At 40.9% G+C, this 144,179-nt stretch overlaps 5 protein-coding genes and 1 long non-coding RNA gene across 13 annotated transcripts in view; all 6 read left to right on the plus strand.

Moving 5' to 3' along the window:
- Window positions 1-9,716, plus strand: part of LOC122981025 (phosphatidate phosphatase LPIN2-like) — a 15,572-nt gene extending 5,856 nt beyond the window's left edge. For 2 of the 3 annotated variants that reach the window (XM_044349512.1, XM_044349511.1), the window contains exons 4-20: window positions 1-84; window positions 758-865; window positions 1,051-1,162; window positions 1,303-2,116; window positions 2,242-2,335; window positions 2,586-2,773; window positions 2,858-2,951; window positions 3,116-3,185; window positions 3,309-3,401; window positions 3,713-3,771; window positions 4,808-4,958; window positions 5,073-5,221; window positions 5,795-5,881; window positions 6,648-6,800; window positions 7,229-7,343; window positions 7,767-7,870; window positions 8,093-9,716. The exon at window positions 1-84 is cut by the window's left edge and continues 188 nt beyond it. In XM_044349512.1, coding sequence (XP_044205447.1) covers window positions 1-84; window positions 758-865; window positions 1,051-1,162; window positions 1,303-2,116; window positions 2,242-2,335; window positions 2,586-2,773; window positions 2,858-2,951; window positions 3,116-3,185; window positions 3,309-3,401; window positions 3,713-3,771; window positions 4,808-4,958; window positions 5,073-5,221; window positions 5,795-5,881; window positions 6,648-6,800; window positions 7,229-7,343; window positions 7,767-7,870; window positions 8,093-8,243 — 2,626 coding nt within the window. In that variant the 3' untranslated portion in view covers window positions 8,244-9,716. The remainder of the gene's footprint in view (window positions 85-757; window positions 866-1,050; window positions 1,163-1,302; window positions 2,117-2,241; window positions 2,336-2,585; window positions 2,774-2,857; window positions 2,952-3,115; window positions 3,186-3,308; window positions 3,402-3,712; window positions 3,772-4,807; window positions 4,959-5,072; window positions 5,222-5,794; window positions 5,882-6,647; window positions 6,801-7,228; window positions 7,344-7,766; window positions 7,871-8,092) is intronic. The other variant, XM_044349513.1, reaches the window with a different exon arrangement.
- Window positions 9,717-10,050: 334 nt separating this feature from the next.
- trim107 (tripartite motif containing 107) lies at window positions 10,051-12,985 on the plus strand. 2 transcript variants are annotated; one of them, XM_044349302.1, is made up of 2 exons: window positions 10,051-10,168; window positions 11,029-12,985. In XM_044349302.1, exon 2 carries the CDS (start codon window positions 11,040-11,042, stop codon window positions 12,606-12,608), a length of 1,569 nt encoding a protein of 522 aa, XP_044205237.1. In that variant the 5' UTR covers window positions 10,051-10,168; window positions 11,029-11,039; the 3' UTR covers window positions 12,609-12,985. The 2 variants fall into 2 exon arrangements, with proteins under 2 accessions (XP_044205237.1, XP_044205238.1); XM_044349303.1 differs by lacking the exon at window positions 10,051-10,168 and adding an exon at window positions 10,479-10,640.
- Window positions 12,986-14,511: 1,526 nt separating this feature from the next.
- Window positions 14,512-21,900, plus strand: tpra1 (transmembrane protein, adipocyte asscociated 1). Its single transcript, XM_044349638.1, has 11 exons — window positions 14,512-14,706; window positions 15,621-15,804; window positions 16,088-16,220; window positions 16,797-16,883; window positions 18,036-18,108; window positions 18,204-18,283; window positions 18,407-18,517; window positions 18,648-18,708; window positions 18,891-18,993; window positions 19,531-19,611; window positions 19,722-21,900. Exons 2-11 carry the CDS (start codon window positions 15,632-15,634, stop codon window positions 19,990-19,992), a joined length of 1,173 nt encoding a protein of 390 aa, XP_044205573.1. The 5' UTR covers window positions 14,512-14,706; window positions 15,621-15,631; the 3' UTR covers window positions 19,993-21,900.
- Window positions 21,901-22,221: 321 nt separating this feature from the next.
- LOC122980696 (MICOS complex subunit mic25a-like) lies at window positions 22,222-80,190 on the plus strand. Of its 2 annotated transcripts, none has more exons than XM_044348970.1 (8): window positions 22,222-22,469; window positions 23,165-23,264; window positions 23,815-23,857; window positions 25,512-25,668; window positions 48,843-48,926; window positions 55,202-55,272; window positions 65,422-65,554; window positions 79,854-80,190. In XM_044348970.1, the coding sequence occupies exons 1-8, from the start codon at window positions 22,386-22,388 to the stop codon at window positions 79,875-79,877; spliced, it is 696 nt and encodes a 231-aa protein (XP_044204905.1). In that variant the 5' UTR covers window positions 22,222-22,385; the 3' UTR covers window positions 79,878-80,190. The 2 variants fall into 2 exon arrangements, with proteins under 2 accessions (XP_044204905.1, XP_044204906.1); XM_044348971.1 differs by having other exon boundaries at window positions 23,818-23,857.
- A 19,572-nt stretch (window positions 80,191-99,762) lies between these two features.
- LOC122981020 lies at window positions 99,763-100,628 on the plus strand. Its single transcript, XR_006403144.1, has 2 exons — window positions 99,763-100,317; window positions 100,405-100,628. It is a non-coding gene; the product is annotated as an uncharacterized LOC122981020 (long non-coding RNA).
- A 22,511-nt stretch (window positions 100,629-123,139) lies between these two features.
- The window catches only part of LOC122980395 (plexin-A1-like), a 192,211-nt gene continuing 171,171 nt past the window's right edge, over window positions 123,140-144,179 (plus strand). For 2 of the 4 annotated variants that reach the window (XM_044348349.1, XM_044348348.1), the window contains exon 1: window positions 123,141-123,315. The gene's annotated coding sequence lies outside the window, so the exon portion shown is untranslated. Of the gene's footprint in view, window positions 123,316-144,179 lie in introns of all 4 variants that reach the window. The other 2 variants (XM_044348347.1, XM_044348350.1) reach the window with 2 other exon arrangements.

Raw genomic sequence — 144,179 nt, forward strand, 5'->3', positions numbered from 1 at the left:
AGAGAAGGAGTGGGAGAGAGAAAGTGATCAGACCGGGCAGGAGAGTCCTGCTAAAGAGGAGTCTGTCACACCATTGCATCTCAGGTCAGTGAATAAAACCGATACCACTGAGGATAAGAGAGGTTCTTCTTAATCTATGATTATTTCTAAAACGTCTCTTGAGAAGAAGGCAAAATTGTTGGAAAAGGGGTCTTGATTTGTCCACGTATTCAAGGACTAAAGAACTAATTTCAGTTTCTAAATGGTAAACGTACCTTATGCCTACCTTATTTCATGTATCTTATCAGCTTGGTCCTAAACACCTACTTTTACTGTCAACAACCACTGATGCATTCATGCTAAAGTCAACAGAACTTGCCCATTCCTGCCCTCTCCCTCTGCAGTGGTTGTCCAGTATTCTCTCTGTTGATGCAAATTTGTTGTTAGTAATGATCTTATGGTTTTAATGACCAGCACTAACTAGCCAACACACACATTTTACTACATTGTCTTTTCACACCCTCAGAGTGATTCCTTTAATAAAAATGAGAGTAATGCATTTCAGTTCAAAGTGGCTAGAAACTGCGCAGAGCTACAAACTGTGATGTTGATTCTCAGTGGGATTGTCAATAAGAGCAGCCGTTCACAGGGAGTCCTTTTGTTCAATGTTCATATTAAAAATGTTGTTTAGTGAAGCTTTAATATCAGTGGAAAGTGTCTTCACACGTTCAAAGGTAACACAGTGGTTAATAAATATCTTCTTGTGTGTTTGTTAAAGTAAATCAGTGTACTTCTCGCTGTCTGAGGAGCCGAATGAGGAGCTGGGGTCCCCGCAAAGCAGAGACACTCATCCACACTCAGACGGAGAGCAGTCACCCTCGGAAAGGTGAGGAGGGTTCATCTTTATAACAAGTTAATTGATATATGTATTTGTTTGTATTGAGCAGCTTTACTGGGGCAGTTTGGATCATTGCCTGTTGATAGAAATAATTATAATGATTTATTACGTGTTTTTTGTCCTTTTAATCCATGCATTAACATATGTTTTTCTGTTTATCTCGCACCATTCAGCAGTGTGTTCTTTAGTCGGCCTTCCTCTCCTAAGAGCGACTCTGAGCTTCTGGTTAAACCCCAAGAGTCCTCTCGGCCTCAGATGGAGTGGAACTGGGGAGGTTTTCCCATGGTATGGCAAGACACACATACACACACACACTGATGTAGATGTGCTTTTACAGCCTACCTGCGCTGTGGTAATGCTCTAGATTTAGAATTATCATGCTGACACACTCTCTCAAATTGCTCTCTCTGTCGTCCCCCTCACAGCTGTGTCAATCGGAGAGGACACCAGTGGAGTTGCAGCGCATCTCCCCCTCTGACAATTCTCATTTCCGCACCATTGAGCGACAGGACTCCTTTGACATGGGCTTTGAGCCTGTGATCAGCTGTGGCAGAATGGGCAGTGTAACAGTGGTCAGACCACAACCCAGGACTCATTCCCTAGACCTAGGTAGCCACTCCATGCAAGCCATGCCTTTATCCTCAGAAAAAGACCTTTGCATTGCCAATTCCACTCCCAGTGACCTCTCTGAGTCTCATGCATCATCAGGGAAGACTAGTATGGACTCAACTCAGACACAAGAATCCACAAAGGGGCAGAAGGAGAACAGAGACTCATTTTCTTATTCAGTTAGTCTAATTAATGGTAGTGAGTCCCTTGCCAGCAATGTAAGTACAGTCAGTGTTGAGCATGTTAGCACTGTGGCTGATACAATTAGCCTTGGGGGCAAAAATAGTGGAGTCAGTGTGACCAAACCAGAAAACGCGCAAAAACAACCCATTAAAGAAAGTAAAGACTGCGTGGTCCAAGCAGACGAGAACATAGCATGTACAGAATCATCAAATCTACAGAGGCAAGGTGCTTTATTTGAGCAAAGTCAACAGGGGTCCACCAGGAGTGCCCCTGTCAATGAGGGGGATAGTGGGATAGATCCTGGTGCTGAGGGAGGGGAGGAGGATAGTGGACCTGGAGTAACTGATGGGTCAGTGGGAGGTTCACTGACCAATAAGACTGCACCAAAAGCTGATGGGGCCAACTGGGCTGTTGCAGAGGGGTTAGCAAACTCTTCGGAGAAGAAAGGTGAAGTATTTCTCCCGTTATCAATTAGGTGTTTATTTTTTATTTAATTGTGTCTGCAGACTGTAGGTGTGATTAAGTCATTTAAGTGCCACTTGCTCACCAGTTCATGTGTCGTTCTGTCACAGGTAAACGTAATCACCATCTGGGACCAACAGATATTTACTTGGATGATCTGACTTCTCTGAACCCTGAGGTGGCGGCACTCTACTTCCCCAAGAGGTAAGAAGACGCATAATGGATATTCTTCACAAAATTCACATTGTAAAAATGACAAACCAAAATGTGTGTGTGGTTTTTCAACACTTACAGATAAATGAATTGAAAGACCTATTCAGTTCCCACATTTCCACAGCAATTGATTTCTATTAAAACAATCCAATAATCGTGCTGTTGCCATAACTAGCAAGTGTTGCCCTTTAATGGGGAAAATTTGAAGTTTAATGACTTCAAGTGTCTGGTGTCCCTGTAGTGAGACAGAAGGAGTGTCTCAACATGGGGCAGAGCTGGGCTCCTGCTCGGGGAGCCAGTCACCACAGTCTGTGGGCAGCGGGGCCATGGACAGCGGTACAGAGTACCTGTCAGATTCCACCTCCTACAATATGGACGTCAGCATGTCCCTCTGCGGACAAGAGGGTGACACCAGCCAAATAACTAAAGGTAAGGGTCATTGAGAGTGTAGCATAAGGAAATATGGACAAGTTCTCCCAGTGGAGTTAAATCAGTCTTTTGCTGTTTGTCCAGAAAAGTTTATGGAACACATTGTGACATACCAGGATTTTGCCAACAATCCAGGAATCATTGAGGATCCGAGCCTCGTCATCTGCATTAACTCCAAGTAAGATTCTTTTATAATAATTTACAAAATTGCAATTTATAGCACAATTATTGTGTAGTTTCAATGTTTTTATTTATTAGTTATGTTTCATGAAGTTGCTCCAACGTTCATTCTCAGTGAGTTTATGTGCATGATTGTTCATTGCCTGGCTTCTTTTTTCACAGCTATTATAACTGGGCAGTGGCTGCTCCAATGGTGCTGTCAATGACAACTTTCCAGAAAAATCTACCCAAGGTATTTTATTGTTTGTTCACTATATCCTAATAATGTTGACCATTTTTACTGCCTTAGTTAGTTATTGAATATGATAACAGGGCTAAAGTATCTTCTGTATTCTGTTTTTGTTGTGTCATATAGAGCACCGTAGAGAGGCTGGTGAAAGACAAGATGCACAAAAAGTCTGGTCGCTGGTGGTTCTCCTGGAGGAGAAGAGACATGGACTACAACCAGGTAGATACTAAGCAACTCCTGCTAATGGTTTGTCATTATGTTCGTGCCAGCAAAAAGTGAAAAGTTAAATGTTTGCATCTGTAATAATCAAGCGCCATAATCCATCCATTATGCTCAACAGGTTTTTATGTGTGTGGCCTTGTTTGGCTGGTTTGAAAGACATAAGAGGAATAAGGGAAGGAGAGATCTAAGCAATTTAGGAATTAGGTCAGAAGTAACTGGTTGTTTATGAACTAATGGTAGAAACCACCATTGCCACTTGAACAATGTTTTTGGTTAAAATGTGATAATGTATTCTCATTGTTTTTCAGCAAAAGAATTCAAAGGAAGAGCAAGAGGAGCCACTGGCCCATATTCCTGCCTCAGTGAAGTAAGTCACCTCACTAAGAAATGATCTAACACAAGTTAATAAGCCTTATAAAACCTTACACGCTGTGACTCATTTGGAATCTGGCGAATGTCCTGCTGATCCACAGCTGTTTCACTGCTTTCTTGTGTTTGATTGTTCTCAAACTGCTGAAAAGATTAATACTGGACTGCCCATATGTACTATTCATCATTATTTAATTTTGTAGTCTTTTGTCTATAGCTCATAGGCAGATGTAAAAAGGATAAAAAAAAAAAAACAGGTACATATACTGTAGCCACAAGCAGCTACAGAAGGGGATTGTATATTTTGAAAGTGGCTATTATGTCTTTTTTCCATGTCCATTTCCATCCATTTCATCAGGATTTCAAATGTAGAACTTTGCTAAATTTGTTTACATTTTAAGAATTATTTAGTGACACTACAACACTACTAAGAGAGGAAACGGTAAGGAGAAAACACGTAGAAGCCAAAGTAGACAAATGTTTTACTCAGTGTACCTCGAATGGCACCTAGTTGTAGTTATGTAGTTACATTTTTGAGGATGCACTTGTCATCTACAGAGGGACCCTCTCCCTCTATGAATCTACATAGTGTTCTTACATAGGCGCCTAAACACAAGAGCTGGGATGATATAATTTTTTAAAATTTTAATTTATTGAAACATTATGCACTTTACCTTTGCACCACCAGAGGGTGCCAAAGCTTTATCCATGACAACGATTTAGTAATTTAGTGAGATAATACATGATGTTCGGAAAAATAATTTTTATGACACTAAAAGTGGTTGTTCGCCTTCTCATAATAATGACAAGCCAGGAGTGGCTAAGTCAGTGTTTGACAGTGGTAAAGTTTAAGATATCCATGGCAGAAACATGACACTACCAATTTACAGTGTCAGAAATCGCTTAATCATCTTATTTATCAATGTTGCTTAATCATTAACAAATTCATACACTATGACAGAGAAACGTAATTCATACACACACATACACACACACACACAGCAAGTGTTAATGCATGTGTGTTGTTTCCCCAGAGCGACACTGGATGATATCGACAGTGATGAGGCGGCAGGTCTCGGCCGAAAAGCCATCCTTCCTTCCAGCCTATCAACAGAAACCCTCAACGCCACTCAATGTATCAGCCAGATGTACCGCAAATCACTTCGTCTGACCTCTAAACAAATAGTAAGAGATACACACACTTTCATACAACCACACAAAAGAAATTTTACTTTGCTATCTAGAGGAAGAACAATTTCTTTGTGGTATTGTCTCTTAACTGTCCTCTCCCACAACCAGGAGCACCTAAACCTGCGTGACGGAGCCAACAAGGTGGTGTTCAGTGTGACAACTCAATACCAGGGCACCTGTCGCTGTGAGGCCGCCATCTATCTGTGGAACTGGGACGACCGCGTCATCATATCAGACATAGACGGCACCATCACTAAGTAACAACAACTATGTTTCCTTGCAAACTGTTGTGTAGTCATAGTCCAATAGACAGTTACCTTTGTATACAAGTTCATAGACACTTTGTAATTCCCTGGAAAGATTCATTACAGAACCTTGTTGTTCTGTAGTGAATTGGGGCAGCTGTGGCTCAGGAGGTAGAACGGGTCGTCCACTAATCAGAAGGTCAGTGGTTCGATCCCCGGCTCCTCCAGTCCGCATGTCGAAGTGTCCTTGGGCAAGATACTGAACCCCAAATTGTGTGTGTGTGAATGGGTGAGCATAGAAACATTGTGGGGCACTTTGGACAGGAAGCGTTGTATTGCTCCTGATGAGCAGGTCGGCACCTTTCATGGCAGCATCTGCCATCAGTGTATGAATGTGTGTGTGAATGGGTGAATGTTGGCATGTAGTGAGCATGTAGAGTGGTCAGAAGACTAGAAAAGTGCTATATAAATGCAGTTAATTTACCATTTGTTGTCAGCTTTGTGGTGTTCAAATTGTAAATGTGCATGTATGAACTCGCATTGTGAAAGTATCATGAGTTGTCCTCACTTTTCTGTCTCCTGCAGGTCTGATGCTCTGGGTCATATTCTACCTCAGTTTGGCAAAGACTGGACACACAAAGGCATTGCCAAACTCTACCACAAAATACACCAGTAGGTGAAAATACTTTTTTGAAATATTATCACTAGTCAAATAGAAAAGGATCACTGTAAAACAGCAAAAACAGTCTAATTATTATGTGTTCTTCCTATTTCTCTTATACTGAGCTTTCACACGCACTACTCAAACCCGAACAAGCAAAAACAGATATAATTAATGTCCTGCTGATGACTTCATACTGATGTCATTCTAGTTGCAGCTGACTGTGAAATCTGCTTTTCCAGATGTTTCTGTTTTGTCCCCATTTTCACATTATTCACTTTATTGTGCTTGCAACTGCAGCTGTTTTTAAAAAAAAAAAAATTGAGAAAAGATTGAACTCTATTTGAAGTGCTAATCTGTTGCTACATAAATCCAGAGATGGAGAATGGAGTACATTTAGTCCAAATTTAAACGTGTAATTTTATATGTAATAAAATGTCTGAAACAATATAGATACAGTTATTTTACTTCCTTAACACTTGACCCATAACATTTGTAGCAATGGAGAATTCAGTCTGACCTAAAATAAAGTCAGAAAGGTTTTTGCCAGCAGTAAATTATTGAGGGGGAAGGTTTATGGCATGTTTTGATCAAGAGGTTATGAAAATCCTAGTTAATCATCAAACAATAGTGATAATGGTATTACCACCTCATGAAACACAATAGTGTGACATTGATTTAAAAAAATATTCTGGAGCTTAAAACACGACAACATGTTTGTTTTTCTGTTTTAATAAATCTATGTAAATGTTAAAATGGTTGCCCCTTTCCTTGCAGAAATGGTTACAAGTTCCTATATTGTTCAGCCCGGGCTATAGGTATGGCTGCCATCACTAAGGACTACCTGCAGTGGGTCAATGATAAAGGCACTGTCCTTCCTAAAGGCCCTGTACTGCTGGCTCCCAGCAGCCTTTTTTCAGCACTACACAGGTAACAAATACTACTACTGAATGTCTTTACAGATAGCGTCATATTTCTGTTCTGATTGTAAAACATGACCTCTATTGGTTTCACAAAGTCTCATCTGTGTTTAGGGGCTTCACTCAGTTATTCTAAGATTGGGTTTGTAGAATACATATACAGCTGATCAAGTTAGATCAGCCTGTAAAATATTTCATCAATAAGCTCTATATTGTGTGTGTAAGAAATTGTTCTTAAAATTCAAAAATCAATGTGCAAAACAGTCACATACTGGTGACCTCTAGTGGCCACTCCTTTACATCAAAGAGTCATCAATCACGTTAACACTCAGCGACTACATTGTATTGAAAATATTTTAAAAGTATGCAAAGAACCAAAATCATGAACATGAGCAGATTTCCCTTTTAACTATCAACTGTCTGTCCTGACTTGTGCAGAGAGGTGATTGAGAAGAAGCCGGAGGTGTTTAAAATTGCCTGTCTCAGTGACATCAGGGACTTGTTCAACCCCCACAGACAGCCGTTCTACGCAGCATTCGGCAACAGGACCAATGTAAGCAGCACTGCTGATTGGCTCTTAGTACAGCAATAGCCTTCAGCAACATGGCTATTTTAAGTCAAGGTTTTCCAGGTGCTTAGTTCCATGTTTGGCAGTGATAGCCTCCAGCACAAACCTGAGTTTTTTTGCATAATCATAAGAAGTCTTGTCTGTCAGGAAACTGGCAAGGAGCACATCATGTCCTTTTAATTTTTTTTTTACATAGATATGATTTGATCCTGTAATACACCGCAGGAAATAGAAGTAAAGTCAGGGGCTTGCTTGTGGATAAAGAATAAAAACTGGTTAATGATTCATGGATTAGTGTTTGATGGCTAAACAATCCCTCTAGTCTACATAGATACTGCAAAGTTTAAAGTGACACTGAGGTTAATCTCTGTCACTTTATTATGTAACTAACTGTCCTCACTTTTGCAGGATGCTTACGCCTATAAGCAGGTTGGTGTTCCTGACACCAGGATATTTACTGTCAACCCAAAAGGAGAGCTCATCCAAGAGAAGACTAAAGGAAACAAGTCCTCGTAAGTGTGCAACAGAACATGTAGATGGAGAGAATATAAAAATCATATTTCACCTTTTTGCAGCTTTTTACAATGTAGATTATTGGGAACAAGGAACTAACTTGTACAACCCCTTGACTATTTATGAGCACATATTCAGACACTTTTGTGTTTATGTTAATGAATGTAATTCAGAGTCATCTTTGTGTAATCCTTTTGTGTTTGTATATGTGTGTTTTGCAGGTACAGCCATCTCAGTGAGTTGGTGGAGCATTTCTTCCCCATGCACTCTATGGAAGGCAGCACATGCTCTGCTTTAGACTGCCCTGAGTACAGCAGTTTCTCCTATTGGAAGGAGCCTTTGCCAGAACTGGACCTGGATGCACTATTGTAGACACACAATCCTCATCTACCAAAATACACACACACACACACACACATTTTATGGCAGGCACATTAGTGCATATTCTGTCTTTCTTTACTCCTTTTCCAGAAAGGCATTTCAGAGCATTTTCCAAGCTTGCCTGAATACTGCCTTTGATCGACCTGCCAACTGTAGTGCCTGTTTATGAGCCACTGAATAAACCTGGAACATAAAGAGGCAACTGTCCCTGGCAGTGCACTTAGAGATGGAGCCAAATTAAGTCATGATATGCATGGACTCTACGGTTCAAAAATAAGCATATAAACCATTATGCAGTACTTAATTTTGGTGCCGTGACACTGGCTGTTTTGCTGTTTGTATGTGAAAATCCTACAGTGAACATGACACAACTGGACAAATATGCCTTTGATTTTCTCAAGTTAAATATTGTTTCAGTTTTTTGTTATTGTATGTAGCATAGACATTCCCAAATATAAAACCGCATGGTGACTCTTAACAGTGTCACATATGTCAGCTCAAAACTTGGACCAAAAATGAATTTGTATAGAAATAGACTTTGAGCTTTATCAGATGCCCTTTTTTTCAAGTGAATGCCTAAATCCTGCAAATGCCAAAACCGTGTTAACAACTGTTGCCTGTTTTCTGTGACTGAACTGGATTTTTTTTCAGCGGGCAGCTTGAAGCTCATGGCAGTGATGTGACCAGGCACACAGCTACAAAACAAACCTGTTATCCCTTATTTAGTGGAGATGAGAGAGAGAGATTGTGTGTTGTTGACAACAGACAATGTCTTTGGATTTGAGTGTGGTTGGGAGGGTTTTTATAGCTACATGTACCAAGCAACCAAATATGGTGTGAGAATGTATTTAAAATGCTTTGGGTTATTTTAGAGTCTGTTTGACCTTAATAAGTATGTGATAGCCGGAGTTTATCGTGAGAAATGTTGAGTATTATTCTGTTGTCAGTGATTGTTTGTCAAACACAAGACGGTTCTCTAATTACTGCCTCTGGATGGGAGGCTAGATTTTTAGGTGCAATAACTGCGAGTCAGCCCGCAGGTCGCAAAACAGCTTTATTTTGGTTTAATACAGGAGGACTGCAATAACATGTTGATCTGAAAAAATGATGATCATTGTTAAGCTACAACATGCACATTTCAAGTCTTCCTTTCACGTACTGCACTACAGAGTTTAGAAATGTTTGCACACTCTATGAATGGGGGGAGGTGAGTCAGGCTGACAATGACTTGTGTTCTAGAGATGTGTAAACGTACCTTGGGTGGAAATTTCGAGCCTGGTTTAGGCCTGGCGCTGTGCCTTTATAACATAATGACACTGTAATTATTATAGCATATATTTCATCATCGGAAGTGTAAGATGGACTGTGTGAAGATTGATTGGAGCTGAAGACTGTTGTTACTTTTTAAACCAAATGTATAGAAATATAGATGAATATAAATAATAAAATGCAACTTTGACTCTTTTTCTTTGACCTCCAGTTTTTTTTTATGTGAAATGACTTGCAAATAGTCAAAATAGTGTATTAAATATACACTTTTTCATTTTTATACTTTAGAGTTCAAGTTTAAATTTTTAAGTTTTTATTTATTTAAATATTTATTGAATTCTTACAATATAATGTGTGTCTTGCGCATTCAAAATTAACAAAACATTGGCTACTTAATATATACCAAATCTGAGGGCATGGCACTTACTTTATTAGGTAGAGTGACTTATGTTTTGGCAAAAACAAACAGGTGAATTCATACAGGGAAATGTTGCTCAAGATCGATTGGCTCAGAGCTGCAGTGGGGCATAAGAAGGTGTTTGCATATGAAAGACGCTGTGGGATCAGGACCGGTGATATCCACGTCAGTCGTTTTATTGACTCTATCTGAACAGGAAGACTTGACACGAAGCAGTACTGGTAAACAGGTAAGTGTTTCATGGCTAATATGTTTTGTCTTTTTAAAGTAATGACGGAGCATCTATATTTGGTCTTTTGTAAAAGAGGTAAACACCTGTATGGCACTCTGCGTGGTGCGCATGGAATGATGCGCACATGTTTATGAATGATAATGTAGGCCTATTCATTTTATAAGGAAACAAATCTAAAATGATTTCAAATCAAATCGATGGCAGAATCTGACTAACAAGGCAAGTTTGATTAATTAAACTCAGGGAAATTAAAGTTTGGATTTGGCTATTCGCTGGAAATCGAAACTTACTAACGATAAGTAAACACAGTTGACTACCCGGAAACATTTTCGGGACCCAAAATTTCGTCCAACCTTGGTCTAGCCGCTGTACTTTTTGACCTTTTTTCATTTTATTTCATTTTATGCAGATTTGACATGCGTACTGTATGGCTTCCATGTGCATACTGTGCTTAGTCATGCATTGTTATGTGAGTAACCTCCCCAGTTTCCCCTACAACTGCAAGAAAGAGGACACTCCTAGACTCAGTGTATTTAATGCACATTACTTTTAGTCCAACAGAAAAGATTTGATCAGATTTTCATGTTGGGAAATAAAATTCACAGACTAATTTAAATAATATATAATAATATATAAATAAACAGTTGACTGAAAAAAAAAAGAAAAAACCTAAAAAAGAGAATTCTTGATTAGAGGATACTCATGACCTCCATTTTTCTAAAATCCTGGCATTATATACTCTTTTAAAATCTACAAAATGTATGCCATTCAAAGTAATATGCATTAACTCATAATATAGAAAGGACACAAATTATTTATTTTTTGACGTCTAACCCTGAGTTGTCTGTTTGTTGCAGCGCCTGTCATCATGTCAGCGAGTGAGACTAAAACAAAGCCCTCTGTAAAGAAACATCCAGAAGCCATGGTTCTGGAGCTTACCTGCCCCATCTGCTTGAATCTCTTCTCTGAGCCCGTTTCTCTGCCCTGCGGTCATATCTACTGCTTTGCTTGCATTCAAACTATGGGAGAAGGCCTCGACCAACACAGTTGCCCTGAGTGCCAGACAGAATACCAGGGAACCAAAGACATCGTGAAAAGCTTCAAAATGTGCAGCATCATTGAGACCTACAAAGCCACTGCTGGGAAAGTCGACCCCTCTGCGAACCTTCCTGACGTCAGCCGTGTAATCGAGACTGATGATACTCCTTTTATGGACGAATCAAACATAAAACACCAACATGACATAGCAATGGCTCAAGCGAGTCAGGAGGGGACTCCAGGGTCTAAGGGAGATGGCTTTCAAATTGGGTGTGGATCCACAGAGAGCCCTTTCTCTTTGGATCAAGAACAAGGCAGTGGAAGAAGCAAGGTGGAACTGAAGGAACCTAAATTCAGACTGGCCTCTCAAATCACAGAGTTGACCCTCAAGTTGGAGATGGCAGAGGGTGTGTTGAAGAAAGAGAGGGAACTAGAAGTTGAGGTAACTGCTGCTAATGCTCAGCAAAGAGAAAAAGCATCCAAACTTTTAGGGCAGATAAGAGATTTATCACAGAGCTACAGTGCGCAGGTGATGCAGCTGATTGAAGGAGAGCTTAGTCCAGGTGAGGCCAGTATACACAGCCGAGTCAGTCAAGCCTCTGAGCTGACGAAGCAGCTGAGGCAGGCTGTGCTCAGAGCTGAGTCTCTTCTGACTGAAGAAGACGAGACTGCGTTTACTGATGAGCTGCAAAGTCTACAACCACACATTGTGGAGTTGATGGCAAAACCCGTGGAAGAAGCGGAAGACCAAGTGGAATCAAAACTAAACGCAGCTCGAGCCTGTCCCAAGCTGGAACACATGAACACTGAGCTGAGGGAAAGACTTGGAGAGATTCAGCGTTCCCTCCGAAACACCCTTAACCCTTCAGAGGTGACCTTTGACCCAGAGACAGCCCATCCCAATCTCATCCTCTCACAGGACTTGAAGACAGTGACTTTCAGCACTACCAAACAGCCATATCCATCCTGTCCTCAGAGGTTCACCAGCTTCTTCCAGGTCCTCAGCACACAGAGCTTCTATGAAGGCGATCACTGCTGGGAGGTGGAGCTTGACGGCTCTCCGTGGATCATCGGCGTGTGCTACAGTGGAAAGCTAGCGCGTGTCGGTCTGCCATCTGCTCTGGAAAGCAGCCGGAGCTCCTGGTGCCTGATGTGGTTCGAAAATCGGCTGACAGCCTTCGAGCAGGGTCATGCTGTGCCGCTTAGGAGGACCACAGTATCACGCAGGCTAGAAATCAAGCTGAGCTTCAAGACCCACAGGCTGAGCTTCTACAATGTCAGCCCCAACAGTGGGAAGACTCATGTGTACACATTTAAGGCTAACCTGACTGAACCAGTGCACGTGGCCTACAGGATGATGTCAGGGCACCCTAAAGCACGTGTCACTATCTATTCATAATCATAACTACATTTCTACTATCTATATTTACTTCCTAGGAAATGTGCTATTTAGAAAGAGCAAAGTAATAATAAGCACTCTGATTTCCTCATTCCTCTGGAAACTTGTTCCAAAGAGTTCCTAGTACTTTGGGAGCTTTGTGTGATAATGTAGGACTGCTTCTCAAGTTTACACAGGCATAAAAAATATAAATGTGAATGAATTACTTACTGCATTAATTGTAGTGCTCAAAGTGATGTGTCCAGAGATATCATTCTTATGAAATGTTTTATGCACTCCTAATGTAAAGGTTTGGACAAAGAAAAACAAACATTCATGAATCTTGTGTTCTATGATGTTTTCTACTTCTATCTGACAAATAAACAGTAGTATCTCAAGCTTCATACTGTATTTTCATTCATAATCATTCATTATCAACATATTTATCGTGGTGGAGAGTAACTAAGTGCATTTACTCAAGTACTGTACTTAAGTAAAATTTTGAGGTACTTGTACTTTACTTGAGTATTTACATTTTATGCTACTTTATACTTCAACTCCACTACATTTCAGTGGGAAATATTGTACTTTCTACTCCACTACATTTATCTGACAGCTTTAGTTACTTTTCAGATAAAGATTTGACACAATGGAAAATATAACACATTGTTAAAGATGAAATCAATGGTTTCCAACCTTTTTGGCTTTTGACATCTTACAAAAAGCAGTGTGTAGTTAGGGACACATTTCAGATGTCTGATTTGTTAACAGATCCACCAAATAGTGATTTTTCCCTCTAAACTTCTCACATGGTTTCATTTCAATAAATGTTCAAATGTTCCAATATTTCACCAAAAATCAAAGGTTAAAGTCCAAAAACTGAGAACACATTTGTGTATCAGAACTTAGTTTTTTCTTCTTTCCTCTCCCAGTAATCATCTCACAACCCCACTGATTAATCTGGTGACCCTCTAGAGGGCCCCAACCCCTAGGTTGGAAACCACTAGACTAAACTAGCTCCACCTCCATCAACTACAACAGTAACATGCTGTTTACACACTGATGCTTCATAGATAGATAGATATATACACTAATTAAATAAATAAATTAACTTAAATATAAAAAAAAAAATAGAAAAGACTAGAATAAATAGAAAATATAGAATAAATAGAAAGAGTAGAATAGTCAAGTGGATGTTGCTATGGTAGTAAGGTATATGATTGTCCATGGATGTAAGAATTGAGAGCACTAAATACTGATGCCTAAATAATCTACACAAAGTATATACATATGATAAGAGCAGCATATACAGACGACACCCAAAGATTATTAAAATATGAATCTGAAATACAACAGATGTGATGGACAATGTCAGAGTAGTCCCCTCTCCCGACACAGAGGAGTCATTGTACAGAATGATGGCATTAACAATCTAATGATGTCACATATATTGATATATCAGTCAGAGGGAAATTGATTTGAATTGATTTATTGAACAGGACAGTGTGCAGTATTAAGCATAAATGATGCACTGCACCGGAGTTAGCTTGAAGCTAATTTGCATCCGTAGTTCATTATAATCAAAACATACAACAGCACAACAACAAACAGTACAAAGCAAAAAACAAACAAACAAACAAAAAAAAACCAACAACAAACAAATGAAATGAGTACTTTTACTTTAATACTCTAAGTACATTTTGCTGCTAATACTTATATACTTTTTTCATACCTGACTTATACCTGTATGGGAGTATTTGTACATTTGTTGTATTGGTACTTTTACTTAAGAAGTAAAACATCTGAATACTTCTTCCACCACTGCATATTAATAACATGGGAAACGTCACTTAGAAGGAAAAAAAAAAACAAAAAAACAAATACGTCACACTGTCATCTCGCGAGATGTGTTCCGCTTGTTTGGTGAGATGTCAGCTGACCACTGGGGAAATTTCTTAACGAAACAGTCCAGCTGCAGTACAGCAATGTCCCGAATTAGTGACCGATTTATTGGTCGACTTCAGTGTGTATGACAGCGTGTGAAAGCATGCGCTGAATTTGTATTTATTCTAAAATATTTTACAGCAATTGTGCCCGTGAATACGAGTCCTCTGAATCGGTAAGACGTTAATTTTTTTTTACCAGTTGAAGTTGTCTTTGCGTTAGGTCGGCGTCATTGCACTTGCACTAGTATCACGTTTGTTTTGATGCTAACGTAAGGAAGTCGGCTTTTAAGCTGTGGTACTTAATTTTAATTGGCCCTATTTACCACTAGCATTATCATTATTACCGTGTTTGTTTCTAAGGAAAGCTCAGAGAATGTAATTTTAATATAACCCATCTTTCGACGTCAGCTAGCCAGCTATAGCTTAAGTAGCAGTGTCAGCTAGCAGTTATCTAAACTGCCCTTAACCGAAACCGTATTCTGGTAAACCATATAAAGGAAGTCTAGACTAGGCTACTTTATAATTAACTAGGTGCCCATAAACATTTTAAGCTAACTCCAGCAAGAAAGCTTTTAAAACTGACCTCTTGTCATTGTTGTTTACTCTAATCAAGTTGTGTACCGAGTCTACTGTTGAGTAGGCGTTAGTAAATGTTAACAGGATTAGAGTAGTGTTACATTTAGTAGCATTTAAACTTACCTCCACACATGGCTTATACAGTAACCAATCTCGTTACGTAATGTTTATCTTGAAGTGGAGAAAGCAGTGTGGCTGGTACAATAAAACCACAGGTGTACACGTTTTTATAGTCTTAAATCTCTGTTGCTGAAGTGGCAGTATTTTGAGTTCCTCAAGTGTTTAGTTGTGCTCGTATGGATTATGTGTTGGATCTAGCATACCATCACCTATAATAGGCTCTCATAAAGGATTCAGTAACTTTCTGCATAACCAAAGGGAGTACTTCCCTTCATAAAGCATACTTCACAACCTGTAAAGTTTAAGAACGAGAAGTAAAATGTCTGCCTCAGCTATTGTGAGGAATCGGTTTCAGTTAATATCTGACATAAAATCACATTTTTCCCCTCAGGTCCTGACACCATGCTAGCCACAGTGACTGCTGTGGTTAGGTTTGCTCAATACAATGGCAGCATTTCACCTACACCACTGGAGAACACATCAGCATTCCCAACTTGGCAAACTGATACTGAAGCCAATGTCACCAAGCCTCACAAATGTCTACAAGTTCTGTATGATGACATTGGAAACTCCAGGTAATCAGTAGCATAGTATAGATTGTTGAAACCCACAAAGGAGGCAGTTTTATAACAGTGTAACAGTACTATAAATGGAAAACAGGAGTGCTAATCGTGCAAAGTAAATCTGTATGGATTACACAAAAATATCTGCAGTAGGGCTGGGCAATATATATCGATACTATATCAATATTGTGATATGAGACTAGATATCGTCTTAGATTTTGGATAAGGTGATATTGTGATATGACATAAGTGTTTATAAGTGATTATACCCTTCACATCCATCTTTCTGTCTTAGGGTGCGGTACTGGGATATTCTACTGCTAGTGCCTAATGTGGCCTTCTTTGTATTCCTGATGTGGAAGCTGCCTTCAGCCAGGGCAAAGATTCGACTCACCTCTAGTCCCATCTTCATCACTTTTTACCTGCTGGTAGGACACAAACTACAGACATTATAATATTTAAGCATTTAACAGAAATGTTTCATATAATAATTTCAGAATAATCATGCATTGATCCTAATCAGTCTCTGAACTGGCAGAAGAAAACCTCTAGGCTGTAGAGATTTCACTGCAGTATTGATCATTGAAAGGCTGTGGGAGTAATGCACCTATTAATGCCTTTCACTTCAATATTTATCCAAGAACAAAGACAAACAATCTTGTCAGATGACTTACTCATATTTTTTTTGTTCTTGTTTACTGTTCTGCTTTATAATCTGTTCCGTCTCTGCAGCAGCTGCTTACTCTTTTGTTTCCAAAATTTACTGCATCTGTCTATTTTGGTTACCATTCCAGTGGTGGTAACCTAACAACAAACAGTGACTTTAATACCCATTAACTCTGCTTGAAGGAGAGTCCCGTGATGCCTTGCAAGGTTGTTTATCACTCTGTGTTAATCAGTGCATTGTTGCTATCTGCTGTACTTTCTCTCTAATTCTATCGTAGGAAATCATCTGTAGTAGGCAGAATGTTTTATATACTCATAACATGCTGTGTATTTCTCAGGTTTTTGTTGTAGCAGCAGTTGGAATCACCCGGGCCATAGTGTCTATGACTGTCAGTGCATCCAGTGCTGCCACCATCATTGACAAAGTAAGAAACATTTTGTAACATTAATGGGAGTTGGGTTGTTTCATTCCTTTCATTGGAAATCAAGGGCACAAACAATGTGATCCAAATGTAATGACAACCAAAATTCAGAACTTATTTCTGCCAAGTTAATTGAGAGGTATTTTGATACACAACAGACAACAAGTTATTAGTAATTTCTGATGGTGTTGTTAAATGTTTGTTTACATGAGTAATGCACATCAGGCCTGTATTTTTAATCATGATCTGGTTAACAGAATAAAAAAAACATTTTTCACTTTGACTTTCTATACAGTATGTGAATATACTTGTCAGATAATTTTAGAGATAAAACCTCGACACATAGTGAATTAACTATTTATTTTATTTAATCTGAGCAGATTTTTTTTTTTCCCATCCCAATTCAGTGATGCAAAGATCTAGGTAAAAATCATGTTATAAAAATATCTCTTGTAGAATGAACATTTTGTTGTTTTGCAGCTTTGTTTTTTTGTTTGTTTGTTTTTTTGCTAGGTATGACTCAGTATTTTTTTAAAAGAAATAATCTTTCTGTTACTGGAAACATATTCTGAGCTGTACAAGTCACAAGATATTCATGTTTACTGTAAACAACAGTGAATGGTGTCCCTGCAGCAGAAAATACCTTTCTCATGTACTGCTTTCTAACATGTTTGAGTATTATTTTATTTATTTTTTTTGCAAAAAGAAATTGGGTATCTTGGAGTCTAACAGTATAGTGTTGATTTTTATATACAGGTAGTGCATGACTGATTATAGTTTGCAGAATCAATACTGTGCCCTTATCGAATTAGGAGCAGCTGCCATATTCTGTCACAGATGCGTCTTTTATTAAGTACTACCCAGAGCTTCAGCATGACTTTACAGGACTTTCATGTCTAAGAGGAAAGGCATGGCTGAGATTCTTCACATACCAGACAGATCCCCATGGACTTCACAGTGATGGGCCTGCTGTTCCCTTAGCTTACTGACATGGCTGAACTTTTGAAGAAAAACATACAGATTATTACATAATGCTCTGGAGTGTGACCTGATCTGTAAAGCTATGCATATGTTCTGGGTCAATATGTGTTAGAACACAACACAGCCGGTCTATTTTGCCACAGTGGATTCTCATGATGTTTGTCGTCTCTTTAGGTGCTGTGGGAAATCACCCGTTTCTTCTTGCTGGCTATTGAGCTCAGTGTTATCATTTTGGGACTGGCTTTTGGTTAGTTTTCTGTATTGGTTTCAGTTCTCATTTACAGTGTATTTTTACCAATGTGGTTTGTTTTCACATGATGCATCTGTTTTAAATGTTATTAGGTCACCTGGAGAGCAAGTCCAGTATAAAGCGTGTGCTGGCCATTACTGCTGTGCTAGCTCTGGCCTACTCCATCACACAGGTAATGACAGAGGTCAAGGATTTAAAAAATAATCCTAAATAATGTTTTAGACTCTGTTGGATATATGATGAGGACAACAAAAGGGTAGGAAATGTATTTGAACTTGATAATGCGTTATTCCAGGGCACGCTAGAGATCCTGTATCCAGACAGTCACCTGTCTGCTGAGGACTTCAACATCTACGGTCACGGAGGACGGCACTTCTGGTTGGCCAGCTCCTGCTTCTTCTTTCTGGTCAGTAAGCAGTACCTACAGTATATGACAGCTGCAATATGAGAAGAAAAATGTAAAACTAATACTAGACAAATAACTGATCACTGATGAGTAATGTTTGAATGATAATGGAATCCTTTTTTTTTAATAGGTGTACTCTTTGATTGTGATCTTGCCCAAAACTCCACTGAGGGAGAGGATATCTCTGCCATGTAAGTTTCAAGATTTCAGAAATTAGATCAAAACAAATTCAAAGGTAAACTGTATGTTTCACGTAATTATGAAAGGGAAAATTCATACCCATGAGGATGTGCTGCACTTTCTAATGTAATATTTACCACTGCATGATGCCATATAATTGTCCATTAATCTTTGTTTTGCTTCCTCTGTGCAGCTAAGAGGAGTTTCTACGTGTATGCTGCCATCCTGTCTTTACTGAACCTTGTCCAGGGCCTGGGCAGTGCTCTGCTGTGTGCTGAAATAATAGAGGGACTCTGGTCAGTATAATCCCATGACAACAGTCTGTAGTAGCAACAGTGTTCATATTTATCACAGATCTATGGATATAATATGATTTTCATGATTGCATCATTAAAATATTGAGTAAACATAGCCTCCTATATGAGTATTGTAGGAAGAAAAAAATAATGTTGGGTAAGACTTCTGAATTCAGAGAAGCTGTGGCTGTAAAGCATTTAGTTGTGCTGCACAATCTTAGAAAAATGTCCTGGATTTTGAGCTGGGTGGCTGTTTTTAAAACCTCCTTGTAATTGCATTTTTTGGCTGAGTTGCAACAAGGGAGATGACTCACTGTGTTGGTGGTTGCAATAAAGTTCAGTGAAGTTTAGGGTGGGAAACGGTGAGAACATAAAATGTTTCCTATGGGGATGAGTTGTACTTTTAGCAAAAACCTATTGACTGTGCCTTCTGTATCTACTGAAGCTGATAATCTCCATATGCTCTGTAACTGTTAATGCAACTAATTACACAGTGTGTGATTATTTTGTGTCTTTATTTTGTCTTTTCTGAACCAGCTGTGTGGATGTCACCACCTTCCTGTACTTCTCAGCCTTTGCTCCGCTCATTTATGTCACATTCCTCAAAGGCTTTTTTGGGTAAGTAAGAAGAATCATACAAAATATAAAGAATATAGTTGAAACATTTTTTTTTAACCCCATTTGATCCCATCTCCTCCTTTATTTCACTACTTCATTCTCTCCCACAGTTCAGAACCCAAGATCCTGTTCTCATACAAGTCACAGGTGGATGAGCCAGATGAAAGTGACGTCCACCTTCCCCCAACCGTTGCTACAACTCTTGGCCGCAAGGAGCTGACTGACCAGGGTCTGTACTACTCCTCCACCCAGATTGATGGGTCTGGTCCTGGCAACGCTGGTATGGTTGGAGCATACCTAGATGATGTTGCCTCCGGACCCTATGGGTCCAGCAGCATTAACAGCATTGAAGCTGACCGCTGGAGACCTGTCAATGCCTGAGTCCTTGTAGAGGAGGATGGAAGAAGAGAGAAGGTTATACGGGTTGGACTTTACATTTGTGTGTGAAGGTAGTGTGTTGGGTAGGATCAGAGGAGATGGCCAATAAAGAAATCCAGAACAGAGGAGTTGGACACAGGAAAGGTAATCTTGGTCTTTCTATGAGGCCAGGATAAGTTTAGAAGTGGACACATAAGGAGAGACCTTTTCTAGCCAATTATCTGGAGAACTGTGAATTTAGCAACTGCTTTTGTAACACTGTTGCCAGAGTGCACTGCTGCTGTAGCTCCACACTAGGAGTACTGTTCCTCACCGTGGGCCCTACAGACTCCATATTGATCCGGTTTCACCACTCTTTAATGTGGGAGCGCTTGCTGACTCGTCTCCGCGCGTTTTCTGTCATTCCAGCTTCCAGCATCAACTGCTCAATCCTCAATGATGAAGTTTTAGCCCCATTTTAAAAACCCAAGTATTTAAAGTCTAACAATCTTTTGATGACAACTTAACAGCTGTACATTCCCTCTTATGGCTTTGAGTAATAACATCTCAACAAACTTTATCTGCTGCTTTGTATTAGATTTATGACCCTACTGGTTAATCAGTTTGTACTGAATCACCGTGCCTCTCTATAGAGGGAAAGAACTTGTGCTAATTCATTTTGATAGGTATGCTTTGTCTTCTGAAATAAGTGCTGTCCCTCTTGTTATCAAGTGAAAGGCTTGAGTGTGATGTGTGTTACTGCAATATGAAAAGGAAATTCCTTGGGAAGACATTCCATGTTTAAGATCACAAAATCATCTGTAAGGCTCTCTGCTGACTCATCAGCAGTTCTCAAATTGCCTCTTAGCCATAAGCTCTCTACTTGTCATTTGTTTCCTCATTTTATTTAATTTGGACCTTTTCTTTAATTTTTCATACCTGATTAATCATTCCTTCTTCTGAAAACATGTGATTTGAACAACAAATATGCAGAAACCTTTTTACGTGTATTCCAAATTAGACATGCCCTCATTTCATATCTACCTACCTTGTTCAGTTTTTGCTTGCTGCAGAATGGTTGCTGTAACAATTTTCAGCTTTTAATTTGCTGCTAACTTTTTTATTTTGGTGTTCAGAGTTTTCACAGATGTTATTACAGGTCATGAATATGGATCATAAACAATGTTGCTCAGTTTTATTGCATCAAATGATGGTATTGATTTACTTTTATCGTATACAAATGTTCAGCTTCTTCAACTGAGCAAGAGAGGCTCAGGCAACTACAGTATGTTTAAAATGTGTAATTTTAAAATAGTATCAAGGATAAAACTCCCTTCAGATCAGTTTTAAGCTTGGGTTGTTAGCTTTGTGGTTCAACTCCTGAAATCAATTCTTGTCATACCTCAGGGTATTACAACAAAATCATACTTCACATCAAATTTGCTTATATCTACCTTGGAAATATTCTATAGTGTATTTTCCCCTGGAAATTCTATACATTTGGTAAAGGATCACTCTATTTAAGCAAGTAGTATTCATATATAGTGGTAACCTGTATGTGTGAAATACACTGCAGGATTACATTTATTTTTTCATCATTATAAATCAACAACACAGTAAGGATCAGTATTTGCTTGACTCTTGAAGTATTTTATATTCAGATTTGAGTGCTGGTGAACACTGCTGTATTACTTGCAGCTAGAGTAGAGGTTGGAAAATCAGTTTGCAGTTTTATGACATGAGTTCCCAAGGTGCATTGTTATGGATTTACTATCCATTCTCTTGATACACAAGATGTTGAATGGTGAATTCATTTTGCAAATGATCTGTTAATTGCCTTTTTATTTAAGTGCATTGATTGTATAATATTCAGGCCCTATTAATGCGATGTGCTGAGCATTTCATGACATACAGAATAAACCATAAACATACCTGTTTGTCTCTGGGCTTTGTGTGTGTTTTGGGGGGGATTAGATGCCACATCATGGTGTGTTTTGGTACTACATTTCTACTTGGTGACTACATTTAGGGCTTTTTCTAATACAGTACATTTCCTCACTAATTCTGCACCTATATATCAAGGATTTAACTTTCCCTATATTTATTATTTAGAAAAGCTGTACAAGTCGAGAATTCATATTGGCTAGACTACAACTTCACTACATTTCCCATGTATCCCTTCTCCACTCATGATACACTTCTCAGTGTCATTGGGTTCGAATTATTTCATCCGACCAATGAGCTTTAAGGATACTGCAGCGTCAGAATGACCTTTATTGTAGTATTTTAACCACCGGTCGCTGTGGCGGCGACTCCAGCCGCTAACTCATGAATGTCTCCCTGTCACAACACAAGACAAGACAAGAAAGGGTTTTTATTATTGTTTCTAATCAGGTGAGAAAGAACAGCTGGTCAAAATGGGAGGAAATGGAAGCACGGCGAGGAAAGTGTCATTCGGACTGGACGAAAACGAGAAGGTCACAGTAATTGAAGGAGTGAAGGTAGATATAACGCAACGTTATCGTATTATTGTGACAATTCAGAGCCAACGTTTGAATTATTTCATTAGTCATAAGGCTAATAATGGTTAGCTAGTGGGCTTTTGCGGTGGTGTCGGGCTGAGGTGCGCTGAAAAGCTGACAGGTCCTGTGTCCTCAAATGAACCCCGGTCATACCCCCCTCTCTCCAGTTATAAAATGCAGCTTGGACATGTGGACCAGACAGCCATAATGCAGTGTAACTAGACCCTCATCCTATAACATGTACATGCAGGCGAAACGTCCCCTACCGCTAAATGTTAGCCAGATTTGCTATATCAGCGACTATACAAGGAGGGGAACGTCACAAAACTTGAGACAGTTTCATGAACACACACTTTGCAAGTGTGTCCACCAGGACATGTGACAGAGTCGGATAAATAATAATGTGTTTTGTTTCATCTAGGCATATAATCTTTTGTCACTATTCAGTAAGGTAACGGAGCTTAGGCACAGCTGTACAGCAGCACATCTGGAGCTGATAGGCAAGTAAGGGACTTGCTCAAGGGCACGTCTGCAGGCGGGATGATACTGTAGACTCTTTGACCATTAAACTTTTATCTGATGCTTGTCAAGGCACACAACTGTCCTGTATTCACACCAAAGGGCTTCCATGTGTATATGTGTGTTTAAGTGTTTATTCCCACATTCCTGTTTAGCTTTCAGAGGATGTGCTCCGGCGGATGAGGGAATCTCAGGGGTCTGACAGTGACAAGCCGCCACCATCTCAGCTGGACAGTAAAAAACCTCCACCACCAAGTACGTCCCAGTCAAAGACTTTTCCGTTCCCACAGAGGTCCCATTGGGAGGCCCACTGTGTCAGCAAACATGTCCTCATACAGTGTAGTGACTGATTAGAACAGTATGAAGGGTAAAGGTCAAGACAACTGCTGTGTGTCTTTTTCAGATTGTTCATTATAAAAAGGACAGAATATAGTAAATATAAACTGTGTCATTTGCAGTATGTGAACCTTATACAGTCTATGATGTGAACACATTTATTTAAATATTTAAACACAGTCGCAGAGAGTGCATGTTTGGAGCTTCCTTAATGTGTTGCTCAAATATATTAGCTATATAATAATGTATATAAAAAGAGGTGCTATTTTTGGCCACTTAGAATAGATATATTTGCAGGACAGTTGTCCCGCCCACAAGGAACCTGATTGGCCAGAGCTTATTTATTCTTCATCTACGTGTAACCATTTGTTGCTCTTGTCACTCCATTCTGCAAACTGATCCACTGTAAGAGGAAGTGTGCTGTGTTGTAATTGCTAGTAGTACTGATGTTTATCCTATTTGATTTCAGCAGGACCCTCATCTACAGAAATACATGAGGAAATGCGCAAAAAGTAGGTGCTCATAACGTCAAGGTTTAATGTGTGTATTTCAGAACATAGAGCAGACCCTGTAGTAATAAACTCACTTTCCCTCTTTGTTGTATTCCATCTATATTTGGAGAGGGACCTGCTATAATTTGGCATGTAGTTTTTTTTATAATAGCGTGTCATTCCTGCTCACTTGGAATTTGCCCTTCCCAGAGATATCCATTAACTTTATTCCAACTTCAGCTTGGTAAATAGTAGAGTGCAAAAATTATGATCATAATATATGTTTTCATATATTTAAATTGAGCCTTCTGTGTTGACACAGTCAGCTTATAGCCAGTGGAAGTGACAGACACTTGATGCTAATGTACAGTGTTTATGGTGAACATATACATGCCGAGTGACCTTTCAACAATGCCTCTGCAGATTTACTCTGTCTGTATAGACATGCTGCTATGCTGCTGGAATGCCCATATACTATGTTGAGCCTCTACATATACTGATCCCCTCTCACTGCAATGCTGTTTCCTGGGAATCTGTTAGACATAATATACAGTATATTATTATACTTTGATCAGTGTTATTAGCACCAAACCTCTGTAATGTAATCCCTCATGATGAGGGTCTATGTAGTTTTTCAGAGAGTTATAAATATACAGACAGGTGAAAAATTAAAGGATAAACCAACAACAACCAACCAACCAACTCTTCTGGAGGGATGAACATCATTCTTCAAAACGATATTCTCTCATTTGGTGTTTTGATGATGGTGGTGGAGAGCGCTGTCTAACACGTCAGTCCAAAATCTCCCATAGATGTTCAACTGGGTTGAGATCTGGTGACTGTGAAGGTCATAGCATATGATTCACATCATTTTCATACTCATCAAACCATTCAGTGACCCCTCGTGCCCTGTGGATTGGGGCATTGTCATCTTTGAAGAGACCACTCCCATCAGGATAGAAATGTTTCATCATAAGATAAAGTTGATCACTCAGAATGACTTTGTATTGATTTGCAGTGACCCTTCCCTCTAATGGGACAAGCAGACCCAAACCATGCCAGCAAAATGCCACCCACAGCATAACAGAGCCACCAGATCCCCTCACTGCAGGGGTGAAGCATTCAGACCTGTATTGGTTTTTCCTTTAATTTGTCACCCGTCTGCAGTTGCTTGGCAAATATGTCAGTGGTTTAAATTCTTGGATACTGCAGCAGAAGCAACCTAATACAATAGCCCTGCAATTAATATTCTTTTTGTGAAGCTGATAACTGTTGAGAATATATGACAGTGTTTATGGTTATTTCTTTGGCCATATTTTATGATGTTGTTTGATTAAATTATATTGTATAGGATGCTCTTGACTTAATACTTCTGTAGTTTTTTCATAATAACCCCAAGGCTAAATGTTGTTTTGGGCATTTCCACATGGTCACTACCATAATAATGAAGAAAAAAATGTATAGGTTACATGTAGCTGCACCTCAGAAATATTGATGTTGCTGTTGACCTACAGAAACCAATATCTCTCTGACGCTATTGGGTGTATCTCTGTGTGAACAATAACTTGCATGTTTAGCAAACTTTCACTGGATAGATCGAGGGCCAAAGGTTAAAAATGTTCTCATCTTGCTCGGCTTCAAAGGTTAAAACAGTTCTCATCTTGCTCTACTTCAGCTTTGAGCGTCAGCAGGCCCTGGTGCAGGAGCAGTTGGCGAGACTGGCCCAGAGGGAGAGAGAGACTGCTGTTACCACAGGCCTGGATGATCTGACCCCTGCCCTGCTCATCGAGAAAGGGAAGGCCCATGAAGAGCAAGAAAAGGTTAAGATGCTGGTGAGTCATGCTTTCTGGATCTGTACCAGGACTACTGGTGGGACAGATGAGTTGTACTTTATTGTACTGAATATCCCCCAAAGCTGATGATTTTATGTCTTAATTTACACTTCGTCAAAACGGCAGGCCACCTGTCACACAGTAGGTGTGACCATATAACCGTGTACCCTAAACAAGAAGTCCTTTAAGTGTTTATTCAATCAAATTTATCAAAACAACAATTCATTTACTTTTGTTCTTTCCCTCATTTTGTACACATCTGTATTCACTTGTTTTGACAGTAAAACTTCACATATACTCATCATTTATCTTGAGTAGAGATATATTTTAAATATACAGTATATCAAACACGTATTTCAGACACACTTTTGATTTTCAGACTTAAATATACACTATGTACACAAGTTTTATCAGTTAAGGCTGAGAAGCTATGTTCTTAAACCAAGATATGACTTTATCACATAATTTACCATAATCATTTTTGTATAGTTTAGCAGAAGAAGTAGATTTCTTTTCCTCCAGAACCCAGTTCTATTGCTCAACAGCACCCTCCACTGTTTAGACTTTGAATGGCACCTTTGGTCAAGGCACTTGTAAATTTCATTATTAGGATTTACAGACATGGTTTTTCTACTGCAGAGGGCAAATCAAGAACATTTTTGTAAAAGCTGACTATCAGACATTTGAGTGGAAGTGATTCAGATCTAAATATCATTGTTATGACCTCTAATATCTCGGGGAACACAGGGAGTAACATAACCAGGTTAACGAAAATCCTTTGCAAAAATGGCAAGAAAAGGCTGCTGAAACACTTTCAAAGTGTAACAAAGAATACCATTTATTAACAACAAGAAAAAAGGATGATTAACAGAGATAAACTGACTAAAATAGCAAAAAAAAAGGAAGCAAATAAGGCGTCAAGTTCTCTAAGGCCAAAACAACCAACAAAACCCCACACTAACTAGAAAATAAAGTCTCACTTGGTCTACAGAATTGAAAAGAAAGGCAGTGCTAAGCTCCCTAGCTAACCACAAAACAGGAGAAAAAGGATAACAAAATAAATGGCAGAGAACCCCTACAAGGCTTCCAGAAAATTACCTACAAGCTACACAAAGGGTAACTAGAGCTGTATCAAAGTGCTACCAGCAACACAGAGTATGAACAGCAAAAAAACTCAACAGCACCAGCCCAACAAGCAGCTCAGTGGCCAAATGACAAGAAGCACTGGTTCAGCTGTTGATATACAGCTCCACTGACGATCAGATGAAGTTCAGGTGTGGGTGACCTAAGCATGCAGAGAGGGGCGTGGCAGACCTGAAACATACAGAGACAGCTCTCTTCCAAAAAGAGGCCAGGAGAAAGTCAGTGGACGTAACAATGATGTTCTTCTATTCTATTTAAGTGTTTGCTGTCACGTTCTTGCCCTTTTTCAGTGATCACTCAGTTTCAGTTAATCAGTTATTTCTGTTTTCTTTGCTTGCACTCAGTCTAACCTTAAAGATAAGGTTTTAAATTGTCATTATCAGTACACCAAAGGAAAAAAAAGCTAATTCACCTATTTTGATTCAGTAAATTAAGATGCTCAATATTCACAACTGTCATAGTACCTTTGTTTACAACTACCCTTGATGACATGAGTGTCTGCACTGAATAGATTATGTGGTTGACGTGGGAACAACATAAATGTGATGGAGGAAATGTACAGTAGCTGCAGTTTAACAGAGCATGGAAATCTCTGATGGTGCTTACCTGTTGGGTACAAGTATGATAATTTATTTCAACATGCTATTTTGATAATTGCAGTATCCAATATCAGATGTAAGCAGAAACATGGACAACACTGTCTTCTTCTATTGTCGTTACCACTCAATCAAAGACAGCGTTTATATGCATTAAAGTAATCTTACTAGCCTCTGCCTTTCAGCAATGGCCTGGTTTCTGAAGCACCATGTAAACAAAACACTCGTAGATGTTTTCTTGTATGCATATAAATGCAGTCAGTGCATTCATCGTTCTCTGCATGTAGACTCTCTGTGTTGGCTCTGCTTTGTTGGGACTATAAAAATGTGTTTGTTGCCATATACAGTATCAAAATTCAGAATTCAGACTGATAATAAATCAAGCAACAGTGTAGTATGTGGGGCTGAAAAAGAGGTGAAAAAGAGAGGCATGAATATTTCACCAAGCTTGACTCAAGGAATGGATACATCCCAGTGTGTGTATGTGTGTGTTTTACAAGAATGTAAAGCTGCTATGAGTAGGTGATTAATTGATTAGTCGAAAATCAATTTGCAACTATTTTGATAAGACTAATCATTATAGTAATTTTTTAAGCAGGAATTCCAAATATTTGCTTCTCAAATTTGAGGATTTGAAGCTTTCATATGTCATGCATGATATCAGACTGAGTATACTTGGATTTTTCACTGTTGATCAGACAAAACAAGACATTTGAAGAAATTTCTTCACTATTTTCTGACATTTTATAGATTGATATGATCAATTGATAATGAAAATAATCATTAGTTGCAGCCCTATAAGAATGTGTACGTATTTGTAGGTTGAACATGTATGTGTGTTAACCCTAGAGGGAGTGTTTCTGATGTTACTGCATGTATATTGATGAGATGTGATCTATTTCTCATCAATAATCTGCAATTCCCTCCCTGGTGTTTTTGCACTCGCGTTGCTCACTATTTAAACAAAACACTGTGGATTTCCTACAACCCCGTCTCTGCCTCTCTCTCTTTCTCTCTCTAACTCTTCTCCAATTGATTTGTCCTGCAGTGTCTTTTTTGTGTGCCAGCCAGCTGTAATGAATACTGAATGAAGCTGCTGGCTTAGCTTACACTGATATGGGCTCCAAACATTTAATGATGTTGCATCGCAATTTCCTCACAGCCTTGTTTTCTGCTTTTTCTGACATGACAAGTCAATACAGCCTGTCAGTGTGTGTTTAGATGTGCGTAGAAGTGGAGAGACACATTAAAGGTTTATTCTGTCTGTGGTTGTATAGAGTAGAAAATAAGTGTTGACCCTACTCTGTCACTGATGATGGGCGTGTTTGACAGGTTTCAGTGGCTTTTTGTCAACGCTTGGATCAAAGGTGTGTTAGTGTTTGTGTGCATGTGCAACTGAAAGGAAGTGCTTGGAGTTTAGCTGGGTATAGGTGCAAAGAGCAGAATTTCATCATGATCTTAAAGCAAAAAGAAGGAAGGGGGTTTTGCTCCTTTCAGGTGTTGATAGAATTTTCCTCTTTCTCACCTGTCCCTCTTGCTCGGTCTCACCTTTGACTCTCACTTTTTCCTGCTCAACTGTCTAAAACATTCATTGTTCCCCAGCTTGATTTCTCCTTTGTCTGAAATGTCACTTAACAAACCAAAAACAGAGCTGAAACCTATAAGAATTCACACCAAAGATGTGCGTTTTTGTTTTTTTTGTTGTTGTTGTTGCATTGCTTCAGCTTTTGAGGAGATTCAAAGTAGCTGGGAATCTGATTCAAGAGCTCTTCCACTATCAAATCTCTCCGCTTAGCAGGTGGGCTTCCTTCTCTTCTTTGCATTTTCCATCGACCTCGTATCCACCGGCAACAACGCAGCTGGAGGCTTAAAGAAAAAGCTCTCCACCCTCCTCTCTTTCCCCATTCCACCTTAAAACGCTACTACTTTGAGTAGTTCGGAAGCTGCCTTATTTCCCTGAGGAGGAGATAGACACGCACAAAAACACACACACACTGCTGTGACGCTATCACAATACACAAACACATATATAGTGAGCGTCCCCCGTTCTGTTTCCTCACATGCACTCTAGGCTCCCCAGCATGGAGGCTGTGATTTAGTGCTGGGGTGAGGAAGAGGTGAGTGAGGTGTGGAAGCAACACCTGTCAGAAAGCTGAGCTGCTCCCCACACTGCCTCAGGCTGCCTGTCACAAACACTCACATTAGCCATTTACTCCTGCCTCAGCGTCAACCGCCACCACTGTGACTATTTGTGTGCATGTATACATGCATTTATCTGTATGTATCTCTACATGTGAATACCTGCATTGCACAGGTTGATCAGAGGAATGTGTGCATGTGTGTGTTGCAAAGGGATGTCTGCTTGCAAGATTCATTCAAAGTTGAGTCAATAATATATGCTCTTAGCATTATGTGAATTATATTTCTTAAGCATTTTTGTACTGTAGTGTAGAATATTCTTGTTTGGTACAAAATTCAATTTGTTTTGTAACAGTTGATAGTGTTGATTCTCCCTTTCACTATATATTTTTTATGTAGTTTAGGAGTGCCTTCTTGTAGCATAAGCACTAGTATGTACAATTACTCCCATTAAGGTGCTGTTCAGACCCTCAGATGAGAATCATTTTTTTGATTGTCCACAGTTATTAGCCAGGTGTTTGTAGTATAACTTTCTCTGTAAAGTCCTTTGGTCAACACTTGCTGTTTTTAAATTTGCTCTTTAAAAAATGACTTGACAGGTATTTAAATGATGGTAGTTCAAAGTATGTTGACAACTCTTTTCTTTACTTTCCTCTCATTCAAGTTGGAGTTCAGGTTGAAGAAGTTTATTATTATATGCACAGTAAATATGCGCGGTTACACCATACAATGAAATTCTTACTTTGCTCATCCACCCTTCACGGAAAAAAATCAATTAAATTCAAATTTTAAATTTTAAAAATTAAAATCACAAAGTAAATAAGTTACATGTAAGTTACAGTATTGCACAGCACAGTATTGTGCAAGAAAGCAGCGATCCTGACTTGTCTGAGCAACAGATCATAAAAGTATACTACATTATTGCAAATATTGCAAATAACAGTGTGGATACCTACTATCCACTGTACATGCTCACTGCTGAACTGCACCAATTAGCTCTGTGTTGGCAGCGATGGAGAGGTGATGTGACCAAAATCATTGTGAAGTTCTGAACAATGGTCCAGACTTGTAAGTGCTCACAGTAGCTGCATATCTCTGTACATTCACTTCACAATATTTAATTACGTTTGCTTGTATAAACACACACCGGGAAATGTGGCACCTGTGCACTCTGCAATATTTTTTATTTTCTATAGTTTATGTTTATTGAACATGAAACTTCTTGGCCAACGTACAGAGGTGCTCTTAAGTCTGTATAATTAGGCCTTTTCAACCTGTCATCCTACCTTGTTCTGAGAGTATATTTAGGCCTTAACAGTTACACCTTGAGTGAAGACACGAAAGAGACGACAAGTTACATTAACACCTAGTCTCTTCTCCTCTCCTTTCTTTCATTAGCACCTCCTGTGTTTGTTGTCTTCCCCCAGCTATTCTCTTCGCCTCAGAGGTGTCATTGGTGCTGCAAATAAAATGCGATTAGTATGCACAAGCATTCAGTGCTAAACAACTCTCACACACACACATACACACACACACACACACAGAAAGACAATAACAAGCATCTGCTTTATTGACTTTCAGAAGCCTCCTAGGTGGGTGAGAAGAATAGACTTTACTACCTTTGTGGGGGTTGCAGGTGAATGTTTGTAACCAGCCAGTTTACTATATTTGCTTGTAGTCCTGTATAATAAAAGCCTACTGTTATCATCCTGTCTCAGTGATGGACAGCTAAATCAGAGTGCTTAGTTTTAATTCAGGTCAGTTAAATCCATGTCCGTACATTTAAATGAGAAAATTCTTAGAAGTACAAGTTAACATTTAAAAGACACAGACATGAAACATATCAGATATTAGAACAACTGTTGTGACAATTGTCCTTTTGCATATACTGTATATTTAGAGGCAATAAGCAGTCATTCACAGAGCTTACAGTTCATTGTGAGGGCTTACAGTTGTTTAGTGTTACAAACCTCACTGTTTTTAATGAGAGTTTGTATTGCTTTGTTCTTTTCAGACATGGGGTACGTGCATTTGTTATCTTTATCTGTTAAAGTGATAGCTTTTTGTCATTTAAACCCCTTTCAGACATGCACCTACTTACATAAAAGTGATGGCAGTTTAACATGTTGGTCTCATGTCCAACATGAGTCACTTTTATGTAAAAGTCACAACAGCAATCTCACTAGGTCTGACCTTGTAACACTTCAGAAACATGTGGCACAAGTCTGATTTGAAAGCTGTCAGATTAACGTAAAGGCCTGTGTCTTTGTTCCACCTTCCAAGATCATTGTGATTAATGTATTAGCTCAAACAGCATCTCTTATGAACAGGGAAAATAAAATCACTTTAATAAAACAGGAAACACTGTGAAAAAGCATATTTAATGTTGTTGAAGAGATGCATTTTATATTAGATCAGTCTGTGGAAGCAGTTTTCCGCCTGTGGTGCAACTTGGATAAAAGAGGTTAAAAAACCTCACATACTTAAAAAACCCCACATACAACCACAATAATAATCTCACCAGAACTCTCTCTATATATTTTCTGTCTTCTTTCATGCCAACTGCATCCATGGCGGCGAATGAATAAATTAATATTTAGCAAAACGCTCTACACACAGCATGTGAGCTAATACTAATTAACTGAGAGTCACAACTTAACGGCTTTATTGAACAGGCAGCAGAATTTAATAACAGAACTTAAATAATGAAGTTGATGCACAAATGTATTAGTGGAGCTAAAAATGGTCATTAATTAAGACTTCAACAGCAAAATAAGTTTTAAAATCCATCAGTGGTGCAGCCTGTGAGAAATCAGAAAGCACAACCCCCCTCCACCCACCCCGCCCATCTGCTCAATAAGCAGAGAGAGAGGGAAATAATGTAAGACACCTATGTCTGAATGACAAAAAGCCATCACATTAACAAATACATGATGCCAGCAATTTTACATATTCCATATCTGAAAAGGGCTTCAGACATGTTGTCTTCTATGTTCCTCATAGTTTAATTCAGAAATGACAAGACATTTATGGGGAAGAGCCACAATTCTAGTGTGATATTGGTGCATGAGAGGTGATACTGCCGGAAATGTTACTAGGTCCAACCAAGTTAGCACTGGTGACTTTTTGTGTAAATGTGATTCAGGCGCTTACCTAGACATGAGACTAACATGTTGAATTGCCATCACATTAACCACATGCATGTTTGAATGGTTTAATCAGTTTAAGTCACCTTAATTTCTCTCACCTCTAGTCTATTTTTAGTTTATTAACTCTGGTGGCAATTTCCATATCAATTTCAGTGTGGAAAATAGATTATTCTGCATGTGTACCATCTTGCTCCTGGTTCTTAACAAGGCAGTCTATTAAAACCCAGGAGGGATGTAGTTCCTTGACTCCTACAAACACATATTATCAAGTTGACACTGTCATCAAAATGGTCAAAATTTAACACAATGCAACAGTTTCATTTCAAAATTTCCTCATGATGAACTACAGATTGTGATGGATTTTTCAAAAAAACAATTGACATCCTTTATTTAACTGTAAATTACATCTTGATGTGAGGATTTTGACAGTTATACAGTTTGAGCTGAAATGTGTGATGAGAGACGACGCACCCATTTGGTCATTCCTGATGTTCTTATTCTGTCACACCTCTTCTTTCCTTTAACACCCAAGCCAGACTGTTGCGTAGGCAGTTGACAGAATTATATAATTTCACTCAGTTCAGGTCAGTAATTCCCTTGATGAGTAGTCAGACACACCTCGCTCCCATTTACAGCATCACATTTGACCATATTTTACATGTGGCTGCATTCTGTGGGCCACTGGTTGATGCGTCTAGTATTTGGATAAGGAAGATTTGTGAGCGTGTGACAAGGAAACAGGAGGTAATCCCTCAATTATTCAGTAGATGGCATTGTTGAAGCATGTTTCGTTCACTAGGAGATTAAAAAGCAGGATGGATGCATGCTCTGCACAGAAACATGTGCTCCTGGGCAACATGTTCTCCCAGCATTTATTTCTCCTCCTCTGTCTTCCATCTTTCCGTCTTTCTCTTCTCAACCCCTCAGTCCCTGTCCTTTGTGTGTATGTCCGTGTGTCCGTGTGTGTGCTTGTGTGTGTGAGTGATGACTCAGAGCGAAGCATTTGCCACTGTCCAAAAGAAAGATGATGAAAACCAGGGTGAAAAGCCCTACATTCATTTAAGTCAGACCTGAGATGACAAACACTCAGACCACAGTGGATGATGCCACACATGTTAACAGTATTGCCCTGCTGCTGCGTAGCGACAGCAGGAAATGACACTTGACTGTGGTGGAAATGTTGCATTTTGCATTGAATATGCAGCCTTTTACTTACAAGATGTTCTTATTAACCAGCGGGCCCCTCTGCTGTCAAAGTCTAAAAGATATTTGTCTGTGATCACAAAATATATTTCTCCGCAATAGATCTATTGTTTCAGCACATTTCTGATTCCCTTACTCTTATTGAACAGTTGTTGTATTTAGTGTGTCCTTTATCTCCATGATTACACACAGTGTTGGCATTCCTAGTTATTATCAAATCTGTGGCATGTTCAAAGATGCCATCACACATCAAATCTATTACGATTTGATGGTAAGTACGACGCTACTAGCCCACCATCTCATCACTCCTCACTGAACCAGCCTGTGGTTACATCAGTCTGTCAACTCAGATCACTTCAGCTGCTTTGAGTGTTTGCTTTCTAGCACCAGACGGACATGTTGGTTCAGCTGTATTCAGTCAATCCCAAAATAATCTCTAGATGGATTTTTTTTTTTTCCTTTCCTCTCATGACCCAAGATGACAACATATATCTAAAATAAGAATCACAAGTCCATTTGTTTTTCAGCAGATGATAGCACACCCTTGTTGAGCAGATTACGAGGCAACACAAATGGAACTATAGACTTTAACGTTGTGCTTTCATTCACTGTCTGTGCATCATCCCATATTTATTGGTTACAGGGGAAAATAAACACACCAGTGCAGATATGTGCATATACTCAGGCAGGATCAGAAATAAAAATCTGCGTCTTTATGGAAGCACCTAGAGAGAGGACTCATTGTCAACAATATAAAGCAGGCGGCGGCTGGAGCAGCAAGCACATGGAAGCATTAGGCCAGAGAGCTCAGAGAAAGGCACAGTCAGGAACGGGCTGAAGTAGCTGAAATGGAGAGAGAGAAGACTTGGAGCGTGGTAAAGTAATAGATTCAGATGTCTGACTCTGTCAGCCAGCCGGCTAGATAGCCAGCACTGCTTGTTAGCCAAAGACAGAGAGCGGGAGAGGGAAAGTGAGAGAGAAGAGAGTTGGTGTCAGAATCTAGAGGGGAGAGAGAGAGAGATGAATAAATGTAAAGATGGATAAATGTAAAAAAAAAAAAAAAAAGGATAGATTGAAGAACAGGTTTAGATAGGGTAGTGGAGTGAGAGAGGTTCACATCGGAACTGAGTGGGTGAACATTAGCCTTCACCATAGCGATGGCTTTTAAGTCTGCAAGTGTGACATGCTGTGAAAGTGCAGAGATGCGCACACACAGACATAAACTCTGAATTTCTTTCTCATAGGAACCGACAATGTAAAATACAACAGCAATTCAGACACACACATTCACACATGGCTAAACCAGTTGTTATCAGCTAGTGTAATCACAGACTTGACATCTTTTCTGCATGTTAAATTGGCTAAGCCCTTTGTGCACGCTCGCACTCGCTCACACACATACACGCACATGTACAGTACTCCCCCATCGTCTCGAACGGCGGTAATTGCTGACGAGCAGAGCGCTCACCGGCTGAGGAGATTTTGATCGGTGCAGAGCAATGAGAGAGGAGGGAGCGCCTTGCACAAATCCTGACAGTTCAAAGGACAAATGTGTAGGAGTGGAATACCACTCCCATCAGAGAGCAGTCGTGATGTAATGAGACAGCTGGACAAGACTTGTTATCCAGAGGCAAAGTAATGTTTTCCAGATGCTTGTTCTCAAATAGGGGAATGATGTTTCACGCTGGAACAATCAAAGTATGGGTCTCACCCTCTGAGTAAATTGTGAGTCTATTAAAATTGCATTAACCACAGTCAAAATGAAGTCGGTGGACAGTTGCTTCATCTTATATAACGTGTTTGTGGACAATGTGAATATACTGTCATGCATATATTGGCCAGTAAAGATTATAATTTTACTGAAGCAGTTTAGAAATGATTCCTGGGTTCTTCATTAATATGGTTTTATTGGGAAGTTGGTCGTGAAATGTTCTATAAATTGAATTTTTGAAATGTAAAGAGTTCAAGCAAAACCCAGACCTGTCAATGAAAGAATCCAAATGTCAAGCGTAGCCAAGTGAAACTGTAGAGGTGGTCAAATCAGAACATTTCCTCAGTTCCTGTGTTCCTAATCAGACCTCAGTTTGAAATTAATTAGTGGAGAAGTTGGAGCCCGAGATTTAAAAAGTTTAACTTTACGGAACTCAACTTTATTTTAAGCTGAATGTGAAAAAACCCTAATTAGAGCGAATGAGTGGAGAAGACCGAAAATGCCTGTGGTTATTGTTTCTCCCCATCACTCTCTCTTTCTCTCACTACTACCCTTGTTTTCCTCTTATCTTCTCTCATTTCCTCCATTCTTCATTTTCTTATTCAACCGACATCTCTCTTTCTCCATCTTCTATCTCTCTGCGTCACCCTGTCTCTCTATCTATCTTTTCGGCAGACTGTGGTGGGAAAGCAGGCTGATGATGAAGTGTTAATTCATTTAACCTCCCCCAGCTATGTGACAAGAACACACATTTAATGAGCAAACAGCTAACCAATTCATGCCTCTGGTTTCTACTGTAATGTGTGCATGCTTATGTGCAAGTTTGTATTTTAGTGTATGCATGCAGGTGTGTACATCTCCCACAGGTGTTAATGTGATGATTCATGCATATGTATTTGAATTGCTGTCCCGTTTTCATGAAAGAGGCTGTGCATTTGGAGTGTATGTGTTAAACCTGTAGTCCGGAACTTTTGTCTCCCCCTTTTGGTGGTGAGAGTAATAACACAAAAACTGTTGACATCATCGCCGCAGACCCATGGCGCTTTCTACGTGAGCTGGTCCCCGTCCTGGTGACGCGGGTGGGGCACACTGAGGACAGTCAGCCCTGTTTGACAGTATCAAATCAGTCATTGCTGGTTAACGTAAAACACATCATTAGTGTTGCACCAGTGTGGGAAAGTCGCCACAGACACCATATTGAAAAAACTCCAGGATAGTGTGAAATACAGAGAGACTTACCTGGTGGTGGTGATAAGCTTATCAGCATCGTGTGAACTCGTTTGGCAAGGGCTTGAATGTAATGGACGTTCATTTACATGTAAAAGACCTGCTCTCAAGCTTTAAAATGCAATATATTTTCTTTCAGGCTTTTCATGTGTGAAGATTTGCCACTTTTGTCTCTTTAAAATCAGTGTACCTTTAATATCTTTGCATTTTGGACTGATGGTTGGACAAATGGAGCGATTTGACAATGTCGCCTTGGGATCTGGGAACTTGCAGTTGCTGTTTTTCACTATTTTCAGACATTTTATAGACTAAACAACTAATCAATTAATCAAGAAAATGAATGAAAGATGAATTAATTGTTACTTACAGGCATGATGTCGAAGTGTAGCTTACTTGAAGCACAGGTGGTGAATGACACTTTTGTGTTGACACACATTGTCACTGGGAAAAAGGATAGTGATATATCCTGACGCATGGATGTACATCCACCAGTGATGATGATCAAGACGCCGTCAGTCTATGGGTTTACATACAAATCGATACCTAGATGCTGGTGTTTTGTTGAACGTCATACACCGTTGGGGTGCATTGCCCTTTATTATGTGTTTCTCCTTTTGTCTCTATGATTGTGAGTGAGAGCAGTGTGTATTGTCACATTTTTATGCCTCCACGCCAGCAAGAGCCGTGGCTGGGGCATTTTATCCATCTGTACGTACGCAATATCTGATAACTGATTAGATTTTGGTGATCAAAGGTCAAGGTCGCTGTGACCTCACATCCGTCCCATTCTCTTGTGAACATTGATATCTCAGGAACACCTTGAGCGAATTTCTTCAAATTTGGCACAAAGATCCCTTTGGACTCAAGGATGAACTGATAAGAACTTCACAGTCTCTAAGCGAATATAGCATATTTCTCACTGGAAATTATTCACTGGAATCATACATGTCAATATAGGGATAACTTCCATTTTGCCAAAAACTACACTTAATACCTTTTATTAAATCACTTCAAAGTCTTCACTACAAATATTATGAGTCTAAACAGACATTAACGTAAACTGCAACTTGACTGGTTGGCAGAGGCATACAACTGCGAGACATGTTTCATATTTCTAGTTGAAAGCATGTGTGAAGGAAATGCACCTGTTACTTGTAAATTAGATAGATAAAGAAGTGAAAATAATTTTCTCAGTTTCCCTTCAGACTTTGGTTTTGTGGTTGTTTATGTTAATGAAAAATAAGGAACTAAGGAAATAAGGAACAAAGAAATACCCCCCAAACCAGGCTATATGTAACACAAAATACTGTCCTGATATACTACGAGTGATGTTGCAGCGCTGGGACAAATAACATGCGTAAGTCACACCAGATTCTGCTCTGATCTGGAGCCGTTTACTGGCAGGAGGAGATCACAGTTTGTTTTTTAAACTTTGAGCAGCAGCAACAGTGAGTGTTCAGTCTGTGGCTACAGGCTAGGCAGGCTAGTGGGTTTATATCGGTTTATATATAGCAACGTAATCATGCAGAAACCCACGTCAGGTCACATGGGAAAAGGTTTTTAGAAGGGCTTAGGAAAATGTCATTTTGATGCTAAAACATACGTACTTGGACCAAAATTTGAATTTTCAGATTTTAATACATATGGAACACTAACGCGAAGCTACAGAATGATAAAAACTCAGAAAAACAAAAAGTAATGGACCCGCCCTGAAGTATCCCTCTGTCCAACTGAAATCTATTTGTACATTATCAAAGTGATACAATAACATACCAGAGATAATTGAATGCCACTATGTGTGTGCGTGCACACACTTCACTGATGATTGCTCTGTGTGCCTTTTATGGCAAAACCACACAAACACTCTGGAGTTTTAGCCAATCATCAGGATCAACCAAACAAGAGCTGGGTGAAAGCACTCAACTGTACCAATGGCATTTATTACTGGCAAACATGATGAATGTGCTCACCATACTTATTCCCATAGAGATATGACATTGAAGAAAGCTGTCAGTGAATTAGTGAATTATTTTCTCCTCTCTGTATGTATGACTGTATTTCTCACTTTCTCTCTTTTTCTCCCTAATTAAAAAGCCAAATCAGGAGTTTAACTGCACAAACTGTGTCTGCCAGTGACATTCTCCAGCCTAATCCTCATTTTAGCCCTCTTCCCTCATCTATCTCTCTCTCTCCTCTCCTGACTCCAAGTAGAAAACCACACCAAAATCTTTTCTCCCCAAACACATAGATTTATTCAAATGTACCATTTGCATAATTCAGTATTTACATAATTGATTTCCAAGGAAGCATTTCTCACCATGTGAGGTGGTGTTGGAGACCAAAAGGTCTCATCTTGTTACTCACACACACACGCACAGTCGTGTTTCCATCACTTCAGAGGACATTACATTGACTTAGATTCGTTTGCTGGAGACTTATCCTAACCTTAACCATTACCACCACATGCCTAACCCTAACCTTACCATAACCCTAAACTTACCTTAACTAAAAACCAAGCCTTCACCATAAAATTGTTGATTTACGTTAAGGGGACTTTTTGTCCCCATAAGGGAGGCAAGTCCCCACAACATGAGGAATACCTGGACCACACACACACACACACACACTCTCTCTCACACAGACACACACACTATGTGTTGCCAGACCATTGAGGTTTCAAGTCTAAATCAAGCATGAAGCGTTGCCAAGCGGGTGCATCTGGTGACCCTCATGGTACAACCACAGCAAACATGATTGAGCTTAGCATAGAAAATCAAATAAATTGAGATCCATTAAATCGGTGTGTGTGTGTTTAGTAGGAGCATCTTTGATTTCACTATGATGATAAATCATTTGCTTCTTTCACCTATAAAATAGTTTTGAAGATGCAGGGGTTTTCTAGTTGTGATGGCATGTATTCAAAGCAGGCCTCAACCTTTGTTCCCATTTTTTGCTTTGAAATTGAAATAATGAAATTACCTAAAAGTTGTTTATTTTTACTTATTTGGAGTAGGGATGATGGTTACATTGCTACTGATGAGCACGTTTGTTGTTGTATGATTGTGCGTCTTCACAGATTTCAGAACAGGACATAACTGATATGGTTGGCAACATGGGATCAGAGATTCATTGGCAAGAGAATCTGCATTTTTTTGGCTACTTCCTCTAACACAAAGGAGAAAAAAGGATCCTGTTTAGTTATGTTACTGCTTCTCTACATGAACTGAACCAGTTGCTTAATTGCTGATGAGTTTCAAGGGTAAGAGGTATACTTTTTCATCAGCTTGGAAACAAGAAGTATGTTTAGAAGCCATATGAAGAAACTTAGTTTGGATTCATCTTGATCCTAAAGCGACACTGTTACTCAACAGTGACACAGTTCAGCTTTATCTGAATTTAAACAACAGCAAATATGAGTTATAAGTTTTCTCTTTGGTGGTGTTTACTTTCCGAATTTATTTTTTCTTTTGCTTTCTTACTATTTAAATAAATGGACATGTGTCTCTACAATTAAAGTCAACAAGGGATAATTAGGCTGTTCTATGTATTTGTGACTTCACTTATATTTGAATAATTTCTTTTGTAGTAATAATTTTGTAGTAGGGAGACAGAAAATGGGCTTATAGTCAGGTTCACTGATACTGACAGTGGGTGAGCTTCAGTGTTAAAAGGAGGGGAGATAGCAGGTCCTAATGTCTTAGACTTTGGAGTGAAAGAAAATGGAAGGTCAGGTTGGGTGGTTGTTATAATTGTCAGGATAATTTGATGTACTCTGTAAGTTTCACCAGTAGTTTGCTGGCAATGTAGTTTGGGAAATGCAGTTAACAGAAATGTGCAGTTTACCTACATTTTAATAAATGTGCCTAAACTGTGTGTCTCAATATGTGATTGTCTATGATTACCTAAAACACCTATAAGTCTGTTATGGTAATATATGGTCTCAACTGTGTTTACTGAGGGATCTCAATTGATTTGTTTAATAATGTATTAACACTACACGTAGGAGCTTTAACTTGGTAAAAAATTTTGGTGAATATATGAGTTTATTCTATTTGGAATACTTTCTTATCCATTGTTTTTGCTAGCTGAGTTGATCCAGACTCTTAATGCTCAGACTGAGGCTGCTCACTGCTGATCACTAGGGAGCTCAGAGCTGTGAAAACAATGAGTGGGTGTACCTGAAATGCCATTGTCTGCTATGGCCCATGGACTGCACCAAAGTGATTGGGTGTGTGTTTGTCTGCATCTGTATCTCAACAAGAGCCTTCTTCTCTCTTCTAAAGTCTGTCATCTATGGAAATGGGACCCGCACACTCCTGTGAACACTCTGTGGGGGTCCATACACACACACACACACACACATACACACACACACACACACACACACACACAGCCACACTCAGACACATATTCAGTTTAGAGCCAGCCACTGAAGAGCAGGGAGGTTAAACAGATGGCATCGGCTGTATCCGTAACACAGATTACCCAACTCACACACACACAAACACACACACACGAACACACACACACACACACACACACACACACACACACACACACACACACATACACATTGTGCAGCTTTGTGAGTTTACCTCATTTAATGGAATGGTGTTTTTATGAGGCATGGCAACATTAGAGCCACCCACCACTCTAATCTGTCCCTTTCTGTTCTGTGTCTAATGCTGGACTGGGAGCACTTGGTTTTAGTGGGCAAGGCTAGACACTCAAACATAGTTTCCTGTGTGCTTGTGTTATAATGCTCTGACTAAGCGTTGATTCGGTGCTAAGTGTATTGTAACATATAATAGTCTTGCATATGCTGTCATGTAATATTTTATGGCTGTTTTCAAAACTTATACATGTCTACAACTTGTCACATATAAACAGATAGCTGCTGGTCCTCAGTCCTCTTAAAAGTTGTTGTAAAGTAGGCAATAAACGCACACCTTTATAACATAACTGGCTTTTAAATTTTAATGTGCAAGCTGAAAATGAACACTTATACCTGTAGTAGATCCACTCATCTAAAGGAATGCTTTTAATTATTATATATTAAAAACTTGTGTCAAGCTTCCATTGCGTTGGTGTGTCATTTGAATTTTATGAAAACAATACTTGTACTTGAAGATATACTTAACAGTGATTTAGTGATCATTCCCTAAAAACAACTGCCTGTACAAGTTCATTTCAGTTCAGTCACTTTATCCCAGAAAGGAAACTTGACTTGCAGTCAGGGGCACAAGATAAAACACACACGGTACAAAAACAAAATATAAAACAAAAAGTACAAAAATGTGTCCTCTACATACAATATACAGAACACAATAATAAAAACAAAACATTCTCCAAAATGTTAAATTATATGTATAAATTAAGCAGGGTTATTGCACAGAAAACAAAGGGATTTTTACTCCTATTGCACTTGAACCGGAGTACTCTAAATCTACAGCCTGGGGGAAGAATTTCTAATTCAAAGTGAAGGGGGTGGTTTGTGCAGTCTAATATAGACCTGGCCTTGCAGAGAACCTGCTGGTCAAACATAGCTGTCAGGGTGGTCTGTGGGACACCTATCACCTTACCAGCCACCTTCACAATATAGCTCAGGTGGTTTTTGTCCTTGATGTTCAGATTACCATACCAAACAATCATAGAAAAAGTAAGAACAGAATCAATAAATGACTTGTGAGACATCATTTTCCTATCTACATTAAAAGCATTTAACTTCCTAAGGAAGTACAAACATTGCTTTACTTTATTACAGAGTGCATGAGAATTGGCATCAAACTTCAGGTTTTTATCAATGACTGTTCCAAGATATTTATAATGTTCTATAAACTTGATGCCAGTTCCTTTGATGAAGGTCTGAGATGGTGGATGGGGTCATCTTAAATCAATGACCTTGGTGTTTGTGGCATTTAAGTGGAGAAAGGCCACATCACACCATACCACTGGCCCATGCTCAGATTCATCTTTATGGAGCAGGCTGATGATAACTGTATCATCAGTGAATTTCAGGATGTGCCTGTCCCTATGTTGACTTCTACCGTGATTGGTGTAAATGATGTACAGCAAAGGGAGACAGGACACAGCCCAGAGGAGAGCCAGTGGAAGAGGAGCGCCGTTCTGACAGAAAGCCATTTACTCTCACCCTCTGAGACCTACATGTTAAAAAGTCTACAACCCAGCCAACACAATTTACATCAAGATTAAAATAAATAAGCAATTTCCTTGCTAAAACATGTGGCTGGAAAGTATTAAATGCAGATGAGAAATCCAAAAATAAAAGTCTGGCATTGGTGCCAGGACCTTCTAGGTGTTTATACAGGAAATTGAGTAATGTGATTGAGGTGTCCTCTACTCCTATCCCAGCCCTATATACAAACCGCATGGGGTCCAGAGCCTCCCCCACCATATCCAACAGTTCCCTTTTGACCAGCCTTTCAAATAACTTCATATCCAGTGATGTCAGTGTCACTGGTCTGAAGTCATTGAGCTCCTTAGGGGTTCCGCGTTTAGCCACCGGGACAACAATGGACTCCTTCCATTCCCTGCTTCAGAGATATCCTAAATATATGACAGAACACCTCACAGAGCTGTTCTGAACAATACTTAAGTAGTATCCAAAGTAATCTTGGCCCCTCTTATTTGTCTTATTTTTCTGAAATACTGCCTTAGCATCATGACCATCAAACATCTGGTTTGACTTTGTAGGGGGGTGGGACTCTGCATATTTCCCTAAGTTCATCTGCAAAGTCATGAGTATCAAATCTTAAATAAAAAGTATTTGATGCTTCAGTTAGGTCTTTGTTGATATCATAGCCTGCAATGCTAACTGGCTCCCTTTCAGTTTTTTGCTGCCCTCATTTTCTTCATTACGTCCCACGTTGCCCTCAAGTTGTTGCTGCTGAAATTTTCCTCTAACTTATTTTCATATCGTAACTTGGCCCTCCTAATTTCTGCTCTGACCTCTCTCCTTGCCTCTCTTTTTTCTGTCTCACCACCACCTTGTTTTCGATCTAGCACATTTTTCAGGGATTTAGTAACCCATGGCTTGTTATTTGAGTACACTCAAACATGCTTCTTAGGAATGACAGTATCCTTACAAAATGCAATTTAAGTGCATACACTGTCAGTGAGTTCATCAATATCTTAGGCAGAGTTCTTAAACAGACCAATCAGTATAATCATAGGATAGGAGAAGCCTTGTATGCTCCATTTATAAAACCATAAGACAAGTCTAGAGTCTTATTTTTCCTAGTTGGGCAGATGACGTACTGGTAAAGATTCAGGGATTTGCAGCAATTTGGGCGTTTGCTTTTGGATGTACACACACTACTGTCATAAATAAGTCGGGGAACTCCCTGAGGAGATAAAATGGACGGACAGAGACAAAAGACAATTGATGTTGGCTGTGCACATGGACTCCCTGGTGATGACATTATTGCACCACTGCTGATCTGTATATACACAGGTTCCACCTCCTTAGGATTTCCCCCCATAGCATACATGTCCCTGTCCAGCCTGACAGGTGCTCTGAAGCTGCTGATTGTCAGAACCAAGTTGGTGTCTGTAGACGTGAGCCATGTCTCACTGAAGGCCATAACGCAGGCATCTCTGTACTCGTGTAGATGGTTTGTGTTTGCCTGCAACTAGTCAGTCTTGTTTCTGTGTGACTGAGCATTTGCAAGGATTATAGAGGGGAGCAGGATGCGCTGCAATTTCTGACGTTTTAATCTAAGTCGGACGCCTCCTCTTTTCCCTCATCTCCTCACCTTAGCGGAGTAATTTCTGTCCTGTTCATGAGTCTTGTGCCTAGAGATCCCCATGTTTAAATCTTGAATAAAAAGCGGATTTCATATGTATGTCCATGCGGTTTGGGTCGTCCCATTGCATTAAGAATATATTGCCTTGCCAGTTGGCGTGGTTGAGGTTGGAAGCTCTGGATGTGATAGAGCCATAGTTTAACCATGTACAGTATCTTCATGATGAACGCTTGTATAAACAGTCATAGACGTTCCAGTATACACACACAAAAAAAAGAAACATGGCAAAAACAATGACATCAACAACTTTAGATGACAAAAACACACAAACACACCTGCTGCAGGTCACTAAAAGAGCAGCGCCCCCCAAGAGGCTGTAAAGTAAAGCATCAACTGTCTTGAGGCTTGTGAATTGTATATCCACATACAGCTTAATAGCTTAGTGGCTTTTCAGCTTTTCAGCTAAACAGTCAATGCATGAATCAGTGAAGTAACCAACACTGGCTTCATTTAAAGGCTTTATCGTTACACCAAAATATTGGCTAGTGTTAGAAGTTTATTTGCATCACTTCTTAACCTTTTATCCTTGTCTCTCAAGACTCACTTTGGTTAGGAAACTATTACTCTTCTCTTCTCTTCTCTTCTCTTCTCAGGATACAGTCAAACATGTTCATTTAGTGCCAAGCTGATTCAATGTTTTAAAACTGGTGGAAACATTGCTGCATATATATATATATTACTGCATATGCAGTGATGATGATGTGCCAAACTCAGACAAACAACATCTTGAGTATGTGGGAAGCAATTTCGGGCCCCTATGCCGCCATGATGACTAATCTAAATATTAATGAGTAACATTTTATATAATGTTCAGAGACTTTGTAAAACTCATAACGCAGGTTGGGACAAGTTGGGTGAGGATGTTGGAGGGCAGAGTTACATCTCACACAACATCAGGCATCTGGCAAATTAGGTTTTATAACGTTATATAGTCCTCAAGCTAACATGCAATATAATGGTGTTGATTACACCGGGACTGGCTGTACTAACCTTGTTCCCTCCTTTTTCCTCTACTGTTTTCTGTCTGCTACATGTTCTCTCATTCCCTTCTCATTTCTGGCCACACCTTTCTTTTATTTATCTTTACCTCACCTCCCTTCGTTTCTTCCTTATCATACCTGTCTTTTATCTTCTTCCTATTTATCTCTATCACCATCTCTCTCAACCCTGTGCCTTCCTTATACCTTCTACTGTTTCACTTATGCCTCTTCCTCCTTTCTCTCCTAGCCAGCAGATTTGGATGCCTGGGTAAGCAACACTACAATTGCTGGTGCCTCCTTTTTTTAAAAAAAAAAAACAAAAAAACCCTCACTTTTTCTTTCTCTCTACCTCTTTCTTTCTCTGTCTCGCTCACTTTCTCTCTTCTCTATTCAAATGTCATGTTTTCATTGTGCATTAAAGCGAGGCTGTGAGTGTGCTGCTGCCACCATTCCACACAACAACACTTTGGGAGGTATTCAGCTAGAAAATTACACATCATCTGTGCTGCTGGCAGAGGTGATTTTACACACAAACATAGATATACACACACAGCCCTTAAGCATCAAACAGCCGCTGTAGAAAGAAAAAGTGCAGTGAGCACAGTATAGGGATTTGCAGATGTGCTATTTGGGGATGCATGAGCCTGTTAAGTTAGGATAAGATTGGATTACAATAAATGTAATGTCAGTCTGTATGTAAGTATGTGTGTCTGCACGCCTGTATCCACTATATCAGCCAGGAGCACAGAAGATCAGTAGATCAGCCAGGGAAGATGCTGTTGCTCCATCTGATCTATATTACAATCACTAATGCACAACTCAGGCACAGCAATCAGTCACCATTACACCATGGCATAACACCTCGTGTATGTGTGTGTATGTGTGTTTTTTTTTTTGTTGTTGTTGTTGTTTTTTTCTGGGTGCATGTTTCTATTTCAGTGCTACATAAATCTGTTTGCTCCATTGCTGCTTTTTGCCGCCTCACTCCAAGCCACCTTCATTGTGTTCATGCACCATATCATGTTCATACTGTTTTAACACTGGTTCACTCACTGCCCTTATTGGTTAGAAACAGTGTGTGTCATAAGTGGTCAAGTATATATTGATAATCATATTACTACACATACAATATGTAAATCTCCACTGATCAAATGTGTACATTTAGGAAAGAATTCAACCGTCCTGTTCACACCATGTTCAGCTCACTGCCTTTAAATTCACCTCATTTCAGTTTGACTTAGTTCAAAGCAGTTCATTTTAATACAGTATAGAGTGTGTTCTGAAAATGACACATTTTAAAAATATATAAAAACAGACTACTTTATACCGTTATAACTAATACATACTAATTCTAATACATTACCCGGTGTCTGCCTGTGCAAAAAATGATTGAGAAAAAAATGTCATTGTAATATTATGATTGGATGATCTAAAATGAGATGGATAAGTAATGCACAGTGAGTGAAAAGATTACTGGTTGCATGGAGAAAGATCCCTTTAGTTCACTTGTCAGTCAACAACACCAGTGCATTGCCAGTGCTTGCTATGTCTTAAATTTGGATCATGCACAAGCATCTCTTTTGACTATCCCTTTTTATTTATTTTTTGCTGCTCTGCTACAGCTCTTCTTTATTTTTCTGTCTCTGTTTATGATGTTATTACAATTAATTTTTATCATAAAGGATTTCCATTTTGTGAAATTGTCTAATGATATGGAAACACTTTGAAGCCTCATACTGTTAAAACAAGGTGGCTCCATCATGAAGATGTTACATTTTCAAGTGAATCTTTGATTAAAACTGAATCTTTTATTAAAAATCCCCAGTGCATGTACATTACTGACTTCAAGCTGAGCTTGTAACTTTTTTCACAGTATTTTTTTTGACATCTGCCTTCTATCACTCTCTGCTTGCATGCTGCTTCTCCACGGCCCAAACTATGGGTCTTTCTACAGCCAGTCTGCCATCTTGCTTCCTGTCAAAGCTTGGCTCAGCGGGCATATTAAAGCATTTCACCTCATCCTAACGCCAGCATCGCCATGCCGCCCCTGCTGCCGCTGTGCCAGTCACATACCACCTGACTACTTGTGTAAGTTCTGTTACCTTAGATCGAGGCACTATTAAGTAGCCATTTGTTTGTGTTTTATTTTGTGGTGTACACGTGATGTACTGTTCTTATTATCATGTGTTTTCTGTCAAGCATCAGAGAGTTATGATATATCCATATACCACACACCATGTGTTATATATGGATAAGTTAATGGAAACTGTATAATCATTTTTACCATGGTCATTGAAAATGTCTGTGCCATTAATCTGTTTAAACTGTTTTATGTTTTATTTGCTTACAGCTGCAGAAAAGATGTATCTGATGTCACCTGGAGCTTAACTTGCATTTCTTACTAAATACTTTGGAAGTGTCTATATTTTACATTAGTGGTAGTGCATCAGCTGATACCTCATTTACATCTCAGTAGTGGAAGCCTGTAACTGCTATGGCAAAGACAAGTGTCATCTGAAATGTAGAATTGGCAGGTGCCTCCCAATACGAATCAACTGAAGTATGATTAATAGTCAAGTAGTCATATGTATGTCGTCAAGTACAGTGATGTGATATGATCTTTCTTGTTATCTGGGTTTATTTTTTTTGTGAGTGGTGGTTACTTTTTACTGGAATATGAGGCGGAAAATTGATTCAATTATATTTTATATCATTGGTGACATCTATCTTCAAAATCTTGTCATTTCAGCTATATTTCTCAGTATGTTATAAACCCCTTTAATAGTCATGTTTCTGGAGTCTGTTGGGCAGGTTGCCTTGTTTCTTCTCCCCTCAGCATTTAGTTCTGGTGTTTGTCCCATGTGCGCAATATGCCCATAAGCAAGGGAAGTGAATGTATTGTCTCAGCCTAGCATTTTTAGTGTCATTTTACCCACATAGTAATTATGTAGATATAGAAAACTGTCAAATGAAGAATTGTGGTTATTACCGGCATTGATTTTCTTCTCTTCCTTATTTTCCAGGCATTCAGAGTATTTACACAAGCCTGCACAGGCTATATTAGTGTAGTAAATTGTCATGTGGTAATATAACAAAACTATACCACATCTATATTTTCTTCTGCCATATTTTGAATTAAAAATGCAGTGTTTTTAATTTTTTTGTCTTCTTTTTTGTCCTATTCTCTGTGTCTTCCTCAGGCCAGACAACTGGAGATGAAAGAAAAAGAGCTGGTCAGCATTTCCAGCTTCTATAAAGATCAGCTTGAAACACTGGAGAAGAAGGTAGGGACAATGTTGCTGTCTTACAAACATGCACACCATCAAAAAGAAATAGCCAGAACTCATCTGAAAAAAATAAACATGTCTCCCCTAAATCAGTCACAAGTTTTAGAAAATGGGGGTGTAGAGAGCAAGATGCTAGCTCTTTGAAATTTTGACATGTATAACAGGAGACCTCACTAATGAGATAAAAACATCCTGTAGGCTTTCACTGAAAAGAAGCCTTCACACATCAGGAATATCAAAACAAGTCTTAAAGTGACATATTACTCACCCTCCTTGGAGAGTAAAATCTCATTGTGACACAAGACACTCTTCCCTTTCCTGGAAATGTCAAGCCACATACCAGTGTCAAAATGTAAATGTAATGCAATTGAAAGTTTCTGCAGGCAGATGAGAGTCACGACTTACTGTTGATGGACCAGCACTCAAGAGAGGTTTCACAGCGCTGTCTCTCTGAGAGAGCTTCAATTGCCTAATCAAATGTACTGTGCTTCATCACTATGTCCTTTTGCCAGAAACCCTGCGGTCGTTTCACCAAATAGAAAAAAATAAAAGCGGTTTGTTGGGTGCTTTTAAGAAATTATGACCTGTGTTTCCTCCACCTGAGTGCTAATGCATCGTTGATATTTTGCACCCTGTAAAAACCACAAGCACAGTGGTTTGATAAACGTTGCATGCTTTTTACTGAGTAAACTTGGGCAGATTTGTTAAAAGATTTGTGAGGAGCAAGGTTGCAACTGGTGTATGATTTTAGTGCAGGAAAAAAAGTGCTTTACACTCTTTTAGATAGATAGAGACTAGAAGAAAGGACACAGCAAGAGGCAGGAGGGCAAAATTACAGTGCAAGTGAAGTAAATAAAAGAAGGAAACCACAGAAGGACACTGAAAAATGACGAACAAAGAATATGAGATGCAGAGAAAAGCAAATATATTCATTTTCTTTTAGGATACATTGACATTAACTAAAAAGCATTCACTCATTCCTCTTTCTCATGCAGGTATGCACACACACACATACACTCTCAAATACTTTTCCCCATACCTTAGTCCGTCCTCTGTATCTCCTCACACCCTCAACTCTCTCTGCAGTATTCTGTAGACACTCTTTGGGACTTGACTCCCCCTCCACCCTGCTCCCCGTCTCTCCCTCCCTCAAGCAGGGCCCATCAGGCAGACAGGGGACCTTATCTAGTCCCTGGCACTCGCCTCCTTTAGGCCTCTGAGAAAACCTTTTACATAGCCAAGTTAAATGGAAGGGCCCCTGCATACCGTGCGGCAAGCAGCACACGCTGCAATGCTTGACGGAAGAGACTGATTGGCAGAAGAGTGGAGGATGCTCTATCTTTCTCCGCTCGCCGCCGCAGTCCCTTTTTCTATCGCTTTTTTTCACCCCTCACTTGCTCGCAGCTGACCTGCATGCGGATGAGGAAGTGAGAAAGAGGGGGACTGAGAGCGAGAGATAAAGAGGCTATATGGACTGTGCATTAAACAGCCAGTCTATCCTGAGCCGGTGTCCATCTCCCTCCTTCTCTTCCTTCATTTTCCAATCTAGCACTCTATTCATCCAGGCCCCCTTTCATGCCCTCGCTCCCTTTCCCTCGCTATCTTTATTCCTTTCACTCTCTCACACGTGGCAAATTCCAGTTGGGCTGAAAAAAAATGGCCACTTAAAAGTTGAATTACGATGTACTGACACAGGTCACTTACATAAATGCAAAACACGAGTTGAAACAGTAATACGTCTCGCTTTAAACATAAATTATGATCCAGGCGTGTTTCCAGTAATACCAGCTATAGTTCAGCATAGGCACATTACTGTCAAGTCCTCCCTCACCATCAGTATTGTATCAGATTGTGTTAGTGCAAAGCAGGAATACAAAGGTGATGAATGTCGTTGTCTCAGTGTGAATACCAGCCTGTGCGTTTATTCTTGGGATATATTCAGAAGCCGGAGCTTTTTCATAGAACTGTATTGATTTCTGTTGAAGAAACACATACACACACACACGCACACACACAGAATGTACACTCAATTGTGCTGTTTGGATGTCTTGATGATCTGAAGCAGATTTAAGCCAAAGGTAAGAGCAGCAAGATTAGAAGAGGAATTCACTGGTAATTGGTGTGTGATCTTCCCCTGAATCAACATTTTACTGTGGCTTAGCAGCAGCTCCTTCTAATAGGCTAGTGTGTGTCTATGTTTGTGTGTGTGTGTGTGTGTGTGAATGATTACCTGTATGAAAACAGACGCAAACACTCTCTGGTGTCCAGTTTGCCTAAGGGATGAATGACGATAACAGACTATTGTGTTTGTCTAAAGGCTGTGGATTCTGTTTGAGTCCACTACTGACACAGAGAAAACAGTGTGTGTGTATGTGTGTGTTTATTGTGACAGTGCTTGTGTGCACTCTATACTTCAGAAATAATTGTGATAGAGTGGCCAATGCACTGCGCAACTTTGAATTCCCCATCCTCTACACAGAAGTTCACACACTTAAAGACAACCCAAAACTGAAACACCCACCCCCCAAACATAACACCGCATCCTGTACTTCTCCTCTCTCCCCCAATCCTCTTCTCTCTCGTTTATTTGTGGATGCCTTCCTAATCTCTTCTCAGAGTACAGGTGGAGTATATCTGTCTTCCTGTGGCAACATACCCTGTGACTCTGTAAACAAGTCTCAGTTTAAAATTCACCTCTTTTAATCCCCTCTTCCCCCCCTTTGTCGACTGCTGCCTCGGAAAAAAAAATAATTAATCCGCCTTCGTCCAAGCGTGGAGCGTGAAACAACCCCTCCCTCCAAATCCTGACATCAGCCCATCTCAATCCACAGCTGCTGGAGGGTGTTCAGACGACTGTGCATGCAAGGATCATCTGAACACAACCGTTCACGTACAAATACAGATTTAGTCACACACCTGCATGTATGCAAGCTTACACACACACGGCACATGTGCACCCACGCTAATCCCCTCCATGAGCCTCTCCAACACCCCCAAAACCTTGCTTTCCCCCACTGAGGGTTATCATCCCCCCTTTCTGTCTCTCCACATTGGGCTTTTGTCCCCACGGATGCAAATGACTGGGAAGAGCTCGGAGTGTGTGTGCCAGTGATAGTGCTGCCACTTCTCTGGTGTCAAGAGAGCCGAGCAGAGGCTGTTGGTTGGGGTCTGTTCTGTCAATACACACAAAAAACATGTTGATACACACAAACACAACACATAACCTCCCAGTCCCCCAAATATTTCAAATGGATGATAGTAATTTGATTTATAATGTTGGACTCAATTCATGGCAGAGAGGAAATTTTTGAATATGTGGACACACTTTCTCATTCAAGTGAATGGGAAGGTGTGTCCAAACTTTTGATTGGTACTGTATAGGAGTTTCTAAATAAGAAATGGACGTGTTGCTAACATTTCATATTCTCAAATTATCTACTTTAGGCAATGTTTTTACTTAAGTGGAAACTGTTAGTTCCAGAGCATCGGTTGTTATTTTAATTGTGTTACTTGTACATGTTTTTTGTCTTCCGGTTTTCAGGCAAACAATGTCCCAGGTACTACATACTGTCCTGTTGCTAAATTTCTCATGGCCTGTTGTAGAAGGCAGACTGCCAGAAGGAGTGGGAAGCAGGAACTGGAGGAGATCCCTCACTGGCTTCCCACCCTACAAAATGATTTCATTTATTTGTCTTCTTCCAAACAGGAAGTATTGTATTAACTTCTGCCTGACCCCGCCAAGTCTCCAATATAGACCTTTGACAGAATCATCAGTGAGAAGTTCACTTCAGCTTTAAATCATCTGCTTGCTGCTTCACTTTCTGGTGCCCTGCTCTCTATGTCCTGGATAATCTGAGGCACCCGTGGGTTTAAGCCCCGGTGGAGTCTTTTTTATCTTGGCTCGACACTGGATGTCCCACAAGGCAACCACAGACTTTCATGTTTCAGCTCAGCTTTCCTCTGTTGAGTGTACCCACTGAGCCCTTGACCTGAGGCTAAAGGCTAAGTTGCTAACATCTGGCCAACTTCTTACCATATATTCCCAGGGAGCCATCCAAAGTATTAGTTAACTCTCAACCAAGAAGAAATGAGACTTGCTGTCTTTTTAATGTGCATCAATCCAGGGCTTGGTTTCTAGCACTGTCAAATGAAGGTATTTATTGGTAATGTTTAATCCGTAGTAGATTAATAAAACATCTGAGCAGCTGCTCAGAGGTCTGGAGCTGTTTTTTATTCCAAAGGTAGATGGAGTTTGGGATGAAGTGAATTTAAGCCAGTAAGGCTTGAGATGAATGAAGTATGAAGTATACTTTACTTACAGTCTTTGTAGCTGGAGTCTTTACCCTCCCGCTGTTGAGGTGTGGTATTTAAACCTAGTCCACACATTGCCAGTGGGGAGATGTAGTGGCAGCAGGAGTCTAATCCTGAGTCCTGTCCGGGATAATCCAATATGGCAACATAACTGGCAAGGATAAAGTCTTACACCTAGGGATGTTTGGCATTTTCACATAGTGAATTGCCATAACAGGATGCACCTGGTCAGCCAGCACAGAACATAAACTATGAGATACAAAAGGTAAACTGTACCTGCATCTGAACACATTTACAGTATTACACTATTCTTATGTATATCATGTGTAGCCTGGTCCCAGACCTTTAAATCTCTGCTCATGTTTTCAGTTTTGTTTTTTTGTTTTTTTCACAATTCCAATAGGTCTGGTGTTGTGCTCACTGATGTCTCTTTCCCCTATTGGAAAAACAGCTGAGCCAATCAGAGCTTTGTAGGCACAGATTACGCATTGGGACGTGATTGTCCTGTGCCAGAGCCAGAGAAATGGTGACAAGCTTGGACGATATTGACAGTTATACAGGTTGTTGGCGACTTTCGGAAATAACAACCCTTAAATCGGCGTATTTCTTCTATCACCTGTTATTGCTTCTGTGACTACTGACAACATGAACATGAATAAGCTGTTTTAAAAAATGGATGGATAGATGGGATATCCTCACAAAGGAGTTTGTACTGAACGTAGTCTTTGATGTCATATTTTCAGTCCTCCTCCTTCCTAGTAGACTTGTGACTTTTATAGTGCTGTCTTTTCTTTAAAGAACAGGAAAGGAAAGGATAGAGGGGCAGATTATTACATTGTAGTGAACACTAGCAGATAGGATTAAGTGAAAGATGCCTACGACATTACTTGAGTCTTCTCCAACACCACACATTCAGATCAGGAGAAGCATGTCTGCGGATCAGTGTGAAATAATGAGATATGAAAATGACTAGGGGGCACTAGAGGAGTAGAGGGCTAGGGATTGTGGAGGAGGTTTGTGTTTGATCCCATCTCTTTCCCTGCTCAGTCACTTCAATTATCTTCCTCTCCTATCACCCCCATCTATTGGGAATATAGGGAATAATTAAGTAAAAGCACGAAGGCTGCGGCTATTGGTTTAAAACGGTGATTACTGCGCATTGAATGTGAATGAGAGGGTGACGAGAGAGATTTGCTTTGTGTTTGGGGCATTCTAGATAAACTGTATTTCATATGTTTTGACACAAAGCCTGTTCATCTCAGAGCGGATGACTTTAAACATATACTCAGTACTGTAGCTGGAAATACTGCAGAGTGCATAACTTATTGTATTGTATTGTATTGTTCATGCTCACATAAAAAATTTAAAACATATGGTTGGAAAACTACCTGTACCACAGTGCAGTGTAGTTAACACTGTGACCATGGATTACTTCAGTAGAGGTGTGCTGTATATGACCTTGCCCTCTAGGCACGGGCTCCATCTGTGCTGTAATTGCTGTTTAAATGCCACTTTTCCTCGCATGAAATAAAACATTATGGAGTATCAACAGGCCATCAGCATTCAGATTTGTAAGCAGCGCTGAAAATTCAAAGGTCGCTAATTTAAGGAATGTGACATTTCAGATTGTGCTATATGCATTTTGCTTATCATTGTTGGCTTATTAGCACTTGAATTGAAGCTTAAAGAAATATAGCTGTGGTTATATTATGTGGATATGTAAATTATTACGCTCCAATCCATCGGACTTGATGTGAGGACTTTGACATATTCAGTGTTTTTTATGGTTTGTAATAATGTGATCTGAAAATTGAATAATGTTAAAGCTGCGCAACAAGTTGTCACATCATTAAAGGCAGCATATGTCTCAGCAACCCACTGTCTGAGAACATTTCAAAATATAAAGTGAAGTGAATATGATTTGATTGTCACCTTTCTTTGTCTCTGTCTCTTTCCTTCAGAACCTTGACAATTACAAGCAGATGGCTGAACAGTACGACGAGGCAGCCACCAAAGCTGAGGCTCACATCCGGTAAATACTGTGAATTAGCCTTACAACAACATTTTTAAGATCCAGTATACTCATCACATTGTTGCTCCTTTACTGCCTCAGTAGTGTTATGTCTTCATTGTACAAGCCTATCACAGACAACTCTTGTAAATAATCTATTAGTGCAGAACCATTAGTCTTCAGGTCATTCTCACCCATAAAGATTATATTGATGTCTAGACAACAGTTGTCAGAGACCTGAGTGTGAAGGCTGTTTGCAATGTTCGTTTGCTGTTAATATGAACTCAACACCTCCTGCAGCTGCCTGACTGTCAAAACATTGTTTTCCACACATAGTGCTGCGGCTGGGCGATAATTCACTGTTATCACTTATCATCTCCCATATAATATTTGATATTTTTTTTCTCGTTAGAGGAATGATAATAAGTTTAATCCTACTGCAATTTGTTGCAGCATGAAAATTTAAATACATGAGAATATTTACATTTATTTAAAATGTAATATTTAGATCTACTGAAACACAAGAACCGCATCTAAAAACATTAGAACAACCTAATAGATAAAGTATCTACCACACTCATCCATCAGCTTATTGAGTCTTAGTTTCTTTTCTCTTTTCTCTGTCATTAGCCAGGTTCCCATCAAAATGTAGCAAAAGTTATAATAAATTTTGATTTGACAAAATTCGATTGCCATTCATTTTTTATAACAATACTCCTCAGTACTATCAGTCTGGTAGCAAGTAATAGCTTGGCATGAAATTACCAACAGACTTGGCCTTTTAAATAGTTTAGCAGATCAGAAAATGGCCCTCAGTCTGCGGGTAGGAAAACAGAAACAGCATCGACGTCACAGGAAGCAGAGGGGAGGGTCTCCTCTGGGATGGCAGAGTTCAGAACTCACCTGCTGTCAAAAAGCATGTCAGTTTCATTCAACACTGAACTGATGCCTCACTGGCACTGTCAGAGTCTGTGGACGCTGCCAATTTACACCCTGTTGTAACACCCATTCTCACCCCTTTTTGGAAGGAAAAAGAGCCAAAGACCTCGGTGAATCCAATTTAGTCAGAGAGCAATTCATTTTCCCTTTTCCCGCGTACACGGCAATGATTATTGTAAAACTGGTGATAGATGGCTAATTAACTCTGATCTTTTTCCAACTGTTATTTTCACATGCTCATTCCTCACCTTTTGGTTTCATTAACACATAAAGCCCCCACTCTTATGTCGTACTGTACACCATTAAAACGTGGACTCAAGTGAAAATTAAACATCTTCATGACAAAACCTGTATGGATCATAATGTAGAAGCCACCTATTTCCATCCTACTGCCAGCAGTGTGAAATGTATCCAAATATCATGAGCTCCAACTGGAACGCAGCAAAACACAGCCCTGAGAAATGAGGAAATCCTCCCTACAGAACAGTAATAATTTTAGTTGTACGTTTTTTAATTTATATTTTAATAACAATATCTGAAAAGATAAATTGTAAATGAAGAAATAGTAACCGTTAATTTGAACACAGTTTTTTCCCTCTACTTTGCTTGCAGTTTGTGCTACAACTACAGATTATACACATGTAGTTGATCAGTCTTTCCATTGGATGATGAAGGTAGAGTAAATTTGTGGCTCAGTTCATTATGTGGTAATTGGATTCTCAACAATTGTCATTTTGTAACATGGTGGGAAATGATACTGTGTCAATTTACATTTTTGCTGCATTAGTTTGTTATTTTGCATGGTGGGGCTGAGTGAGTTAAGGTGTTATACCATGAAAAGGAAACCTTCAAATCTGGACTGTCAGCATCCCCTTCTCTGTAATTTTAACTGTCAAATAAAGGCACAATGTAACACATAGCGGTCCTAAACAAAAATACACAGTATGAATGTTATTATTATGGTGTCGTCAGCACTGTCGTGTCGGGGAGTGTAAGGTACGTAGTGTAGTAGCACACAATGTAGTGCATTCCTTGAAACTGTGAGAGAAAAAATAGGTACTTGGTTTTTTTGCCAGTTTTGCACTCTATGGTGGTCAGTGACCTCATCCACGACACTACCATCTTCATGCACCTGGCTGGTCCATTGAATTCAACAGCATACAATTCAAGTCCAAAATTTTGTCCAAATGATTACATTAGCAAGGATTTGCTATTGTCCATAGCTGCATGGAAGAGGTTAGAAGATCAATTCAGCACAAGTTTGCCGAAGGAAGAGCATTTTGTCCTGCCTACAATGTGTTGCTCATTATTTCTCAGTGCTCACACACACACACTCACTTGCACGCACATAAACGTTCACTCCCGATTTTCCCTTTCTATCTCTGCCACACATACAGGCACACTTTGTATTCAGGCAGCCATGTGCTCATCATGTTCTGTCAGCATTTGGGCAGCGTTTCATTGTGCTGTGGTCACGCTGTCATTTCACACTACACTGACCACCCAGTAATTATTCTATTTACCCACTGCTGATGGGAGGGGGAGCAGTAGGGGGGCTGCAGAACAGTCCAACACATTATGTAGCTACAGTATGTCTTTTTCTTCTGTCTTTGTATCTCTCTGTCTCCAATTCTTCTTCTAAATCTGCCTCTCATTGCCTCATTTTCCTAATTTTAACTTTCTTTTTCTATCTCACTCTCTTAATTCTGTCTTTTCTTATTGACTTCTATAATCTTAGAGCTTCTGTCTTCTGTTTCAGTGGAATTGTTTTGGTTGATTTGGTTGCACTGTAATGTTACACCTGACCTACACATCTGTACATAAATGACTATGCAAGTCAACACATTGGCTGATTATGGAGAGAGAATTGGGAGAGATTTTTATATGTAAAAAGACCAGACCAGGGCACATCATGAATTGGTGGAGAAGGTGACGTGTCTACTAACCAGCACTAGGGTTTAAATTTTCAAAAAGGCATGTTTGGTAGCTTGTGAAGGGAGTGTAAGAGAACAGCTTTACCCTATAACCCTATTTGAGCAGACGCCTATCAACTATAGTGCTCTGGATTAGTTGTACACCACCAGTTGTCTATAGACAGTTACAGTAACTCCACTTTGGCTGTTTCCTAGCTGTGACTTCAGGACCAGCCCCAAATAGCTTGAGTGAAAAAGTTTAAGCTGAAAGCTGCCTGAGAAGGATACTTTGTTAATCGCAGGGCACCAAGGTGGAAGGCACCTGGGATATTACCTCTTTTTCCTACATCGGGCAGGTCACACTCTCTAAAACATTATCCTTGAGTGGAGACATAGTGAGTGGTAAAACGTTATCTTGTGCCATTTGCTACTTGCCTTGCTCAAGTACATGAGGCATTTTAGAGGTGTTCATCCATTAGCTTTGCCTTGGGGTATCAGATTACCCATATTTCCCAAAAATGTCACACCTAAGAGACCCACAACATTACAGCTTAGCTTACTTTAAGATCTAAAAATCCATTAATCCTCTTAAAAAAAAAAACCTTGTTACCCTCAAAGTGTTAGCAAAGACAGAACCTAAGTGAACCTCAGGTGGATGTCTGTGTGAGGATTCACCATGAAGTAACTGCTGACAGTTTGTAGTTACAAGCCTACTTTCATGTGGGTTTGTTATATCCTCTTTATTCTGTACAGTATATGTGTCTGTTCTTGTGTGTATGTGTGTAGCGTGTCCAATTAGTGACACAGACAGGTAAGTTTACTGTAAGGATCTCTGTGCCACCCACCCAAAGTAGTAGACAGCTAGTCATTACTAGACACAGGGCCTGTGTGCACTGTGGTCCAACAAAGATTTACCATTAAGATAGAAGGCTGCAGTCACTTACTGTACACACTCTGTCTCTTTGACTGCCTCGGGAATTCTGCGTAGTATATATATATATATATATATATATATATATATAAAGAAACACATACACACACAAACACTCCTGTGCAAGATTACAATCACAGGAAGGTCAGATTTAATGGTCTGTGCTGTTTTAGATAGGTGAGGAGTTAGACAAGTCTGTCCTAACAATTCTGATTCATTCATCCACTAGCCTAAATTCACCACAGCACTGGTCACTGTGTTGTCTGTTTCACTGCTGCATTAAAAAGCAGATTTTCATCAGGCCGTTGCCTTTATGTTGATGTAAATAAGAATCATATTTAGTCTATGTCCTATTACAGGAAAAATACACAATTTTATTGAAACTGGTTTAGAAACTAGAGGTCTTCAAGGGCCCATTGTGGTCCCAGTAACAGAGACAAGACCTACAACTGGAGTTAGGTCTGGTCCAAAAAATTTGTTGTACTGCTGCAGGTCTCAGGTATCAATACGTTAAATTCTAGGGATGCACTGATTTGACATTTTTCTCTCCCAATATCAATTCTTCGATTCAGGGGAATCTGTCAATACCGATTCCTGATTTGATGCCTCTGTCTTTCCCAAATTTAAAATCTTTATACCATATCGTGTCAAACTCATCAGGATCATTTTTATGTGGGAACATGAGCCCAGAGATGTAGCACTGCTGTGACTGAATGATTTTTAAGTGATAGCAGAAACACTGATATTTATAATTTTATAATGACAAAGTAACTGTATTTAATTGCAGATGACGATAACCAATCCACTTATTAAGATCAGTATCGGCACCAATACTGATCCAGTGATTTGGATCCATGCCTCTATATGTAAATTCTAACTGGATTTAAGTAGTCCCCATATCAGCTCTGATAACGTGGTGTGTCATAATCATCACATGAGAAAATTTAGTTTTTTGACAAGATGGAGGGGAACCTTTGGGACTGGGTCTCTTGTTTTTAATCAAAGATTGTTTTATGCACATCGGCTAGATTTTCTACAGGTCGATTTCAGATTAGGCCCAATATTTTGGAACTGTGAAGACCTCTAATAGGAACGTAAGCATCATAAAATCATGTAGTGATAGAATGACTAAATGGCAGAGAGGACAACAGAGGACAAACAGCATCTCAAAGGCAGTAGCTTACCTAACACTCATTCAGCCAAGCAGTGTTACATGCAGCAGGTGTTATAAATACACTATTCTCCATGAGAGCCAAAGTAAGAGATTAATGTGATGACAGTATTTTATTGTGTAAAAATGATTTGTGCACACATACTGCATTACACTTTGTGCTGCACAGATTTGAAAGCTACACTGTTTTTTAAAAGAAAAGTGAAGTTGTTCAAAGAAAAGAACTTTACAAATTAAATGACACAAACTGGAATTGAAATTGTTGATGATAAAAAGGCTATTGATGGAAGGCGATAGCGGTGCAACGCTCCAAAGAGCATGTCTCACCCCACATCACCCACAATTCGAGTGAGTCGTCCAACCACAAGTTCTCCTGATTGAAAAGTTATCAGAGATGAGATGTCACACACAAATACACGTGCACATGTGCACCTTATCTTGTTCCCGCATGTCACCTGTTTTAATGAAACACTCTCCTTATCCCCTCCCATCTCTCTCTCCTTATATTCCCACAAAGTGAGTTTGGTGGGGATCAATCAGCCAGGCTAACAGAGTGCGAATTGTTCTCCTACATTCCTATCTCCTTTCAGCACTTCAGCTGTCAGCGTATGAAGATACGGGCGGAGTTCTGTCTGTCTTCGCTCCATGGCTTGTAGTTGTTTTTGATTGCTATTCCCATTTGAGACAGAGACTTTATAACTGTTTTGGAGGAGTTGAGATTAAACTTGTGAAGTTTTGTGTTGTCATATTGTCACATGAGGGCTTAGGATTTAGGTTTGCTGCATCACTTAGCAAAGGTAGGATAAGTGATTATTATAACTACCAGGATAATCATAGCTCCTGAGTTATGTCAGTCCTCAGACAGACCTTCACAGGCTTTATGAACTAAATCTGTAGTTCAGATTTTTATGTGATTCTGCAAGTAATATTTCTGCGAGGTGAAATGTAATGTTGTGAATGTTATCCTTATGGCAGTATCATAAAAGCTTGACAAAGCTTCTAACAATACAAGATGGATGCTCCTTCGTTCCTTTTGATCTCACCCCAGCCATGACATCTTTGATCCTCTCTTCTCTTCTCCTCCACTCAGTGTAATATTAAAAACCAAAAATACAATGCCATGGCTGCTGCTTTAAAGGAACCCAAATCCTTGTCATCATACATTAATAACCGTTCACACGGCACACACATACACACACCAACACAAACAACACCAACTTAGACAGAGAGAATAATAAAATGCCATGCCCTTACGGTCTTTCCCTTTTCTTCTTATTGCTTTATTCCCCAATGTCACGCTTTGCAGCAGCGCAGAACTTGAGCTCTCTTCATAAAAACCACACGCTGCCAAGGTGAGACAAAAAGTAATGAGAAACTTTAACGATTTGAGCCTAATCTCCCTCCCCCCCCCTCCAACTCTGCACATATTTATGCAAAACGTCACAGGCAGAAAGCAATTGGAGTGTTGTTTTGCCTCTTTTCGCTGCAAAAGTTAGCTATCAAACTAGCTGGGGTGGCTAATGTTTTTCTAATAAGAGCTCACCTTTAATTTCAGTCAAACGAGGCAGTTGGTGCAGATTAGCAGAGGCAATTTTCTGCTTCAGATTCCATTATTAAAACACTCCCGCTATCAGAAAGTTTCTCTTGTTGAATAGAGAAAAGAATTAGTTTTTTTTTTTTTTTTTTTTTTTTTTAACTTGAGCTTGGATTAATACCTTGGGGCTATTGTTGCTGTTATCTCCTACTCTTAGGGAGTAATTCAGAATGCCAACCAGCTGTCAGAGTGCGAAGTCAAACATCAACCAGTGGTATAATTTTAATCATGTGATTGAAACTCTTGGCAATAGATTTTGAACTAACTAACACAACAACACATTGTCAGTGTATACAAATTCTCTGTTTTTAAAAGCTGCAAATCCCTTCATGTGGATGTAATGTAAAGAGCCATTCAGCCCCAAATCCTATATCACGTACCTTAAGGCTATTAAGTGATTTAATAATAACTCAGGCCAACACCTCAGTGTATTCAGTTTGCTTTAACATAATTGAAACTCTGGTCCACTCTTATTAATAGCAACTAGTGAATTATATAGACCCTGATAGCACTTTATCAGTGTCCCAACTGAATGACTGTCAGACCTTAAGCAAAGAGCACTAACATTCAACTGGCATCCTGAGCAGTGAGTGGCATGGCACCATACAGTGTGGCAGAGGTAAAATGTGATGGTTGCCATGGGTTACTGTTTGTCCATGCAAGCTGCAAGGGTTATTTGTCATTTAATACGTCATTGTCAAGTTCCCTCTCTCTCTCTCTCTCTCTCTCTCTCTCTCTCTCTCTCTCGCTCTCTCTCTCTCTCTCTCTCTCTCTCTCTCTCTCTCTCTCTCTCTCTCTCTCTCAGGTTGCATTCACTTCTCTTTTCATGAATATTCTCACCACCAGTGATTTATTTAATCCTGTCGCTCTACCCTCCACTGCACATGCAAGCACACACAGGCTACACAATACACATACCAGTGCAGAGAAATTTCTTCTGTGCATATAGTTTATCTCGCACGCACACACACACACACATGAAGTGCTTTTACAAAGCACAATTCACACACGTGGTCACAAAATGTATTGTGTGTATTTGTCAGTGAAGGCAGGGACTACTGAGCTCATTCATATGTGAAGGATGCATGATTCTGTAATTGCTTTGAGGGATGGCATGGGGGCAGCTTTCTCTTTGTGTGTGTGTGTGCGGGCGCGCATGATTGAGTATGTGAATGTCAGGTGGTCAGCTTCCTAAAATAAATAGGCATGTCCCATCATGTCAAATGAAGTCATGCGTCTCCTTATCAAATTGAACACTAATTTTTTCTCTTCCTCTCTCTGTCATTGGCTCTCGCTTCTTTACCGTTCAGTGTTTCATGCAACCTGAAAATTGATAACATCTAAAAAACAATTGACATCTATGTTGACACATCTCACCCCCCATGCTATCTGAGATGTTTCACATCACAGGTCTGCACTATAGAATACTTCAGTACATAAATGTCTATAAGAGGCCTTGTCTAGTGTCACACACACAGATAGGACACATAGGAAAATTATCACTAGGACTGAATTGAATATTGGTTGTGATCATTTTTTAAAATTTTCATCTGCGTTGATTTATCTTTTTTTATTCTATTCTATTTATTCAATAATATTCTAGTTAAGGTTTAAAGGATACACCTCTTATTCCTCTGTACCGTAGACCTCCGTTGTTGTCAAAAACTATTAAAAACACATCAATGAGCCACACCATTGCCTTGAGTGACATGTTCCTTCACCACAAAGATCATGGTCAAGATAGTTTGTTTAGAAACGGCTCAGAAGAGTAATAACAGCGATTGCGTTTTCAGTCTCAGGAGAGAATTTCCCTGTGCGGACGACGCCACTGCACATGTACGGGACTGCGGTTCCGTTTACAGAGCTTCGCTAGTTTGTTGTACTGCATATCACAACCTCTTGACTTTGTCCTAAATTGTAATTTTCTCAAAGAACTTCAGTACTCACTGGAATTAATAAAAATAAATTCCCCCTAAGGACCATTTAGTAGCTCTTTTGGAGCTTTTGATCAAATCAGAAAATCTTCATTGGCAAATAGTTTGCCCAGTTTCCATTGAGTGTTTTTGTTTATCTTTGCAATTAAAGGATTTCTCATGTTGGCTTAAAATTTAAGCTTTAAAGTTAATTTTTGAGATAATAAAAATTAATTAAGTGCTCAGGAAGAATAAACTGGGCAAATGCTGTCCGTTGATGATTATTATGATGTAATTAAAAACTACTAGATAGACCTTGTGTTGAAATTGTTTTATCATTATATATCTATTCTATTCCGTTCTATTCTTTTCTATTCTATTGCTACAGGATGCAGTACTGTGAATGATAAGTTGTGTCTCGCTGTCTTTGTGTGTATGTACAGTATGTGCATGTGTGTGTACGTATCCATATCCCAATCCTTCCAGTTGCAAGTTCTGTCACAACAGCAGGTAAATTACCACAAGCAACAGAGCACTCAAGGATTACCCTCATGTAGGATTAGCATTCACTACCTGTACGTGTGTGTGTGTGTGTGTGTGTGTGTGTGTGTGTGTGTGTGTGTGTGTGTGTGTGTGTGTGTTGTGAGAGAATAATTTTGTGCTTTTGTCTACACACATGTACTGTACATGTGAGTAAGAAAGTTTGACTTTGACTCCTAAGCAGCTTTGTCAATGCATAATTCATTTCTCTCCACAGGCTGCACCTTGAAGCCTGTGAAACTATCTTAGCTTTTCCAACTGCAACTAAAACAAACCATAAACAGTGTTTTTTATTTTCTTTTGCTCATCATCTGATTTAATGACACAAACCAGAAATCGTTGGGTCTGCTGTTTCTGCAGTTTCAACTTCAAGTCATGTTTATTTAAGTTATGGCTTGATTTAATGTAGCCAGCTCCAATCAGTTTTCTTTTCTTTTTTTCTTTTGACAAACCTGATGTTGTTGAAATTTGAATTTAGCAGTCATATTTGCAACTTATGATTATTTTGGTAGTTAGTCCTTTGATTATTTCATACATTGTCTGTAGAAAAAATAGGCATTGTATCTTTTCCATCAGTGAGTCTGAAACTGCAGGTTTGTACTGCTGTTATTACAGCTGCACTTAAGCTAATGTTTTCTTAAGATAGCATAGAGGTAGGTATTTTACAGCTTTATAGCCCTTTGTCTAAACAATCTAGATTTAACCTTTTGTCTAAAATGCTGCTTGGAAAAAGTCTTTAATAACATTCAGTTGAAATACTCTGTATATTAGGAATGCACAACATAATATAAAACTTCTATTACTACTAAAAGGAGCTTCATTTTGTTTACCTGTATTCCATAAAATCAATTGTAAGGCTCGATATTGCACAATGAATCCACAGTGGAGAATTCTAAGTAATCAGTCATTTTTTGTTGATGTTTTTGTCAATACTGAATAATTAATGCAGAACCACTGGCAGTGAAACCTGGTAAAAAACAAACCTGTTTTAGGTTTCTAAACACAAGTCTCTGTTAAATAGACAATCTAATGAACTGTCAAAAATGTACAAGATGGTGATTGTAGCTGAGAGGCTTCAGCACATGAGAGAAGACATTCTCAGTCAGTGCTCAGTGCTCCGTTATAATCACACTAACCCTCATGTCTGCCCTCTGTTTCTTTCTGTATAGGCCCCGGCAGACTGTGTCTGTGTGCACTGAGCTGCAGGCCAAGGTGCTTCAGTGTTACAGAGAAAACCCACATCAGACCCTACACTGCTCCATTCTGGCCAAACAGTACATGGCCTGTGTCCAGCAAGCCAAGGTAGGTGAGGGCTTCATACGTGGGTGTGGAGGATGAAAAAATGAAGCAAAAATGTCCTCATCAGCATTAGTGTTTTGTGTAAATGCTTGTTTTTGTGGGTGTCTTAATCTGTAATAATATGTATGTGACAGTTTATCAATTTCTCACTTGTTTTGTTTATTTGTTAGGTTTTTTTAAAAATGTTTTTTGGCATTAGCACTCCTCTCTCTTTCCCCCCTGAGCAACACATTTGGCCAACATATTGGGAGTAGCTTCATTTCCTTTAAAGATATTTTTTTAAATTCTCTTCTTGTCTGTTTTTTAAAGAACACCGGGGGATAGCAGTTAATTAGTCAGACCTGGATGACAGTGACACTGACAGTAGAACAAAAAGGTGAAGAGACAAATAATGCTTTCAATCTTTGTACCAAATCAGTTAACTTCTGAGGATTGTAATCTGCGTGTTGGTTACTTTGACACTTCAAATAGGAAGCTAAATCAATGGGACATGCTTATTGAGCGGATTTATAAGTCACCAGCCGTGCACTGTGTTTTGGAACTTTTTGATAGGAAGATTACACCGTCATTAGTGTATTAAAATCAGTTTTGGCATTCAGCGCTTTGAAATGCATTCTGCTTTCTGCTGATGCTTTTGCAAATAGTGTTCATACCCTACGCTTATCTACAAAGTGCTTATTTTACCCAATTTCTCCATCAAAAAACAATAATGAATGGGGCAATTTGCACATTATTATCGTGACAAAACGCACTGATATGGCTCCAAAGTAGATAAAAGGCACAAAACAACAATTGGTGAATTTGGCAGTTTAAATGGTCGATAAAAGCAAGGCAAAGGCTCACAATAAAAGCAATCAGTCTTTTTAAACTGGTTCAAAAGATCCATTTGCCAGTGGGATAGTGCTCTTTGGGAATAAAGCTATGCATATGTGCTTGTGCTGTACATGAGTTTGGTTTTGTTTTGTGAGCGTGTGTTGTATAAGTTGAGATTGTGAGTGTTTATGTTTTAAACTAAAGAATAGACAGTAACGCAGAATACAGGCAAGTTGTTTTTCTCTTCTTTGTGCGGCATGAGGTATTTGTTTAATTAAATCAGTCATATCTTTGACAGAATGAGTGTGAATGAGAGGCAGAGAAAGAAACAGAGATAAAACATTGAGGAGAGGGAAAGTAAGTAAAAGGGAAAGTGAATGAAAAAGAAAGTCAGTCTGTATTGAACGTAGAGCTGCAACAATTAGTCATTTAGTTGTCAACTGTTAAAATAATTGGCAACTATTTTTATAGTTGATTAATTGTTTGTCATCTTTTTTAGAAAAAAAGTCCAAATTCTGTGATTCCAGCTTCTCAAATGTGAATATTTTCTGGTTTCTTTAGTCTTCTCTGATTGTAAACTGAATATCTTTTGGGTTGTGTGTGGTTGTTGGTCAGGACAAAACAAGACATTTGTCATTTTCCGTCGTTTCTCTGACATTTTTCTGACTAATCGTTTAATCAAGGAAACAATCGACACATTATTCGATAATCGTCAGTTGTTAATCAGACGTATCAACATGCCTCCCATCCCTCTGTAAGTGTTGTAGGCACTAGGGCTGAAAACCCAAACAGTTTTACACCCTACACTCTCCTCTGAAGAAGAGAAATGACAAGTGTTTAACTTTTACCCAGGTGGAAGAAGATGGATTTGACTGATGTGGATGAACGAGGTCCACTCCTTTACAGAAATTAGTCTGCAGCCCAAACATTACTCTGCACTATGGTTACCTTTGAAGGGAGGATAGGAATTACTGTTCTGTGTCTGGTATCGCAGGCCAAACTGTTAGACAGCTCTGAACTATATTCATATGTTAAAAAATAGTTTTTCTATCTGAAATTCCTATATTTCTAACAGTTGTGGCTTTTTAAAATTTCAAATGGCTGGAAAGGAAAGTCATGATCTGAAGCATTTTATCGCTGAAATCTTTTCTGTCTAACCTTTCTTTATTGGGATAATCTAACAGCGATGAAATCTTGCTTCTCAAGAGTGACCCGCGCTAGTCTTTTAAAAATGGTTGGATTTCCAAGTTGACCTTTAAGACTTCTGAAGAGCGCTCTATCCCAAGCTAAGATTTAAAAGGGCACATAAATGTTCCCAGATTTAAGATATAAATGTGTAAATGTAAAAGGCCTCGTATTTAAGTGTCGAATTAAACTACCTCCATCCAATATAACCACTCCTTTCTTTCTCACTTATCCATCCATCTTGTGTGTTATCTGCTCATCCTTGGATCTTTCCTGCTGCTGTCACTGTTGATCCATCTCTTCCTTTCCTAGTTCCCATCCTCCATGCATCCTTCTTCTCATATTAAAGCCTCTTTCACTGCCCGTCACTGCACACTTTGTCGCATTAGCCAGTGCATTAGCTCAGATCTGCACTGCTGGCCATGGAGCTCTGTCAGCTCTTACGTTTGGCTAACACGGCAGGTGCTATCCCTCTCATGTTCATTCAAAGATGTTCTGCTTACATGCTCACCAAATCACACACAAAATCCTAGGAAGGCCCTTTTAGGAGGCCTAGTCCTAATATTCAGCTGTAGTTTCAGAGCTGAAAACTCTCCCAATGGCTCTGTCAGGCTTTACTTTAAAACTTCTTGCTGCTATAATTATTTGCATCCATATTATACTATGGTCTTCTGCTTAATCTTTAACACAAGCGGCATGGATTGGACAGGGTCATGTATGGAGGAGCAATAGTAGGCACATGGTACTAGTGAAAGCAGCAGGAAGTGAGAACCCACACAGAAAAAGAAGATAGAGAAGAAAAAAAAAGTGCAGATCTTTTAATAACTAGAGATTAGTTATTGTCGTCTGAAATCTACTCCACCTCTTGAAAAATGTAACACCTGCACTTAAAAAAACTGAGTGAGATACAAGAAAAAAAAACTGTTATATCATAAAATTGATAAATTAGCACTTAAAGACCAGCGTCCATAAAGCTGTCACTTTTTTGGGATTTATGATTTTTTTTTGTTTTTATGGAAATATTTGGTAATGCTGGGTTTAAATGTGTATGCTCAAATAGCACCTTGGAATAATCCCTGCATGACTGAGACTGGGTCAAAAAAAGAGGGGAGACCAGGAGAGTTCCCACCTGAGGCTCCTTCTCCGTCAGACTTAATGAAAAGCAATGAGTGGGCAGTCCCAAAACCCCACTGGACACGCAGGCAGCTGTCCAGTCTATAAATGGATCTGACAGAGCCAGCAGCTTGGCAGCACAGCACACTTGGACAAGAGTTTAACTAGGAAAAGTTTCAGCATTGCTGCAGGTGGTTAAGGGTCAAAAGGGAGCAATATGCACTACAGTTTTAGTCACAGAGAGAGAGAGCACAGGATCATATTTCATTATGAAATATAATGTTCTACAGACCCTGGAGGAAACATTTCGTTAGACTGTTAATAATGGTGGTTTTACCTTTTGCTGAACAAAGAGCATGTGTGCTTGTTCTAATAGTGGAACAGAAGGTTTGATCATTTTTGTGAAGTAGGTAATTACATTCACCTGACTTGAACTCATCTATAATATCGACTTGAGTGACAGTATGAAAAATTTCTTTGGAAAATGTTGGCTCTGAAAAACTAATGATTGTGTCATCAGAAGGTAAAAGAACTCAACAACCAAATATCTTCACATGTTTCATGGTGGATATGTCATGTAACTCTTTAAATACCATTATGTAAACACAGAGCTGACATACATGCCCTTCATAACTTTGTAATTGCAATTTAAGAGCAGCAATAACATACCAAAATATTTTTGAGATGGACTCTACAGAGGGAAAGAGGTCAGTGTTGTTTTAAGTAAAAAGCAAAATAAACTGGCTGTTCATGTGCAGATGAAAAAGCTAGTCAGTTACAAAAGAACATACATTTGGATGCAGTATTTTTCAGCTTTGTGCAACAATAACATGACTACTCAACAGACAGCAAAGCTTTTAGCCTGGGGGTGAAAACCTCCCGACAGCTTAAAGACTCTGTTCTTTTGTTATCTGTATGTGCCTGTAAGGATTTTCTAAAGCAGACGCATTCTTCCCTGTGATTAAAGGGAGAATGCTGTATCCCCCCCCCCCCCCAATATTAATCTTTGTCTGAAGTTGATACTTTATGGTTCACCCTTTTCTTAAATATAGTTATCCTTCTCTCTATTGTTTCTCTCTGTGCAAGCTAGATGCCTTTCAAACACCATCTTTCTGCATCTGTCATAGTTTTCCAGTATTTTCTATGTTCTCTCCAGTCATATTCAGGCCATAGTTGTAAAGGACGTATTCACAGTTTTTCACGTCTGTCTTAAAACAATAGTCAGGTGCCCAAATGAACATTGACATTTTTTTCTCCTGTTCATACTGACCAGTAGAAGATCCCTTCATAACGCACTTACAATGTAAGTGATGGGGGCCAAATCGACAAGTCTCCCTCTGTGCAAAATTGTATTTAAAAGTTTATCTGAAGTTAATATGAAGCTTCAGCCATCCAGATTAGTCAAATCAAGTGGATATCTTTCAACGTTACAGTCTTTTTAGTGCCAAAGTCCCTCTTTTTGTTGCTACACTTCCACCGCAGCTCAAAAGGGAAACACTGTCTGAGGAAACACAAAGAGGGAATTTTACGCTAAAAAGACTGTAAATGTAGCAGATATCCGCTTGACTAACTCAGACTGCTGAAGCCTCATATAAGCTTCAGATCAACTTTTAAATGCATTTTTGCACAAAATGACTGTGTGGACACAATGTGGATTTTGGGCTCAATCACTTACATTGAAAACACATTTTAAGAGGATCTTTTAATAGCCAGTATGAACAGGAGGAATGATTACATCAAGCAAAAACTCTTTCAGTGTTCATATGGGCACCTTACTGTTATTTTAAGACAGACTTGAAAAATTGTGAGCCCACGCTTAAAGATAAATACATCCTGTGTACACAGCAATGCATGAATCACTGCAGTAGTCCCAAACTGTCCAGTTTGGGGTCAGTCCTGCATTCTGCCCAGCTCCCACTGACATGTGTGACTTTCTAGAGTTAATTCATGTAGACTTTACTGTATATATCTGTTACTCTCCGTCAGCCTGTCTATGTTTGTCAATCAATCTGCCAGTGAAACCAGCTGTCTGCTTATCTGTCTTTTTTCTGCCAGTGTCTTGATCTGAACATCACTAGAGTATCTATCTCACTTTTTCTGTCTCCCGCTTGAAGTTCACCCAACTCACTATCTACAGTGGCACAGGCTTCCTTATGTGTCACTCAAAAAATTCTTTTATGTTTTATGATTCATGCATGCACACACACATTTTTCACACATTCTGCCCTCTGCCATCCATTAACGACAGTTGCTTCAGGATATGGCCTTGCACCTCCTCCCTGCTATCACTTCCCTGTCCCTCCCCTGTCAATGTCTCTAGTTGGACCATTGTCATGTATATGGGACCTTATGTGTGCATATATGTGTGTGTGTGTGTGTGTGTGTGTGTGTGTGGTGAGTGTAAGCAGGATAAATGTCAGCTCACCAAAGGTTTGTGGGGTTTGTCTCTATTTGGTGTGACGTTAGATGGTATCTTATATACCGTCACTGTATGGTCATTGTCATTGGGAGTTTTTATATTCTATGTGTTTTTGTGCACTTGCATATGTGTGTTTGCGGGAGTGTAAACCCATGAGAATGGTTTATGAGCTCACCCTTTAACTCTCATCATCTATTCTCTCTTTCAACCTCCTGCTCGGTGAAACAAAACACGGCTGTCCTCAAAGTCACATTCAAGAACAAACGTTTCTTAAACCACCACTTACTACTTTAAGTATCTCCCCCCCCGCCCTCCTCCACAACCCTCCACAAGGCTACAGCGCCAACCATTTGCAGAATGCTAATGCTATTGCTATGACTTTTAAAACCATCGGCCGGGGCTAATAGTATTGGAGCAACACTTGCCACTTTACTCCACATACTTAACGTTCTTGAACCCGACGTTCTCCTGAACGCAGTATTTTTTTCACCCTGATGTATAAGTGTGTGTGAGCGTGTGCTGGCCTCTGAGATGTTAGGTTAAGTGCCACTCTGTTTCTGCCTTGATTACTGAATACATGGAGCATTGCTGTAACAAATAGTGTGTGGAACAGGTGGATTTGTACAAAGGCATATGGTGTTATTTTTGAAAATAATCAGAAATCTGTGCTCTGCAACAGTGTGGTTACAGTTTTAAATTGGCACCAGTGTTTCCAACTGGTAAGAAATATACTTGTATGGTGTTGAGGGCCCTGGCAGGGGGCTGATAGCATGCAAATGGTAAAATTTAGAAACACCTTTTATTATATATTGCAGTCCAATACACTACAACTACAGCCTCAAAACTTACCACATAGTTAATTCTACACCACTATGACACAGTTGTTGTTACCCTGACTGATGTGAAAATTGACAATGAAAGTAGACATCAAGGGTAGAAAGAACGACTGATAGATTAGCATGTTAATGATTAGCTCACTCGTGACATGAGGCCTGAACTTCCTCACAGTAGGGAAAGGGAGACTTTAGTTTCCTGCCATCCCATAAGAATTCTTTCATAAAGCAACTTGTAACGTACATGCTTGACAGTGTTGAGTGACAGCCGGTTTACATGTGTGAGCAGAACTAGTGTTGTAGATCATGATGTTGCGCATGTCAACATTTTGTACTATACAAACCTTGACCCTGTGTAAGGTTAGCAAAAGAAAATGAAAGGTGTAAGCTGAACAGAAAATCACCAAGGGGAGACAGAAAATAGTGCCAAAAAAAGTCACGCAGGGACTAGAGGGAACAACCATTGGAAAATAAAGAGAAGTCACAAAAGAGTTGCTATAAATGATGGGATATAGGATTATATATGCATAGGAATGACTTATGATGTGACAAAGTAAAAGCAAACAAAAACCTCATTGTTTATCCACAGCAGTGCTTAAAAATGTCCTGTCACAATGTAAATGTATTATTTCCTAAAGCACTGTTAGTGTTAAAGTGCTTGGTATCAGCCAGTGAGATGAATGACCAGAAACCTATTTTCCACCATTGGGAAGATGTGTGCATTAATGTGTAATGTATTTTCTGACATTTTATAGTCTAAACAGTTCAAAAATAAATCAATAGATTAGTCGAAAATGAAAATAATTGTTAGCTGCAATCCTAGTAAAATAAGGTAAGATATGCAGTGATGATGGTCAACATTAGAGTTTAGAGACAGGGAATGCATTATGCATCAATGGTAGTCCTAATGCAGAGTGGAGAGCAAAATGTGTCTACCATCCCTTCTTCTCATCTCCTTTTAAGGCCCTTACAGCTGTACTTATGGAGGACAAAGTAAAGAACAAAGAAAAAAGGGATTAAAAAAAGAAAATAATGTGCTTGTGTGTGTGATAGAAAATAGCCAGGTGTTTGGAGTGTGTGGGTTTGCAGATGGATCCTGTCGTGTTTAAGTGCTGTGGTTTTCTCTCTTAATGTCACCTCCATCAGTCGCGCTGTGTGTTTGTGTGTGTGTGTGTGTGTGTGTGTGTGTGTGTGTGTGTGTGTGTGTGTTGCATATCTGTGCATGTGTGCATCTGTGTATGTGTGTCAGTAGCTGTGCATCTTGTGTATCTGTGTAGAGCTATTCCCCAACTTGTTCAAATCATTTCAGATGACATTTTCCTCACCGGCCACTTTTAACCACAAACTGATTCACAAACATATTTGCAGGGAGCCATCCATTTCTAAATGTGGTGCCAGCAGCATCTTAAGCACCTCTCAGACAACATTCAGTCCTAACAAACTGTTTAGACCTCCATTGCCCATAAAAAAAGTACTGAACGGCTTTAGTAATGGCTGGCTATTTCACTCTGCTATTTCCCCCGTCTTGCAGCCACAGTAAATCCCAGCTACAAAAAAAATCATGACGTCTTATTCAAATCTGTTCAGTTTGTCCAGGTGAAGAAGTTGATTGATAGGAAAAGGAGGAATTCTGCCACTTCCAGCAAAAGAGAGAAAAAAAACGAGGGATGAGTCTTTGTAGCGGGTCTGAAATAGGAATAGAAGATGCCCGTCAATGGGGAAATGGATGGAGACTGATGAAAGGGAGGAAAAACGGGGGAGAAGGAGGCTTAGGAGCGCCTGTCAGTGAGGAAGGGTTAATAGAAGACTGTAAGAGAGAGATACAACAGAAATGAGTGGATGACGGAAGGCATGTAGAGCGGATGAATAAAAAGAAGAGAAGAGGTTCTGTCAGTCGGAGGGATGACATAGTGACAGAAAGTATCGCAGGAAGGAAGAACGAGGAGAGGAGCAGGCACTGTCAATCAGTGTTGTTGGAGAGAGGAAAAAAAAGACCAGACAAAATAAAAATGTCTGATTTTTATTTTTATAACAGAGAGGAAATAAAAAGAATGATCTCTATGTGAGTGTGTGTAGATATCAGTAGTAGCAGGTGGTGAACCCCACTGTGAGCCTTGGCCTGCCTGCTAACTCTAATCTGATAACAGAGCCACTCTTTTCAGCAGCAATCTGGTCCTGCAGCACACACACAAGCATTACTTTTAGACATGCAACCACACACATACAAAGATCCAGACATTATAATATCCCTGTTATTGATATCTCCTTTATAGAATACTAGAATACCACCTACACTGATTATAGCTTTTGTGTGATTGCTACTCGCTGTAAAATTATACCAATACTAATATAAAGTATATATTTTTTCTCTACCATTTTCATTCTATAAATCACTGTTATTATTTAAATGACCTTCCTCATAGTTTTGATTTTTATCTTAATTTCATAGCACACATGAAAATATAATATTGACATACACATGTGAATATCATATAACCATACATATGGCGCACACATACACACACACACACACACACACTAGCTCAGGTATTTCCATCTCTTTCCCTCCTTCCATCCCACCTCTCCTTCACATCCATTATCTCCAGAGGGACCACCCCATGAAGTCACAGGCCACATAAAGATTACCCCACCCACCCACCGTCCCCTGTCCTCCAACAGTCTCTCTCTCTCTCAGATCTATATAACACTCCATCAGCATCCAGTTAAACATCTCATCCACGCTGCTACACTCCACTGACTGCCATCTCTGTAACATGTGATCGATTCCCTCCTGCCGGATTTGAACTGTCATGTGTCTTGCTTCATTTGGGTACAGATATGGTGTCTGGGAAAATTGTGACAAAGGGAGGTGAAGACTGGGATGTTCATTTAGTCTTGCAGGTCTGGTTAGAATGGTCATTATTATCTTCATCATCAGTTTTTTTTAGATGCGGTAGCTGGTCATTGTCGCTTAAACGGGTTCAATTGATCTTTAGTTTATGCGTATGCTAAGATTTAAAATTATTATTATAATTCTTTGAGGGTAGGGGGTGTAAGGCAGTTTTATGTCTGTATGCAGTAGTGCTAAATGTGTCAGTTAAAATCATGATAATCTTTCATAGGCAAGTACTATTACATGGCGATGATTTGACGTTGAGTAGAATGTTGGGATCACTTAAAATATATTTTTTTGCTTTGTTTTTAAATAATGATTTGGAATATATGCTGGGACACTCAGATGGTTCCCATTAAACATTGAAATGAAACTCCACACACAGTTAGGGTATGAAATACTCACTTGTACTCACATCATGCATGGTGTAGATGTACTTTTAGGTCTTTCCTTGTAGTTTGAAAATGAAATATATCTCTGAATGAACAAAATTAAAATGTTAAATGCTTAGTATTTTATGTCTAACAGTGTGTCTGGGGGGGATATTTAAATCCAGTGTAAATGTATACTCAAAAAAAAAAATCAATAAAAATCAGGGTAGCAAAATTACAACATTGAACATTTATGTTTTCCGGTTACTTCCACACTTCTGGAAAATTCTCTGCTCTTCTCTGCTCTGTGGATTGTCTGCTCACTCCAACAAAAACAAACAAACAAACAAACAAAAAAAAACAGGTCTTCATAGCCAGCTCATTTAACAACTGACTGTTCACCAAATTACGTTAGTGACTGTATTAAATAAATTAACATAATCACTCTATTTTCAACTTGGCTGATGATTTACGGACTTGGCAATTGAATGCACCTATTCAAATGGTCGAGTCAGTCAATGCACCCAAGCAACCAAAAGTCTGACTGACCAACATACAAACAGACTGAATGAACAGTTTAGACGCTCCTGTGCATGTAACCAACCCACTGACTGACTAAGAAGCTTCCTCAACTGACTGACTAATTGACTGTCTGGCTGTCTTACCGACTGTGTAATCAGTGAATGTCTGTGTGTTTATAAAGCAACCATAGCCACGGCCACTCTACGAGGGTCTGATTGACAGTCTTGCCTGGCAACTGTCTCCGTCCCTCCAGAGAGAGGGAGAGAACTGAGTGCTGTTAGCACTGAGCAGAGAAGACAGTTATTGATTTTCTACTTGTCTATTATTTTTGTTTTTCACAGAGAAAAGGCAAGTGAGCAAGTCAAGTGTGTTTGTGCGCATGTGTGTATGTGAGTTAGTGTCTTGTGCAGATGTGTGCTTACATGTGGTTCAGCTGTCTGTATGTTGCCCATTAGCTTATGACTGGAAGTGTGAACATACCCAGCGTGTATACACTGTTGCTTTTATGCTGCCGCCGTTCAAAGTTGACTCCTAGCCAAACGAACACAACAATCTATCTTCTCCTCACACTGCTTACTAATTGGATAGAAACTGCCAGGTGGAAGAAAACTAGTGTTTGTCTGTATGTGTCTGTATGCCGTGTGTATTTGTGTGTGAATCTGTGTTTTTGTGTGTTATTAAATCAGATTTCAACAGACATTGTTCCATCTCAGTAAGAGTCAGTGATAATGAAGTGAAGTTGTTCATCGTACTTTTGCACTTTTTTCACTGACAAGTCTAAAAATGAGTTCAAATTAATGTGAACTGATTCAGTAAGCATAAAAAATGACAAATCACATCATTTTTATTTTTTACATAAAGACCACAAAATATAATTACGTCATATAATGACTAAATGTAATATCAGCATCCAGCTGATATAAATGGGGACAAATATTATGAACATCTCTCAGTATAACACAATACTATTAACAGCACCACAAACATCAACTTTCAAAATGACCATAAGGTTGGATCAGTGCCACTTTAAAACAGTTTAAACAAAAACTGAACATTATAAAATCAATGAAGGAAAGGTTTATTGCAGGGCTGCATCAGTTGTAGCTGGGTGTACCTAATAAAGTGGTAACTGAGTGTCGTCTTAAATTCAATGCAGACCTTGAGCTAGAACATTTGGCTGCCCTCCCTGCCCAAGGTGTCGTGCATAAAAAGCTTTTCCTGTCTTTAAATTATCCAAGTGTGGATGGCGACAGTCCAAATGTGGTCCTGGGGCACCAAATTGAACTGTGTGTACTGTGGGAGGTGCTAGGGGTCAGTTTGAAATTCAGGAACTACTTCATACACTATGCATGAGGCATAATGTCCCATCACACTGCTGTATATGAGTGCGGCAATACCAACACACCCTGCCGCCACACACTCACAAATGCGCGCACGTACACACACACATTGCATGCACACTCAGTGGGAGCAACAAATAGTGTGTTCTCATGCACATATGCAGACACACGCTCTCCCCCCTTTATATCTCAGAACGTGAGTGGAACAGTAAAGCTAATTCCCCTTGTCACATTTGCCGCTCATCTCCAATTCAATGGCGCAGGCTGCGATGCCCTCGGATGCACTTGGCAAGTGAACAGCTAACCTGCCCACCAGCATATCTGCCTGCCAGCAGAGCGCCAAGGTAGTTAGCATGCCAACTAGCCCACCCAGCAGCCATAAGCTAATGCTTCACTAACCCTGGGTCGCCCCGTGTCTCCTTCTGTGACTGTGTGTTTGTATGTGTGTTGACACAGGAAGTGTCTAGGTGTACCATATAGTAGGCGGCTTTCTAAAACAGAATCAGAATTGTGTGTTTCATACGCTACATCAACTGACATGAACAATCCTTAATAATCTTGTCTAATTTTAGTATTCCAGTATCTCTTCAAAAGCGTTTTGATGCACACACTTCAAATTTGCATAGCTTCTCTACAGAGGCTATTTTTGTCACAGTTTTAATCTGTTGAGAGTTTTGTTTCAACATAATTATTATGATGGAATGAGTGGGAATGAATCTTATAACACAGCTGTACAATTGTCAATTAAGAATATTTTTCTGTTTTTACATGAAATTCTTTTGTTTTGGAAATTCATTTTTTCATCTGGTATTAAAGTGTAAGAAATGACAAAACCAAGTTGTCTAATTAGACATCAGGCCAAGCTATTGCCTGGTGCCACAATTCATAGTGTGCTTTTTTGGAGGGGGGACGCATTTGTAGTACTCCAAGATGGCGGCAAGGAAATGTCTTACACTAATGAAACACCATTTTGCTGTTTTTAACACCGTATTTGAACACCTTTGTAAACACCCAAGTTCGGTTTTGTTTCACTTTTTAGAGGCAATTGATTTGCAGCAGACTTAACAAGACAGGCAAGGTGGCAGTGAAGGTGCATATACAAAATGCTTAAAATAAAATAAAAAAAATCCAATCAAATCAAATACAAACCTCTCACACACAACTTCAGCTCCTCCACTCTACAGTTCTTTCATATTTTGTGTGGACTGATACATTGAATAAGGCTCTTTCTTCTCTTTTCCTTCAGCCTCTATAACTACAACCTTTCGTCCTCTCTACATCTGTACTGTGGTCTGTGTAGTCTGCCTCGTCTGGTGCTGTCACTTCAGTATTAGTGCTATGGCAACAGTGCAGAGTCCCACTAAGCAAGCAAAGACAGTAACACTCTCTTGAATTTTTAAGGTAGATTGAAGGAATAGAATAAAAGCAAGTAACTGAAAAGCACTGAAATAACTCAGTCATGCTGTGGTTTATGCAGAAGAACTGCGGTTTAAGTGCCTTACTCAAAGTTTTAGAGTTTTTTCTCAGGCAGAGGAGTTTGTTTGAATGATTAGAGTCTGTTGCAATTGTTGCTCTTCCATGGAAAAATACTCTGGCCATGTCATGAGTGGGCCCAAAATATCTTAAGTGTAGGTCTATTGTACCAATAAACCACTGCGGACCACCTGCGCAGAATCACTGAATTAGAATTTGAACATGTGTGTGTTTGTGTGTGTGTATCCTATCCTTTAGTGCTTGTCTTTTTTTGTGTGTTGCCACATGCAGTTTAACACCAGCTGTAATAACTACAGGCCAAACACTTTCAGGACCGAGTTCAGACTTTCTATAACAAGAGCAACAGTCAACACACAAAACAGGCTACAAGGCTACAGCTCCTTTGTGTGCTTCAGTGTGTATCCATCATGTAGGTTTTCTTACAGTTAAGGAGGGAACATGTTGATTGATCAGTTGATCAAATACAAGTCTTGTGCTACTCATTTCAAATCAAATTGTTTTTTTTTTCTTTGATAAGTGTCTCACAAATGAGCCAAGAGAATCAGCTTCTGCAGTTAGAGAGAGACCCTTAAGGAGGCCTGGAATTATCTGCTCAGTACCTTGGTACAAACTGAACATGTTTTTGTGATGTTTTTCTTCAATACCAAAAATAAATTTAGTTTGAATCAGAATGTTCCTTCCTTTCTCTATTCTTCTGTGTTTTTAGACTAGACATGTACTGTATGTCGGTTACATAATTGTAATTTAATAATATTAAACAGATATTAAACTTGGAATGCAAATAGAGGAGTCTGCATTGTTGAGTATCAACTCCAAACATTTTCTGCATCTTTCCACATACTGTCATCTAACAGTAAGCCACAATACTTAACCGAATGCATATCATTCATTAATTTATACACAGATGATGATGTAGCTAGACAGCCAGCTGTACAGTCAATCAAAGACAGTAATGAATGTAGCCTGTAAGCTAAGACCATGCTAGTGTGTCCTGAATTGCTAGTTAGCAGAGAAATATTTGCTTTACATGTAGTAGAAAATACTCTGTATACTGTGTTTGAGGAAAATAAGAGATGGGCTCAGCTCCCTCTGTGAAATCTAGATATGTAGAATTGATATTTGCTGTGCATTGTTTGGTAATTTGCAACCTCACTCTGTGGCTGTTGTGTTTTTGTGTGAGGCAGCGGATTTCCCATGATGCATCCTGATTTTTTTGCAAGTTTCCCCTTGAGTTCTAGTAATGTCAATTTTTTGATTTGACTGTCTCTTTTCTTTTATTCCCCCTCCCCCCCCTTCCTGTGTCTGTCCCTCTCTTTCAGAGCTCACTGAAGAACCACGGCTGAGAAACCCAAAGAAAGCAGAGCAGGAAGAGAAGAAGTAGAGAGGAAGGAGAGAGAGCATGTCGAATCCGTCCATTTTTTGCCTTCCTCTGTCCTTCTCCTGTCCATCCATCCATTTATTTAGCCACCGTCACTGAAAAACACCCCCCCCACCCCCACCCCTCTTTTCCACTTACCATCTTTCTTGGTTTTTGAGTGTATTATCTTGACTTGTCACTCCAGAGTGTATGATGTGTTGATTTATTGTCAAGTTGCGCAGGCACACCCCTGCCGTCGCTGAAATAAATCCCAGTGATCCGGTGGTGATGAGACTGCAGGTTGTGTGTCTTTGTGTCTTGTGTGTGCGTCTTATATGGTGGTGGATGGCGGTCTCTTGTCACGACACGCTAATAATGCTTCCACTACTGAAAATGGGGTCGCGTGCACCCTTCTGACAATGCTGTGCAGGCCCAGGGGCTTGATTGTGTGCCGTGCTCATGGTTTCATTAAGAGAAAGAAGGGAAAGGAGAGTGAAGGAAATGAGGGATAAATGAAGTGGAGGACAGATGAATAGTGAATTGAGCATGTATTAATATGTGCGTGTATGTGTGCATCTGTCTGTTTCACGTGTTTTTCCACTATAGTGAACCCGTGTACATACATGTCGTCACGTAAAGGTGCTTGCGTGGACGCATGCACGTGAGCAACACACCGGACAGGCCACATATTGTCCCTGCTAGCTGTGTTACCATGGCGACAGCAGGGGTTGGCGCTAGCAGCAAGGTGTGGAGGAACCTTCCAGATAACCCTGAAGGTCAGCACACAGAGCTACAGCTCACAGCACTACCGGTACTCACACACTTAACCCTCTCCCTCTGTGTGTGTGTGTGTGTGTGTGTGTGTGTGTGTGTTTGAAAGAGAGCGACTCAGTTAAGATGCATTTCCACTTATATATGGACATGGTTGGCCACCCTCGGAATGACAGAGGCTTGTTATCGCACACAGACATACACACATACTGCACACAGTCACACAGCAGACACACAGAGAATATAAATGGACTTATAATATGCCCACATACTTGTTCCTGGATATAAACGTACATTCACACAAGTGGCAGTCAATGTGAGTGGTAGTAGAGTGTATTTGTTAATGATAGCTGTGAGGAGTGATCTATTGATCACAGTTTGACTCCGGCTTGCCACCATGGCATCGATCACGACATAACACGCACAGCACCATTGACCAATCCATACAATATATTCTCTATCATGGAAATTGAGTAAAGTGAAATACTGAGACCAATGAAACGATGAAGAAATGGATTCAGGAGGGTGTGCATGTGTGCATCTTATCAGTCTGTCAGTCCAATTGTGTGTGAGTCAGTGAATACCTCTAACTACAAACACCACTTCCTCTCCAAGGATTAGGCAGCTCTAACCCAACAGTACATGATGCACATATTACCTATATTAAAGCCAGCACCATATTAGAGGTTTCAGCCAGTGACTCTCATATCCCTTCCCTGACATTTCTTTACAAATACCAGCCTCTATTCACTCTGTTATTGCCTTCTCCCATTCAGCAATTCTCTGATTAAACAAGCTCCTGAAAAGCCCAGGCAATGCTATCTGCCATTTGGCTTTTATTAGAAACCCACACCCTTTAATTAAATTGGCTGAATTACAAAAATATCAGGGATATTTCACCAATATAAGGATAAGAGAGCACAATGGGTGAAAAAAATGGAAGGCTGAGCTTTATGAGATGTTTTGAATGCAGTTTGGCGGTGAAATTAGATAAACACAATCTTGATGGAAGGTTTGGTTGTTTTTTTTTAAGGAAGCCGAGGTTTGTTCGATCTGAATGAGTCTCGTCGCAAACATGCGTCACTGCTGAAACTCTCAGCTCCAGTCATTTATATTTTATATTTTTTAACAAAATTCTCTATTTTCACTCCCTTCTCCTCCTCCTCCTCCTCCTCCTCCTCCTGCTCCATTTCAACCCTGCACCTTCAGTGCCGTGCCTTTCTTTTCCCGCCTTATTACTGTGAAAGACATGGGATTGAGGTTGCCGTGGTAACCGGCCCGGCTTTGATTGGGGGAGACAGCTGCATGGTGCGAGGTTAGAAGATGGCTGCTCACGCCTCACAATGCGCCACTATTGATTTCCAGTCCTTGACAATTACTGGGCCCAGTTGACTACAACAGTTTGCAGGAAATGTGCATAAAACAAAGGGGTGTGTGTACGTGTGTGTATTGTTGAGGGGGTTCTAACCGTAATGTTCGCTCCCCAGCCAACACACAGTAATTGTCTTGCTCTTTTCCTACCGTTTAAGTGCAGGTGTTTGTCTGAAAAAGCGATTGTCGGAGTTCTTGCCAGAGACCTCTCAGACATCCTGTAGCTCGCGCTAGAGACAGCTTTGACAGTCAGCCACAGAGCCTAATGTTATATGTTTTAGCAGCTCGGCACTGTCTCCTTTGTTCGGTATTTGAACGCCGTTTGTCGGCTGTTCGTTCTCATCCGGCTGAAGAAGTGTCGGCAAGTGAGCGGTGGTGTCAGACTTTGACAAACTGCTGCCCTTTGTAAAGATTTAATGGGGATCAATTCAAGTAAAATTAAACACTTGTAGAATTCACGTGCAGTCAGACACACATACACGTACCTACTTCTTTCTTGAGTTCACCCGCTGCTGGAGTCTTTTGCCCTGCACTTTTCTCTCTCCCTCGCTGTTTCGCTCTCCCCTTTTTCTTCTCTTTCCCTCAGCCAACTTGGCATCGTATATGTGAGAAGTCGACAGTGAGCCTAATTGGAGTGTGTGGCTCCATCAATGACAGTCACCGTTCTGTTTCTGCACGCAGCACACACTCACACGCAGCTCTTGAGCTAATTGAATAGTCTTTTATTAAACTGTGTTAATGTGAACTGGAACTGGCTGCTGGTGAATTGAATTAGACCCCCCACCACCATCACCAGCACCACCATACACATAAACACGCACAGCTCGCTGAACTGGTGGGATGGATGGAGCCTCAGCCTAAATAGAGGAAGAGGAGGAGGAGGAGGAAACAGGAAGGGAGTGAGAGGTGGGTAAGAAGGAGATCTGTGTTACATGTGTGAAAGTGTGAAAATCTCGAGACTTGTCAAATCAAACCAAACAAGTATGATTAGACACTGCTAATGAAGGGGGGAAATATGTTTTTATGTTATTTTACGTGTGTGTGTAGTTTGTGACACCTTTATCTTGAAGACTTGATCAGCGCTGGATCACATAAAAGTTATGCGACAAACTGCACTTGTTTACAGAACATCTGAAACGTCACAGTTGTTAAAACACCATCTAGCACCAAAACCTTACAGTTTCTTAAAAGATGAGTCCTGGGAAGCTTCAGGTTATCAGTCGTTAAGATCCTGTTGTGGAAAAGACAAAATTAAATAAAAATAATTTAAGTTTTATAATGTTTCGTGAACTAGGATTACATGTACTTAAATGACTTTGTACTTGATCTTAGCAACACTGAGTATGCTGTCTCCATTTGACCCCCAGGGTGTTGTTTCATCCAGCACCCACAGACAAAGACAGACAGAAAGAAGGAATACAAAGGGTGGTAGGACTTCGGAGAGTGTAGAGATAACCAAAGGGCCATGAAGCAGCGGGGGACCTGACCCAAGTGTCTGGAATGAAACTCAGGCTGTCACAGCACGTGACTGAGGGTGGGGCAGTGCAAGCACCCTACACTGTCATGGCTGACACCAGAAGAGGAGAGGAGCCCTGGAAAAAAAAAAAAGGAACAAAAAAGGAGAGCAGAGGGCTCAACAAACCAAACACCACAATGAAGACAGAGAGTAAGGAAAGAGAACGAATGAAAGAGGTCAAAGTCATCAAGGACACAGCCTTTAATCTGGGAGCAGGGGGCAGAGAGTGAGACAGGGATGGGTGAAGTGAGGAAGGTAGAGAGAAGAGGAGAGGGAGAGACAGTCCACTGAGGCCTATGGAGGCAGCTTGAAGAAGATAGCTCCCTCCTTTCTGCTTTATTATATTACACTGGTGGATAAAAAGAATCCGACATCCTCTAAAGTCATTACAGCCCAGTAAGACTGGCTCAGAGGGCAACGCAGCTCCTTAACCCCTCTCAGCACATGCCTGGATGTGTGTGTCTCTCAGAGGGTGATCGAATGAGAGAAAGGGTGTGCAAACATCTTAGAGACTGAGCAGGACTGTTTGTTTGTGTGTGTGTGTGTGTGCGCGCGCACACATATTCACCAAACCAAAGTGGCACATCACTTAATCCGTCCCCAGTAACTAGGATAAGCCACCAGTCTTATCTCTCCTTCTCCCCCCTCGTTCTTTCCCTCACTCTTTCTTTCCTCAGGAAACTATTGTCCCTTTTCCCGTCATACCCTCCTCACAACCCCCCTCCCTCTTTCATTCTTATTACCCTCCTCAGCCCCAGACTTTAATGCCTCATTATTCTGTATTTAGGGCCTAGAATCTGCCCTTGCACCAGCAGTAGGGGCTAACATGGATTCTACATTTCTTTGGTTCTTTATTGCCAGGCTGTGCACAGGATTTGAGAGCAGCTTTTCCGGAGAAGAAGGATTTTGCTGCCATTGACAATCATGCTACCGGCTCCTGGCAAGGTGTGATATTGTGACATTATGCCAGCAAGAGTCGCTACCACTACCCTTGGGAATGAAGCAACAGGTATAAGAGAGTCTCTGTGGTTACATTGAAATATAGGTGCAGTAAATGTATGGTTTGGTTTTTTAAGAGTAACTTAACACTAAATCCACTTTTCTTAGATAGGAAATTACACTGTCGCTCTCTACACTGATTATTGATACTGGTCCCATTTTGTAGTGTTCATTGCAACAAAGGTTCCTTTTCTTTTTCCAGAGAAAATCCAGTTTTGTCTACTTAAACCCTAAAAATCGCATACACGTAGCCTGGGACACTCCATCGCCCCCAACTACAAGTTGAAAGAATGCATTTTTTGAATTTGTGACGTGGGTGTGTTCAAGCTAAAACAGACAGATTGTAAACAGTGGCCAAGTATAATGTATCCATGACGATCCTAAACTTCTTAGTTCTTTCATATATACTTAAATAAGACTGGCAATTTTTTATATTTTTCTTATTGTCAACAATCACATGGTGGACAGGCACATCGTTTGAAGCATACTGACTCTGCAGGCACTTACTTCTAACACACATTCACTTTTCCTTCTCCGTACTCTCTCTCTCTGTCAGTCACGCACACACACACACAAACGTAGTGTCAATAATGTCAGGGTGCTGTTTATATAATGATCCTATCTTTCCAGATAGACGGGGTGCTATCGGCTTTGTCTGTCACACAAAGAAAAGAGAGGCAGTGTGAGTACAAGTGGATCACCCTTCCACACACACACACACACACACAGATACACACTGAACCCCTCTGTCATGGTGTCCTCCCATAGACTTCCTGTGTCAACAGAAGCTTTGATTAACCAGGGGCAGCTTTTGTATCACTTGGACAAAAGCGTAGTTACATGGTGAATTTCTCTTGAAGATGGCTCACTGGCAGTCGCAGCAGTAAAATGATGTGGTACAGACCAGCACAGCATGAAAGCTCTAAAAAGAATATTTGATTTTAATACATCAAATCATTTTCAAATTTCCTTTCAAGCCTGCTGCTTTGTTTTTCCACTCCTTGTTTGTGACTAATATTCCGTAAGAAACAAAAAAAACTGTATATATGCCGACTCTCATCTTGTAACTTCAGCCAGGAATCATCCAGAGAGCATAAATTAAACACAGCCAATTTCCTTCCCCACTGACAGTGTGATTTTACCTTAAACTTCCAGTTAGCTGCCTTCACTTTAGCTATCAGTCATTCTCCAGAAAGGCTTTCTCTACCCGCTACATGATGTACATCAGCCACACTGTGATTAATTCAACTCTGATGATGAATGAATGAATGAATGAATGAATGAATGAATGAATGAATGAACTTAATTGAGGGGAAATTCACATGTTACAGCAGCTCAAAATTAGAAGAAAAATAAGATAAATAAGATAAAAGATGAATAAAAACTAAGTAAAAAAACTAAGCACAGTATATACACATCTACACTATACATACCTATCACATGAATATGATGATAAGTAAAAGACAATAAATATGCTGTTAGATAAATGAAAAATGAATGGATACAATATATTGACTGAGATATATTGTGCTAAGTAGCTGCTATGTTACAAGTGGTGGGTGATGACAGAGACAACATCAATGTTACAGAATGCTACCAGTCTGACTGCCGTCGGGATGAAGGACCCACAGTAGTGCTCCGTCTTACACTGCGGGTGTAGTCTGTTGCTGAAGGAGCTGCTTAAGGCCCCCATGGTCTCATGCTGGGGATGGGAGGTGTTGTCAAGGATTGACGACAGCTTGGCTATCATCCTCCTCTCACCCACCTCCTCCATGGAATCTAGAGGACAGTCCAAGACAGAGCTAGCCATCTTGAAGAGTTTATTCAGTCTTTCCCTGTCCCTCTCCGTGCTTCCAAATCCCCAGCAGACCACTGCATAAACAATCGCTGATGCCACCAGTGTCTTAAAATGTTCTTAACAGTGTCATGCATACTCCAAAAGCCTTAGTCTCCTCAGTTATTGGAAACTTTGGACTTTGGCCCTTTTTGTACAGGGCATCCGTGTTGTCTGACCAGCCCAGTTTACTGTTGAGGTCAACACCCAGATATTTGTACACTCTCACCATCTCAATATCCCATCCTTGGATGTTCACCGGTGTATTCTGGGGCATCTTCCTGTGGAAGATGCCCCAGAATACACGCCATCTTCTTTTGCTTGCATTTAAATGAAGATGATTGAGCTCACTCCAGTCGAGTCGAGTCCTTGATGACCTCCCTGTACTCCTGCTCATTCCGTTCTGATATGTATCCAGTGATGGCTGTATCATCAGCAAACTTCTGGAGGTGACAGTTACCCATGTTATATCTGAAGTCCGATGTGTACAGGGTGAACAGAAAAGGAGAGTAGTATTGAAGGCACTGGAAAAGTCAAAAAACATGACCCTCACAGGTGTGAGAGGGATCTGTGCAGTAGGTTGATGACTGCGTCATCCACCCCAATACCTGGTTGATAGGTGAATTGCAGGGAGTACAGCTTTGAACTCACCGGGGGTCAGAGGTGGATGAGTATGATCCTTTCCATGTTCTTCATCAGGTGAGAAGTTAAGGCCACCAGTCTGAAGTGGTTGGGCCCCCTGGGGTGTACAGTCTTCGGTACTGGAACCACACAGGAAATTTTCCACAGGGCTGGGACTTTCTCCAGACTAAGGCTCAGATTGAAAATGTGCAGAACCGCCTTACATAGTTGGTCTGCACAGTCCTTGAGCAGTCTGGATCTGGTGCCATCTGGACCTGTAGCCTTTCTTTCCTTGACCTTCCTGAGTTCCTTCCTCACCTGGTCGGCTGTTAGGGAGAGACTGAAGTGGGGCTGGCCCCAGTTGAGGAAGACAGGGGGAGGGGTTTTCAATTTCCTTGAGTGTAGAATGGAGTGGAGTGGATTGGTGTGAGGAGGAGTGTATTAGCCAGAGAGGGTGTGATTGGGACGCCGACTGGTCTGTACTCTGGTGGGTGGGGGAGGGAGCGGGGCCAGAACCGAATCTGTCAAAAAACAGATTCAGTTCATTTGCCCATTCCAGGTCTCCAGGTTCTGGGCCCCTCCTACTGCCTTTGCTATGTCCTGAGATTGTTTTCAGTCTTCTCCAGACCTCCCTTGCATTGTTCTGTTGTACAGTAAGCGCTCTTCCATTTTTATCTTTACGATAGGCATGTCGGCTATATCCATCAAACCTGGCTAGTTTTGACAGCAAAGGGAAATTAATATTCAGCTGCTTTCATGTACGGAGCCAGATGAGACGTGATGTCTGTGAGTTCACATGAGTTTGTGGATACTGTGTGTACGTTCACTCCTCTGAAGGCAGGAAGTGTGTGTGTATGTGTAGTAGTAGTAGTAGCAGCAGATAAGTGACAGGGTGAGGGACCTCTGAATGATGCCCTCTGCTTTTTTACCTGCTGGCAGGGAGTCTGCCAGGTGAGAGGCTGGCCAGTGCCAACAGGGCAACTAAATGCCAATCAGCAGTGGCCTGGAGGTCATGTATGGTCAACTTTTGTTAGGGAAGGGGGGGGTGATAAGCTGCAGTGTGGACATTTAAGTTTTTTAATGAGCTGTGTGTGTATGTAACTCCATATTACATGTGGGATCAGGTTGACAGGGTTGTGGTGTAGGCAGGAGACTGATTTTGACATATGCTCACGTATGAGAGGAAGGAGAGAGCGTGTTGTCTGCAGAGGTATCAGTGGAGCCTTCTTCTACCTATAGATGGCAGCATTACACTCAGAGTCCTCTGTCCCTGTGTCACACCCCTCTACCAACCATTTCATTGCAGCACAGCAAAGACTTGCTCTGTGACACTGTTGATCCCGTAAGGGAGGTTCTTTTTTTCACTTCATAAGGAGATCAACACAGGTTTCGGTGCCCTAATCTCAGTTTCTTGCTCATGGACACTAAGACAGGCCAGGTGACCTACTGTCACAGGATGCCACCTCAGACTTTAACCCTGTTTCACTGAAAACTAATGAAAAATCTTTCATAGGCCCTGGTTAAGATGCAATGTGAAAGGATGGTCTGCATTATCCTCCAAAAACAACAGCACATTTTTCATTATTTCTTTGTATCACGAATTAGTGATTTGCAGTAAAGGTTGCAGCTTTAACCCGAGGACTAACTGATTGGCGCACACACCAGCACGCAGCCTGTATAAACTGGGTCACACAATCTGTTGTACAGATGCCTCTACACACTGTTTACCATCACGACCCATGAAATTGATTCTTTTTATCTGTATGTTTGTGAGCGTTTTCTTGACGTAACACAGGTTGGTCTCCCTCTTTCTCTCCATGCCCTCGCCATACAATACCTGGTATGTCTGTGTTGCGTGCGAGATACTCATTTCATGCTTCATTTGTCGCCTCACAAGCTCTGTTAATAAACAAGACCCTTTGTTGCTGCTGTCTCTCCAACACCTCTGCGTGCGTGCGCATGTCGGCTGTCAGACGACTTGTCTTCAGTGCTCGAGTGGGATTAGGTGAGGCGTCACGCTCATCAGCATCATGCTGTTGTGTCGATAGTGAGGGAAAATAATGTCAATGTCATTACCAACTTCACCATCACCCATTTAGGGATTATAACTCCTTCCATCAACAAATCAGTTAATCTGATTGTTCTCGGCTTGTGTGACAATGGTTTTCTGAATTGAAAAATGGTGCTGTTTATACAGTATTAATCAGGGGAAACAGCTGGACTGCTGTCACTAACCGCTGCTATTTTTTCTGCCCATCATCTGTCTGTCCATGTGTCCGCCTATCTGCCTGTGTATCTCTGCGAAGAAGAAAAAATAGATTTTATAAGAATTGCTCGAGGTCAGGGTTCATCTCCCATCTGCCCAGAATGCACCTGTGATGGGAGAGAGCAGCACTAACACCTGAAGTGCACACAAAGGAAGGTCCATTTTTCCATTCAACCTCTCCTCTCCTAGCATTTTGTGTCTTTCAAGGACAACGGCAAAGCTGCTGCAGTCTATTTTCTTTACTTTTTTTTTTTTTAAAAAACACTTTCTGTAAAATTATTCTTTCAGGACACATTCACAGCAGGCTTGTGAGACGTTTTGAGGAAGATGCACAAAAGAACAGGTGACATAAATGTGACTATAATAATAGCCTTGATGATTTTCAGTCTTACTTTTTTTTTTCAAACATGTTTTTTCTGTTTGTTTTTATAAACTAAAACAGATGCATTTATGATGATGAAGAGGATATCAGAGTAATTCATATTATTTGCACTTTTATGCTACACTCTCTATTAAAAGCAGTTTCCTTGGAGCCTAACATTGAATTTTGAGTTTATTTTTTCCACTCAGACAGCATGAAGGAGTGTTTATATGTTGTGTTATTAAAGGGGAGAGAGCTGAGACAGTGACTAATCTATTTCCTTTCACACACAGCAGCCAGTAATCACTGTTCTATGGAGCTGCTCACTCATCCATCCATAATGTTATCAAGACACATTATCTGTGTGTGTATTTGCGCATGCTCATACGTGTGTCCGTGCACTTGTGTGATTTTTAGGGGCTTTGAAAGCAGGTGTCAAAAATGTTTGTGTGTGTTTGGGCATTTGCGCGTGTGTGCAAGAGTGCACATTTGTGTTTTCTAGCACTCTGAAAACCGTGTGTGTGTGTGTGTGTGTGTGTGTGTGTGTGTGTGTGTGTGTGTGTATACCTTTGTGCTAGAGCTCCGATCCAAATGCAACACGTTTTCCCTGCAGCCTGTGGCTCGATCTCACATTGTCAACCAGCGGAGGTCACACACTAATGTGTGAACATCACTCCCTCTGCGCTGCCCTGAAAGGCAGATGAAGCTTTCTGCTTGGACAAAGCCACAGAGACACGTCTCCCAGCTGTGTTTTTACACGGCCCGGCTGACTGTGCTGCCACCAAGTTTGAAGTGCTGTGGATACCATAGACAGATACATACAGTATATAAAAGCTGACTGCACAAATGGATAAAGTCCCAGTGATATATACTGTATATACATATACTTGTGAGAAGGTTTAGATAGTTGAGAGAAGGAAATTGATGAAGAACTAAGGGAAAAATGCATCCTTAATCCACTGAGACGCTTGCTTACAGGTAGATGGTTCCAACAGTGTGAACATGTTGATGTTGGAGGCCTGTTAATGAATGACTTCTCTATAGATGCTAATTCTATATTCATGTTGATTGCTCTGTGAGCTTGTTGATTTGAATCACCTCTGCTATATGTTATATATGTCAGTCACATTATTACCAGCTTTTATCCTGCAGAAGACAATATGTGCTGAAATGTTGATTGATAGTATTAAAGATACAAGGACTTCAATCACAATCAAGTCTCAATCTTCCCTCATTTTCTGGTCATTTCTATCCTGCACACATGATTTAATATTCATTTTCATTTTCTCTTTGCAGATTTGAAATGAGAATATGTTGTGCGCATGTTTGTGAATGATAGTTAAGTAGAACATATAAATAAGTTTATTAATATGCTGAGCTATTTCAGCTTTGCTGTAATAGGAGAGTATATCTCACACACCAGGAATACACTCATTCACCTTTATGAGATGTTTCACTCTGACATCAGGGAAAATTTCAATGAGCTACTCTCTATCTAGTTTGTGTGTGTGTGGGGGGGGGGGGGGGGGATGACTTGTACTGGTCAGGCAGTGATCTCCGTGAGAGTGTTAGGACCCCGACCTCCACGTGACCCCAGTTGTGTTTTACTGCCGTCAGCCTGCTACCACCTACACCTGTCGTCACCTGTTAGATGGTATGGCACACAACGCTACAGGATGTATTCTCATTCCCTCTGTGACCTTTCTTTCACCAACATAAATACATGATGTAGAACAGTCGGTGAACCTCTCCCTTCAATTATCTTATCAGCAGCTGCATCTTTCAGCAATAAGTACTGACATGTTTGGAGGGAATCCACTGTAAATCAATACGAGCTTATCAGCTGCAGGTAAGACTAGAGAGTTTCTTAATGTCACCTTTTCCACAAAGTTTGGTGCACAACTGAGCATTCACAGTATTTTAAATGTATTTATACATTATGTACAGTGCATGAGTAATGCAAAGTTATACAAATGTACATATCACCCATGATGCATTACTGTATAATAAATAGAATTGTAAGTGCTTGCCTTAAACAAAAATAGGGATTTTTGGGAGACGAAACATTTTTCAAACAGAGGGTCGCAGCAGCAGGCAGATCTTAGGTAAGATGGAGGAATATTTGGGTGAATGATGAGTCACACGGCACTGGTTCCTCTGCAGCTCCAGTCTGTGTATTGGAAAGCAGCCTGTGCGCCTTGACTCATTCGCTTCTCCCTGGGGAGTCCTCTCTGTCAGACCGCAGGGGAAATTGACCTGTGAGTAAAGCGGGCATTTTTGGGAATGGTTATTTATTGAACTGGTAGAGAGGAGACTTGATGATTCACTGACAAGTTCAGTCTCACACACACACCTCCAGATGCACGCACACAAATACAAATGTTCACCTCGCACTCCGAGGGAACTTTTATGAAAAGAGTTGAGGTATCAAGGTAGCCTCAACTGCCAAATGTAGAAGGGATCCTGTTTTATTTGCAGTCAATCGTGTTTTCTTTTCCTCATCCTTGTTTTTCTTATTCTGTGACTCACAATAGAGCCTTTTGTAGGTACAATATGATCCGTTCTAGTCAATATAACTGTTTCTCAAGTTGCTGTAATGTGATTTCACCATGCTGTCTTGCATTGTACTTCATTTTGCTGCTGTCAGATGAAAAGCTTTCAGGAATTAAGACATAGATTATTTGAATTTCTCCCGTGGGGTTTATCAAAGAAAATATGGAAAACCAAGTATGCTAGCTTGGTACCAGCCATCTGAATTGCTGCCAACATCTCTGATTTTTAGCCAAATGATGAAGTGAAATCTAAATGGCAATTCAACATGATTATTACTGTTATTATCTGTGTAAATGATCTCTTTCAATAGATAAGAAATGATTAAGAGCTCTGTTTTTAAATGCTTCAAAAATCGCAGATATGGACCATCTACATTAAATAATTTGGAATTTGTAAGTAATACAATGTGCAGACAACATACATGGGGGGCATTTATGGAACACCTTTGGAATAACATTAAAACAGATGCCTCGGGATGGCAGAAATTGAAAACCGTGATCCTATGAAAACTTGTCTCTTTATTCTTTAACCTGCAGGGTTCAACTAGCCAAACAGAATGGAACAAAGAAACCTTGAGATACCTCGAGAGCTTTTCATGATACCAGTCTTCCAGAAACACACAAACGCACCCCACCCAGGCCAGCAGCCCAGCTGATCTGATGCTTAGCGACATGACCTTCACATCTTGCCCAGCACCATGGAAAGAACCCGGGGTGCTCTCCTTCTCCCTCTCTCACCTCCCCCCACCATGCCGCCTGTTTGGGGCTCTCTCTCCGCTCTGGTTTGGTACTGACTGTCGCTTGCTATTCGCAGACAAGACATAGGCACAGCTACCTCACAGCACAGAGGTGCAGCCGAGCATGATTAAAACACACAAACACACAGGTCTAGAAAGAGAACATCTAGGACGGACAGGACGGAGGAGGGTGTAGATAAATGTGTTATTAGTGTCCTGATATTTACAGTGTGACAGTGTGTGAAGTTGTTGCAGAATATTTATATGGTTTATATGGTTGCGGTGATTTTTATTTCATGATCGTCATCCCTCTTTATACACACTGTCTGTTGGTGTGATGTGAATTAATAGGACATGATGAGTTGAAGGTGGGATCTGCCACACCCTGGTTTCTAGTAGGTGGTCAGGATAAACTCATGCATGCGTAGTGTGTGTGTGGCTGTGGCTGCTAACAGGCAGGATTGTAATCAAGGACCAAGCTGTCTTGTCCTGACATGAACTGGCCACTTACCATCCTGAAGACACACTCACTCTGACAGCTTACATTATAATTCATGAGGTGGATGCTAGTCTCCCCCATACACACACACACACACACCCCCACCCCCACCATATTTAACCTTTGGCGCTCATCGACACAGCAGAGAGATTTTTTACTCCCTTCATCTCACAGTGTATAGTCACAGCTACAGACAGCCCTGCAGCCTTCCTGCGTTATTGCTGCAGATTGTTTTCCCCACCAAGTGAGCAACATAATCAGTTGATCTGCTCCGTTAGGCCTTGTTCAGACTGTCAGCCCAAATCCGTTTTTTTGCATATCCAGATTGTATCCAGATTGTTTTCAGGAAGTCTGGACAGCAAAAAAAACACATGAAATGCAATTTTTGCAAATTGTATCCAAGCCATATTTGGAGGTGGTTTGAGATGCGATTCCAATCTCTTTTCTACAGATGTGTCTCAGTCTGGACGCTCTGGCCACTCAAATTTCAAAGTGTCTTTTGCGTCACTTATAACACGACACACAACGACGACATCAAATCCAGAGTAACAGAAGTGCATCAGAGTGACTGAGCAGAATCCACACTGCTAACATGGATGTATTTTAAGAGCTGGACACTGTGCCACAGCTCAGATTTGCAGCCAATTTTTCCCAGTGGCCATTTGCAGCAATGCAGCGAAAAATTCCCCTGTGGCACAAAAAGCATATTTCCCATAGACCAACATTATAAAAGGGATGTCTGTGAACTGTTGACAGGATACCTCAAACTGCAAACAAGGACAATAATGACTCTTTCTATTATGAATATTTGATCCATGAAAGTTTTTATATTTGCAATATTTGGGATGATGGATCTCCATTTCTCATACTTCCGCATTGGGAAGCCATGTCATCAGCATACATAGTTACTGACACCTACATTGTTACCACAGCAACCCATGCAGATGCCATGCTGATCACTTGCAAATAACAGTGCAGACAGTCTGTCTTAAAGATCTGATTTGAGAAACAAATCTGACTTGCCTGCAGTCTGAACAAAGCCTTAGTGATGTGAGGAACTCCAGTTGTATGTGTGGAGTAGTTTTGAAACTTTTGAACAGGTAAATTGTGAGTTATTTGCTGCTTTTGTACCCCGTTTCATAGCAGGACATTGATTTGAAATGTGACATTGCTAGCAAATGTTAAGTAATCAGGAAAACATGACATGACATAAGGAGATGACAAAATTTATGCCACGCTGACTATTGCAGACCCTCGGGGAAACGCAGATACGCAAACTATAAATTGGATTTGCGGGTGTAGTGGGTGCCAGCAGCTGCTTCAGAGTAAGGCCATGTTCAGCACTGCATAAAAAAAACCAACACAGCCCCCTCATTAATTTCACTGGGACCATTTGGTTGGCACAGCAGGATGCAGAGGGCTCCAGTAAAAAAACTAAAGGGTCAGCCGGTAAAACATTTTAACTTTGCTCAACTTGTGCTGCAGTGCAGTGCAATGCAATGTCATCCAGCAAGGCCCTGCACTTATTCTTGTTAGGTTACTTTGTAATATTAATACTGTACTTTCACTGTTTACCTTGCGATCGTTATGACAAAAGATAAAATGATTGCCATCATCCACTGTGCAGTGTTTTAGCATCTGATAAGCTTTCAAACTCATGGATCTATAACTCAAACCGGCCTTTCTGGATTGTATTTCATCATTTTTTTGTACTGAAGTTCTTTGAAAAATTTACAATGAAGCACAAAGTCAAGGGGTGCACTGTGGCATCTGCCATACAAGGAACTGCTCTCCTGAGACTCTAAACAAACTACAGAAGAATAAGATATATCAGACTTTGGATACACACACAATACTTGTAAGTAGGATGAGTTCATTGTTGGTTTGGCTCTGCACATCAGATTTGTTGACAATGAGAAGAATATATCCTTTAACACAGAGCTGTTGCTGATCTGAATCTCCAGTCAAAGTCTAGCAGCTGCCAGGAATCTTACAAAGGCAGATAGGTGTTGCTGCTTGTTACAGTGAAGCAGCTGCAGGTGTGCAACATGTACAAATGTGTAGCTTGAGTTAGCCTGGAATTTTAACATATATGCAGGAGTTGGTATGTTTGCACTTTTTTGATGTCCAACTAGAACATAATAACAATGTTTTTATCACGGTCTGGAAAGCTGAAAATAAGCTGAACACTACTTTGAATTGACTTCAAACACAAGAGCCATGACACTCTGAAGAGACATCGTGTCATTGTTTTTAGATGTAGTCAGCCATGAGAACATCAGATTTGTGCCACAAAGGGTATAAAAATAATCAAAAATTCTGTTGGTGCCCCAAATGGTAGCCAAGTAGTCACTGCACATGCCACATAAACCACAACGTCCCTGGCTCCATTCCAGCCAGCGACCTTTGTTGCATGTAATACCCATCTCTCTCTCCTTGTTTCCTGTCTGTCACTTCACTGTCAACTCTACAATAAAGGCAAAAAATAATCCAAAAAAAAAAGAAAAAAAAAGTTTGTCAGTATAAATGGAGTCTCAGGTGTAGAAGCCAGCACTGGTATGTGAGGTTTTCAACAGGACAGAAACACAAACATAGCACGTCACCAAACAAGAAAAAAACCAACACCCCAAAACAAACCTTAGAACATTTCTTGTCATTTGGATGTCTTTCTCCCCCCCTTGCTGTCTGTGTTTCCTTGCTCACTGTGTATGACAAACAGGATTGTTGTATTGTCTCAAAGGAAAAGCCTGTGTGTGTATTTCAGGTGGGTGTATTTGTGTGTGTACTGGCTTCTCAGGGCGTGTACGTTTGTGAAAGGAAAACGCACTTTGGTCCACAAGCTTATTAATGCACGTGTGTCTCCTGTGACACATCTATCTGTGGGGAGAGTCCAGGTCAGGTTTACACAGTTTCTCTCTGTTTTTCTTTCAGGGTTAGAGAGGGAAAAATTTGTTTGCATCAGTTTCAGTGTTCCCTCTTGGTGAAGGAATCTCTGAGGTTTTTAATTGTTCCACAGCTGTACTGCGATACATTTTTTTTTCCTTCCTCTGCAGTGAGAATGAGGCCAGTGTGAGAAAATTCTTTGGGTTTGTGCCTTGGTGGAATAGATACTTGGATAGCTGGATAACGTCTGCGCTATGAATAGCCATCTACAATCTGACCTCAAACAACCCAGCACATTATGTTGTGTTGTTCACACACACTTACATGCACACAAAGTTGAACTGAAAACATGGTTCAAAAAACATGGCCCAGTCCTCCAGGACACAGAGTCCATGGAAGTGCCAGACACCGCCCGCGGGCTGAAGAAAACAGCAGAGTGCGTGTGTGTGTGTGTGTGTGTGTGCGCGCCTGTCTCTCTGTCAGTCAGTCAGCCTGTCTGTCTACATGACTGTGCATCTGTGTGTGTGGGTGTGTTTGAGGGAGCCAGGCGTGACTTGAATATGTGCTGTGAGTGAGTATGCCGGCACATGAATTTGTGTTTAAAGTAAAAATTCTGTTTTGTTTTTTTTTCTTTTGGGTCTCATTTTCATAGAGTTAGGGTTAGGGGGTTGGGGTTAGGGTTAGTAACATTTTTAATGAACAACTTCATGAAAATGTTGAATATTGCTCAAATGTGGTCAAGCAGGGCAAGGGCCACCAGCAGCCAGATGATCTCACAGGCTGTGAAGAAACCGCCAGTTTAACCATTAGCTGATTTGGAAGAGAAAACAAAGGCAATCATTAAACTTAATCTGTCCGTTGTTAACATCTACTAAATTCTGACATCCTGGTTCAACTTTGACAAATTGTACTATTGCTCATAATATAGTAAAAACTGGAGGTTTGTTTACAACCTGTGTGATTATCTAACCACGCATGTTCCTTGTCGGCCTGATATATTTACATGAATTCACATTGGATGATTCTGCCTGGCATGATTTAAATACAAAGCCAACGTTTAGTGCCAATGCAGGAAATTCTGTGTCCTTTATGTAGCAAGACTAAGACCTCATTTACACCTAATATAAAAAGAATAGTCCAACATTTTGGGAAATCATTCACTCTCTTCCCGAGAGTTAGATGTGACGATCAATACCATTCTGTTTCCATCATATATACTGTAAACAGGGTAAATTATTCTTTACCCTTCAGTGTTTTTACAGATGAAACAAATGTGATGATGTGATGTGTTAATTAAGCTTTTTATGTGCTTCTAGGAGGATTTTGTTGCATGCATTTACACTTGCATTAACTTGTTTTTTCTATCCAGATAAGATATACAATATATAGACACAGATTGCATGATAAGACCAGTTATTCCATATTTTTCTTACAGTCAACAAACCCCATCCCAGATAAAAACCAAAAATGTGTTAGTCCATCTCTCAATACTTCTCAGTCTATGCCATCTGTGGCTCTTGGCCTCGAGCCCTTTCATTCCTACTGAAGACATACATTTTTAAAAACAGCTAACGGCGTGGCTCGCTGATGTAGTTTTAAAAGTTTTTGGACAACAGTGGAGAACTACGGCACAGACTTTGATAATACAGACGATACTTGTTCATAGGATCAGTGTATTGTTGGTTTTGGTCTTTTCACGGGATTTTTTGACAGTAAGAAAAACATACAGTATAGCACTGCCAATCTTATCCTTTGAGTAAAGGTGTGGATGTTTGGTTGTGGATTGGTATTTTGGTTTCTGACTTGTGTTTAAGTCCTATTTTTTCCTAATCTTAACCACCATAAAATCATATGGCGTATCATATATGATAGAAAAGTTGGTCAAAAACCATATTTTTCCTTTAAAGGACTCACCCCCAGATGTTAAATCAGTAGTATATGAGTGTTTGTGAAAATACCTGTGTGTTTCTTTGTGCTGTGTACACTCACGAGGGAGAGAGAGAATGAGAGCAGCAGCTTGTGCTTGGAGACAGGTGCACTCATCTTCAAGACACTTTCCTCTCTCTTTGTAATATCTACATCTTCATCTTTTCCTTTCCCTCCTCCTCCTCCCTTCCTCTCTCTCTCTCTCTCTCTGCAGTGTTCAGGTGAGATGGTGACGCATCAGCTCAAGCAAGCGTCTTATTAGCTGAGCGCTAACAGGCAGCTTGTGTTCCCGTGGGGGCTGAATGCTGCTGAGTCATCCTATACAAGCTGAACAGTAAAAGTCTTCAGTCTTCTCCCTGACACACACACAAACACACACACACACACACACACACACACACACGCACACACACACACACACAGGCAGCTGGATGGCAAATACACTCACCTGCACATAGACAGGAACTTCAGATTTACTGGATTCCAATGTGAGTTTCACAGTGTAGGTGTATCAGGTTCTGTGTGTGTGTGTGTGTGTGTGTGGGAGAGGCACAGAGATAAGGAGGATCTTTCGTGTAGCTGCTGCAGCCAACCTCCTGCTCTCTCTTTCTCTCCCTCACCTGTGCAGCTCGTTGAAGCAGCAGCGTGAGACCAAAACTGTTGACAGATCCTCTCTTCACCCCATCAGTCTGCCTCTTTAGTCTACATTACCTGATTACACTAACACACTGAGTTTCAAAACGTGCCACACGGTAATGGATTGCTGTGGTGAAAAACCAATCACTGCACTATGGTTTTCTCATCAGTTTCACTCACCTCATCCTGAGAGATTTTATGATTTTATTTATTTTTCATGGCAACAGCCCATGTTTTTCTGTAGGTTAAAAAAACTGCATATTTGAGTTGTTGCCGTTGAAGGACTAACACTGAATATTTTTCTAACTAGAATTCATTTTCACACATGTATAATTGCAGCCATAGTTTTCTTTCCAGTTTGTGGAGATTTTAGAATTAAGTTTGTGAGTGGCTGCTTCCTTTGTTAGAAATGTTTTCAGCTGACTCGACACAGTAGGTATGCTTACAATGGCTACATACAATATAAAATATTGAGGCTAAAGCTACACGTCCCAGGAAAAAAGTCACCCTTACCAGTTGATGATCCATGTAGAAGACATGCTTTAACATGCTCTAAGCTTTAACATCAGCTAAGCTGCTCACATCTCATCAATTTATTGCAAACGCTACCTCTAATTTCAGCGTTTTATGAAGGTTGTTGAATGTGAAACTTCAGTATCATGAAGAAAGAGGACCAAGACACTGAAATAAACACACTCCTGTAAACTATGTGTATTCTGAGAAGGAATAAAACTTAAGTTAAATCATTTAAAATAAAAATAGGAGAATTAGTTTCCTGGTCAAACAATGGGGATTAACAATTGATCGGTACAGTAGGTGCGTACACTTATGGCCCATTTACTGTTGAATGAACACGCTGCTGTTTTTTTGCTAGGCTTTTTTTTTTTAAGACCTCACTAAAGAGGTCTTAAAAGTCCAAATCTAGTAAGAAAGTCCCTAAATTGGCAACACTGCTTCAACATGTAGAGAAGTTACAGTTGCTAAGCTAATTTGGATAATTGCTGTTCAGGAAGGGGTTTAGCGTAATCATTTACATTAACACTTGTTAGGGGATAAAAAGGTAACAAGATGAGGCTGCAACTTTAAGGGAGAGACTTTGCTGCTCTACTCAGTTTATTCTACTACTTTATATTTCTGAGGGAGTTAATTTCTGATGTTATTGTTATGGTACCAGAAGATTCCCTCGTGTTTCTTCTTCCCTGTGTTCCCAGTGCTCCCCTGTCTGTCTCTCTCTGCGTTTATATTTCGTTTGTGTGTGTGTGTTGGCGAGGGTGTGGTTCCCCTTTCTCATTCTCCTGGCTCCCTGCTCTACTCATCCTGCACACCTGTCTGCAATCGGCTTATCACCTCTCCCAGTCTGCTCACCTGCCTCTCATCATTCATCAGCTTGCAGTATATCTACACCGGCTCTTCACCCACTCTTCACCAGATTGTTGTTTCAACCACAGTAGTAGGTACGACTCAAGGCCAACTTATTTTATATTCCTAGTGATTCAGTGTCCTCGTGTCTTGCATGCTAACTTGTTTCTCTTGTGTCCCAGGGTCATTACTCACCTGCCTGTCCTCCTGCTTGTCCGTCCGCCTGTCAGCAACTTCCAAGCCTCCAAGATATCCCTGCCTGCAACACCGCCTCTCGTTCCCTCCCGCTCACGCCAGCCACATTCCCCCATTACCTTTATTCAACCCTGCTGTCGCCGGATCCACATTCCCTGCCTTCAGCCTCTCATCCAGATCCTCCCCTACAATAAATCCTTTTCTTACCACACATCCTTCTCCGTGTTCTGCGTTTGGGTCCCTCTTGTGTGTTTATAACAGTTCTCACACTTTCACTCTGTCAAATACTGCCAATATCCCCCTGTAAAGTCCTCTCTGCTGACAGAACACTTACTTTACCATGTTAGTCTTGGGTTGTGCACGCTGGGTCCAGTCCATGAACTTATCTGAAATACATCCCTTCCACTGCGTGAATGTTTCCCTCCGTTTTCAAAAGTTAACAACAGAGCGAGGAGGAGAGAAATAAAGAAAGGTTGGCTGGGGTCAAACTACGTACTTTCTAAGTTTTTGTGCGTGAGAGATAGAGGCCGAAGCAAGGGATAGTCGTAGAGAGGGAGTGAAAGAAAGAACGAAAGCGCGAGTGAGAGTAACAGTAAACAGTCGAATGATAGATGAACGCCTGATGTGACTCAGCTCTGTTGCCGGCCAGCATTTCCATGACTGGCGAGCCGCCTGCACGACGAAGACAAACGACCCGGCAATGAAGGAAAATGAGGATTTTATCACCCATTTCCCTCTCACACCGTTGCCGGCCCACGCTCCCCAGATTGCTTGTGTGTGTACGTGTGTTTTTCTGCACTGGGAAGTTAACCAAATGTGTGTCCCGCTTTCCTGACAGGCTAGCTTATGGTCGTATGTTGGCCCAAGGGTGCAGTTTAGAGAAATCACTCACTCAGTTGGAGACTTGTGGAGAAATGCCCAAGGTCTGGAACATATATATGTTACCTGGGATCCTGTGTGCATATACGTGTGTGTGTGTGTGTGTGTGTGTGTGTGTGTATGGAAGGGAGTGTGTTTAAAAGGACATTTATCTCATCCTCATATATAATTACACTGCCCTGGGGTAGAGGGGAGTTATCCAGCTCTCTCTCCTCTTTCTCAAACCCCTCTATCCCTTACTTTCTCTTTCTTATCGGAACTAAGAAAGCCGACACTACTCTGCCATCATCGGAAGTCATTATGGGATTAACTTATTCCCAGCGTATGTATCTCTTCCTCGGAGCCCATGAAGGGGGCTCCAATTCTTGGCTTCCCCACACATGGCTCACTCCAGCTGGGGTAATCAACCAGCAGCCCTCCTTCCTCCTGCCTGGAGCTTCTCCACGGGGGAAATCACTTCTCGATTCTCCTCACTTCATCCAGAATATTAATCTGCCCAAAAATCTACTCAAATTTTTTTTAAAAGTTAGATGTGTAAAATTCTTTTGGATTCAGGGGGAGGTTTTTTTTTGTTGTTGTTGTTTTAATCTTCACTGTATAAAGTAATAGCTGTGGCTGCTGTAGCTGATGAACAAACAAGCGCTTTTGTAATGATAATAGCAGCATTCCCACAGACCTGACAGGAATCCACAGCCTGGGGGGGAGAAGTGTAACATCATCACTCCGTGTTTGTGAATCCCTCGCCCCCATAGGCTGTCGGGTAATGACACCTGCCAACATGCCAGGAACTCTCACTTACTCTCAGGGCAAGATTAACAGTTGAAAGCAAAACAGTTTGTTCTGAAGGGAGAAGTTGATTGAACAGGCTTTGGAGGGTCTGTAATCCCCCCCTCACCTCAACTCACCTGCAGTTTATCATACAACAAATGCACACATACAGAAAAAATAAGACCAGTTTAAAAGACTTACATTGATAAATATCAGAGCTTGGGCTGGCTGTAGTTCTTTATAATTCAAATAAAGAGGGGGGAAAGGCTCTACAAGTTATTAATCTGTTGTGTCACACCACAATGGAATAGTTCAAGGATTTCTCAGGCTAACAGGCACCATTTTATGAGCGCACGTTCAGTAGGCCCTTTCTGTTCTGCGCTGTCTTCACAACTGTGCAGCTGTCTTCAGCCTCGCTCGGGGGCATAATAACCATGTGTTGGTGCCCCACACACGCACACACACACACATACGCACACTCATGCACACACAGTGTTATCTTCAGAGTCACAAGTTAGTGTTTTTCTAAATTGTGCCATGTGGCAGCCTTCTGTTATAAAGAAGCCACACACATTTTGGCGCAGGCTGGGCATTTATCTAGCATAATGTGATTGTGCTGACGTGCCCTCGCTCTCAGTGGCGGCGGGTCAGGGTGGGCCACATGGTTTGGGGTCGGCCCCTCCCTTGGGCCCTGTTTTTACTCACAGTAGCGCTGGCCTTTGTTTGCACAAATGTCGCCCATCAGGGAAGCCAGGCTGATCAGAAGTGACGACTCCCGGTTTAAGCAATGCTATTCTTCTTTTCTCCTCTTTTCTTTGTCTTTATGTTTATGCCTGTGCTATATAAGGACAGATCAGAAAAATAAATCAGTTCATGTCCACTGCCACCTTAAAGCCACTATATGTAGAATTGTTATGTGATTAGCTGTGTGATTATATCTTTCAAATTATTCTGAGGAAAATAAAAAATCTGGGAGAAAATTGGTGCAGTTTATTTGCAGTGTCCCCAGATTAGATCCATCGCAGGGGGAGTTAGTGTCCACCAATGTGTGGCGTCAGAAAGCTGTAAACACAACATTGACATAATATCATGTTTTAAGTTATTATTGCGGACTTGTTAGCAAACAGCATCTTCCTTACACATCCAGCAAACATAGAGCAACATTCACATCTATTTGGAGTTGTGTGTCTGACCACTTAATGAATATAAGTCCAATATTCATTCTCGTTTTAGTTTAGTTTTAGCTTAGTTTTCTTAGTTTTCTCCTGAGGGAAATATATGTCTCTTCTCCCCTGTTTGATGCTGGACAGGGAGCAGTGGGTTTTTAAGAGCTTTTTCACTGAAAACACACATGATAAACGCTCAGAAATGACACTGAATCACAACAGTAAAATTTCAGGCTGTAAAAGCAAAACAATGAGCCGACTGACACTAAAACTCTGTAACTTTCTGTTAGTGTTCGTCACCTCAAGCAACCCCTTTCACATTACACATATTCAGTGGATCCAAATTTTGATTACAGCTTTAACTAGCATAAGCAAGTATGGACAATTATAAGCATTTGGCTTCAGGAAAGTACTGTATGCCAATGAAAACAAAATACAAAACCCCCCCCCCCGCAAATGTTATCAGATTAAATTAATGATTTGTTACATCTATACAATAGATATAAACAAAATAACTGACCTTCATCAAGCCTCCCTGCCACATGCCACCAACAGAACGACCTATATCTGTCCTCTTTTGCACAGTACCCAAACACACACGGTCATTCTCGGGCCCTCCGGGATTTTACCCATTTAAACTTATGTGTGTATAGTCCATCTTTAATTTTCCTTTTCCCCAGGGCTCAATTTTTCATCACATCCATCCGCATCTAGAAGCTGGCTCTCCTCCCTCCTCCTCCTACTCTTGCTTCCTTTACCTGACCCTTAACCACCTGTGTTCATTCCCTGTGTCCATACCCCATCCCTCAACTCACCTTCTTCCCTCTGTTATCCACTCATCCGTCTGACCCCTTCTCCTACAGGCACAATGTGAAGCCCATCTCCAGAGTAATGGCTCATCCTGACCGAGTGTTACGACTCTTTCAACCACAGATGTCTCTTGAGTGACAGCCCAAGAGAGGAGAAAATGCCAGTCAGATTGCTGTTTAAGATTGGCCAGGGGAGACAGAAGAGCCAATCTCTTCTGGCTGAGAGTTTAAATATTCTACCTAGATTTAACTTTGGTGACAGCGCTGCGAGGCGAGAGGCTACCCTCAACTTCAATAGCAATTTCCTACTGCAGAGATAGCTCTGGTGAGGGGCAGAGAGAGGTTGTCGGTTCAATTCCCATTGGAAAGAAGAGTACTGGGTGTATGTGCTCCAACAGGAGACCTATGAGATTCATGCTGTATGTGTACACTACTTTAACAGCTGTGTCTAGACCCACTCATAGAGACAAAGGCTTACTGGATAATACATCTCTCCATCTCTCCATTCCCTCTGACACCCTCTCTTTCGTCTCTCTTACTCCTTTCCCATCCCCCTCTACTGCTCTCTGCTTCCCTCCGCTCGCCGCTGTGGTGGGTTCAGTTCTTGACAAGGCCCCACATCCTGCTAGTTGCTAAATGAATAATACATGCATGTTCTAGCGGCGCTCTTAGACAGCGGGAGAGAGAGAAAGAGAGAGGGAGAGATAGACAAAGAGGAGCGAATGAGAGATGCTGTGTATGTTTGTATGTGTGTCAAGGATTGTTTGGTCTTGAAGCCCCTTATGGAAAGGCCAAAGCTGTCACAGAACTTTAAAGCCAGTCTATATACAGCCTGCGCTTAGAGAAGATGTCTGCGTTCAACAATCTCATGTCAGATACCACTTCTTTTCTCTTAAAGTGTCTTCAGCAGAGATTGGATGGGAGGTTGTCGGTGCAATTCCCACTGGGGTGAAATGGAGGCTGATGCAGCCATTAAGAGAGTGATTGAGAACATCATCTCAGTCAGCTTTGACTTCCAAGACTTTTGGTGTGTTTGCCTGTTACTAATCCAGTAGTTAGGTCTCACCATTCATTCCAAGCTTCACTAGTTCCCTTAAACCCAGCAGAACGAGGGTTGCCCTACATTTTATCAGCTCCTCTCGTTCAGTTTTGACAGAGATCAAAGCAATATGCCAGCAGCCAGCGGAGCATGCATGCATTATCAATCATGTCTGTGGCTTTTTGTTGTACAGGAAAAATATATTGCAGAACAAAGATCAAAAGGAAGAGGTCATCAAAGGCAGAGTCATCCTCTAGATACAGGGGGGTAGATATATACGTCCACAAACAAATATTTTCACTGTATGCAATTGCGTCCATGCACTGTTGTGCTGTTGTGTATGTGCGTGACGACAAAGAAAAATGTGTGAACAAAAACATTTTCTGCATTCTGTCCTTTGACACTGAAATTAGACATGTGCAACTGAATGCTGTATACTTCAGAGAGCTTGTTATTTCTCTTCACTCCCTCTCTCTCTCTCTCTCTCTCTCTCTCTCTCTCTCTTTCTCTTTCTCTTTCTCTCTCTCTCTCTTCTAAAGACAAGAAATTTCTGGTATAAGCGTAGCACGTTATCTCAAAGGACACATGCAGAGTCAAATGATTCGCCTCTCGCTCTGAACTATTTCCACTTTTACTGTATTAGGAAAAACTGAGTGGATGAATGGGAGCAGTGGGGGTCTCTGGGCTAAGTAAAGTTAGTGGAGGCAAGTGAGCCAGCCTTGTTTTAAGACGACGTCTGTGAAGTGAGTTTTTCAGGGGGCGGGGGGGTTAGAGATGCAGTCTCAGCTGTTTCCAGCGCTCCAGGTACTATGGAAGGTTCTGGCACCTCAGACGGCAGGTTGCTGATTGATGCACCATGACTTCACGCCTCTCACACCGACAGGCAGCTCAGGAATCTGTCTAACCAGCTCTGCACCAGACTCACACAAACATGCACAGACACTTTATTTCTAGGCAGAGTACCTGTGAGGGCAGCCTTGCCATTGGCAGCGCCTTTAACCCTGCATCTGACCCAAATATATGACAGCTGTTTGTCTCTCTAGTCTCCACACCAATATTCACTCCATACTGTAAGACCTCGTGCTGTTATTCTCAACAGTGATTTGAATCAAGAGTTCAGTCCAATCAATTAGAGAGCTGAAGTCATGGGGAGCGCATGGCCCTTTCCCATATGTACCTTGTATAGTATATGCATTTTTCTTTCTGCATCATGTGTGGAAAAGCCCTGCGGTTAAAGAAACACTTGTGACCAATGTAAACAAGTGTTGTTGTGGCTGCTAACAGCTATCTGCGCCAGCAACAAAAGCTGTGCATGACCATAATTTGTTGAATGAGTGTTGGGGAGAGTTGGGCAGTAACACAATAATGTAATATAACACAAACAATCTGTGTTTCAAATTTGGTGAAAGAGCTGATATCCATTTCATCTCTGTGTGTTCAGAAGAGGAGAAATGTGACTCCCAGTAACTCCAAAGTTGTCATATATACATGTTGTGCTTTGTTAGCTGGGTTGTTCACATTTGCCATAAGACTAGAATCAGGAACTAGCTGGTTTTGTGCAGAGATGAGATGTGTGTGAACCCCAGGGCTTCACTGTGAGGACTTGTGCAATGCTGCATGCAGTCACCGCGGGGCTAAACTTGCAGTCAATGATGAGTAAATGCCTCCAAACCATGGGCTGGATGCTTGTTAACCACAATGTCTCATTTTCTATTTCTACACATGTTAAATTCAAAAGATTTGAGGTGTGGGTATGGCTTTGGAGTTGTTAAAGGGCACCTTTGCTGATGAGTAATTAGTAAAGTAATGTGATTCGTTTTTCGATGAGTAATATGTTATCAGGAAGTAACTCGCCCAACACTGTTGTTGTGACATATTGAGGACATGAATGAACGCAGGAGTGTATTACGCTTCAGGAGTGGTTTGAAAGTTTATGATGCTTTGTTCTTGACATGAAACCAGATAAGCTAAGCCGCTGTTTACTGTATTGGAGCAAGCTCTGATCTTTCTAGAACAATCTTTTAAACTCTCAAGGGGTGAAATTCCCGTACATCTTGTACCACAGATCTGGTGAGAACCAAAAAAAGCAACATTCTCAGGAAATGCACACAAAATCTGACATTCTTCTAAAATGTTTTTACGTCACCAAAGTGACCTTATTTCTGGCCACTGTCTGTCTTGTGCCAAATAATTTTATAAGGTCAAAGGTCAAACATTGGATTAAAATATTTTATACCCCTTTGCAGTTATCGCTGTGACTGTTGATGATCCAACGACCAGTGTAAACAAGTGTAATTACCACTGCTAATTGCTAACAGCACTAGCAACAAATAGAAGGTGTGCATAGCCATATTTGTTGAATGAGTGTTGACATAGGCATGGTTGTGGACATACCAGTGGTATAAATGGACTATTTAGAAAGTTCCAGTGGATGCTTTGATGCTTTTGCTGCTAAAGGCAAATTCCACTTAATTTGAACCTGATGTATTTCCCATAAATGTAGCCATTGTGGCTCTATGTGTCATGCTAATTTCCAACTCTGTTATTGAGATTCTGGTGATTCACAAAATTCAGGGAAGTAGTAACTTAGTAGATGGAATAACATGGTTCATGTTTGCAAGTTTTCAAGTTGCAAGGATAAAATGACTTGATACACACTGAGCAGTTTTCATGGACTACTGCTGCACAACGGAGATATATTGATATTATTCACACAGTTATGTGTTGTGGCCTCGCTCTTTTCTTACAGTTGATTTTGTGGAGGTGAAACAGTCTCCACGGCGACAATTGTGATAAGCGCTGTAAACCCACTTGTAGTAGTTACACAGTTGGGATCACTCTTATCCGTGGACACTTTTCTGAGTCTAACAGCAACAGGTCCAGAAAAAAAGTGCAGAAAAAGTTTTCCTCCTCACTCGCCAGGAGACCAGTAACTGCAGGAACACCAGCAGTTTCTCTGAAGTAACATTACTTACAGTACATTGTCTTTCCTGATGGGTCCTGCTGCCTTTCTGACTCCATTCTGCCTGCCTCAAATAAATATGGTTGGCCTGTCAAAGTGAAATGACTCACGGTCATCCACATAATAGTCCATGGGATAATCTGTCATTGCATTTAGTTTTTTTAGATTCCTTACAGTCTAACCACAGTGAAAGTCAGCCTCATACATGTTAACAAACAGGCGTGCGCAGATGAATATGTGGGTGGTTTGGTTAGCCGGCAAGCTGACCCGGATATAGATCTCTATGCAGTTAGCCATAATGGCTGCTACAGGTGGCTACTTCCTGTGTTTACTTTAGTTCAGACACAGAAACAAATGATCGAAACGATTCATGTAAAAATCATGCTAGAGAGATAAACTGTAATTTTCCTTTAAGCTAGGTTGTCATGGGAAACCAACTGTCATGAATCCAAGTTGGCTAAAGAGGTGTTGTCGGTGATTGAGCAAGATCTATTTAGAACAACCCTTTAATCTCTCAGTGGGTGAGTATTTAATACTCAAAAGATCAATTTTTAGTGCACTATTCTTTTATCCCAGATAAAGAACACAAAATGCTCAGATGTTCGTATGTAGTTTTACATCGTCACAAAAGCTACCCTAACTCTGGCCACTGTCTTAGTGTCAGTGAAAAATCAACCATTTGATATAAAATATTGTGTCTTCCCTTTGAGGTTGTCTCTGTGACACTTAACATTTCAGCAATCCAGCCACGGGGGTAAACAGTTATTCAACTGCAAGATCAGTCTCAGAATACAACATTTAGACAGTCTGTATGAAAATTCTTCTTCTGTGGTGTACTTATTTTCCAAGTTGCTGCTTTCCTCCAGCAATATTGCCACCCACAGTGTCTGATGTGCAGTCATGTCATGTAAGAACAGAGTCTCGTGACACAAGTCTCATAAGAGATCTAAAACCACTAACTTATATACGTAGAGAACTGAACCCAGTAAGTTGTTTACACATGCTGCACATACACAGATTGCAAGAGTGACCAAAGTAAATGATTTGGACTTGCAGTGCATGTGTGAAAGTGGTGTTTGATATGTTGAAAGAGAATAAAGTGAGCATGTCACAATCAACTAAAGCACTGCTGCCTAAAATCAGTGATATACTTACCTTGATACGATGACTCAACACAACCTTGTATGCATTTTAGATCAATTGCAGGTTTTCTATCTGCAGACCACGTGTGGCGGGGGCTGGAGTGTGCAGACTGACAAGTTTGGCCAGAAAGCCAAGGTCGCCAGAAATGTAAGACTTTTTTTTTGTATATGAACTGGACAAACTTAGTTTCCATAGCAACTGTGCTGGCAGCTTAAAGAGACTCTGCCCTATCAGAAAGTGTGTGTATGTGTGTCTGTGTCATTGTGGCCGCCATGGTGCATTGTCTCTATATCATGTACAAGCATACAAAAAACCTAAAGGGTCTGTTCACCTGAATCATAAAAAACACACTTAGCCCTTCTGTCTAGCCACAGATTTTGGTTGCATTTGTCCTAGTTTTTTAACATCTGCTGCCACCAATAGTATGTAGGTGAATGGTATCACGTTTTTGTCTACAAATCTCACTTTCAACAGCTTTAATTGAAAACAATTCCTCCTGAAGAAATAGCAAATCAAACCAAAGTTATCTACAATAGAGTTGAGTGACAAAATGTTTTTTTGTGATATTGATTAACTGAGTTAAATTATTTCATTATTAAAAGCATAACTTTGCAATTATATTTGCCATACAGTATATAATTTTAAGTGTAAATTATTTACAAAGACACTCAGCCCTCGTTTAAACACAGAGATCACAATCCAAGCTTTTTCACTTGTGTATCTGTGTGCGAGCGTGTGTGTGCTGTGACCCTAAAAGTGGGTTTAAAAGCATCAGAAGATTCACTACAGAGACAGGAAGACAGAGAAACTCTCCTGATTAACCAGAGGGAAGACAAGCTTAAAGCTGAGAGCAGATGACACGGCACAACCTTGCACGCTTCAGCTGGCACAGCAGCTCAGCACAAACACAAGTAGCATGGCACAGTAGCATATGAAGGCATACTGCTGCATGACAACCTCCTGCCATTAAATATGCCTCAGCACAAAGGAGGAGCATGACTGTAAACTGCGTTCTGCTCTCTCTTCTGCATCCGGATCTCTCTGTTTGCATCTACACTGTAGTTTAATTCTCTTTCTCACATGCGAAAACCCACAGTCTCTAATTTACCTTCCCTATCCCAAGTGCCTCTTAATCGCTTGTTCTCTCTCCTCTCTTTCCCTCTCTCTCCCTCTCTCTCTTTTTTTTCTCACCTCCTCCTCTGCCTGAGAATCCATTGAGGATTCACAACAATAGAGTTGTAGACTGGATTAAGCAATACAATGTCTGATGGAGGGGGTGTAGTGGGGAGAAATCAATGGGCAGATGTGATTTCCTAAGCTGCTAAACATCCTCTGACATGTCGGCCAATTAGCTGTGTCAAATGGGGATATCTTAACTACGTGTACAAGGTCATTAGATAAGTACGTCTGTAGCACTGGAGCTTTCTGCACACGTATTTGTGTGTATGTGTGTGTACGCTGAGACAAAGGGAAATATGAGCTGGAAACATTTTACAATAGAAGTTAGTGTAGTTCCTTCATCTTGATTACCTGTATGCATTGCTTAATAACATTTTGGATTGCACAATTTGCACCTTGTCATACTCATTGCAATTGCAGTCAGTTTAGAGAAATGAATTGAGAAACAATTTTGCCATCATTCCTTCTTCATACGGTGAATAAAAGCCGCTAGAGAAAACTATTGGTTTTATTATTATTTTACTATTGGTTGTATTGGTTTGTGTGTACACCTTTCAACACACTCACTGCTTTTCATCCCTCTTCTTTCTGCTGTCATAGGAGACCTACTGAAGAAAATTAATGACAGAATGATGTCTTTTATTTATTTTTTAGTCACTGTATTGAAAAACACCTTACAATAGAAAACAATAGCCCACATATTTAACTGTACACTGTCCTCTGAGTTCTTGGGGAAGAATGCTTCTTAGCGGGGAGATGTTTCTGTTGTGCTCATCACTCATAGTTGTAAAATCCACCTATCCTTCATGTGTTAGTAGTGTCCACATATTGCATCTGACTGAGTGAAAGAGAAATCACAATTATATCAGTGTACCATTTAAATAACTTGGACACATTTTTGGTATGATCGTTTCCTTTTTTTAATACAAAACGCGAGCCAACTTATGTATTGCTCATCTTCCTCTCTGAATTTCATTGCTTTTGCCGGTTAAGGTCAGTTGATGAGATTGGATGACTTAAAGTGAAACTTCTCATACGAAACCTTGGAGAGTGTAGTGAGGCGATGAGGTTGTGTTGTGGGTGCAGTTATTGCTGACCATTGCCTCAGGGTAAGACATGTTGGCTGCAAATATGGAACAGTGCCCTTGATAAAATGGCCATGGTTACACAAAATTTTATAAGCGCAGTTGGAACAGAATAAGATTAAAAAGGAATCCTGGAGTGATCGCTACTTAAAATTTTCTCTCAAATATTTACAATAAGCAATGTTCTTCCTCTCTTCAAGCTGCACTTATATTTATATCAAAAACCATGTGTGTTGCGAAAGGTGTCATTCATGGTGGCAAACCTTCGGAGAACTATCAACCGACTGCAGTTGCCCTCAGCTGTACAGAACATTTTAGCCTCATTCAGCTTGTTCTTTTGGTTTTACCATGGAATGTAAAAAATAATGGACGTAGCCACCGCAATGTTAGCCACTGGTTTGTAGAATCCCGTTCTGAAGCCTTGAGTTTGCATTTTGACCATCGCCATCTTGGATTTTAGGAGCCAATGACCATATTTGGACAAGAGGGTGGAGCTGACCCTAACGCTAGCTGCTAGCTTGGTTAGCGTGGTGCATTTACAATCTATGGTTAACTGTTATAATACTAATGCTAGTTTTCACTAGTGAAAAGCAGGATTAAAACCATTAAAACAAAACATACCTACTGGAAAAACTAAACATTCGACTCCTTAGAGGGTCTTTTGGTACAACCAAATGCTCAACAAGACTTTTTAGGCAGCCAAAATGTTAGTTAACTTTCATGAACTGAAAACACACTGAAATAGCAACAGCTACGGCTATACTCCGTGAATCTGAAGTTACGCCATGGTTACGTTACCTCACCAACGTTGTTGCTGTGATAGCGTTTTGCCTGTGACAACACCCAACTGTCACTCAAAGCGGCCACGCTCTTAATTATACATAACTTTAAGCCTTAAGAAAAAAATTATATCCTGAATCCTCATACAGAAAGGAATAATCACACTTGAGGTCAAACACAACACTAATAGCTGTGGTAATATTCAGATATCAGAGGAGGAGATTTAAAACTCAAATGACAGCCTTCTATGTCCCTCCACCCATCCAGGGTGACATTTTTCTCCTTTCATTAGCTGTCAGGTTATGGCTCCTGCAGATTGTTAATATACTGTATATGAACATTAATTAAACTTTCTACTTTTACAGCATGTAGCTTTTTTCCCTCTCCATATGGTACCAAGCATGTGTGTCACATCTGATGAAACTGTGCAGGGACAGCATTAATAGTGCTCTGTGTTATATTGCAGGAAGGCTGTTACATCCAATGATGATCACCTTGTTCATGATGTTGGTTTTATAGATGGTGTAAGTTGACTGCCACTATATTTGTTGAAGAGTTAATATACATAAACAGACATCAAAGACATCAAAAACACTTTAGGGTAGTCTTGGCACTGGATGATTTGTAATGATATGGACACTTCAATTTGTGATTGGCTTTTTTATTCCAATTATGTTGTTTAACATTAAGTATCATATGTATGATGTGTTATTTAATACTTTTTTCCACCCTCTCTGGCCTTTGGATTTCCATGTCAGATTCCAGATTAGCTGCAGACACAATAGCTTTAAATGCTAATGTTTGGTAACATGCACTGAATCAATAAAATGACCCCTCTTGGCCACAATCAGCCCTGTAACCCCACTTTCATCACATTGCCTCACGCATCGCATTCCTGTATGACCAATCCAACCAGGAAGTCATCAGAAAGCTGTCTTGGAGTTACAGCGACAGGTAGCATTGTTTAGCATTTAAATTACTCTCTGTCCCTCTATTTCCTCCAGGAAGAAAATTGCACCGCCAGGCTCATCTTAGCATCCTAGCATATCATGTTGTTTTCCCGGTTTGAGCTGTGCTTGGCTGACTGAGTCCAGGACAGCTGTGAGTGAGGGCCACTCACTGCTCTGTCATGGGTGGAGACGGAGGCACTGAACTGAGGCCAGCCGTCCTGTGCTACTCCTACATGTCACCTTTTCTCTCTGTAATGGGTTTCTGTGTGGAAGGCAGCCTGGAGTGAAAAGGAGAGAAATTGTATTTTATTTCCCTGTGTATGCTTGCGTGTGTGTGTGTAGGTGTGTCTACTGAAAAATCCTCAGGTAACTAACATCAAGCCCTCGAGCACAATCCTACAGAAACCTCAAGGTCTTACCATAGAATTGATTATATAAGTTCTTTTGTGCGGATTACATAAGGAACACTGAGTGTGACATCCTCATGACCCTCTCAGAAGAAGGAAAACAAGAACTACCAAACCATAAAATGTTTTCATACAGTGTGTCATTTAAAGCTTGAGCAGCTGGATGTGAGAAACGCTGAAAGGATTTGTAATTGTTGTGTGTTTCAGACATTTCAGTTCGAATAAAACGCAAAAAACTCATTATGTTTTATGTCCATAAGTTCAAACATATAAGTTCATCTCAGCTACCAACTGTGAAATGTGCCACCACTTGTTGATTTGTTGATTCATTTTCCCTCCAGTCTGCATCTTCATAAGCGTAACATTTCTGACTGTAAATGTGAAATAAAATGAAAACCCACACACAGAGTGGAGGTGGGATGAAGGAAAGTCGTGTGTGAACTACATCTGCCATGGTGCCATGGTAACTTAGATGTGCAGAGGTGAGTTATGAAGAGGAACATGGTGAATGTCTTTTTTTCTGCGGTTGCTATTTGTAATGCCTTTATCAGACTACATTTACTCATAAAGCTTTTTTCTTGGAAGGGCAGTTAATTAATATCATGATTATTTTTCTTGCAATTCTTTCTGGTTTAAAATCCAAGCTACTTTATCTGAGGACAACATCCCCCGCCTAAGCAACAGAGAGCACATTCTGCAGTATTTCTATGACCTTGGGCTGTTCAACATAGAACTAGAAAAGACTCTCGTATTCATGTAATCAAGAGCCAAGTGGTGGAGCTACAATAAAATACTAGCAGTGAATGTGAGAGCAGCATTGCAAACAGGCTCACTGACTTTTCTGTCAATAAAATAAGGCCCATTTAGATTATGAAACAAACTTCTGATGACAAGAGTCTGTGGCAGCTGAGGTTGGTTACGGTGCATTTTATGAAATGTATATGTTCTGTAGAAACCACAAACTGCAGACTATGCATGAGCATTGACTGCATTTTTAGAGTGCCATGGCAGGATTTCCTGTGAAAACAACAACACTAGTCTGAGAGGTGTCTGGTTGCTTAAGTCTGTTGGAATGACATTTGTATTATCAATCCCAAATGGACCGACAGAAGGTTTGTCTTACTTCTTGGAGTAAGAAGCTCATATATACTGTGTTACAGCTGCAGTTGAGCTGTTTTCATGGGTGTCCAGTATTTCTATTAGCACCACAGATTATTTACGCTTACACTGCTGTAGCTTAAAGTTGCCAAAGGGGTGTAAAACACATCCTGCATAAGCTGGCACTCTATTCTGATAGTCTTGCTTACATACCAAGAGGCTTGCGTGCATAATTGTAAACTCCGGTCCACATTTCACTGTTAATTTTCCGGCCTGGGACAGACCAATATCAATTCAAAATGTATATGATACAGTGCAATAATTTGAAAATAATTGTGTTACTAGAATTTTTTTTTAAAATAGTATCACAGATGTAACACTGACTGAAAACATAAAGACTCAACAGTATCATCTACAGGAACTCTCTTTCTGTTCAGCTGTGTCCATTTTGGATTTACCCCTAGGCCACTGGGATGTGAACAGTACTGTCTCTCTCTACATGGGATCTTGTGTCCTCTCCACCTTCTCAATAATTCAATGGAAAGAGGAGACATCAGCTCTGGTATAATTACTGTGTGAGGGTGACAAGCTCCTCCGTCAAGGGCAGGTTGGGACCGAGCTTTACAGTGCTGGAGAGACTTAAGACACAGCTACAGTGTGTGCTGTGACACCACTGATGACAAAAACCTCAGCTACCGGGAGGTGATGAAACTGCAGGTAATTTTGGGGGAACAGCGTTGTGAGAACATTCACCGTTTATGTTTTTCACTGAGAACTTAACTCAGTGCATAATCATTGCAAATCAGCTCCAGAATTGTAATGGCCTCAGTAGCGCCTTGTTGCAAACATTCTCGATGCTACACATGAAAAATGAATCAGCAGACACAGGTGCAACATTTCCTTTATGAACTTAAATGTGTATCTTTGGTTTTAGTATTGTTCTGCAAGTTCTCAGTGGTCAAGAGGCAACATGATCCGTCAATGTTACGCAGAGAGGTGTGTGGGATCTGATTTCAGCTCTGGGCCCAGCTGAGATGACAGACCCTGTTAATATAACACCAGCCAAACCCCAAACTTCCTGCTCACTAAAACCCTTAGCATAAGCATACCTGCCAAGATATGACTAAAACAGTTACTGTCACTGAGACCCAAAGTCTGGCATGGGCAAAAGCTTGGCATAGAGCCCCTGGTTTGGAATGGGCTAGACAAAGTAGGCAGTCATTAGAAGTAGGTGTTTTGACATGATGTCTCCCACGGGTACGCAGGAAATAGACCAAAATGTATCGAGTCTCCCTGAGTAAAAGCACTGATCTGGGATCACTGATCCCTTAACTGTCTCATTCATTATAATATAAAACACGGAGCTGATCCAAGATCAGCACTAATCATGAAGCTCATCTTACCTGTTTGAAAGCATTCAAAATATTGTAGGCATCTGAGGGTGAATGAGGAAGTTCATTCTTACTGGATAATCATTTACCACAACATTTGATAAATACTTTATTGATCAAATATATTATTAACAATATTAATTTTCTGCCATAAAGAAAATGACTTTATGAAAGCTAGAATGAGCTTGTAAAGTTGTACTCTACTATCTTTAATTAAACAAGACCAAAAGTCTAGCCACCCTAACGGCTCTTTGAGTTTTTGAATTAGGCACAGGGATGCTTTGAGTTTAATGCCAAGGTCAATACGCTTACATGCTCACAGTGACAGATGTTACATAGCAGATGTTAAGCAGGTATAGTGTTTCATGTTCACTGTCCTAGTGTAATTGGCACTAAATACAAAGTACAGCTGAGACTGATGGGAGTGCTGTTAGTTCTGTGGGTATTTGGTGATAATCTGAGTTATACCAATTCATCTTGATAGGGACGTACCAAATCTCATTGCAATGCATCCAACTGTTGAGATATTTCACTAAAACCCACAAGTGTCAACCCCATAGTGGCACTAGAGGAAATGTCACCAAAATCATTAAGACACATAGTCCAGAAACACAAATATTTGCACCAAACTTCATAGTAATCCATCCAGCAATTTGTGAGATATTTCAGTCGGGACCAAAGTGGTGGGCTTATCAACATAGGCATCTCTGGAGCCATGCAGCTAGCATGGATAAGTATATATTTATGACCTAATGCTTCATTCATGCTAGCTGACATCTAGCACTTATAACGAAAACACTTTTTTTTGCATAAGGATCTCAATAGGAACTCAGTCAATATCAAACCACACCGCTCCAGCATGTGGTAAAGTATTTTCTGACATGGTGGGGGAGGATTGCTTTGTGATCACTTTTAAGCCATATGCTATAATATTGTTTCAAGCCCACACACTGAGCAGAAAAGTAGTGTAGTTTAAAGTGAGCTAAACTCTTAGAGGACATCTACAAAAGCAGCCATGAATTGAACAACTAGAAACATCAAAGCTCCCTTTTCTTCACTTCTCTTTCTCTTTCTCTCCTCATTGTCCTCCAAATCTCATGGCCGTGAAGTGGAGGGAAAACAGCCAAAATCAAAAGAAAGTCACGACACAAGTTCCTGTAATTTTTGATCATAATGAAATGTGTGGCGTTTAATCAAAAGGCTGGTGTTTCCTGGTCTCCCTACCATGCACACCCCAAGGCACACACATCAGAAGCCGGCCACATTAAGTGTTTGATGGCAGCCGAGAGATGATACAAAGAGGCTGTTTGTAGCTAATTAGGTTCTGTTCACCTCACCTAGATTTTAATTATGATTGGGTACTTCAAAAATTTCCCAACCAAATATCTATGTACCTTCTTTCAAGCTTCCTAAAAGAGGTGGGTGGGTGGAGGGTGGGTGGAGGGTGGGGGGGGGGGGTAGCAGAGCTGCTAACTAGCTTAGCATAAAGTAGCCTACTGCCGGCATTCCTGACTCAACAAACAGCACCTGGGAAATTAAGTGTTGTGTTTGAAGTGCGACATCTTATTTTTCATAATTGGAGGTGTGTTTTCTGGTACAACATGCTTCTAATCATGTTGCTCTATTCATGTAATATCAAAGCCATTATTGTTTTTGATGGCAATTATATACATGATAGAGCTTCTGTCGCTAATTGACTCAGAAGAGCTTTATGGTATGGCGAACTTTTGTTTTCCTCGCTGCAATTATAGAGCCTTGTTTTTTGACTTAAAAGGTCTGAGCTGTTCTTAAATTTACATGAGACCCCTAGCATATGTTTTTAATGCTTACCAAGGTCCATCAGAGGATCAATGACATTCCAAATTTGTTATATCTTCATGGTGGTCCTGCTCTCCTGCCATATTTAAAATGAGAGAAATCAGTCTTCAGGCTTACCACTCATTCTATGTGATCCAAATTGTTAATTTTGAGATTTATGAGCACCTGAAAATGATTCACAAGCAATTGCAAATTATTATCTCACTAGTCTTTTTCTCCCCAGTATGACAGATTGTAGCCCAGAGGAAAACATTCAGCAGCTGAGGAGCTCAAGCGCAGACAGGTGATTCACTTCTAATGGATGTTAATATGGCGGACACGACTGAGGATATTCCCAGTGGTGTACACTTACAGTTAATTGATAATTGAGGTCTATGAAAAGATGCACATTAAATCATGACCAATGAGCCTGCCTATAAGGTTGCAGCAATTTAAAGAACAAGTCTCCAGAGTCTCTTAAGGTTTCCCACAACTGAAATGTACTCTGGATGAATAATTAAGGTGGAAATTTTCTTAACTCATATTACCGTACATAAGATATTACTATTTCAAACGTGTAACATATGCATAACTTTAAAATGTATAAACACTTTAACCTCCGCCTACACCAAGTTGCTTAATCCCCTAATGACTTGATGTCTCCGTATGCTACTGTTTCATCAGTGACTCTGCTAATGAGTCCATGTTTTTAGATATGATTCTGTGATATACTTACATATAATGCTTTGTCATCTTTCACATCAATAACTTGCAACACACTGTACATAAATAAATCTCTTATTAGACACTCTTTACCATAAATTGATACCACACTACAACAACAATGTTATTGGCCATCACATGCATATCATTTTTGAGAAGCAAACAAAGTCATTTGGTCTGGAATAAAATTAAGATCAATAAAAAAAGAAATTTGACATTTCACCCACCTTATTGGTATCCACTGAATACTGAAGTGCATTCTATTTACTATGTAGACTGCATTATGTTACTACCGCTGTGGCTTGCAGGTATGACTGAAATCAGTATCACAGTATTAACAAAAGTATTTTTCCAAAAATTGATTTACATCACACCAAATAGATATGTCTGCAAAGTCACAAATAAAAGAATTAAATTGACCTTCAGTGCAATGTATTGTGTTCTATTGTTGCATTACGTCAGATCAAACTTATACATACATTTAAAACTGTAACAATTTGCTTGGAATCATTAATTTGAATTATGTAAAGCTAAAATGTGATCATCATGACATCAGTGAAAGTCCATAAATGACATGACTGAATTATCACAGAGTTCTAGCTACCACACTTAGACTGATGTGAAGTCAGCCTAGAACACAGGAAGAACAACTCAGATGAAATAATTCATAATTCTCATCATTCATTATGTAGCTCCTTTGCTAAAGACACATTTCACCATGCAATTATGTACACATTTTAATTTGCATTTTTCAGTGAAAGCTGTCAGACATCCTGATTTAAAAATATCCCCGCACCGGCTCATTGCTATGGCAACAACAAAGTGTAGAGAATTATGGGATGGCTCTTTTGATCATCTAGTGACTGTGGGATCTGTGTTGCTGCAATATTCATAACTTTCCCATAAAAAGTTTGTTCATACTACTCACTATCACTATGTAGTAAAGTACAGTAATGCACAGCAGACACAGCCAGTGACCGGCCTAAAGGGAGACTGCTGTTCCCTTGTGATTAGTATGTTGGTCAGTGCTTGCACATTGAAAGAAAACAGTTTAAACATCTTATCATGGACTCAAATGGTTATTTCAAGAAGTTTCTTTTTGTCCTGATCTGGCAGTGGTGTGTACAGATGGCGTGGTTCCATAATGGCCAGGGCATCCTGAGAGATGAAATGGGATTGGAGCGACTGTACAAACAGATCAGACAGGTTTAGCCAGATGATATCCTGTAACTGCTCTACCAAACGGTCAAGCCATCTTGTTGTTAGCCAATTAATGGATCATTACCTGGTTAGCCTGTGCTGTGCCACCTCAGGTTACAAGGCCACCAAACCTGCACTTCACCCGCTGGCTCAAATCTGATTAGTTTAACCTAATTGGCACAGATCAGATGTTTTTTTTGCTTTTAAGTAAGGGGGATCGAGTTCCACGAGCAGTGAAAGAGGTGCATTGACCACCGAGGAACCAATCAGGTTTTGAGGATTAAAACACAGGGGTTTTTGTTTATTTTTAGAGCTTGGTATTATCTGTTGGTGTGTTTTATTTTTATCAGGAATGGCTGGAAACACAAGTTTGTGTCGATGCATGACATCATGATCTGTGAGGACAGTCCATTGTATTTCTTATTTCTTCACTATTCAAATAGAGTAGACATAAAAGCTGTAGAATCTGTGAATGGATCTGTTTTCCTCTGACTTTGCTTTGTGTACGTGGTTGCACAGTCTTAACGCAAACAGTCTTGAATGCATATGGGTCTGTACAAATGCAGGTTAGTGTATTCTTTGTGTGTGTTTTCAAGGACAACTGGGATTCTTTTCTCTCCACAATCAGTCAGTTCTTGTATCTCTCTGCTCACTTAAAATGTTTGTTCTTCTTGCCAAACACAAGCCCATTAATAGTGCATGAATAAAAAAAGCAAATAGAGAGCAAAACAGCAGCAAACCACCAAACAGCAATGCGTAAATTTATTTAATATTCTCTGTGCTTTCAGCCCAAGCTGCTCAGCCTGTGCACTGTCTAGTCAAATCATGACAGCCAAGATTAATCTGGCTCATTAAAAAAAACATCACTGAGCACTGTATGCAAAACAACTTTTGGTTGTACACTGTAGTGAAGTATATAGAAAGGCAAAAGTGTTTTATATAAACATCTTTAAGGTGCTGTGTCTTTATCTTGATGTATAATACGAGACTGAGTAGCATGCAACACACACGTGCTTTTCAACAAGAAATGAATCAACTGCTCATTTTGCATGCGGTCCTTTGATGCTTGTTTGCATAAAGCTAATGTTGTACTCTGATATGTTTTGTGCTCCATAAAAGTATTCCCATGAGAACTTACAGTAGGCCTGAAGTGGAACTGGACCAACGTGAACTGCACTAACTCAGAGCTAATCAATGTGTTAGTGTTTTAGTGTGAGATAGAGAATTGCTTTGTCCAGAGGCCTTTCACATGGTAAGTGAGGCTAATCTCTTCATATTACTAAGGCCAAACCAACCATTTCTAATGGCAGACAGTGGGCTTTTGAAAACCATCGAAAGCTGGGTGGTGTGATAGACTCAGGGGAAACATTTCTGGCAAGTACTGAAATTTAGCTGCTCTTGTATTCACATAACACATACATGTCTCTATCTTTCTCAATCAAAAATACACATTTCCTCTCCCTACCTCTGACACACACACACACACACACACACACACAGACACACACAGAGCGCATGGAGCCAGGTGGTGTGGTTAGTGCCAGATCTTGCTCTCTGCTCTCTTGAGTGCAATTGGTAACCCGAGCTGCCTGTTTGAATAACTCAGTTATCCCAAAAGCTGCCTTGCTGCAGAGACATCATGGAACAGTGCCCAAAACACACTTTGTCCAAGCTCCTGATATTCACTGACTGCGTGATGAATATTGAAATTCAGCCTTCAAAGTCACTTTCACTGTCTTTTGGTTGCATATTATAAGCAGTGAGTAAGAATTAAAAGTTGGCTGGATAGCCTCGCGGCTTCAGTTTGTATCCAAACTCTGTCATCAGAGTGTCACTCAGAGGAAGTTAGTAGGTGTGAATGTGTCAGCTGATGGGATGCGACAGGCCGGCCTCAGGCCTCCTCATTTAATTAGGAGCCCGCCTTGTTTTTTGGAGCTCACAACCAAACCTGTCTCTCATTGTCTCCAAGGCATTTTCTATTTTAAACACCATTCACTGTAAATTTAAGTTTCTGTTATAGGTGTAACCTGCAGGTGTCCAATACTCTGCACCACACTGAGGCTAAACTGTGCCTAACAGGGCTTTACTCACTATTAAATATTGCAAATATAATATAATGATATAATATTGCAAAAACAGTAAACACACAGTACTATGTTTTTCCTTTACTGTTGTCCATTTCTTATATAACCTTGTTCCTGTCTTTTATTTGTCTTAACTTTGAGTCAAAAAAGGGCTTTAAAATGTATTTGTGATGATGATGATGATGATGATAGAAGGCTTCAACAATGTCTATTTTTCTATTTTATACACATTTTTGAGTTTGGTTCTAAGGTAAGGTTGAGTAATAACAGAATATGTTTAACTTACTGTACTTACACTCTACTCTGTTATGTTGCCTTAATTTCTTATGACTGGTTTCCATTTTCAATATTATGATCATTTCTGTGAATATTTTTACAATGATTGTGAGACTCCCAAAAGCTATTTTAAATCGCCTCAGGTGGTCTGTGTCAAGATGAGGCACGGAGGAGAATTAGCTATTGTATACAATAAAAAAAAATCATCAGTTTGTATTTTGCCACTTACTCTTTCTGTCAACTACTATGATACCTTAAATATGGCCAATGTAAGTGAAAGAATACAAGACAGAGTTTGGATAATCTCTTACTACCCTGCTTTTGATGGTTGGACTTAGCTCACCTTACAGGGAGAAAATGTGCTTCAATAAACACTGTTTACTATGGAGCGGCTGTGGCTCAGGAGGTAGAGCGGGTGGTCCACTAATCAGAAGACTGGTGGTTCAATCCATGTCGAAGTGTCCTTGGGCAAGATACAGAACCCCACATTGCTCCCTAAGGCTGTGCTATTGGTGTGTGTGTGTGTGTGTATGAATAAAAATTCCCCCGATGAGCAGGTTGGCACCTTGCATGTCAGCCTCAGCCATCAGTGCATGAATGTGTGTATGAATGGGTGAATGTGGCATATAATGCAAAGGGCTTTGAGTGATCAGAAGACTAGAAAACCACTAAATAAATACAGTCCACCATCCATTTATACAAAAGTTCAAACAGGCATCTCAGACCGTGAATTAATCACAATACAACTGAAATACAGAGAAAATCAGAAAAAAAGTTAAACTAATTTAAGAAAAATATAAAACATAAATAAAATAAAATAAGATGAAACATATTGAAAAACAGTAAAAGTGTAGAAAGGGGATTACTTATTAGTATTTATGAAATGTAAAAGCTACCACACAAGTCCCTGTCATACCAGCTGTCAGCCCGGGGCGCCCTCTAGGGGCTCAGGGAGGTACTGCAGCAGCAGAGCGCCTCCTCCCTCCTCCCCTCCTCCCCTCCTCCTGGAGCCGGAGCTGCATTCCTGTCCTCTCCGCTCCATTCACACGCAGGGAGCCGCCGGAGAGAGAGCACCGCCACTCCGTGACCAGAGTGGAAATGTCCCCAAGTTTTGGAATTTAAAACCATGGCGAGGATATCTATCCTAAGGATCACTTAACCTGTAAGTACCGTGAAAACTCCTGCGCAGGGCTTTTTTCGTGTGGGAAGCAGCAGGGTTTTGGTGGAGCCGGATGAAATATTTAGGTTACATTTTTTCCCCCCTTTGCTTTTTGCTCCGTGCGGTTGAGTTTGTCGTTGTGTTTTTTCCCCCCTCCGCTTCTCCTCGTTGTCTTCTCCTTGTCTTCCACGAGTTTGAGGAGCTTGAGGCTTCAACCAAACCCCGCGACATGAAGAGGACATGTAGTGTAGCGCTTATATGCTGCTATTGAGGTGTGTGTATCGGTGTGTAGAGGCTCGTTTCTCGGTGAGCGGTGTGGTGAATGTGCGCCCCGGTGTGACCACCAGTCGGATTGATCCACACCAAACTGCGGATATTTTAGGCGCCGAACGAACTTAATTAATTTGCACATTTCTTCTCTAATTATCTCAGCACTTGGCGCTTGAAACTAAAAAAAATATTTTGTATTTTTTTTTACAAGTAAGCTCGGATTTGGTGCAGTGAGAGGAGGTGAGTTTTTGGCTGGTTGGAGAACATCGGCTGCAGTGACTTTTTTTGAAATGGAAAAGCTTCGTCTTGCAGTAAAATGTGGAGTCTTGTACAAAAAAAGAAAGAAAGAAAGAAAGAAAGAGCACCTGGACGTGTGTTTGTTGTGCGTATAGCTGTTGCATTGCCTCAGAGGAGGAATGCCTCCACCACCATACATAATTACAGGTATTCACAGGGCTGACACTCACTGTCGCCTGGATAAATAGTCCGGGGAGACTGGAGGAGGCTGCATGGCTTGAGATTAAACATTTGCTTTCATGCTTGTTTATTTTCTCATATTTGAATGTAGCCTGCCCCGGCTTTCTTAAATGGACCTAAGGGAGGAGTTGTGTTGGATTTCTCTAGGGGGAGGAAGAGGAGGAGGAGGAGGAATAGGAGGGGGGGTGCTGCTTGCTTTTGGGGAAAAAAAATCGATTCCCCTATTAGCTTTGAAATAATTAGAAATAGTGTTGGTGTGGTGTGAAAAGAGCGTTAATCTGCTAACGAATGAGAGGCAATTTGTAAGCTTTGTTATTCGACAGCAATTGAATTCCCCTTTTGAGCAGGGATGGAGTGGCGAGGGCTGTCTGTGGGTGTGTTGAGTGCGCATTGGTTGTCAGCTATTGGAAATGCTCTCATTGCTCTATCGGATTCTCCTCAGTTCTGTTTTTTTTTTTTTTTTTTTTTAATCAAATCCCGGTTAACCAAATTAAACTACCCACCCCGACCCCGCACGCCACGTGAATTCATTTGGAGCCCATTTTAAAAAACATGTATTCATGAATCATATTGGATGAACAAGCGCTTAGACATTTTTTTTTTTGAGGTAAAGGAGGGAGAGGCAAGAGCCTATGGATAATAAAATCACTGCATTATTCCTTTAATATTAATATTGGGGTCTTATAGTGTATCTGCTGTGCATTTAAGGTGGGTCACTGGTGTATTTCTTCTTCTATGGCACCACCTGATCACCCCTATAGGTGTAATGTGAGCACTATCACAACTGTAGTTCTTTATCATAAGTGACATGACCCAAATTCTGCCTCTGCTCAGTCAAGCAGCAGCCCCTTCATTGACAGTTCAATGTGATGACCGGTATTCACATGTACTAGATGATGTGGGATTTGAACCGTGACATGAGTGTTTATTTAAGAGGTGGTGCCCAGTCACAGCTCTAAATCATTGAGCTCCAGACAGACTGACATCTTTCCAACCGTACCACAGAAGCGGTACCTGACTTGTTCAATCAAACCAAGCGTCACTTTCCAGTGTGAGTGTGTGACTGATAGCAAGGAGTGGCAGTAATGTAACCAAAGATATGGCTTTCTTTGTGTGAGGACTGTATAAGCACACTTTAAAAAAAACAAACAAAACATGTAGCTGGCACAGGTGTTGAAACAACATACTTAAATCACAATACAATGGCTGATCTGAAAAAATATCTATACTTCATGATATCAAAATTTAAGTTTCCACTTTTATCCATCTTTTTTTTTTTTTTTTTTTTGCAAAACTGTGACCTTGCATTTCACATGAAAGCTGGCAACCCAGCCAGAAAATTGCAAGCAATTTGCCTCAATCTTCCCTAATTATGATACAGATCTGCCCACAATAGACCAGCGGTGTCATGAATTTTGAAAGTCTGCCCCGTCCGGTTTGTCTGCCGCTGTGAAGGGTAAAATCTGTGATGTCCAAACTTTGGAATTCGAGCTGACATGTGCACTTTGCACCCCTCTGGTCCTGCTTTTGTGTGGCTCGTCCCCCCCCCCCCACCCCCGTCGCATTCCTCTGGACTTTTCAGTGAGCGGCGTATTTAAGGTCTAATTAGATTGTAGATGGATGACAAAGCACAAGAAGCTGTACTCAAGTGAGAAGTGAGTTGCGACTTGGCGTTGTAAGTCTGGCCCTAAAGGTTGTTTTAGTGCAAATATCAATGAAGGGTTTGAGTTAGATTCCATCAAGCTCACGCGGGATTTTCTCAGTTGGAGTGAAAAACTACTTCACTGGGTCACTGAAATTGTTTATATATGTGAAAGGACTTTCAGTGCATAACTGTATTCTTCCGGGTATACTGTACTGTGATTCATTGCTTTCATGCAGCGAGCCGATATATAGACTGTGTTCACCCTCACAGTGTGTGTGTGTGTGTGTGTGTGTGTGTGTGTGTGTGTGTGTGTGTGTGTGGTGCTAGACTGCAAAATCCAGCTCCTTTTCCAGTTTCCCCTTACTGTTCGACATTTTAAACCAGTGTGACAACCTCATCTTCAGGCATTTCCTTTTCTCGCCTTCTCTCTATGCCTCCAGCCTCATGCTGCCACTCAGACTTTCTCACCGTCTTCCTCCCTCACTCTCCCTTTTTTTTTTTTCTCTCCCTCCTTTTCTGTCAGGAGCCTACCGCTGTCTGCATCTACCTCCCTCCTTCCGCGCCACCTCTCTCCGCCTTTTGCTCACCTTCCGTTTTTTCCTGATCTGTCTTCTCTTTCTTCTGTTCTCTTACTAACTGTCTAGTTACATGCTGGTTCTCTCCTCCGTCCCTCCATCTCTATCTTTCCCTTTCTGGAGAAAAAAATTCATGCACACGTAAGGCCTAGTCATACTTGCATCATCATCCAGTGTCACTTACTGCGTCCAGACTCCTTGTATATATTGCAAAATTTCCAGTAGTCTAAAAAATTCCCCCGTTTCAGTTCCTCAACCACTTCCCTGGTACATTTCTGAGGGGAGTACTGGTGTTCATAACTCATCAGTCCCTGTCAGTTGCTGCTCTTTGGCTCAATGCATGAAGAAGCATTTACTACAAGTGAAAGAGGATCCCATCCCAAACCGAAATAGAGTATATGTCAGAGTGTGTCGGGGGCACCTTAGTGTAAAATCTTCACCCATGTGTGTGATGGAGGGCTTCCTTGGCACGGCGGCACTGTAATACAATCTGCTTTCATATCATAGCCGGTGGAGATTGCATGTTTTTATTACATAAGTTTTCATTTGTGTCAGTCTTGCTAAAGAGGTTAGCTGGAGCGCTGTGTCGCTGGCACTCTGCTCTGAGTGCGTTTCATTCACTCTGCGCTCATCCTGTCTCTTGCTCTTTTTTTTTAATATATATATATATCAGATCAGTTTTATGTTTCTTCTATTTTGACCTTTCCTCCCTTTCCTTCCTTCTGTAACATTCTCTCCTACTTCTCTATATCGTCACCTCTCTGTCTGAGCCTTGTCCCATCCTCTGTGTCTCTCTCTCTCTCTCTCCATGTGAGTGTTTTGACTGAGTCTATGGGGTTTGAGTGGAGCCCTGAGGCGAGGAGCCACACAGCAGCAGCAATATTAAAACGCACTAAAGAGGGAACAGCAGCAGGGCTCTACCCAAAGGCCCTGTTGTACACACACATACGCAGACACACACAGCTCTCATGGTGCTAACACCTCTCCAGCCGACAAGCCTTAATATGAAATAAACTCACTCGCCAATACCTGGCGGGCCTGTCTTGACTGACTGCTCAAATAGGAATGACCTCCATTTGGCCCGAATAAGATGCTGGAATTGAGAGTCGGTGGGCGGTGTTGAACCGCAAAGAGCTGGTGCATTACAAATTTTATCAAGAGGTGAGTTTGCAGGTGAGCCGGCAGCATAAACCCTCATCAGTGCCAATCAAGAAGTGAATTTAAAGGCAGACTGCGCTATCTCCAAGCTTCATCACATTTTTTTTTTTTTTGAAAAAAGGAGGGTGCGCTCGAGGCTGGCAGTTTTATTTTGGTCCCAGGAAACTGCTGGAATTAGAGAGGATGCATGAAGTGAGTGCCAGTGTGGAGAATGTGAAATGAAAGCTTGGTTTGTATTGTTTGATGCCTTGACCTTCTTAAAAAAAGATTTCTTGTTGCATTCTTCACTTCAGCTGTAGCCAAATAAATATGACCACTGTGGTGGCAGAGCAGAAATTTTCCCAGCCAGAAAATTGTATTTTTTTTTTTCTCTCTCTCAGGAAAGCAGCCTTAGTTTCTCTGTCTCTGTCGTGCTCATCCAAGTGAACTGTCTGTTATGTATAATTAATTTTCTCCTCTCTCCCAGTTTATTTTTATCGCCCACTTTTAACCATTCCTTCAAAGGACCCCTCCCCCGCTTCCGTCCTCCACAGTGCCTGCTGAAAGTGACAGCTGCTCGGGTACGGGGGATGCTTTTTGAAGCAGGCACTAAAAAGGCCACTCACTCAAGACGACTTGGAATAGAAAAATCTCTCTGCCGTTCTGACAGTATCAAAAACATGCCTGCTAATCTGGCTGCAAATTGAAAATAAGCTCCATCTCCACTGTAGTCTGCGCCGCTTGTTGGGGAACAGAATTTACATGGGCTCCTTTTGTTCAAAGGGTTGTTGATTAGTTTGGTTGAACTGTAAAGCAGAGTGACGAGATTGACTTAAGTAGGGCGCAAAGAACTTCTTGTTCACCGTTTTGCAGGCACTTGGTGGTGTATTGACGGGAGCGCTGCATCGCATTCATTTTCTCGTAAAGTCAAATTGACTTTGCATATAATTGTAAGAATGGGCTCTCGTCCAAACCAAAGAAACAAACACTGTCACTGGTTGCATTTGACCCTCAGCCTCTGGCACGTCAACACCGAGATTGAGTTACAGTCGTCCTGAAGGTTCTGCCTGAAGGTCCAAAGATGCAGCATTGACCCCGGTTCCACTTCTGACCTGGTGGCCTTGAGTAGAAATCCCACCGCCCCCTGCTGCTAGTGGGCACAGCCTCAGCATATGAGGTTTCCTTACTGGCATGCTAATGCTCTTGTCAGCATTCTGTCCATCTCCTCTCAGACACCGAGTCAGACGGGCAGCTTGGGTCCCTGATTTGTGTCGACATAAAAAAAACGGCTTCTCTTGTTCCATTCCCTCCTGTGAAGAAGAGCTGGGACTTACTATTGATCAGGAAGTCACAATTCCTTCCTGTAACATAAGACAACACCTATACTGTCGTCTGTATTGTACTCTAATTTTATTGCTAAGGTGCGCAACTTGCAGGGGAGGCCACACTCAGTGCTTGTAGTTATTCTGGTTATTCCCGTATCATTTCTATTCTTTTTCCTGCTTAAAGTTAATCTTCCAAAATCACTACACATAATAGTTATTGTTAGGTGGATCTCAGATCAGTTTTGCAACTTCCTCTCAGACTAGTAAGAATCGTGGGTAGTGAAGAAGAGTTGCAGATCGCTTCAGCATTCAACTTACCTTGAAGTCAGAAGCAGGTGGTCAATGGTACACTACAGGACTCATTATTTTCTTCTATTATTTGGTAATGTTTGGGATGTATCAATGTTTATTTGGAAAAATTAATTATTTAAAAATGTGAGAAATTTTTTGATGGGCAAGGCAACTACTCTGTAGTTTAACCATTTCTTGTTTGTTATTACTTGCGTAGAGAGATTTTGGTGCATAATCACCAGCTCATTTGTATTTCTCTCCATGTCTTTATTGATGTTAGCAGTTTCTGGGCTGTACTCCTCTCCAAAGGACGTCATTTAGTCATAGTAAACCGTGGTGATGAACACTGTGGGGGCGTAAAATCTGGCAAAAATCTGGTGTTCAGTGTTTCACTAAAAACTGAAAATGATTAGCCTGTGATGTTCTGTGAGTACACACTACAGTAGATCTACAGTATTGATCACACAGTCATGTCAGAATATGAGTGCACATAGACATAGATGCCGGGACCATCAGGTATACCCAACGTTAGTCTCCCAAAGGTGCCCCTGAGCCAAACACACCGAATTCCACTGGTTCAATGTAAAAAAACCAGATCTTTGGAATGGATTGTATCTGGCCCAGCCTGTCAGTATCATCAGCAGAAAGTGTGAGTTGCTGATGCTGAGATAGTCTCAGTTTAGATGAGGGAGCCTACTGGTTGTTTACCGTGCTCACTAGAGTCTGTCTGCCTCTTCAGGCATGTTTGGCTTGTTAATGAGAACCACTGTGTGAGAGAGGAGGCAGCGCACTGTGGGTGTGTGCCTGTGCATGTATTTGCATTGAGATAAGCAGTGCATCGTCAGTGTGCATTTGCTGATGTGCGCTGTGTACAGGAGGAAAATATACAGGATGCTATCTGAAAGTGTTTGTGTGCGTGTGTGTATGGGGACTCCACGTGTTGAATATAAGGTAACACTCTGCACTGTGGAGGAGATGGGGAAGGGAAGAGTTTACACAGGCACATAGACATTTATTATTGTGATTAATGATAATGGTGCAGCAACCCATAATTGCTCACTATTTTTTTTCCCCTTTCTCAGACTCTGTATCTCCCACTTCTTCATTCCTGTTTTCTATCCTTCATCCCCCCCCTCCTTGCACACACACACACACACACACACCCTCTTGGTTTCTGTTGTGTTTACCAAGGGGAATCTTAAATAATTCAGGAGGTCTGTACTCCCCAGCCCTGTAAATAAGACCAATAGAAGGCGGGCCTTTAAAGAGAGCCACTTGCCCAGGGAAAGCATGGCAGTGGGCTAGCCTATAAATCAGCTAGCTAGCCGCCTCTGTCTGGCCCTTTTACTGTGGTAGTGTTGAGGGCTGGCCAGCAACAACCTCCACATTAGCGGAAGAGAGGTCGACTCATTCTAGAAAGGTCACTGGTTCGTTGGCGTCGCCCTCGGCAGTGATGGACAGATAAAAATCACGTGTATATGTTTGTAGGACGCAGGTAGGATCACTCTTCCTCTCTACCCCCTCAGATGCACATTGTTTTATGTTTGTGCACACTCGCGCATGGACACGTGCTCCGTGGCTCATAAACCACGCTCTCTGATGTCAGCACCTGCATGTGTGTTTACCAGATGGCGATAAGTGCTGATTTATTCACTTTGTTTACCACTCGTTTTTCCCCTGAGTGCCTGGCACTCTTTAGATGTGGGCTGGTGCTTCTGGCTAGTTTGGTGTGTGTGTGTGTGTTCGTGTTTGGTGAGGTCAGACACACAGATACTTCACAGAAAACCAGTCAATAAAGGAAAAAAACATTTTAGTTTTTCAGAGTAACAGAACCGGCAGTTAGCCCACTAAATCCACTATGCAATCCTACTTCAGCTGTAGAAAGAAGGGTAGATTTTGAGTAGCTTTAGCCCTAAATCATTTTGGAGCACATCCCAGCCTCTCACGTCCCCACGTTAAAACTCTCAGTAGCCACTTTTTCACAGCAGGGCCAAGTGGGACCTGTCAGGTTTTGAGGCCAGCTCAAAACTTTTCTAAGCTCTGACCGAAAGCGATATTAGTTTATTTGAAACTGTCGCACAAATGACAGTTGATAGGTGCTGGTAACAGATGTCTAGAAGAACCACAGAAATGCTATGTTGAAGAAAACTGGAACATACATAATATTGCAAGCCTGTTGGATCCTCATACTGGGAATAAGGCTACTTATTCTACAGCCCTCATCAGTGTTATGTCCTTCTCTGAGAAATAGCTTGCATTCCTGGCATCCACTGCCCCATGCTTATGGTGCAGCCAAATTCAAGTTTTCAAACAACAAATGTAATCTGAAACTCTCTTTTTAAAACGGTGCTGAAGCAGCCTAGAATATCCTACACCTCCTCCCTCTCCTACCTTTTTTTTTCTTTTCACAGCCCCTTTGTCAACTCCCTCTTTTGTGCTTCTCCCAAAGGGTTAAAGAGGGAGAAGTGATGAGTAGCCCGCCGTGTCTGGCCTCCATTGTGTGTTGGCATTGTGCCACTGCATAGCATGTCGACCATAGACACATGTACAAGGGACTTTTCTCTATTCACAGGCGCTACAGTTACCCAGTAATACTATCCTCCTGCAAATCAATGCAAATACTTTCCAAAGGTTAGTGGGGTTAGCAGGCTAATGATAACACTGACATTTCATGGGCAGCTCAATGCAAAAAGACCTCAGTCAAATGAGATCTAAAAGCTTGACTTTTGCATTGCTTCATTCTTTGGACTACAAGCTCCTACAAGCTCCGTTAGGCAGCTCAGAGCACCTTCCATAAACATTCAACATCTTCAGACTTTTGGGATGCACCAGAAAGATTGGTTGTTTTCCCTCTCCTCCCTCAGTGGAAACATCTGCTCGAGGACCATAAAACCCCCGTTTCCCTCCCTTTCCAACCTTACATAGCTTGTTAAGAGGAAAACCACTCGACGGCGTGTTGTGCAGAATGTTGGTGGCTGCTCAGCCTAATTCTTTTAGCAGACCTGGGTTACCTCGATTGCGCAACGGCACAAGGCCCCGGGGTGCTTTTAAGTCGCCTCTCCCTCCTCGACCCCCTGCAGAGGAGAGGCAAGCAGAGCAGGGGTACTCTGGGAATAAGTACTCCAGACCAGACAATGGTGGACCGCCGGGAAGGGGGTGGGGTATAGATTGTAGCCAGAAATAGAAGAGGCGCAGCAACAGGAGGAGGAGGAGGTGGCCCCCAAACTGGAAGGAGGGGTGGGATAGAGGGAGGTCAGAGGTTAGACTGATCCCTACTTTAAAGGTGGAGTGGGGGCATGGAGGTTTTATTGCCAGGGCCCTCTTGTTGCTTTTTGCCCAGCCTGGGGTGAACCACTGAGGTGCTACTGCGTCATGGGGGAGGGGGCATTTAGGTGGGTGTGAGCGCGAGCTACACATCGCTGTCCTATGATGGCTCCAGTTGTGCTCAGTGACCTCTGACCCCGGCCTCCTCTCCCCCTGACCAGGAGCTGCCACACAGGTCAGTGACTCTCACGTGAGGTGAGTTAGAGTAGTGAAGAGCGTCTTCGAGTGTGTCGCTCGCCGCTTGTTTAGTTTGCCCCAGCAAGTCCTGTTCTCTCAGCTGGTAAAGTTTCTGGGGCGGATAAGGAGGCCGAGCATGTGACGAACCAGCCAGCAAACATGAAGGAATGCGTCAGCGATACCATTCAGCTCCTGATGGGCCGCCGCATTCCAAATGAAATGGGGTGTGTAACTTGTGACTGGTGTGATGTGCTGATGCGTAGCAGCTGGGAGGAGTTGCTTCCTTTCTCTCCAAGTCTTTCTCTTGGGGCCGTCCTCCCTCCCCGCCTCACCAAGATCCATGATTTCCTTGGTCTCCATTGCATGTGGAGGAATGCGGCTCTTCTGGTTGATCGGCTCCACTCTCCATTGTTACCCGAGTGTGACCTCATTTGGCTCTTGAGATCAACGTGACATAGCCCGTAGTGCACCAGCAGACTGCCCTCTGACAAATGGCAGATAATAGTTGTCCAACTGGCACTTCAGGCAACACTGAATGCTGATTGTAGCCTGAAACAATGACATACAACCGAAGATTAATTTTCGAACAGACTTAACAGGCCAAAGAAAGGTTACATTCTCAGAGGAGGAGGAGGAGGAGGAGGAGGAGGTGCGGCTGAAAATCATGTAGCTGAAACATATTTTGGAATCAGTTACTTCAAGTTATACATGACTCCCAAACTACTATTGTAGACAGATATAAAAGCCATCGCCACATGTGCTGCTCACAAAACATGGGCACAAGCTGTTTTTTAGCCCATTCCAGAGGCACACCTCATTGTGCCCTCGGCAATCAGCGCTGCAGTCAAACTTGGCCACAGCACAGACACATTTTCAAAAAGTAGCCCGGCTCCCAGTCTGCTTGTAGCTGCATCAACATAAAAGCCTTGAGCGTTTTAGATTTGTGAAAGGGCGGGATAGGAGAAATCTGAACAAAATGATGCCAGAGCTTGCACCTCGGCCAGAAACGGCTGAGGGAAAAGAGGAAGAAGAAGAAGAAGAAGAAGAAGACAACAACAGAGGAGTGAGGGAGGGAACTTGGCAGCACTAGCTAACTCAGAACAAGCCAGCTCGCACCAAAGAATAATAAATAATGTCGTTGTGGAGAGAAGCTCTTGTGTGCGAGGCAGGGCGGAGAGAAAGAAAGAGTTTGGGGAAAGAAGGATGACAACAACTCAGAGAAGCTGAGTCAAACTTTAATTAAGGACCGAAGGCAGCATCGAAACAGCTGCTGTTGCTTGCGCCACCCCGCCACACCAGCTTTACGGCTTTTTTTTTTTTTTTTTTATTTGGAAGCCAAACAGATGTTAAGAGTGGGTGGCGATTTTATCGGACAAGAGGTTTGGTTTCGGGGAAGAGGAGGAAATTAAACTCTCCCACTCTTTAGACTGGTGATTTCAAGGATTTAGTGTTAAGGTCTGTTGGTCACAATCACGATGATTGTGACCCTGTGATATCTTGTTAGCTCCCCACATTACAGTGTGATATTTAGAGTACAGGCTCTGTTGAGCAAGATACTGCCTGCCTACGTAATTCAAGGGCATAAAAAAATAAATTGTACCTTATGCATTCTGTTCACTGCGAGCTGCGTAGGATAATAACTACCTAAATCCTAAACTGTAATTTGTAATTCATTGCTTTAAATAATGCTGGACTTTAAATAAGGCTATCATTACCTTTGTCGTTATCAAGGTAGATGTGATATAGATATGAGGTCGTATCTTTCAGCTCTAGCCTGTCATATCTCCTCTGATGATGAACTCTGTGCTGTACTTGTCCTTTGTGGTCAGCGTTTAGGCATGCCAGCTATGTCCACTGGAGCTCACACTGTGTGTCATACTTTCAGGTGACATTCACACCAGCCCGTGCGCTGCGGAGTTTCAATTTTCTGTGCCTTCTCTTATCCAAATGTCTGACATCATCAACGCGGAGAGGTCTCGTCGGGTTGGGCTGGCTCACCTCCCTTATCGTCGTGTCTGTCTCTTCCCCTCTCTCCCTCTCGCTCATTCTGTCACTCTCCTATGGAGGACGTGATGAAAATGGCTGTTTAATCATGCAGAGAGGTCAACAAATCAAAGCGCCCGGGCTGAGTGATTTAAGGGCCTATTCAGAGCACAGCTGGAGGGAGAGGGAAACAGGGAAACAGGGAAAGAGAGGGAGGGCGACAGGGAAACACAGAGAAAGAGAGAGAGACAGGTTGGGGTTTGATTGCTGTATGGCACAGGTCACCTCTCATGCATCTACCACTGGTCTCGTTTCACTAATAATTGTACCTGATAGATTGATGTATAGGCAGGGAGATGAATGGATAGAGCGGGTAGAGGGCAGATTGGCAGAGACGCTCGCATTAGGAAGCCGACATGCCGGTGATGAGATACATACACACACTTCAAACTCACACGACCTCATCAACAGCAGTATAGACCCACATCCTCCTCCCATTAACTTAGGCAGGCCGCTTCCACCGTAACTGCCGAGTTCCTCACCACACACACACACACACACACACACACACACACACACACAGACACAGAGAAATGCCGTCTGCAGGCAGGGCAGTTCTCACCTGAATGTCAATGGGAGAGGGTGACAGATGGTTGGGAGGAGCAGGGGAAGTAAAGACGGACACAGACGGTGATTGTCTTATGTTCCCTTCACACAAAAACCCACAACATCCAGTTTATGATATGAGTATAAGTAAAAAAAAAAGAATGAGTTGTATACATGATCAACCTTTCTTCCAACATTTATACCAAGCAAATGCAAAGGTCGACCAGCTCGTCATTGTCATTCACACGGCTGTAGCTTCGTACACACCACTGCTACGACAGAATTTTACCAGAGCTCGTATAATTCTGTGCGCTTAACAGGATTATCACGTTTCAATGTCATTTAAGTGGTTGCAACAGTGTTTTCACACCGGAGATTCGACAAGGCAGACAGTGCGGACTGACTTCTTTATGTGGTCACCTTATTAAAAGTTAACGCAACAAGTTCTGCTCTACAAGAGTTATGATATAAGTATCGAGAAGACTGGAATTTACAGCTGAGAGGTTGGGCGTTGGTGCCATTATCTACTCTACTGACGTTGTAAAAAATAAATCTTTATTGTACAGTTGCTATAGTAACCTCTATATATGCGGTAACACCAAAGATGACTGTTTTTGGACCTGCAAGTGATCTTGTTCATGAACAGGGTCAATAGCCAAGAGCTGATAACGCATGTTGACCCAACAGCAATAACATGTCTTGAGTCATTGCAGGGTTATTTTCTCTCTCCCTCTCTCCATTACTTTTTCTTTCCTTTTTCTGTCTCTCTCGTTTTGTTTTAAACACAGAACCTGTATTATTGCCATGGCAGTGCTAGATGATGCCTTCTTTTGCCATAACAAATGGCGTGCTGGTCAGATGTGTTCAACAGCAGAGACAGAAGATGTCCATGTGTTATTTGTGTTTGACTGCTACTGAGGTTTTCCTACGATTTCAACTCGCAGAATGAAATTTAGCACCCAAAGTCTCTTTTTATTGGTTTGCTCATTTGGCATGGAAGTGTAATGTAACCTTTTTCTTCCCTTATCTGGAAACTGTATTTTTTCATGCTAGCGTCACAAAGAAAGATTGAAGGGAATTTCACCTGTTCCTGACAAGGGTATTGCCTGATCAACTTTATTGAGTCAACAATATTGACTTTAGCTCCTGTTTACACATCACCTTGACATGGCAATTTTCCACAAGGTTTCTGGGTGAAGCTAAATGTTTGAAGGGGACTTCTGTCACTCCTGTCCTGTACTTTCCGCCTGACTGTCTCTATTCAGGGTTTTTCTCTTCTTCTGTTTTCTGCTTCCTCTCTGTGTCTATCTCTCTGAAAGCTGTGTATTGTTAGCCGGTGAGTAGCCTCGCCCTGACTAGTCATACAGAGTTTATATTTTACATTTCTGTTTTGGATTATTTCGTTGTACCCTAGTTCACGATGCTGTCTGTTTCTGCTGTTGCAGTTTGGGAACAATTACATATAGAGGGCACCACTAATTGCATACAGACAGACATTTGGGCAACCTGTTGCAGGAGAGGTAGACTTTGGTCATCAAGGTTAGAAGAGGGAGGTAATGTAAAGGTGTGCGGTGGGAGGTGTTGATTTGACTCAGTAATTTGTCAGTTTTATTCCTCACCTGTGTTATTATCAGACGGTTAAAGGTCTCCTTGTGTCCCCCAACTTTGTATACTGATCAAGGCTGCAACTAAAGATTACTTTCATTATTAATGAATCAGTCTGTTATTTATTTAATTCATCGTTGAGTCTATAAAATGTATGAAAATAGTGAAAAATGGCTACCACAATTTTACAGACTCCAAGGTGACATCTTCAGATTGCTTTTGTCCAAACCCAAAAATATTCAATTCATACAATACAAAACGCAGAAAATTTCAGCTAGTCACTTGTTGATCAACAGAGAATTAATTGGCAACTGTTTTTATAGGTGATAAATTGTTGCAAAATGCCAAAGATTCAAGGTTTTAGCTTCTCAGTTGTGGGTTTTTTTTTTACTTTTCTGTGTTTTTATATGATTTTAAACTGAATCTTTTGGGGGATTTTGGACTGTTGGTTGGACAAAAACAACTGAAGACTTCATCTTGGGCTTAAGGAAATTATTGCAGACATTTTTCACCGTTTTCATACATTTTATAGACCAATTACTTGATTAATCTAGAAAATAATTGGCAGATTAATTGATAATGAAAATAATACTCTTGCAGCACTTAATCAGGAGTTAAATTTTTCCGTTATCTCTTCTGTTAATCTACTAAGGCTAAGGGCTCAGGGAGTTCGAGAACACATATCCATGGCCGTTTCACAGCTGCAGTATTCAGCAGTAGAGATTTTGTTACTTTGTGCTCACGGCGACCCGCTTGTGTTTCTGATACAGCCACTGAGTTAGTATTTGTGGAGTACCACTCCAGCAGATAGCTGGCCTCTTGCTCTCTCTCTAACTCTCTCTTTCTCTCCCTCTCTCCCTCCCTCCCCATCTCTCTGACCTTGCGTCGTTGTGCTGATGAGCGCTGAGTGGATACACTCATGAGTGTTGTGTGTGTGCGTGTATGCGTGTGTGAGCGTGTGTGTGTGTGTGTGTGTGTGTGTATAGGAGAAACCGTGGGAGCTCCATTTGTTGTGTAAATGCGAGCCGCTAATTGACTGCCGGGCACGCAGCCTCTCCTTCAGCGGCTGAACCCTGCCCTCCGCCGGGTCCCAGGGATCCTGCCAGGGGAATGTTTGCCCCCTTGCACACACAGACACACACGCTCACAGCACCCTCCCTTTGTCTCCCCTCCTCTATCAGAGTGGGCCTGGCACAGGGCCAGAGTGAGGATGGGCACAGTGCAGGCCTCTCTGTTCTCCCTCCGTCTGTCTGTCTCTGTGTCGAGCTCTCATAATGAGAGGCTGCACGGCATTTACTTATCATAACATGTGCTCTTTTGATACAATTTCTCATCTCAGAAAACACCATGAGTTCTCTCTTTCTTGTACTGATAATGAAAATATTTATCTTCTTTGAAACAAGCGAACCATGGAAAAGGACACTTACTGGTATTAATTTTACCTTCTAACACTGAAGTAGTTCAGTCAGGGCCCAGTCCACTAGCCACAGTAGTCATATCAGTTTTAGCCTCAGTTGTAAACCCACATGAGACAGTTAGCCCAACTGTTGGCTGGCTAGAGGCCCAGATCTCTCTCTCTCTCTCTCTCTCTCACACACACACACACACACACACACACAGGCATTGTGGTTTTTATGTAAGGCTGGCTAAATTAACAGCCTGTAGCTACAGATAATGGCCTTTCGACCTTTCCGCTGAGTGTTTGTGTCTCTATCCATTTTAAAAATACAAGTGCCTGTATTTAATTATGAGGGTAAAGTAGGTGTTTCTGTCAGTGACATGTTGGTATCCTTTACAAAAAAAAAAAAAGTTTCATGGCAGTATGACTGGGCGATGTTGACAAAACCTCTGTGTTGATAGTATTTTGGTGATGAATATCGGTGCTTTCAGAGGATTTGTACGCGCAAGAAAATCTGGGGAAATAATAAGTAAAGTTGATCGCTCAAGAGATACTTTAAAGGCCTTTTTGTTCATTTTACTCAGCTGGAACAACATTTAACCTGTATTATAGTATTTTAAATAAATCTCTTTTGATGTTTTGGCTTATATAAGTCAAGTCTGTTCCCTCACTAAAGGACTGTTGCATGGCCTGCACACAGAAAATGCACTCTGGTTCTAGCTCCTACTTGACACAAGAAGTTGTTATGGGTTAAGGTGCATATTTTAAAGGGTCTTGTGTCTGCTGGGAGATGTCCTAATCCAACTGTGTGGAGCTTTAGTGGTTGTCCACTTGTGGCTGTTGTACTGTGCTGAAACATAGACAGCAGGCCGCAATGCTCAGACAACTCAGTGGAGGTTAGTAACTGTGTTTTGTGTATCAAGGAAACTAGTATGAAGGAATAATGGAAATGCAACCAGAATTACAACACCTGGTCGGAAAAATCATGCATACACGCAGGATCAACCTTCCATACCCAGGTTTTCCCAGGCCAGTCCATTGTTCTGCAGAGGTAAACATCAGGGAGCACAGAGAGAGGAAGAGACAAACAATAAACTGACACACTCTCCTGAAACACTCTGTTTAGACTGCAAACACAAATGAGCAAGTGTGTTTGTGTGTATCCAACGCCACAGTAAACTGCAGTTCTGAGAAAGAGAAGAGAATGGCGGGTTGTGGCGCAGGACCTGACGCACAAAGATGGCAACTCGCCGATTTCTTGCCGTTTACCTTCCCACGGTACCAAGCGTCCAAATGTCGACTACGTCACTTTCCATTTCTGGTTCAAGAATGCAGAGAATGCAGTGGATAGGCAGCGATAGCTGAATGAAGTCAGTCCAATAGGGAACTACATTTAAATACTCTGTCATGTACAGTTTGTTTGATGTGATATTCACAGTGTACCTCGCAGTATTCACAGTATGCATAATAAGGGTACTTGACTTTCAAAACTGGTCAACACTTAAATGTGAAGGACTATTATTTTAGGCGCTCGATGGCTGCTAATGAGACACAAAGAGACAAAAGCAAGGATTTAACATCAAGCCCGCCACTTATGCTCCAGAGACAACAACAATAGGATTAGCCAGCACGCTAAATAACTAAGGCCTAGGCCAAGCCTCTTACACTGTCACAAGGCCCTTTTTAATGTGTTTTAATATGGTCACCCGCTCTTTTAATGCAATAAACTGCCTATGAATAAGGTGCACAATAAGTGCTTTCAAGATCACACTAGAAATATGTGCATATTTCTTGCTAGAGATAACTATTTTTGTACTGTTCAATAAATTGAACTCAAATATTTCTTATGATAATTCTAATTGAATTGAAGAATTCTTATTTCAATGTAGACAGTCAAAGTTACTGTTAAAGTGGCATTGTGGATATCTCAGGCCACGGCGAGTGTCTCCCGTCTTGTCTGTGTTTACATTTCACAGCATGATGCACTCAGACAGTAGAGCTGTTGATTCCCGGAGTTGTCCAACAAGTTTGATTGACTACAGTTGCGGCAGAACAAGAACATCTAGTATCCACACGTGGGAACAAAAACAGAGTTACAAATAGAGACGGACAGACGGAAAAGGATTGATTCTGAGTATCAATGTTGAGGAAGTGTTTTATCAGTTGCTCACCATTAAAAGCAAATGTATTTCCTGTTTTGATCCCCACAGTAATCCCCACCTCTGCTTCACAAACACATTCGCTGCCAATAAAGCTTATTGAATCATATTGACTGTGTGCGGAAGCGGGGAGGAAAGAGGGAGAGACAGTAAATGACAGGGCGGCAGGAAAGTGGAACGAGGGAATTAAAAGCAGAAAAGAGGAAGCGAAACTGAAAACACAGCGAACAGGGAGGAGGAGGAGGAGGAAGAGCGAAAAGAGAGAAAGTAGAAAAAAGACTGTGAAAGAGCAAATCACTCTTCCCCCCTGCTAGCTGTAGCAGCAGTATTGCAGCCAGACAGGCAGTGTTGAATCTGAGTCAGCAAGACTTGAACTGGGGCCCTAGCCTATAGCCCCGGGGCTGCTAGTAACACACACACACACACACACACACACACACACATACACACACAGACATGGTGTCAGACCTGTTGCCCTATTCTCCTCAGCCCTCCAGCTCCAGCCCTAACTATAGCTGTTCAGCCAACCACTCTTAATTAGTAGCTGCTGCTGCCGCCTGCCCTGCCCCGGCGCCACTGTGGTAAAGCCCCAGCCCCATGTCTGTGTGTGTGTTTGAGTGATATGTGGCGTTTCAGTTTGTGTTTACTCTGTGCATCAGCTGCAATGATGCCTCTCTACAGTCTTTGCACATGCATGTATGCAGGTTTGTTTTCATTGTGCGTGCCAGCTACAGTTTCGTCTCTGCACCCCGAGTGTGTTTGGGTTGGTGTGTGTAGAAGTTACAGGTGGAACAGGAAAAGCTAAAAGAAAGACCACACATCGTTGTGTTTGCTCAGCAGACACTGTGGTTTTATGCATCGTATTGTTACGCAACATGCTGCATCTCTCCATTCAAATCCTACATCTATCTCCTGTTGCTACTTGAGAGGAGCTGGCGCTTTTAAGCTGCCATCACAGAGGGAAAAGTAAAATGCTTTTCTTATTGCCACTTCTCGAAGATCACATTGAGTTAGTGAATGAGAACAGACGTGCTCTGAGCGGCTAAAGAGACTCCAAAGACTGCAAGGAAAATCTATATTTCCCCTATTTCTGATGTTCTGGGAGCACTTGAGTAACAGTTGACTTCACAGTTTCTGGAGATGGGCGCAGGATCCTGTTTCACTGTTGTTCTTGTTGAGGTTTTTATGCCTGTCAATAGGGCCAAGTGTGCGTACGTTTTGTGTGCACATTTGTGTGTATTTACAGCTTAAATAGTTGGCTGTACTTCTACAACCACAGGAGACAAAGACAATACTGCACACAGAGCTCTTGCTTGCTCCTTGGTCGTGTTCAAACTTTATACACCCCCCCCCCCCTACCTGCTTCTCATCAAGCCCTGTCATATTCATGGTGTGAGGTGACAGTGAGGGTCTCGTCCAAGCTGTGGATCAAGCTGACACATTTCTCCCCGAGGACCCCCCCCCCTCAGTACAAACACATAGCTTGAATAACTCCACCGGCCAACTACCGCAGCCACTGGCCTGCTAATCAAGACCATATTATAACATGAGAAAGAAAGGGAGAGACTTAGCTTAGCTCAGCACAGGAAAAAAAAAACACACACACACACATATACAGCTAGAAAACAGATAACACTTAAGTAGCCACACATGCACACACATTCATATCGTCTCCTGGAGGAACACAGGCCACAACCCGGCAACACAGTGACCCAAATCAGCAGCATCGGCTCTCCTATCACTCCCGAGACTGGATCTGGGCCACGCAGTCATGCTCGCTGGACGAAGCACCTCAAGCATTGCCCATCACCATCCATTCACACACAACTACAGCAGTCCATATATTGATGGATGACTCAGACATCCATTGTGAGGTGAGAGATTTGGTTGTGTTTGTGCAGCCAATAGCTTGTAAAATAAATGTTCAGAGAGCGGCGCTGCAGTTGAGGCTTTCCAGGATTTCTGCTATTTGACATGATAACAGCTTTAAGAGGGGTTTTCTTTTGGTGGTGGTCAAAGCGGTTGTGGTCACCCTACATAATCTGTCGATCTCTTTTTACTTCGGGTCCACTCCCGATCCCCCCTCCCCCCTTTGTCCCCAGTGAATCAGCTTACAGAGGAGCTTCATATATTCTAGTGCACGTGTTAAGCTCCATATGTAGCTGCACAATATCCCTTCTTTAGTGACAGAATGACACATGTGACTACCCAAAATTAAGATTAAAATAAAGACTGCTGGACTGAGCCTTGAAACCTCTTCGTCTGCTTTACAAACACAGTCATTTACTGACCAACAGCAGTCTTTGTAACCATATAGCTCCCAAAATCCTAAAGTTTTTCCTCTTCCCTTCCTGTCTTTACAGGAATTAATGACGGCCGTCACAAAGACAGTTCATTTTGGCTTGTGTTTGCATTGAATACTGTTTGGGTCGGCAGGTTAGGGAAAGGGGATAATGTTTTTTCTTTTTTTTTTTTTTCTCCCCCAAGCGAGAGTTGTCTGCATTTCCAGTAAGAGTTTCATTTGCATTTAAGATGCTAATGTAGCCTTTTGGGTGAGCAGAAATGGCGAGAGTATGCTGGCCTGGCTCTTTGTTTTGTCCCGGTTATTCATTAGGCTTTAATAATTGCTGCCTCGCGCCTCACACAAACACCGCCAGGAGAAATGGATTCACTTCGTTCTCTCCTTGCAAAGGTCAAGGCGCATAGCAAGACACCTCGCCGACACACAAATTCACGATTCATGCATCATCTCTCTCGGAAAATATGCTTTCTCTTGGACGATTGAGCTGAAAACCTGCTGTTTGCCTATGTGTGTGGGTGTATGTGTCTTGCCACTGAGTTTGAGGCAGCCGTTGAAATTCAAATGAGGCATGCAGGTCGAGATGTGAGTATTCCTCAAGAGAGAGAGAGAGCCAGGGATCTTCTGAGGATGTCTCTCTCTCCCCGCGTGGGCATTGTGGGTAAGAGGTCGCGCACACAACTCTGGTGACAGGTTCTTGCCATCGTGTGAGTCTTAACCTTTGTCCTTGTGTAATCACATGAGTTTTAACAAGCCAGAACAGATCATACAAGCCATCCTTCAGCACATCAAGGGAAGGGTCAGCCGACCTGCAGAGGAAAGTGGATTGCAGTGCGGCGATGGAGACTGGCTTAGTGCTGAATCCCATTATCAAACAGCGTTTGTCAAATAATAGGTCAAGGCCCACTTGTACCAATGACATATTACGTTGTGGTTTAATTCCAGAGCTTTGTATAACAGATTTTTCTCTGTGCAAAGTGATTTGCCAGAGAAGAAAAGGTTGCTTGTATTAAGTACTTTCAGACACTGGACTGAAGGCAAAGCTTGATCTCAGTTTCTTTGAAGAGAGTGCCTTGATAACAAGGCTGGCAATATTTAGAGGGCCTGCAAACATACAGCAAGAATTATTGTCTTGTTTACTTTGCTTGATATTAGGACCACAGCTGTTACTTTTATAAATATTGATTGTTTTTCAGCACTTTTCCCTGGTCACAAGAACCTGCTGCTTTCAACAATATCAACCACTTCAATATTACTACATTGTCTGTCTTTTATGTTTATGAATTGCTGAAACTAACAGCCCACATGTCACCGCTCCATCCTATACCTTCCACCACAGCATATATCCCAACATTTCTCGCATCATTACCAACGCCATTTACATCACTTTGAAGCTGGGAGACTTAGCTGGCATAAACACCCAAACAACGTGCGATAACGCCGCTCAAATAACACCTCTGCCATATTTTCAATCTGCTTTGAAAGTGGCTGAGTGGCTGAAATAAGCGAGAGATTGGGGAGTTATGAGTGGGAGTGGGTCCCTGGGGGACCATGCAACATGGCAGGTCATTTGCCTGGCCAGTGTCGGTGATATA

The sequence above is a fragment of the Thunnus albacares genome, chromosome 4 (genome assembly GCF_914725855.1).
Source record: "Thunnus albacares chromosome 4, fThuAlb1.1, whole genome shotgun sequence".
Classification (NCBI taxonomy): Eukaryota; Metazoa; Chordata; class Actinopteri; order Scombriformes; family Scombridae; genus Thunnus; species Thunnus albacares.

What these genes read in the sequence shown, in the direction of transcription:
- trim107 (XM_044349302.1), top strand. Translation starts at nt 11,040, where the DNA reads ATGTCAGCGAGTGAGACTAAAACAAAGCCCTCTGTAAAGAAACATCCA.
- tpra1 (XM_044349638.1), top strand. Translation starts at nt 15,632, where the DNA reads ATGCTAGCCACAGTGACTGCTGTGGTTAGGTTTGCTCAATACAATGGC. An exon ending in TCATCACTTTTTACCTGCTG is followed by an intron (nt 16,221 to 16,796) that starts GTAGGACACAAA and finishes TGTATTTCTCAG; the next exon opens with GTTTTTGTTGTAGCAGCAGT. An exon ending in GAAATAATAGAGGGACTCTG is followed by an intron (nt 18,994 to 19,530) that starts GTCAGTATAATC and finishes TTTCTGAACCAG; the next exon opens with CTGTGTGGATGTCACCACCT.
- LOC122980696 (XM_044348970.1), top strand. Translation starts at nt 22,386, where the DNA reads ATGGGAGGAAATGGAAGCACGGCGAGGAAAGTGTCATTCGGACTGGAC. An exon ending in CATGAGGAAATGCGCAAAAA is followed by an intron (nt 23,858 to 25,511) that starts GTAGGTGCTCAT and finishes GCTCTACTTCAG; the next exon opens with CTTTGAGCGTCAGCAGGCCC. An exon ending in AAGAAAAGGTTAAGATGCTG is followed by an intron (nt 25,669 to 48,842) that starts GTGAGTCATGCT and finishes TGTCTTCCTCAG; the next exon opens with GCCAGACAACTGGAGATGAA.